A 144,179-nucleotide genomic window follows, 5' to 3' on the forward strand; every position below is an offset into this window, starting at 1 on the left:
AGAAGGAAGTATTAAGGGGAAGGTCTTCTGACCCCAAGGCGTTTGACCATGCCTAGAGAAATGGCAAACAAAGTTATTTAATTTCCCTGTGCCTTTCCTTTTTCCCCTGGAGAAGGGGATATGATTCATATCCACCTGATAGGGCAGTCTGAGGATTAAATGAGTGTCATAAGTGTGAAGCACTTGGGGCTGTCTATCCAGGGGTCAAGGCTACTCAATATCCGCCCAGTCCACCTTTCTTCTGGAATTTCTCAGTCACCTGTCTGTGACACCGAGAGCTTAAAAGTAACTTCTTATCTTTCTTTCACCTCTCCCACATATTAGTCATCTTACTCCAATTTTGCGCAAGAGACAAATGAGTCTTAGAAGAGCAGAATGACTGTTTTAAGGCCTTGAAGCCAGAACTCCTGACCCCTAAACCACTGTTTGACCTAGGATATAATTTTCAAGGTATGTTACAGCTCAGAAATTCAGTCAGTGGAACTGCTAGTTTGACTGCGAGAACCAAATGCTTCCGTTCGAAAGGAAAAAGAAAATGGTAACAGACTCAAAAGTGTTGGCTCACATTATTTTTATTTTGTTTTTACTGAAAGTCTAAATCTAAAATTACACATGAGTTTCTCATGCTCTTAGCTTATCAAGCAATCATAAAACTAAAATAAATCTTCAGTGTGAACACAAACAGAACCATAAAATCAATTTTATCGGGCATAACAGTAGTAGAGTGATGTCTGAGGTTGTCATCTTTTGATCACCACAAGCCATCATTTGTGCTACTACCACATTCATTCTCATTGTTTTCCTTTTTTAAAAAAATTATAATCCAGTTTGGTGGACTAGAAATTTTAACAACACATTCTCAATGCAGTAATGGGAAGGAGGAAATAATGCACGAAGTGGAACATCACTCCTTGCGTATTTACTGTGGTGCTCACTGCTAAGGAACTATTGCATGTGTGCTCACAAAAGATAATAATGGCACAGTTTATCCTCTAGCAAAGGGCCCTTTGTGTTGACTGCTGCGAGCTCCTCCTCGTTCCTGAGTGGCAGGGTGGGGCTGATGATTCATTGCCCCACCGCTTCACTTCCCGAGATCACCAGGAAATGTCACTCTCTTGAGTTCTGTATCATCACCTGGCTGCTCTGTAGGTTCTGTGGGTCCTTCTAGGATTCAATCGGACCTCTGATCCTTCTGCATTAGTATGAGACAATGAACATTATTGTACTTCCTGTCAACGCTCCGTGTCATTTTCCTAATGACAAATTACAGTTCCAATGTATTCAATTCTTTAAGAAGCTAATTTCTTAGTTTATGAAAACGATATCCAGCAGCAAATGATCCTGGCAAAACAAATCTTTATCGTTTCATTTCCACCAGTAAAATGAAGCTCTATGAGCCTAAAGGTTGCCAATGTCCTTACCAGTGTGGGACAAACCAAATGAGGGCAGTCCCATGTGCTCTCATCAACTTACCAGAAGTGAATCGCTGTCACGCTGGGCACAGAAGTACAAACTCTGAAATAGATTTTAAAAATTTTCTTTTTTGGTTCCGTTCTAAATAAGTCGAGAAGAGAATGCCAGGGGCTGTGTGAAGTCCTTGTTTGAGAACTTTTAGGCTCCAAGACCACTGAGCGCCGGTGAGCAGCCTCTCACTTCCAGAGCTCAAGGCTGGAGGGAAAGAATCCCAGCAAGATAGAGGGTTCTGTCACTGTCAGTATCTGCGCTCCTCCCTCCTGGGAAGCAAACGCGGCAGCCAGCCGATGATATCAGACCTCCCAGGCTCGGGGATCCCCCTGCCTTTGGCTGTGGCCAGGGTGACTGACCTCCATGCTCCCATGGCCGCCCCAGCCTCTCCTCTGCCACCACTCCCATCACGTGCAGGCCTGAGGGAAGGCAAAAGAGGCCCAGCCACTCTCACCAGGGATTTTATTTTCTTTTTGGCTGGTTTCAGGCTTTCTTCTGCCTGAGTGAAAAATGGAAGAAACATCAATCACCTTCTCCCCACCACCCAGACACGCGAGCGCGCGCAGCACTCCCGCACCCGCGCGGCCGGTCTCCCTGCGGTGGCGGTCGGGGCGGGGACGGGCTTGGCACCCACAGCCCCGGGCCAAGCGGGCCCGGAGGCGCCTCCCGCCGTGTCCAGAGCGCGCCGCTCCCTCGCGCCGCTGCCCGCTGCGCGGAGGAGGTGTCCGGCTGGCCGCGGTCCCACCGGGGAGGGCAGGCGCACCCCGCCCCTGCACGCCCAGCGCGGGTTCCCGAGGGAGCGGCGCTGCGCGGCGACTGTGCCACGGTCAGCGCAGCCCAGGGCGCCCGGGTTCTGCGGATCAGGTGGGTCCCGGAGGCCGGGCGCGGGAGGCAGGCGCTGGGCGGAGGGGCCCCGAGGGTGGCGCGGGGGCCTGGGGGTGAGCAGGCCATTGCTCCGGCGCTGCCCTGTGTCTGCCCTGCCCGTGTCCCTGCTTTTGTTCTGGCCGTGTTTCCTCTGCTCTCAGATCTGACCCAGTCTCTGTCCCCATCCTGTGTCGCGCCTCTGTCCAGCCTTCCAGACTGGGGCCTGCGGGACTGGGGGTTCAAGTGTCCCCTACCACACGGCGCTTGCAGGGTAGGGGTGGGGAGAACAGGGGCTCTCGGCGGGTACAGCAAGACAGAGTAAGTCTTGAAAGGCAGGAGGGGTCCATGCAGGCTGTGGGGCAGGGCTCTCTGGCAGACAACAGGATGCCAAGCGGGCGGGTCTGGGAATGGAGAGCTGGAGGTGGGGTACGCAGTGAGGGCAGGGGAGAGAGAGCCACAGAGACAGGCAGAGAGACAGAGATCTCAGGGAGCTCTCGGAGCTGAGCACCACGCCAACACCCAGCGGGGAAAGTTTCAGGTACTGTAACTCCCGCAGCCCAAGTGCATGCTGTTACTTGGGGAGGTGGGAGGCGAAACGGTCCCTTCAACTCTTCAAGCCCCCTCATTCCCATTCAGGAGACCCCTCCGCGTTTGAAAATGTCAGGGAAATAGCTAAGGAGAAAGATTGCACAAACTTTTGAAAAACATCCAAGTAACAGTAAAGGGGGAAAAAAATGTCAGCGCAACAGAGAGAGGAAACGGCCACTTGAGATTCCCCGATTTTCTCTCTGGTTGTGGGCGGGGGAAGGAGGGGCCGAAGATAACAGCGCGCTCCTCCCCCCCAGGAAGGAACTGAGACCCAGGCGGCTCTTTTCCAGGCTTTACTTGCTGTTTGCACGCCTTCTGCCTCTGGAGCCCGCCTTCATTTACCTGGTAATACGGAGGTGTGTTTCTCACCAGCAGATGCAGGGTGGAGCCCTGGCCTAGCCACTTCCCACTGGGAGATATTTTTTCCGGAAGATCCTCAGGTTCCTGGCTTGAGAAATAAGAATACTGCTGGAGACCTCGCCGTTTGAGTAAGCAAATGTAAAGTGCTTTGGCAGTGGCCAGGGCCTGGGGTGGTAGTGGTGTAAAGGTTATGGTTAACCTCTTTGCTTTCTGACTACACTGTGTACTTTCTACCCTCTTTTGAGTTATTTCTGGGTATTTCTTGCCTCCCCTACCAGATGGGGGAGGGATGCAGGTCCAAGTTATCTCTGTTACAAGTAACAGATGTTCAATGACTGACTAAGGCAGGACTGAAAGTATCCCTGAGGATTTCCTGTTCCCAGAGATTTCAAACCATGTCCCAGGAGGCCTAGTATCCTGGCTCAAGTCCTACCTGGCAGGGGAAGAGCACTTAGAGGGCAAGGCTCTGGCCCCTCCAAGCTTATTTCAGACAGAATCAGTTTAGTTCTACATTTATCTCTTTCTTGTCTTGGGAACCCCCAGAGAACGCTCTTCATAGTTCTCCTATCCGGTCTGATCCTGTTGTTTTTAGTGGAATGGCTGAGGTTGGGAGGTGTGCAAAGCAATTAGGGTAAGACCTTCTAGTGGCCAGGAACCTGTCTCCAGAGTAAGTGGCTGGGAGTGACCTTTCCCTGGTCAGGGTGGCTCTGTGTGGCTCTCTACCTGTTAGCAGGCACCTAGACGCTAACTACAGAGCCGAGGATGCCTTCTTACTTCTGAGCCTCTAGTGGGACTTGCTAAGTGTAATTTGGTCTCACAGGTTTCCCAGAGGAAGGGGGTGGACTGGGTCTCACTAACCCATTTCACAGCTGAGGAAGCAAAGGTTCAGAGAGCCCAAGTACCTGGCTCATGGCACTCAGCTATAAATTGCAGCTAGGATTTGAATGCATTTGTGTCTGTCTCCTCGGCTTGTGCTCTTTCCATTTCAGCATCTGTCATCAGGCTAATAACAGACGTCATTGAGATGAGGTGGGGGAGTGGCTGAAAGGGGATGGATGAATTAAGTGGGGGGGGCTGGGCATTTATACAGGTGCTTTTGTAATAGAAGTATTATTTTATTTGAAATGAATGTGCTTTCTGCCCCATATTTTCAGTTTTAGTGTTTATTTTATAGATGCTTAAAATTATTTTTTTCCATTTTTTTCATTAAAGTATAATTTACATACATTAAAATCCACAAATCTTAAATATTCGTTTGGGTCAATGTGATTTATCAGTTGTTGATTCCTGGGTTACTGGCCCCCCTAAAATGAGACATGAAATATTTGCTTCACTCTAGAAAATTAACATTTCAAATTAATTTGCCTTCTACCATACCCCCACCCCCACCCCCGCCGGCAACCATTTTCTGATTTTATCATCCACTGAATAATATTTGCCAGTGATTGGACTTCACATACATAGAATCACACTATATGTACTCTTTTATGTCTGGCTTATTTCAGTCAACTTAATTTTTTGAGATTTGTCTATGTTGTGCATATGAGTCATTTGTTCCTTGCTGCAGAGTCATAGTCCATTGCATGGATATACAATCCTCTTATCTCCTCTTCTCTTAATGAATATTTGGATTATTTCCAATTTGGGGCTATTATGTGAACATTCTTGTCCAAGTCTTTTGAGAACATTCACTTTCCTGCAGGAGTGAAATTGCTGGACCACCAGATGTACCATTTCACATTCCCTCCCAAAGCTATGAGTGAGAACTAGGATTGTTCCACACCTTGATGGTATTTGGTGTTGCTGGTCTTTTTGACTGTAGTCATTTTAGTGAGTGGTTGGTGGTATCTCACTGTGATTTTGATATTCTATTTTTTATGATTGAATTTTGGCTTTTGGAAAAGACAGTAATGAACAGGGGCAAATCTATGAAACGAGATGGTGGTGTGGACCAGGTTTTCCAATTTTAGGGAAGGGACCAAATGGTAGTTAGACTTGTGACCTTAGTAACAGGAATTTCTAGGCTCAGAAGTGGTCTCTATATGTCAGCTGGGATTTACAGACTTGGTACTTGTATTCCAAATTCAAGAATGTTTGTGGGTGTACATATGTTTTTTTTTTTTCTGATAACAGGAATCGAACTCGGGTCCTTGAGCTTTTGGAGCAGGCAGCAGAACCACTGAGCTAAATCCCTGGCCCTACATATGATTTTAATAGCTTCCATCTTATGTCCAATTTGGGGCTCCCTGCTCACATGTTTAACTGCCCAGTGGGTATTTCTGCCTGGATGTCTCAAAACAGTACAAACTCACAAGTCCAGACAGACTTCATTGTCTTGTGGTGGCTTTCAGTCAAGTGTCGCTGGATAAATGATGGTGTCACTGAGAGGAGAAGGGAGGAGGAATGTTGGGGTGGGAGAGACAATGAGTTGAGTTCACTGCTAAGTGGCACAGAGGAGTCTGTGGAAGTAAGGACTGGAAGTTGCATTGGGCAATCAGGAGGTTACTGAAAAATACCGAGAGCAGTTTGGGTAGAGTGGAAGACAAGCAAGCTAGATTGCCTGTATAGGTGAGAGTGAAGAAGTGGAGACTGAGCATAGTCATCTGTTTAAGTTTATTTGAAAAGGTTAGAAGAGACATTGAACTAAAGGGAGGTCTGGGCAACAGGATGAAGGGAGAGACTTTTAGGATGGAAAGACTAGTGAGGCATGTAGATTCAGGGAATGATTTGGTCCAGGGGAGGGAAGGGATGATGGATGGAACTAAGCACTAGGAGGAGCAGGAGGCAGCGGGGAGTTGTGACTGAAGTAAGGATGGCTGTCTCCACCTCAGAGGCCAATGAGTGAATGAAGATGAAATTCATCAACGAAAACATTCTGTGATTTGTCATTCATCACAACTCCTTTTAGCATAGCACGCATGGAGCAGCACAATCAGTACTTCTCATCTCATGTATTAGTCACTTTTCTTGTTGCTCAGATAAAAACACCTGACACCCACAACTTAGAGGAGGAGAGGTTTATTTTGGGTCATAGTTTGCAGAAATTTCAGTACATAGTCCACTCACTGTAATGCAGGATGGCGTGGCAGAGGTGCACGATGGAGAAGAGAAGGGAGAAGTGGTGGAAGGAGATATGCTCTTCCAGAATACGGCCCCAGTGACTTACCTCCTTTGGCCATCTCCACCTCTCAACATCACATTTAGATTCGTAAACTCATTGGTAGACTAATCCACTGATGTTTATCACATCTCCATGATCCAGTAACCTCCCCAAAGCCCTATCTATGAATGTGTGAGACTTTGGAGGGGACATCTAGATATAAATCATAGCATATATAGTATGCATCAGCTAGCTTTCACTGCAGTCATACTGTGTTCCAAACAACAACCTCAAGCTGAGGTTTTGAGGCATCTATTTATTGTTCATACAAGATGTTAGCTGCAGGGAAGTTGTGGTGCAAGGTTTTGGGGCTCAGCTCTAGATTCCAGACAGACAGAACCTTTGCTGCAAAGGTGTTATAATTTATGTCTAGCCTCATACAGTCATGCAATCATGCTTTTTCAGAGGTGGCTGAGTCTAGAGTGTATGATGTTGAGGTTAAGAGTGTGTGGTTACTAAATCAGTCCACTGTTTGGTTTGACACCACCTTAATCCTAGTAGCCTAGATAAAGTATAAAAGGGGCAGAAAGAAGCTGCTAAGGTCTCTTGTTTGCTTTGCTGCCTTCTTCCCACCATGAACTGTTTCTTTTCTGCAATGCCTGTCTGCCTTGCCTCTCTGCCTTGGAGCCAGCCAACTATGGACTGAAACCTCTACAAACTGTGAGCTAAATAAACCTTTCCCCCCTTAACTTTGGGTTTCGGGTATTTTGTCTCAGCAATGAGAGAAAAAATGACTAAGACAGAGGGTCTTCTCACTGTAGGATCCAGGCTGAGGGAGCTGCTTCTGCTATATGCTGTTCTCATACTGAAATATGGAGCAAGAAAGAGGTGACATAATGTCTCTTACAGCCTCTACCCTGTGCTCATTGTCATTTCCACCCATTTACCAGCCAATCACCATGCCCAGAGTCAACTTTATAAACATACATGTGTATATATATGTATAAACATACATAAAGATCTGTACTTTGCTTATTGGCACTAAATGAACATTTGGGAACAATAATCCACTTGACCATCTATGTTTGTCAATGCAGTATGTCCCCTTATCTGTGGGGAATACATTCTAAGACCCTAGGACATACCTGAAACCTCAGATAGTAGCAAACTATGGATATACACTATGTACCATGACTATTTAGTGACTGAGAGTGGGTAGCATATACAGTGGGAATACACTGGAAAAAGGGATGTTTCATGTACTAGGCTGGACAGAGTAGGATGGCATGAGATTTCATCAATTGTAGTATGCAGAATGGTGCATAATTATAAACTTACAACTTGTTTTTTCTGGAATTTTCCATTTGATGTTTTCATTCTGTGGCTAATCATGAATAACTAAAACTTCAGAACTCAAAATCGCAGATGAGGGGCTACTACCATCACTCCCTGATACAGATCTGCACCTTTCTCTGTGTCTCCAACTTAGTTGCTGTCACATAGCCCACTCTCCAGAGCAGCTGCTCAAACATGGCAGCATCTTTTTGATCTCTCTTTGCACATTTGTTCCCTCCATCTGAGAGTCTTCCCCTATTCTTTCCCCTGTGTTAGTCAGCTTTCTGTTACTGTGATTAAAAAACAAAACAAAACAAGAGAATCAATTTTAAAAGAAGAAAAATTTATTTTGGCTCATGGTCTCAGAGGTTTCAGTCCATGGTTGTTGGACCCTGTTGCTTTGGGTCTTGTTGGTACAGTACGTTATGGTGGGAACACATGGCAGGGGAAGCCTGTTGACCTCCTGATATCCAGGAAGCAAAGAGAGAAGAGAAAGGCCCAGGGTCCCAGTGTCTCCTCTAAGGGCCTGCTACCAATGGCCTAGCTTTCTCCACCATACCCCACATCCTAAAGGTTCCACCACCTCCCAGTAGCACCAGGGATGGGGACCAGACCTTTGGGGGACATTTATCCAGACCACAGCACTTCTCCCCCACCATCAAATCAGTAGCCTGGATTGTTTTCTCCTTTGTCTCTATGAACAGTCCTTTTAATCACACCCCCACACTCCCCCTGAGTTCAAGTGCAAGCCCTTCAGGCTGACCCTTCACTGTGACCTCCTCATCGCTGCTCCACTCTCTCCTCCAACATATTATGTCACTGCAGGCCAACATCTTCTTGCCAGACACCGCACTGGCATGTTTTGATCTTTCTAAGGCTCCCCACTGCCTTCAGGACAAAGCACATACTCCTTTGGGAGATAGCTAAGGTCCTGCAACAGCTGCACTTTGAATTTTCCCTTGCCTTATCACTCTGGCCCTTAAGACCTCTGCTCCAGCCCCAGGGAATTACTGAAATTCTCTCCTGGCTTAATACCTCTGGACTTTTCCCCCTGCTGCTCCTTCTGCTTGGAATGCTCTTTCTACTCCTCCCCAAATCCACCTGCAAGCTCCTACTCACCCTTCAAACCCCAGCTTCATCATTATCCTCACTGTGAAGCCAATCTCTTCATCCTGCCCACCATGGATTAGGCATCTCTTCCTTCCCCACCAGCACCCCAGTCACCCTGCAGTACATGGTGCAGCTGCATTTCTGCCACACATCATTACAGTATTTCTTACTTCCTCAGCTATGAGCTGCTGGAACCAGAGAGTACACTATCCACGTGACCACAGAGCACTTTGCTTGACACACTCCAGTTCACTGTGGCCTCAGAGTTTGCATCCTTGGTGGCTGTCTGACCTGGAGCAGTCACCTCATTGCTCTGCTGGCATGCAAAGTTCCACTGATGGGAGTGTTACCTTTGCTCCTGAGAGACATTGGTTGGGGTCATTTGGGAAGTCCAAGAAGGATGTAGATTTGGTCCACGGATTGCAAGCAAAGACGTCACCACTGAGAATACTTAGCCTAGAATTCTTTCTGAAAGTCTTTACAGCCCCCAAAAGAGGAAATAAAATTAGTTGTCTACATCTCCAGATAAAGAGCCAATCTGCTCAGCTTCTCAAACTCAGTGTGGAGGCTGCAGACCTCACTGATGTGCAGTCCAGGCCGTGGGAGTTTTCTAGTGGGATGTGTGGCAGGGGTGGAGATCCAGTGCCTTGTGTTCTATGCATGTGTCCTGGGGGGACCCACACAAACATCCATGAGGGACTCTGGTGATAGGCAGGGGCTTCCTGTGGTTCCTGTCAGAGCCATGTGCAGTTGTGGATGCAGGAAAAAGCATGGAGCTGCCTCTTGGAGCCAGGCCCAGCTCAGAGAGTCAGTGAGCTGAGCTGGAAAAGGGGCATCAAGAGCAAGTGAGTCTGGGAAGCTGAAGGAGGAGAGGGCTGCTGGGAAGATGTGGTTAGGAGGGTCAAGTGGTATAGAGAGGCTGGGTAAAGAGAAGGGGCTCTAGAAAAGATCAGCTGACTGTGGGTTGACGGCAAGACCCTCGGAAAACAGAAAAATAATTACCGAATGATCGTGGCTAGTGTTGTCTAACCTGGTCAGCAGTTTGAGAAGTGAGATCATATATATGGTCATCTCATCTGGGCCTCATAAAAATCCTGTGTGGTCAGCACAGCAGTAATTATTTACCCCATTTTACACATGGAGAAATGGAGGCTTAGAGTTTTAAGGTCATGCTAGTCAGCTTTCTGATGCTGTGATAAACACCTGACAAACACTTTAAAAAGAGGGAAGGTTTACTTTGGCACATGGTTTCAGAAGGTTTAGTCCATGGTTGTCTGATTCCATTGCCTTTAGGCTTGTGGTGAGTCAGGAGTATCCATGGCAGGTTGTGCATGGTGGAGGAACGCTGCTCACCTCATGGCATCCAGGAAGCAGGCAGGGGGGTTGGTGGGGAGCCCTGGAGCGGAAGGGGCCAGGTACCAGATATAGTCCCCAAGGTCACACCCCCAAGATTCATTCCCTTCAATTGGCCCCATTTCCTTTTTCCATCACCTCCCAACAGTGCCACCAAATTATGAACTCATCAGTGGATTGAGTTGAATTAACTGATGAAGTTAGAGCCCTCCTGATCCAATCACCTTCCAAAAGCCCCACCTCTGAACACATGAGCCTTGGGCAGGGTTTGGATTGGGCATCTTATATCCAAACCATAGCAAAAGTTTTGGCCAAAGCCTCATAGGAATGAAGTAGCAGAACTGAGGCATAAAAGCCAGATTCTGACTCCAGACTATGTGGCTTGGCTCCATGAAGGTGGAGCGATGCTGGAGGCAACTGCAGTGACCTTTGCTGGGCCCCAGGTGGAAGTCATCCAGAGAGAAAGCTGTAGTTGGATGAGGCTGGAAGGAGAGTTGGGTTCAGGGAATTAGTTCTTACTGAGAGTGTTCATTTCATCTCAGGTTGGGTGCTCTTGCCATTGGTAGCTTTGCTGTAAATGCTGTGGACTGGGCTCTCCTGTGGGGTGGGACACTGAATAGAGCTCTGGGCTGAATGTGAGGTGGCCACATCCCACCCAGGGTTGTGCTGCCAGCTGTGGGTTCTATGGAAGCTTCAGTTTCTCTATCAGCTAATACCACCAGGCACAATTCTAGCAAATTTTTCTCTGAGCAACACCTGCAGTTAAACAAAAAACAGTAAAAAGAAGCCCAAATCCCTAAGAAATGGATTCTTAAGCCAAAATCCACAAGGAAGAAGTAGCTGTTATCTCTGGAAGGATCCCAAGGTTTGAGGCATCTTTTTTTTTGGTACTGGGGATTGAATTCAAGACCTTGCACTTGCGAGGCAGGAGGTGGTACCACTGAGCTAAATCCCCAGCCCAGTTTTGAGGCATCTTGACCTGTTTCTGAAGACTCAAGCTGTGAATCGTTCTTTGAGCTGCCATCATTCTGTTCCCTCATTTATTAACTCATCCAGGATTTACTGATACCTGATTACCAGGTAGATCCAGTCCCTGTTTGTGTGGAAGCTAAGAGTTAGTTAGGTGAACAGTCACCAGAAAGAAGTGCAGGGTATGCGGACTAGGTCTGATCCATTGTGGGGTGGTGGCCAGGGAAGGCTTCCAAGGGACATGTTCTTTACATTGAAGGGGAACAGGAAAGAGTGTTCCCAGGGGAGGCAGAGGCAGTGAGAACCATCCTGCTGACCCTTCAACTGTTCCAAAACCCGGAGGTCCTGGTGGCTGGAGGACACAGAGGAACACAGGATAGGGAGCAAGCTCTGGGAAAGGGGATGGCTGCCCAGAGCAGTGACTCTGGAGTTGGCAGGGTCAAGAGGGAGCAGCTGCCTGCCTTCTTCCTGCCCTGGATGGGGTGTGGGGGGGTCTTCCAGAAGCCAGGCAGTTGTCCCCGGGAGGAACTTGCCTGGAATCTGTGGGGAAAGCCAAGACACTTCCAACATTAGGGGCAGGGCTTCTTTTCAGGGGAATGAGGCTCCCTGAGATCAGGAACAGGGTCTGGTTTGCTAGTGGCTGTCTATAGATTGGTATCTTGTGTAGCAAACTATTTTTGTATGTTAGCTAGAGCAAAGGAAGGGAGAATTGATATTTCTAAGTACAAATTTAATCAAGTGTTTTAGAATTGATTTCTGTGGCCACATGAAAATTCAACATGGGAACCATGAGATGACTGTTTGGGTTGACATACTGAGTAGCGCAGGAGAAGGTGTAACGGTCAGAGGTTATGGTTGTAAGTAACAGAAGGAGATTGAGGCAAAAAAAGGTATGCCTTGTGTATTAAGTCATTCTTCTGATGCTGGAAAAAAATACCTTACATACACACTTTAAAGGAGGAGAGGTTTAATTTGGCTTATGGTTTCAGAGGTTTCAGTCCCTGGTCAGCTGGTTCTAAGGCAGAAACACCAGAGGTGGAAGGGCCTGGTGGAGAAAGCTGCTCATCTTACAGCAGCTAGGAAGCTGAGTGAGAGGAGAAGAGCTAGAAAGGAAAGGGCGGAGTCTGCATATCCCCTTCAAGGCCACACCCCCAGTGGCTTGCTTCATGGAATTAGGCCCCACCTCCTAATAAGCCTATTCAGCTAATAAATTTATGAATGTATTAACCCATTGATGAGGTTAGTGCCCTCATGAACTAATCAACTTCTGAAAGCCCTATCTCTGAACACATCAGACTTTCAAGGATGTTTTACACTTTGAGACTATTTTTTGTTGCCCATAGCACTGTTGGGAGGGCTAGAAAATCAAGATAGCCAGAGCCATCGAGGCTGGGCACTACACACAGTTAAGGTCTTATGTAAGAGCTAATTCTAGCTCGTACTGCCACCAGGAGCACTGTGACTATTTCCCCAATGTCTGCTTTTGTGACACTTCCTCAGGGTACAAAGCTGCTACCTGGCCAAGGCTCAGGTCCCTCTGCTGTATTCCAGGGACAAATGGTTGGACAGAGCATTTGTCTTGTTTTCCTCTGGTGGTGGATGGAGGGTTCCTTACACAAACTGGGCAACTACTAAGTCCACCAGTGCCACCAGGGATGGGGACTTTCTAGGGCTGCAGAATTCTGCAGGTCTAAGGAGGGTCACAGGGCCACCCTGAGGGAGGGAATAAATCTTCTGGGGGAGCTTCTACAAGGACAGCCGGGCCCCAGCCAAGACTGTACCACTGAGCCTCAGCACCCTCATCTGTGAAATTGGCTGTTGGGGATTTTAGACATAACTATCAAGTGGTTGGTACAAGGTAGCCAGTAAGTGGCAAGTGCCATTATCATGATTGGTGCCAGAAGTAATACTAACTGTGGTCAGCAGTTATCAGCATAGTTATTATCCTCAAAGGAAGGAAACCCAGTAGGCAAATCTAGAGATTTCAGAGGCAGCCACACACCTTTATACAAAGGGATTCTCTGCTGGGCTCCTTTAAATTTTTGCCTCCCCAGGATACTTAAACACAGGCTTGAATTTACCAAAAAGAAAGGAACAAATGAACGAGGGAGGCCCCAATCTTACATACCTTTGATACACACCATGGAAGGCAGTGTTCCGCCAGGTCCACTTTGCCATTTCACACTTACTTCCTCAGTACAGAAGCCTCACAGGACTGGGGACCCCTTCACATTTCCACAGGAGAGTTCAGCAGTCCCACCTTCCCCTCTCACTGGAAAGATGTAGCCCCCGCAGATCCAGAAGGCCTGACCTCGGTTGTTGTGCTTGCAGATGTCTGGTGATCAGCTCTTTGAAACACGAATGCTTTGACAAGTGACACTTGCCAATTTCCATAGTGTAAATATTCCCACCACAGCCACTTTCCTGTTGCTGCTTAGGGAGTTGGGAAAAAATGTGTAGTATCTTTGTTTTGTTTTTTTTCTCGGTACCGGGGATCGAACTCAGGACCTTGTGCTTACGAGGCAGGCGTGGTGTCACTGAGCTAAATCCTGGCTGTAGTATCTTTGTTGTATAGTATTTTCCACTCTGCCTAGATCTGAGAGATACAATAACCCCAAGAGGATAAAATGTAATAAAATGATTAGAAAGCAATGAGTTTTTATTATCCTTGTTCTTGATTCATTTATCTATAAATTTATCTACTTGAATTTTTTAATAATGACTGTGTTTGACAACTGGCTTGCCAAATACCTGAAAGTTTAACTATCAGATCATTGTACATTGTATACATGGGTCAAAATATCACACTGTACTTCATGAATATGTACAATTACCATATACCAGTTACAAAATTTTAAAAAAATTAACAGTTGGCTTATGCAAGCCAGTATGATCTAAATCTGGAACACTACCAGCTTGGAGGATCCCAAAGACAAGCTGGCACAGGGGGCCATTCCTGAGCAGCGCCTCCACTCACTTTGCCAACATATCAACATTTTTTTATTTGCCTTTTAGCCTTTTTTTTTTTTGGATACTAGTGGTTGTTTCCTTTATTCATTAATTTATTGCTATACGGAATCCCTAGTGCTCAGAACAGCACTGGCCAGCACATAGCAGGCCCACAACAAACATGGATTGGTTGATTGAATAAACAGGAGGCCTGCTAGGATTCACAGCCTGCCTCTATTATAAGGCGCATCTTTCCTCGAGCCTCTGTCTCTTCCTCTGTAAAAGATAAGGGTCTGAACAGAGACCTCTGAGGTTCCTATTGGGTAAGAAAGTTTCTGTACCTGATGAAGACATCCCTTTGCCACAGCCTGGCCAAACAGAGATCTGCATCTGAGTATCTCCAGGAGTGGGAGCTGGGCACTGCTTCTTAAGTTTGTCAGTTTTATGCTTTTAGTCTGTGGGCAGTTTCTTAACATTGCGTTCAAAACAGCTTCCCTTGAATGTCCCTGGACAGTCCCAGCCGGGCCTTCTGGTCTATGTGAAGAGAGAGTCAGCCCTTTTCTCTGGGCCAGCAGATATTTCGAGGCCCTTTGCCTTTGCTACTGGGTGAGATGTCCCAGGGGCAGGCAGCGCAGTCCACTGGGTAAGTGGTCCCAGCAAGGGGGGACCCATGGTTCCATCCTGAAGGCAGAGCACACTGTGAAGTGGAGCAGCCCCGGGGTTGTAGAACATGATCTTTCTTCTCATTTGCATTCTTTTTTTATATTGCAGTATAGCCCCATACTTTTATTTCTAATACTCTGAGGACTGGTGTTTTGGGAAAATACTGTAAAAATGACCCTCAGTTTCTGTGCCTCCTCATGGAGAAAGGAACAGCATCTGTCTGTAGACCACATTTTGAGAACCACTGTGCTGGGTGACATCGTCAGTAGGCTTTAGCCTCTTTCCCCTGGGGCCCTGGACAAGAAGATACAGATGCTCCTTAACTTACAAGAGGGTTACATCTCAATAAGCCCATCCTAAGTTAAAAACATCACGAGTTAAAAATGCATTGAATATACCTAACCAACTGAACATGCTAACTTAGCAGCACAGTGCACTACAAGTGTTCCTGGTGATTGTGGCACTGTCGCTGCCAGGAATCATGGAAGAGTATCTTGCCATGTATTACTAGCCCAGGAAATGGTCAAAGTTCATAGCATGGTTTCTAAGGGATGCATATTTCTTTTTGCACCATGTAAAGAAACCCTAACCCTCACCATCATAAGCCAAGGAGCATCTTTTTTGAGCATCTGTACTCTGCAGGTAAGAACACAGAGGTCTGGGCAGGGTGCTGGGAAGGGTCCCACGAACTCCCTTTGACCACTCACTCCCCTACCTCACAGGTGAGACACAGCAGCTCACTGAATGGAGACATCCACCCATTGGCCATTCTTCTGGGAGCTGGGATGACTGAGTCCAGCTTCCTCTTGTTCCCATGAGGCTCAGGACAGAGGCAGGAGCAGAAATAAACCCAAAACCCACATCTTCTGCAGCTCCTGCTCGCTCTGCTCTCCAGGGCAAATTGGGATAGGGCCTGGGACACTCCCTCTGCCACTAAATTTGGGTTCAGCTGGAGGCCTTCTCTAGTGCCCAGCAACCTGGGGCAGTAGCCAGTCCCCAAATCCTTCTGCGCTGTGGCAACATCATAGAATTTCTGGCCTTTCCTCCTCTTTCCTTCTCCTGCTGTGCTTGGCTCAACCTGATGTTTAGCTTGGCTTTCTCTTAGTGGTTGGTCGGAGACATGGTCTGTGGGGTCCTTTTTACAGATGAGCAAACTGGGACGAGGAAGTGAGCCAAGAATCTGATTAAACAAATAATAAAAGCAATAATAGCTCACACGTACTGGACATTTTTCCCTCTCTCCAGCCACTGTGTGAGTTGCTTTTAGGAGTCCTTCCTCTTCATCATACAGAAACCCAGATGGTAGAAATCGTTATTGTTCCAGTTGTACAAATGGGGAAACTGAGGCCCGGGGAAGTTAAGCAATGTCGCCAGGTCACATGGGAAGGGAGGGATTGGGGACCGAGACACAAGCAATGAGATGGTGCCCTTCATACAGGAACAGCTCTGCTTGCAAAAAGAAAACTTTCACATCAGCAGGGAAGGGTGGAGGCTTCCCAAGGTCACACTGGGCCAGACTGGAGCCCGAAGTCCTGACCCAGTACCCCGAGACTGCTAATCTGCCCATTCCATGTCATGGTGTCTCCTATGAATGACAGCATGGGGACACCCAAGTAGAGGTGGGCAGCGTCCTCCTCCCATACGGTGTAAGATGTGTCCTTGGGAGGCCTGGGGTCTGGGCTTTATCTGGAAAGCTCAGAAACTCTTTGTTCCCCCCTCAGCCTGACCATGCCTCAGAGCCACAAGCTGCTCAAGTCACATTTCCTGTTTGTGTTCTGCTGCCCAAGTGGAGCTGTAGATGAAGGGCCAGGGGAGGGTGGAGCCTTCTTTACCAGAATTACAAAGGTCTGGGGTGGAAAGAGACTAGCCTATTGGGTCTAGGGGCTGGGATTTAGCTCAGTGGTTCTGTCACCTGTCTTGCATATTGGGTCTACACCGTTGTTTTCTGGATGGAGAAACAGAGGTCCAGAGACTGTCGAACCTGTCTCAGTTCACACAGCATGCCAGAATCACAAATTCTACTACAGTTTTGCTTTAAAAAAAAATTGAGGTTATAAAGTCAGTGTGGGGAGCTGGCAGAAAACTACAGTGTTCTCCAGTTTCAGTGATGAGAATCTGAGGCTGGGGGTGGGGTGGATGTGGGTGGGGAGGGGAGGGAATTTTCTTAAGATCACACAGGTGGCCCCTGACAGAACCCTGAGAACCCATTTTCTTTTTCTTTTTATCCTTCAAAACTTTTATTAGTATCTCTCATGGAAATTCAAGACAGGAACATTTGTGTTTCTTTTGGTGCTGGGGATCAAACTCAGGACCTTGTGCTTGCGAGGCAGGTGCAGCACCACTGAGCTAAATCCCCAGCCCATTTTCAGATCAGCATTCAACAAATACCACTGGAGATCCTCCGTCTGCCAGCTGTTGACTAAAGAGGGCCCTTTGGCTAGTGTGGGGGTGCACAACCATCAAATAATCAGGCAGCCTACCCGGGAGAGCTCCCCTGCTGAAAGCTGAGGAGTAAGGGAAGGGGGTGTGGGGAGGGGGAGGCTGGGGGTCGGTTCATTACCCCCCTTTTTATTAGGGGTAGTGTAGCGAAGTCTGGCTAGTGTAGTGTCTCGGAGACTCTGCTCCCTGTTTTGTTTTTATCTTTTCAAGTTAAGTGGGGGGAGGGGGAATCAACTACCTTAACAAAGAGGTCCGTGGCAGGGCTGGAATAGGAAACCTGCAAAATGGCTATGTCCTCACTGTGACTTTGAACGAGAGTTAACAACATCCTTGAACCCCCACATCTTCATCTGTGTAGCAGCCTGCATTCCTACCCTGACGTCTTGCCCTGACCTCTGAAGGGCATGAGGCCCAGTGTGCTGAACTGGACCTGGGTATGAGGGTGGGCGGCAGGGCTCCTCTCCTTGAGCCAGCTCTGAGGGTGTGTCTTCACCCCTCACTTTGCTGTAAGCCAGTAGCCTGCCAGCAAGAGCTGACTACATTTCGGCAAACTCCCCTCCCCTGCTCTCCCCAAGAAGGAATATGACACCCTGTATTTTACAGTAATATGACACTTTACACATGTGACAACGCTTAGCCTTTGCAGCAACCCTGCCATAGGGACCACCTTCTCACTGGCTAAGAGACACTGGGGCTCCGGTGGACACTGCCTAAGGACAGGGTCACATAGTCAGTGGAATGGGCGGGACTTGAGTTTTGCCAGCTCCTCAAACCCTTGCTGAAGCTAAATCTGCTGTCTGCCCAGGAGCCAGGAAAAGTGGATCCCTGTGGCCAGGCACGAGGGCACCCTGGCAGGCAGAGATGTTGGCTGCTCTTCAATCCAATATTCATTAAATATTTGTTCAACACTTATCTGGCATGGAAGGTGTTGGAAGAAACAAGTTTGCAATGAATTTAAATGGCAGGCTCCTCTGGATTCTGAATTCCACCCTGCACAACAGCACTTTGCGTAAGCAGAAGGGCCCTAAATTCACTGACAAAGTCACTTTCCCAGCTGCAGCGAGTTAACGTCCTGGACAAACACTAGCCATTGCCCGCTTTCCTGTACTTCTCTTTTTTTCTTTGGTTTGCGGTTGAACTTTTCCAAGCCAGACAGTTTCTGGGGAGGCTCATTAGAAGATTTATTCTGGTTCTGTTTTAATTTGAAATTTATTTAAATAATGATGAGAACAACTTGTCTTAGACCACTCTGCCTGTCTTATTTATTTATTTATTTACTTTTGACTGAGAAGCTTGGACTATAAATAGTTGGCATCCTTGAACCTGGCACCTTTTATTAATTAAGTACCGAAAGCATGGTTGTACTTATATAAAAGCAACAGTGCATTTTTGGAGAGTGTCTGCGAAGCACCAGCTTTATTTAATTAAATAATGTTTTGTCTGCTTACAATAATGTATATTCTCATTGTAGGAACTCAAAGATGCAGAGAGGTAGAAAGAATAAACTGATCATTCCTCCCCAATCTCCTTGCATAGATTTTACGACTATGTCCATGTAAACATAGTTATGTTTTTAACTAGCGGTAAAATATACATAACATCAAATTTGCCATTTTAATCCTTCAGTGTACAACTCAGCAGCATTAAGTATAGTCACAACATTGCTTATCCACCAACACCGTCTATTTCTAGAATTTTCCCATCATCTCAAAGAAAAACGCCATACCCATTAAGCGATTATTTCCTATCCCCCTTTCCCCCAGTACTTGGTACCTAATGTTCTCCTTTCTGATTTTGTCAATTTGACTACTCTACCCACTTCATATAGGCGAAATCGTACAGCACGATAATTTCAAGGTTGATCTGTGTTGTAGCATGTACCACAACTTCCTTCTTTTATAAGGCTGAACAACATTCCATTGTGTGTATACATCACGTTGTGTTTATCTATTTATCCATGGACATTTGAGTTGGTTTTCTCTTTTTAGCTTCTGTGAATAATACTGATTAAACATGGGTACATAAACATCTCCAAGTCCCTGCTTTCAATTCTTTTGAGTATATAACTAGAAGTAGGATTATTGGATTTTATGATACTTCTATAATTTTTTGAGGAGCTCCCATATTTGTCCAGTATTTTTGATATATCAAGTCGATATTTGAAATCTCTATATAATTTAATATCTGACGTTCTCATTTAATTTCTCACTTGATTGACTGTTCTTCAAAATTGTTGTGCAGTAATGTTGCATAATATTCCACTGCACTGCTAGCTCACATTTCCCCTGCTCTCCTCACTGATTTTTAAACCAGAGGTTGTACATTGTGGGAATAAAATAAATAAGTCGCTCCTGACAAATTACCACACACTATATACATATTTGCTGGAGAAATGCAATCAAAGATAGGTTGCTTCCTTTAAGGAGTTCTTTCCATTTCTTCTCAGAAATTGTTGGAGATTATCCAATTCGGTGGCTTTAAAAGTTCTTTTTAGCTGAGTGCCATGTTGCATGACTGTAATGCCAACTACTTCGGAGGCTGAGGCAGGAGGATTGCAAGTTTTTGAGCTCAGCCTGGGCAACTCAGGGAGAACCTGAGTCTTTCTTTGTGCCATGGAGCATAATCAAGGTGAGTAGTGAGTCACCCTGGCTCCTTGAAAGAGGAGCACATCCCCCACTAACCCCAAAGAGCAAACATTTGCTGGATGTGGTAACGCCCACCTGTAATCCCAGCTACTTGGGAGACTGAAGCAGGAGTGCAGTCTGAGAAAGTTAGCAAGATCTTGTCACAAAATAAAATTTAAAAAGGGTTGAAGATGTAACACAGCAGTGAGCACTTGCTCCATGGCACGAAGAAAGAGAGCCCTGGAAGGTCTGATGAGCAGTTAAGTGCTTAGGCCCTCTGCCTTGTTATTGCCACATGGTCCTATCTGACCAGCCCCAAGGGGGCCAGGAAATGAAATCCCATCATGCAGGTGGACAGCTAGAAATACCTGGTCAAACAGCACTAAAAAGTAGCTCGGTTGAATCAGGCATGATGGCACATACCTGTAATTGTGGTACTCTGGGAGGCTGAGGCAGGAGGATCACAAGTTCAAGGCCAGGCTGGGCAATTTAGGGACTTAGTAAAACCCATTTAAAAAAAAAAAAAAAAAAGCCCTGGGTTCAATCTGCAGTAATGCAAAAAAACACAAATTTCCCAGGTTGGTGGTTCTCTTTCGTGCCTAACTTGCTGATGTCAGCTCAGCCAGCAGGGGCACAGGCCTGGGTCCCACACACAGAGCAGCCTGTGGGCTTTCCATTGTGAGCACTAGGAAACCGCACCCACAGAACAAAAACCCCAAAGCCGACTCTCAGCTACGAGGGAGTGCCAAGCAGAGGAACCAGAAGGTGCTCGTGGCTTCTGGCATCTCCGGGAAATAAAAGGCAGAGACCCAGTGAAGAAAGAAGTAGAGCAGATGGTACCTGCTAAGAACTCCTGGCTCCTTGAGGGGGTTCTAGGCCCTTGGGAGGAGGCAGGGTGTGCTTCGAAGGGCTGGCCAGCCTGGTCTCTGTCCTGTGAGTGAGGCTGTCCTAGGTGTCCTTGCTGTCTGTGGGCTGTTTTACCATTGCTTGAGTGCAGGTGTGCTTTCTGGATGTAATGTGTCACTCACCCTCGGTCCACGTCTCACTGTTCCCAGGGATGTCCTCTACCCTCACCAGGAAGCCCCCCGTGGCTTCCCAGGGCCATCCAGGAGCAGTGGGGGGAAGGAAAGACAGCGATATGGCAACTCTGGCAGGGGCTCTAGGGCCATCTTCGGCAGGGATGAGGAAGCTCAGGACAAGATGCCTGGCAACAGCCCCCAGCCCCTTCCCTGAGCTCAGCCATTTCCTTTGCTGTGGTCAAGAGGCACTTTGGCTCCGAGAGACGTTGGACACCAGGGTTCTCATCCCACCCAGCTTTCTCACTTTGTTGCTAAGCAGCCCTGGAAAAGTCATTTCCCTTTCTTGGTGCCTTCGTTTCCTCATCTGTAAAATGGTGCAGCCCAGAAGATGGGCATATGCTGGAGAGGAGAATGACCCCAGATAGTGGCATATGAGATGCCACTCAGAGTCCTCCAGAAGCCCAAAGAGCTTAGAGTGAAGGGTGTCCGGATGTGGTGGTGATGTCACAGGCACTCGCCTTCATTGAAGAACATGTTTGGTAACACGATGGTAGGATTCCAGGCCCAGCTTTCCTGTAGATGGGGAGCCCACGAGACAGAAGCCATATCACTGCAGACCCAGCAGCCCAAATAGTACCTGGCATGCAGCAGCTGCTAATATTGATGCTAAATAAATATGTATCTAGTGAATGACCAAGTGAACATAACTTCCTCTGACTTTGGATCGATAGCTGGAGGACTCCTTATGGAGGATGAGAAGGTTGGGAAGAGTCCTTGACTAAAGCCAGCTTCCAGTCCCAGCTGAGTGGGCTTAGGGAAGTCATCAGCCCCTTGTTGTCAACTGCCCTCCTTGCACGGTGCAGAGAGCAGCAGGCCCTGTCTCACTGGCTATGCAGGAGGCTCCAGTGGGACGTGCAATTCTAAACCTCCTGGGAACTGTCCAGCCCCCTGTCCAGCCCCCTGCCAGGGGAAGACTGGCTGCTTTTAGGACACAGGCATGTGGTAGGCTCTTTGCACAGAGCACGTGGTGCCAGGGCCTGTGAGATGGAGCCTTCTGGAATAATCATCGCAAGGAATTGAATATCTATTATTTATTGGGCACTTGCTGATTCCAGGCCCTATGCCAAGGACTTTATGGGCACTATCTCATTTACTATGGTCTAAGACACATTGTTATTCTCATTTTGCCTAGGAGAGAAACCAAGTCTCAGAAGGTCATGCCTTTCATCAACACCTGGGTCCCTCCTGCTCAGAGAGAGGCAGCCTCTGTCTCCCGGCCTAGGAGGAGGTAGGAACTATGCTGTTCCATAGTTCACCAGGGGTGAGAATGCACGTTGCTAAGTTGCCTTTTCCTAAGTACCTCTGGGTACCAGGAACTTTACAGATATGACTGTTGATCTTTTTGACAACTCCAAGAGTAAGGTTTTGTTTTGTTTTTTGAATAAGGGTTCTTGCTAAGTTGCCACAGATGGCCTCCAACTCCTGGGCTTAAGCTATCTTCCTGCCTCTGCCTCCTGAAGAGCTAGAACTATAAGTACATGGCTTAAGGAACTGCTTTTTGGGTTTTTGTTTGTTTTGTTTATTTTTTAAATTTTTTTTTGTACTAGGGATCGAACTCGGGACCTTGCGCTTGCAAGGCAGGTGGTGGAACCACTGAGCTAAATTGTAGGCCCGTTTTGTTTATTTTTTATTTGATTTGATTTTTTTGTACTTTCAGTGCTGGGGATCAAATCTACAGCCTCATGCACACTAGGCAAATACTCTACCACTGGGCTATACCCACATCCAAGAGTAAGGAATTACCATCCATTATAGATGAGTAAAGTGAGACTCAGGGAGGGTAAAACAATTTCGCCCAGGGTCACAAAACAAAAAGCTAGATATTCTAGGATTTGAACCCAGGGCTGTCCCATACTAAGAACAGATAGAGAAAAAGCATGCGGTGGCCTGAATTAAGAATTATTTTCCTTGTATGTTTGTTTGTAGGTTGGTTTTGTTTCTTTTGTTTCTATTATTGTTTTGTTTCTTTGGGACAGGGTCTTAATGACGTGTAGTTCAGGCTGGCCTTAAACTCACTTTGTAGCCCAGGCTGGCCTTGAATGCAAGGTGATCCTCCTGCCTCAGCCTCCTGAGTGCTGGGATTATAGGCATGTGCCATCATGCCTGGCCTAGGTTGCTTTGTTTTGTTTTGGCTCCCTGCTAGGTTTCCTGGAATCTCTTCATTAGAGATTAATTCCTGAAAGACCTTTATTCTTGAGTCAATTTATTATGAGATCCAGGAAAATCTAATAGCAGGAAAAACAAACATAAGCCAAAACAGCTTCAGGATTTTCCAGTAAATTGTTAGGCGTTGAATTCCCTGGACTATAAAGAAACTTCCTTTGTGTTTATCTCCCTTTCTGAGCAATAAATCAGGCAGGAACTAATTTAGAGAGGCTGCAAGAGAGATAAGCCAGAAACTCTCATGCAGCTGCCTAGCAGGGAGCTTGGGAGGCTGTAGGAGGGAGCCTGGAAGGGGCAGGCCACGCTGAGCCCACTCAGCCACAGGGCCTGGCCTTGGAAGGACAAATAGGGGCTGGGAGGGCATCCCCAGAGACTGGGCTTGCACCATCTATTAGGAGCCACAGGGAGGACTCTGGTTGTCCAAGATGCATATCCCAAGGGACCACCCAGGCTTCTGAACTGAAAGGGTGCTTGAAGAAGACTTTATTGAACTCTGTTTTATTGGTTCCTATTGACATGGGATGACCCTGTGATTTATTTGCCAGGCCAGCACCCTTTTGAGAATAAAAGGGAATAAAATAGACTGTCACCTGAGGCATAGTGGGAATGAACCAGAACCTTTGGATTCCCCGAGCCCCACTGCCACATCTGTGAAGTGAGGGAAGAAACTTCCAGCACCGTGAAGGGTGAATGTGACAGGCCAGGCACAAAAGGCAAACAGAGGAGGAACCAAACCAAAAGCAAACCACAGGCTATGGGCCCTGAATAGAGAGGGGCAGGGACTTCATACAGCAACGTCTGTGAAGCCCTGAGATGTGCCCAGCCAGCCTGGGCAGGGGCTGAGGTCTGCAGGTGCATTGGCACCTGTGTTTTCCCTTCGCCAGCTGGACTGGAAGGAAACAGGCAGAGATTGGGTCTGATTCAGTTCTGGGCACGGCCCACCCTGAGGCACTGTCTCTAGTGCTGAGGAAATCCCTCCAGATGTCTGTGAATGGAATCGGTGCTCGTGGGCAAGGTGCTCCTGGGGTGAGCCAGGGACGGAGTTGTGCCTGGAGAAGAGTCAGGGCGCCCTGTCTCCTAGGAGCTGCTCTGTTTAATGGGTAGGGCGACAACCCCCATGGACAGGTGGAACTATCGACTCTGACCTGGTCTGTTACTGAACCTCTGAGCCTCAGTCTCTCGGTCTGGGACATGGGGAGGGTATCCAATGACCGAATTATGTGAGACCATGCATGCTAACGAATGGTAGCCTTTATAGTATTAATATCATCCTGGGAGGCCGAGCTCAACCCTACACAGAAAAGACATCCTGACTTAATGGGTCTCTACAGAGTGTTCCAGCCCACAACCTCAGAATACACGTTCTTCTCAGCTGCTCATGGGACTTTCTCCAAAATATTTCTCCAAAATATTACCAGACCATAGTGCAATGAAATTTGAAATCAATGGCAAAAGAAGCCACAAGAACTTCATAAACACATAGAAATTAAATAACACCCTCCTGAATAACCAATGGATCACACATGAAATTAAAGAAGAAATCCAACAGTTTTTACAATTAAATGATAATGACAGTACAACATACCAGAATTTAAGAGACGCAATGAAAGCAGTCCTATGAGGGAAATTTATAGAGTGAATTTCCACATCAGGAAAACAGAGCAGGCTCAAATAAACAACCTAATGGTGAATCTCCAGCTTCTAGAAAAAGAAGAGCAAGTCAAGCGCAAAGCTCATATGAAGGAGGAAGTTATAAAAATCAGAGCAGAAATTAATGCAGTAGAGACTAAGAAAACAATGCAGGGCCGGGGATTTAGCTCAGTGGTTTTGCCGCCTGCTGCGCAAGCGCAAGGACCCAAGTTTGATCCCCGGTACCCCCCCAAAAAAAGAATCAATGAATAGAAGAGTGGGTTCTTTGAAACGTTAAATAAAATCGACAAACCCCTAGCCAATCTTATGGAGAAAAGACTCAAATCTGTGCAATTAGGAATGAAGAGGGTGAAATCACAACAGATTCTGCAGAGATCCAGAAGATCATCAGTACCTACTTTGAGAACCTGTATTCTAATAAGATAGGAAATACAGAAGAAATGGACAGATTCCTAGATACATATGAATTAGCAAACTGAAACAAAAAGATATATAAATTCTAAATAAACCAATATCAGGCAATGAAATTGAATATGTAATTTAAAAATTACCAACAAAGAAAAGCCATGGCACTGATGGATTCACTGCTGAATTCTACAAGAAATTTACCTAATGCTGCTACTCCTCAAAGTCTTTTGGAGCCAGGGATTGAACTCAGGACCTTGAGCTTGTGAAGCAGGCATGGTGCCACTAAGCTAAATCCTTGGTGCTCAAACTCTTTAATGAAATTGAAAAGGAAGCAATATTCCCAGATTCATTCCTGGAAGCAAGTATTACCCTGATTCCAAAACCAGAGAAGGATCGAACTAAAAAGGAGAATTACAGGCCAATCTCCTTAATGAATATAGATGCAAAAATCCTCAATAAGATATGGCAAACAGAAAGGAGCAAATCATCAAGAAGGTTATACACCATGACCAAGTTGGAGTCATCCCAGGGATGCAAGGATGGTTCAACATACACAATCAATAAATGTAAAACACTATAGTAACAGAGTCAAGGACAAAAACTAATGATCCTCTCAATAGATGCAGAAAAAGCATTTGACAAGGTCTAATACCCACTCATGATAAAAACTCTACAGAAAATTGGTATAGATGGTCTTCATCTCAATCTGATAAAAGCTATCTATGACAAACCAATAGCCAACATCATACTAAGCGGACAAAAACTGAAAACTTCTCTCTTCCAGAGGCAAGTGGGGCTTGAGAGAGTCAGATGAGAGGATGGAGGTGGAGAGAAGCTGAGAGTCCAGCCTGGACCCCAGGGCCACTTACCATCCTTTAACTTGTAGCTGGCTGACATCTCAGCAGCACTTGGTGTCTTCTGCTGGCCTTCATGATATCTCTGTGCTGTGTGTGCCCTTAGGTTCCAGGGCAGTGTCCATGAAGGATGCCCTCTTCCCCACTTGGCCTCCACTCCCTTCCCCGTGCACACATTAGACCTACCTGCTCTGGTCAGCTCTGCATGCTGGCAGCTGTCAGTTGGGCTGCAGCCAGGCCTTTTCTCTGTGGGGCTATCTTTGGCAGGATCCTCAAGCTCCACACACCTGGTCCAGAACTCACCACCTCCTCCACTCCCCACCCCTTTAGCTGTTTCCCAGTCAGGAGCAACACTGTCCCCCTTCCTGTTGCAACCAGGAGCCTGGGGATCAGCTGAGAGCAGAGCTTTGTAAACAAGTGGACATCCTGATCATCAGGAGACCTCACTCCCGTGCAGATTCCCAGGCCCAGTCAAGACTTGGTAGTGCTGGTGTGATTTCCAGTGACCTGCATTTCTATCAAGTTACAAGATGACATGGATATTGCTGGGCTGCCCATGGTCCACACTTTGAACAGCACTGGACTTGTTCCTTCCTGTCTCCTTCCCTTCATCCCACTCTTGATTATCATTATTATTGTCATCCCTTATAAAAGTAGAACACATTTATTGAACACAGGTGTTACTGAATGCTTCGGTGCTAAGCCCTATCATAGGTGTGCTTTTTAGCTTACAAATACTTTTGAATTCTGGGTGCTTTCACATTGGTACAAAAGACAAAAATATCTGCCTCAGAAGTATACATTCTGGTAAAGGAAGAAAGAAATTTAAAAGATAAATACTTAAAACACAACAGGAAGTAATTTTAAATTGGGGAAGGCCTGCCAGATGTGGTGGCATATGCCAATAATTCCAGCACTTGGGGGTCTGAGGCAGGAGGATCACCATGAGTTCGAGGCCAGCCGGGGGTACATAGTGAACTACATAGTAAGACCCTATCTCAAAAACAAAAAAAAAGCAAAAGTTAGGGAATGCCTTACCCAGAAGGTGACATTTAGGCAAAATTTGAAAGAGAATTTATTTTACGTAGCCAAAGATCACAGAGTGCTACTTCCTCAAGCCACTGCTGCTTCCTCATCTCCCAGGTCCAGGTCTTTCGTGGGAACATTGGGTGCCTCCTAGCTGGAGATTTTTATTCTTCCACCCACTCTCACCCTACAGCTGAAAACAGGTCATGTAGCGCCCTTTGCCTAACTCCATTCGAGGGTTCCCCAGCACTCTTAAGATGAAATTTGGAATCAGGATTAAGACCCTGTGTGGCCATCCACCTTCTCCCATCTCCCCAGCTCCAGCCACCACCCTCTGCACACTCAGCTCTCTGGGCTGGAACCTCTCAACTTCCTGTCCCATTTGTTCCCTGAACTTACCACCAACCCACTCAACCTTGTCTCCTTCCCTTTTGCACAAGGGGGTGTTGTGTCTTGGGTGGGCACTGCTGCTCCACTGGGATGAGTAGCCAACCAGGACTGTAAGCTCAGCACCAGTAAGGAATTAAAGGGATGGAGTTTTAAAAGGAAGACACTTTATTTGTAAGGAGGAAAAAACTGAAGACAGAAGGCTGCCCCAAAGAGAGGGCAGGGGATTTTGGAAAGATGGATTCCTTGTGGGCCTTTGTCTCTTTTATTAGGATTAAAGATCTCTCCACCCTGGAACTTGTCACAATCTGATTGGCTTCCTGAGTCCCAGGCCACAAGACCCTAACTTGGGCACCATTGCCTACATGTGCATTCCTTTAGGGGAGCTTGGACTTTTACCTTCCCATTTGTCCTTATCAGGGCCTTATCTTCTCTGGAATTCATAGGTTGAACAGGAGGAGCCTAACAGACAAGGCAATTACAAATTAAGATTAAGGGAAAGAGTGTTATCTAGTGCAGCAACATACTTACCCTGGAGTTGGGGAGGGACTGCTAACTTGGTTGTGGCACCTGGCTTCCTAAGGGCTCAGTTTATCAGATTTTTCTCTATGTTAATTGCATTAACTCTTGCCTTTATGGGTCTGATTTTATTTTCTTTCCCTTTGTCCACTTAATTCCTCCCTCCACTAAAGTTTTAACTGTTTCTAATCATGATTGATTAGCCAGAAAACCTAACAAGGCCCTCATTCTATTCTTTTCCTGCCTGCCAACCCCCTTTCCCTGCTGGGACAGCACCTTCTGGCCTCCTCCTGTGTCTGAGGTGCCCTCGAACCACCTCCCCCATGTCTTCAGCACTGTCCTTTCCCTCTGAGCCTTCAGCTCCTTCTCCCCAGCTCTGGCTCTCATTGACCTCCATCGTCCACCATATTCTCCAAAAGTATTTTCCCTTTTCTCCAATCCCTTCCCACTGACACCCTCTCTCATCCTCCCAGACAAGCATCTTAACAGAGGCCCTTTTCCTGACTGATGTCACTTCTCACCTCAGCTTCATTCCCAGATCCATTGCAATCTAGGGTTTGCTTCCACTGAGCTCCCTGACACCTGCTGTCCCCAGGGGCCTTCTGTTCTCTCCACATGCTGTTGTACTGCCACAGGTGATCTCATCCACTTCATTTCTGTGGTGCCCAGGGCTTACATCATCAGATCAGCAGCATCCCATGGACCTTTCCTGGGCTGCTGAAATCCAATAGGCCCCCAGACCAGAGTCTGTCCCACTGATATAAGGGGAAGAGATGTAACTCCCAAACCTACTAGATATCTGAAACTCAAGTTTGTGTTCTCTAAAATCGAAGAATGAATTCTAGGAACAACGGAGGTTAAGAGAGGAAAAATTTATTGAGAGAAAGAAAGCTTCTAAGAGAGACAGAACGGGGACCGGAAACTGGGTTGCCCACCCACCCCACTTTTCAAAGATGTTTTATACAGCAAAGCCATGTGGTGAGCCGGGAACAAAGTGGGACAAAACTATAAGGCCCAATTGAAATCTACAAGGTGGGGATGAGGTGGGACAAAACCATGACCAACCTATAAGATTACAAGTACAGTCACCCAGGTAATATTGATTAAATGGGGATCCAATGGGGGAAACAAGTCGCATAGCAAGCCTACAAGGAACTGAGCAAGGATTTTCGGTGGAAAGGAGGGGGTCAGGGATCTTTCTTGGAAGATCTTTGCCCCCCACCCAGGTGATTGATACCTATTTAGAATATCAGTCACTGCTATTCATAGGTCTGTGTGGTAGTTTCTCCCTTTTTACAATTCTGGCCTTCAGTGAATGTGTCTTGATTGTCCTCCATGTTGGCTCATTCTGGGCTGGCCCTGTCTAACTGCCTACAAGATATCTAATTAACCTACCTATGTGCAGTACTGCCAGAGATGCATCTTCTCATCCCCCTCCTATCCCTTCCTCCTTCATCCCTCCCTAGAAAATTCTGGTCAAATAGAGATGCTCTGAGGATTCCATCCACTTTCTTCTTTCTCAGGAGTCACTCCTTTCTCCCCTCCGTTTTCAACTCTGTTCCCAGGGGCTGTCACAGAGGTTCCCCTAGAGGTTACAGGCTCCCAGCCAACAGCTATTTTACTGTGTCTAGTGGCTAGAACTGTCTCCCCAAAGGATGCATTCATTTGCAACCCCTGGCCCCCATGAATGTGACCCTTTTTCGAAAGCGGGCCCTTGCAGGTATCCTCAAGTTACAATGAGGTCATTCTGGACTGCGGTGACCCCTGCTCCAGTGACTAGCAGCCTCATAAGAGAAGGAAAATGGGGACCCAGACATGAATGACACACAAAGGGCAGAACACTGACATCAGAGGCGGTTTGGAGCTTCACTGCTACGAGGAACTGCAAGGATTGCAGGAAACTGCCAGACACTAGGGAAGATGGAACACATTCTCCTTCTGAGCCCTCAAAGAGGAAACAACTATTTCAACAACTTTGGTTTGTGCTTGACCTCCACAGCTGTGAAAGAGATTTCTATTGTGTTAAGACACCTATTGTGGGCTGTTACAGCAGCCCTAGGAAATTGATCTGTCCTCCTGCCCACCATTTCTCACTCTTCCTCTGCGCCAGGCACTGTTCCAGGACCCCCAGGTCTTCAACACAGACAGGATGTCACTGCTGCCCTTGGGAACCTTTGAGGACTAGATGGAAACTCACACAGCACCCTGTGCTCCAGGGGCCACAGAGGCTGCAGGAGTTTAGGGAAGAATTCATTGCTGTGGAAAGCAGATCTCTGAGGAGGAGACAGCCCTTGAGTTTTGAAGACTGCACATTCATCAGCCAGGTTTGCAGACCAAGTGAATACAGGCTCTTTCCAGCCACCAAAGCTGAGTGGGTTCCTGCCAGGCCCTTACCACCGGGAAAACAACAAATCAGATAGCCATAAGAGATAGTGGGAAAGCTCTGCTCCCACCTCCTTGGTGCCTGGATGGGAGCTGAGGGCTCAAGCAGGGAAAGGTCTTGCCTGAGGCCAGTGTCCTATGAAAGCGTGGTTCTGGACTCATGGGAAAGGGAGCCTCTCTCTCCTAGTTGTAGTATTGATTTAATTTTTTTTTTTTTTTAATTTCAGGCTGGGGATTTAGCTCAGCGGCACAGTGCCTGTGTTCAATCCCCAGTATCAAAAAAAAAAAAATTTGTTTTTCTCACTGCACATCAGCCCCATTTGCAGGCAGGGAGAAATGTTTCAGGCCCTGGCAGGACAACCTGTCCTTAGTCATTGTCACAATGCAGCCTTACCCTGGCTTTTGCTGCTGTGACACAGGGCAAGAGGCAAGTTCTCCATAGGCCCTCTCAGACCTCAAGTCCCTGTCTCAGGAAGCTGGGTTTCCCCCTCTTGCTTGGCCAGTGGCCTCTGCTTCCATATCAGCACTGGGTCCCTTGTTCCTCTTTCCTCTCCCTGGTGGGTCCAGGGCTTCCCTTGGGAGGACTGGTGTGTGTAGGGGGGGTCTCCTGAGTGGGCTGGCTGTCCCCGTGGGAAGCCAGAGCTGGTTAGTTCATAACATGACTCTGAAAGACTGCAGGGGATCAGGCTCTAGCAGAAGATTTATAAATCCTGAAGGGTGGAACTGCCTCCCCTTTCCTAGCACTTTAGTTTTCTAGGGGTCTTCGGGAAGCATGTGGGAAGGGACAGATGGATGAGGCTGAGTTACCAGGTCTCTGGAAGGAAGGAGAAGGGCTTGGAGTATAAGAGTCCTGTCATGTCACCTCCTGCAGGAAGCCCAGATTCCTCTTGTCAGATTTCTGTGGGAGCCCAATTCATAGCTGTAGCCCCAGGCTTACGCCAGGCAGGGCAGAGTGGAGCTGGAAGGGACCGAACACGTCACAGATGGGGAAGACAGGCCCAGAGAGGGAGAGGGAACATGCTTATGTCACACAAGCAGCCATTGCACTTCTAGTTCCCAGCAAAAAACTATTTCCCCTAAAGGGAAGTCTCCTGCAGCCAACATCCTATATTCTGTAACCAGAGAAGTGTTGCTTGGGCAGAGTTGTTTTGTCTTTCCTTCTAAAATCTGATATTATGCATACTCATAAATGGAAATGGCCTGTAAGTTTCCCTCCTAATGCTGAACTTGTCTGGATATTCTGGCCTCCTAAAATGAGCTAGGGGAGATTCTTTCTCTCTGAATCTGTTTTGTCTAAAGTTTCCTTTATTCTATTGTTCTTTGCCTAAGATATAAGGTTGGCTTTCTAACTCACTAATTTTCAGATCTTTATCTTAATAAATGATTTAAAACTCTGAAAGGGAAAAAAATCTGCTGACACTGCCATATATATATATATATATATATTATATTCTCTATGGCCTCAATATTACACACCAGATACACATGCATCCCCTTACTTAATCACTACTTAGTCATTAACTCGACCTTATTGTAAGGCTCCTCTTAACCAACCTATAAATCCCAGCAATAAGGCCCTGACAAGTGGGCAAGAGACACACAAACAGATCCCCCACCCTCACGCAGGGCAGCTTTCTGTCTTCTGCTTTTCCCTCCTAATAAAGCATCTTCCTTTAAAAATTGCATCCCTTTAATTCCTTCCTGGTACTGTTTACAATCCTGGTTGCCTGCTCATCCCAGGAGCAGCAATGCCCACCCTGGACACAACAGAAGCAGCATGCTGGAAACCTCTTTTCCCTCCTTTCCTTCTCCACCAGAACTGACATGGTCAAAATGGACATTTGTAACACAAATGTCAAAACAAGTGAATGACAACATTGGATTAATCGAACATCAGTGACTAACAATTATTGAATACCTGAAGACACTCTTGAGTCCTTCTCAAGGATGACCTCCTTTAATTCTTGTAGTAATGGGTACCAAGTGCCAGCTACCATCCAGATGCTATCATCTCCATTGATAGATGTGGAAGTAGAGGCATAGAGAAGTTAAGAAAGTTGCCTGGGAAAAGGAGCTGAGCCAGGACTCACACTGAGCATCCCCGCCCTGGCATCTATGTCTGACAGCCCAGTAGCTGCCCAGGAAAGGTGAGGATTGTGATTATTCCTATCACACAGAGTGGAAAACCAGCTGCCTTGCCCTATCACTTGCAAGCAAGGGCAAGCACATCTTTTGTGATGACCCTAAACATATTTAGGATTAGACAGATGACAAGTGGCAACCTTTGTGTCTGTAGCATTCTTTTCGGAGAACAGTTAGTCCTCACATTCTTGGAGAGGTGACCAGGTGGGAATCACCACCATGGGGATCTCCAGTAGGAAGGGATCTGGATGCAGAGCCAGGGCTCACCATTGTGGGGGCGTGGCTGCCTCCACCCACCCTGAGGCCCTGGAATTCACTGCTTCAGGATATGAAGAACAAATACTGGATTTGGACTGCTGTCAAATGGTCTGATGGGCTCTTCAGGCACAAATGAGGAGTTTTGGCTTTTTGTCCCTGGTTTTGATGACCGGAGTTCTGCAGCAGAAGGCTCATTTGCTGCTGTTCTCTGCTTCTCAATTAAGGAACCACCAGAAACAGCTGCTTCTGTGTTTTTTGAGTTCCAGGATGAAGGGAAGGAGGAAGGTAGCACCCAAATTGGCTAGGAGTTGCCCATGGTGCCTTGCAGGTTGAGTTGCTCTCTGCCTGCCATGCTGCAACTAACCAGCCTGGAGCATTTTTCTCCTGCTGATCTGGAACCTGTGCCCTGGAGGCCCCTGGATAGGAAGAGCAGCACTGGTCCATCCAGGGGAACATCCCAGCTGCTGACCCTGCAAGAGTCTGAGATTTGCAGAGCCTCTCTATGTCCAGATGTGAAATCGCCATCAAAGGCCTTCTCTCCTGCTTTGAGGGTGATCGTGAGAGTCCACTTGGATAAAGGAGAGAGGTGGCTTTGTCAACTGTAAAGCAGGGGATTATATGAGCGTGAGCAGTGCCGCTCAAGAGCCCTGTTTAGAGCTGAAGGAGGAGCTCAGCGGCAGAACATTTACCTGGCGTGCGGGAGGCTCTGGATTCCATCTGCAGCACAGCAGAAAAGTTTAAAAAGAGGCCCCGTTTATTTCAGCCCAGCTCAGCCCATCTATTTTTCTCCCCTTTTCCACTGATCATAGGTCCACCTCCCGGGTTATTTAACTTAGTGACCATCTCTGGGCCCCTCTGAGAGCTCCAGAATGCTAGGCACTAGGAAGGGAATTTGAGAGAAAAAACAAAACAAAACAGGGGCTTGTCTTGTGGCCCTAGAGAGAGAAGTGGGGAAGACAGAGTCCCCAGGGCATGTAGTCTCCAGCAGGAAGTTTTCTGTGATCTTTATTCTTTTTAAATTTTTATCACTACATATTTACAGTACATAATGATTATATTTATGTAACACATTTCGTTCTTTTTTGTTCCTTTGTTTTTTGTTTGTTTTGAGACAAGGTCTCGCTTTGTAGTTCAGGCTGGCCTCAAACTTGCAGCAGTTCTCCTGCCTTAGTCTCCTGAGTGCTGGGATTAAAGGTGTGTGCCACCACCATCCCTAGCCTATAGGTCTTCATTCTTTCTTTCATCCTCTTCCCCTCCCCTCTTTCCCCAATGGGATCGTTATTCCTAACCCACAAAGTGAACACACCTGTGGTAACCACTGAATCCAAACATGCCCATCCCTCCAGGAACTCCTCAGGCCCCTCCCAGTCACTACTACCCTCAGGGAACCGTCATCCTGACTTCTAGCAATCAATTGACTTTGCTTACTTTTGAATTTTAAACAGCAGCATCGTGGAGGGTGGATCCTTTTGTACCTGTTGCCCTTGATGTGAGAGGCTATGTCTTGTTCCTTCAGATTGCTGTAGACAGAATTCCACAGTGCACCCAGGTGACAATGTTCACGTTCTGGTAAGGGGGGGCCTTGAGGTGATCCAGTTTGGGATGTGTTGTGAATGGTCCAGGGTGTGTCTCCTGGGTATAGAGCTGGGAGCCGAACAACTGGGTCCTAAGGTTTGTGTTTGTGTGGGTTGAGTAAATGCCAGCAGGCAGGATTTACCAAAGCTGTTAGGAAGAACTTTTGGACTCTACAGTTTACAGTCAACCGAATCAAACCCTGAGAAGGAGAGGGCTGTTTTCGGCATGGCTGAATGACCCGGTCTTTGACTCCTTCCTGTCCCATACTGACGGTACTTCCTGGAAATGTTTCAGCTACCTGAGGGGATGAAGGAGGGCACTCTGGGTCAGCTGCCCCCTGGAGCCAAAGCACTTTGTGTCATCTCTATTATATAGAAGAGCTGCTGAGAATGACTTCATTTGCTTTTTGAAAAACCTTTGGCTTTGTAGCTTTAGCTTGAAAACCCAGGGTCTAAGAGCCTCAGCAGCTGGAAGATTCTATTCTGGGTCAAGGGAGTGGGAGTGGGAAGAGTTAAGCATTGTTCAGCCCAGGAGCAGGGCTGAGGCTCAATGACATTTAAAAAATCTTAGAAGCCAGATATGGTGGCAGGTACCAGTAATCCCAGCACTCTGGGAAGCTGAGGTAGGAGGATTGAAAGTTCAAGCCCTTTTGGACAATTAAGCAACTTAGTAAGACCCTGCCTCAAAATAAATTGTGAAAAGAGCTGGGAATGTATGTAGCTCAGTGTGAAGGCCCAAGGTTCCATCCCCAGTACTTAAAAAAAAAAAAATCTTACAGCATGGTTTGTGATGTGGAGATCTCATCCCATTCTCTAAAATACAGTGCTCTAACCAAAGAGAGTGGCTTCCCAAGCCTGCAGGGTGTGGGAAGGGCTTTGCCCTGACAACACTGAGGTGGAGTTTCAACACAAGTCTTGGGGACTGTCAGGAGTGCTTTACCCATCCACTTCTGGTTTGGGTGTGTGGGAGTTTTTTGGGGTTTGGAGGGGTTTGGGTGGGGGTTTTGTTTGGTTAGTTGCTTGGTTTTTAAGCTTCTTCATTCCTGGGAGCTGTCCCTTGAAGTAGTCTGGATCTCATGTGGTTGTTCCTGTTTTTCTGCAGGAGGGGGTGACATGGGTGGCCCGTGTGTCCCTCCAGAGTGGTGGCCTTCCCTCCTGTGATAGCTGGTCTGGTTTGGTCCCATAATTTCACTTCGGGAGGGAGGCCAGCCCAGTGGCAGTGGCGGGCCCAGGGGGACGATTTTGCTTTGGTTCATAGCTCTGAGTCAACAGACCTGATGAACAGCCCATTTCCCAGGGCTGCAGAAACAAAGCCCACAACGTCTGGGCTGCTAGGGATCTGTCTGCCTGCCTCTTCCTGAAGCAGCTGTTTATTCTTTTGACAGGAGCTGGACTCAGCACCTTCCCTGCCTCTGAGCCCTGCCTCCTCCTGCGGGACAGAGTTCCTTAGAACTCTGTCATTTTGCATTTTGCTCTGGAGGGAAAGAAGCAGACGATGAGGTATGTGAAATGTTGAAACAATTTGCTTCTGCAAAGATCGGGGTCATGGGGAACCATGAGCAGGGTGCTGCATGGACCCACCTGGAGGAGATCCTGCCTGGTCCCTCCATAGCTTTGTAGTTTTGGAAGGAGACAAAGTCTTTCTCTCCAGGCAGTGGATCTGGAACCTAGAGCAGGTGGGATGCTGGCTTAGGGACTTTCGCTGTAAGTCCTGCTTTACTTTACTTCCCTTGATAGGAGCTCACTGGGCTGTGGCCAGTCATGACCATGGCTGTGGCCTGGACTTTTCTCTGCAGGGGAGGGGAGCGAGTCTCAGGGCCCCAGGGGCTGGTGTTGTGAGTGAATGTGGAGCTCTCTGGACAATGCAGAATCTTCCTTTTGTCTTACTTTGGTTCTCTCTGGAGAAATCCCTTACACAGGAATTTTAGGGCCAGGCTGCAGCTCAGTTGAGCTTTAAATGTCCTGAAGGGGATTCAAGAAAAGGCACTACATGATGTAACGCAGGGAACAGGTTGTTCTGTTTGTGATGGCTGGAGCGACAGTGAGCCGCTTATTTAGTCTGAACCCTGTCTTATTTTCCTGTGTCTGTGTTTACTCTGGCTCTTATAGTGAAAAGCATAACTGGAAACAGGCTTCATTGCACTTTTTCCCCCACAAATTGTACCATGTTTTCTCTGATGGCGAATACACATTTTAGATAGGTTTCGGGGTAATGAGGCACTGCCTTTCCTTAGCCCCAGTGCCATCCCAGTGCTGAGAGTTGGGCCTGGATGCAGAGGGTCTGCTCTGCAATCTGCTAATTCTGGGCAAACCCAGCCACCTCTGGGCAGCTACTTCCTTTTGCAAACGCTCAGGCTCCTCAGTCAAAGGGCCAAATACACAAGCAGGAGGGAGGGTAACTCGTGCTGGTCCCCAGAGGCACTCGGAGATGGCCAGTGTGAGCCTGTTAGGCTCCCCACCTGCTCCAAGGGGAAGCTGGCCCCACAATGGGTCTAGCCGGTGTTTCGCTAGCATTGGGTCAGTCTCTGCACAGTAATCATGAGGGGAGATGCAAGTCATGAGCATGCAGATCAGCCTTGCCCTTCATCAGAGAGTGTTAGAGTGGCCTAAAGAGGGCACCAGCAGCTGACTTCCTGGGTCTGAATCCCAGGCCCACCTTTTCACGCTGTGTGACCTTGGGTGTGGTGGATAGAGTGCAGTGTCAGGGTGGCTTTGGAATCCATCTGGGAGATTGCTGGAGCACAAGGGTGTGTCTGGGTATGTCCTGGACCATCACCTCAGGCACTGTCCCTGGTCCTTTTCCCTTTCTTTGGCGTTGTTCCCCTGCTCTGCCTCCCATCTGCCGTGAACTAAGCAGCTTTGCTTTACTACACCATTCTGCCTTGGAGCCAGTTGAACAGGGACTGAATCTTGTTAAAATATGAATCGAATTAACCCTCTCCTCGTTTGAGTTGTGGGTGTTGGGTATTGTGTGTCAGTGATGGGAAAGCTAAATAATACCCTGGATAAATTAGTTAACATTTCTGAACTTGTGTTTTCATGTCTATAGAATGGAATTAATAATAGAATAACTTCACAGAGTTGTTTAACTCGGCTTAGCTGAAAGACAGTTGGGAAAGGGTTTAGCCCAGTGCCTGGTCTGGCTCAGCTTAATGGCGAGGGATCTAGGCATTGCAGGACTTGAAGCTCATTCAGTTTGGGAGGCTGTCTAAGAAAGAATACAAAGTTGCAAATACAATAGCAGGTATGGACATGAGCTTTTAAACAATAAGTAGGGATACCACAACAAATAACAAACTGACCAATCCTCCAAATATGACAAAACCTAGAAAAGTACATAGTAATAAAGTGATGGAGGCTGGGTTTGGTGGTGCTCCCCTGTAATCCCAGCTCTCTGGAGGTCGAGACAGGAGGATCACCACAAGTTTGAGACCAGCCTGAACCATAGCAAGGCCCTGTCTCAAAAACCAACCAACCAACCAAACAAAACAAAACAAACAAAAAAAACCAAACACCAACCGACCAAACAACAGAATAAAATGATGGAAAAATAATATAGAAATGATTACTATTAGTAATGCATTGTCTGATGTACCCACCATATTTTGGCTGCATACTCTGACTCATCTTGACAAGGATTTTCTAGTATCGCTTTTAATAAAGGAAACAAAGCCAATTGTGCTTCCAGCATGGTTGATCAACAGTTACTTCTTATCCCTAAAAGCTTCTTTTGGTTTTACAATTTGTTACTGGTGATGGCACATCTGTAAAGCTTTGGACAGTTTCTTGCTGGGATCGCCAGAGAGCTCAGCCCTTTGATCTTCACTTGGCACATTGGGGCCTGGGCCCTGGAGGGGGGTGGGCATGAGGTGGCTATGAGGCCTGGACCCCTGAGCTGGGAGCAGCAGTCCTTGTCCATGGAGTCCCAGGGGGAAGGGTCTGGGTACTCAAGAAGGCCCAGAGACAGGTTGTTCTTGGGACCCAGGTGGGTGTACAGGTGGGCTCAACTCCTTGCCTCTGCCTGCAGCCCCAGGATGGCCACCAGAGCTGGGCAGTGATTCTCCCAGGCATGATAGCACTCTGTCTCTGGGAAGCACTTGGGGCTCTCTTTCTGCCTCCCCTATAGTAATCAGGCCCAGACTGACAAAGGGACCCGTGATGCCCAAGCTTCCTCAGCTCCTAGCAAGCTGGCCTCTGCACCCCACGCATATAGCTTGGCAAAGCCTATCTTTAGGTCATTGCTTCGAGGATCCACGTGGGCCACCACAGCCAGATAAGCTCCATGAGGCTAAGTGTCCCGCCTTTTTTAAAGGTGAGGTTTCCAGCTGTATGGATGACTTCTCATCCAGGTTCTGGGTTATCAGAGAAGCCTGTGGGGGATATTTTACAGATAAGGAGACAGAGACTTCTGTGCCTCCAGTGTAGAAGCCTCCACACCGACCTGCAGGCCTCCTGCAAGCATGGGCTTTATCTTCCTCTCTCACCCAACACTGGTGCAGGCAATGGGCAGATCTGAGGTCTGATTGGGCTGCCCTGGCTGCACCCTGTCCTGAGGCAGAGCAAGGCTGACTTGATCTCAACCATGGTGGGGGTGTGGGCTCCTCTCAATTGCACAAAGAGATGCCACTATAGAGGCCAAGATTCCTCTCCTAGGAGACCTCACAGCTCCCCTTTCAGGACTTGAATCTCTCCCCTTGAAAAGCATCGTCATTATCACAGCTGCTGTTTGTGGAGCTTTTACTGACTTCTGGTCACAATGGGATTCATAGATGTGGTCTTTGTCCTTTCTAGAACTCTATGAGGAGGACGTTAGCCTATCCCTTTGCACCTTAGTGGCTTCAGAGAGTTAATGTGCTCAAGGCACACGTCTAGGACTCTGCTGGTGTTAGAGTCTTAGCTCTAGCATAAATTTTACCTAGAATTCTAGATCTAAACTCTCTTTTACAGTTGAGGATGTGGGGCAACAAAGAAAAGTCTTGGGGCTGGTAGAGCATTTGTCTCGAATATGGCAGGCTCTGGATTCAATCCCCAGCACTGCAAATGAAACAAACAAACAAACAAACAAACAAAATGTATGGTGTCTTCTTCAAATGCATCAATACCCAGTTGGATACCATATTCTTTATTCCTTCACAACACTTGTCACCACCTAACACTATCCCATTGAGTCTCTTGCCTCTGTCGGGAATGGAGATCCCGTAGTGGTCATGTGTACCCACGTGTCTCTGGTTCCAAGAACTGTCTGGTGCACAGTAGCCTTGTCCTGAGTTGCTTGATGGATCAGTGTCTCCAGCTCCAAGAACCATGTGGTGCAGCAGCCTGGCTCCACATTGATGGGCCTCTGGCAGGGGAGGGCTGAGGTTCCTTGGGATTCTCCTGACACTGTGGAGTGCCCCTCCCAGGCACCAGGGTCTGTGCTCCTCAGGAGCTGTCACAATAGCCCAAAGTGACTGAGAGTAAAGCCAAGCGGGGGCAGTAGCTGGGGGAGGGTTTGGGTTCCAGCGAGTGGACCCTCTGGGCTTCAGGAGGTTAGAAGCTTGCTGGAAAGGTTCCATTTCCTCTGCCTATGCTGTCACCCCCTTAGAGTTAATGACTCCTGCTCTCTGAGATCGGGGCTTATGGCTATTTTAAAGAGAGGTTAACCTTTCCCTGGTGTAAGATGGAGCACACCAGGTCCACTTGGATTTCTTTCAGAGGGGGCTTCTGTTTGGAAGGCACACTTCCAGTTTGCCCAGCAAGGTGGACCTATGAGGCTCTCTGAGGGAGTGTGGGCTCTTTTGTGAGTGACAGGTTGGAGTTGTCGACAGAAGAGCTAATTTAGGGCCAGACCATATGGAAAAGTTTGTCTGTCCCTCCAGGGAAAGAGCAGTGGGAAAAGAGGAGGGGGAGGGTGGAATGAGGAAGGTGGAGAAACAACTGGCTTTACAGCCTGTCCCCACCTTGTGAAATGCCTGCACATCTTCAGCACAATCTGCCATGTCCCAGGAGCAGGGATGTAATTGGTTTCATCTAGGAGCATGTGCAGGAAGCGAGTTCTGGGTGGCTCAATTCCCAAAGTGGCTAGGAGCACCCTTGTGAGGCTCTAGGATGGATTTGGAGAGAGGTAACAAGAGCACTAAGTCAAGAGCCTCAGAGACGGCAGGAGGGCATCTCACTATCACAGGCTGTGCACCTGGGGCTGGCCAAGTTCACCCAGGGTGGGGACAGGGGACAGCACAGTTCCACTTTCCCATTGAGACAAGCTGTCAATACTCAGAAGCTCCTAATCCCATGCCTTGCCCCTTGCGTGACTTTAGAAACAAACTGATATTTCTTACCTGGTAGTTAAGACAGTCAACACCAATCTTTGGAATTACAGTTTGGAAAATTCTGAGAGACAAACACATAAGAGAATGCCTTTTAGCCCACACCGGTTGCCAAATGCCTCATTTTTGTCCATAGAGGAAAGTAAAATGTTCTTGCAGACCCTTTGGCCACCCTGCCAACCCCTCCTTCCCTGGAGACTCGGGTTCCAGATTCCAGGAAGTGTGTCTATGCCTACTTCTGGTGCTTTTCTAGAGGCTGCAAAACTGGCTCATCCACACTGCTTGCAATTGTAAGTCTCACCCCAGAGCGATGAGTGGCCACAGCAAAAGGGTAAGCAGATTCAAGCCATCTAGCCATCCAGAAAGAAATTTGAGACTTGACTCTCGTGCTAATTCTTGACATTTAAAAAGTAAATAAACAACTGCATATTTGGGGACAGGATTAGGAGGTGTGGCTGATTTGGGCTCTCCCTGTACCAGCAGTTCTCCACCATCAGAGTTTTCATGTGTCTCCATTTAATGTTCTTTCCATTTGGGGGATGATTTGCATTTGATCCTCAGCAGGTGGGGCTGGTGAACCTGAGACACCACACACAGCCAGCCCTGCTTTTGCCTCTCAGCATGAACAGGGAATTACCGCAGCGCCTGGGGTTTGATCAGAGGAAACCAAAGTTATCCCACTTCCAACGACCTCTTAATCAGGCTGAGGCTCAGAGCAGATGGGTAAGCCTTTAGAGTTCCTCATTTGCATCTATTTGCACTTTATTGTATAACATGTTCTTATTCCAGAACCCTCAGTCCTCCCTTTCAAATATGTTTTGAGCACTTGCTAAATCCCGGGCACTGTGCTGTCTCCCTGGATATTCCCAGCAGCCTGTGTTATGAACACCAGTAATAAGAACTAGCATTTTTTTTAGCATTTATCCCATGCCAAGGCACAGCGCTAAGTATTTTATAGGTATTATCTGTTATAATTATCACAATGTTTACTCCCCACTTTATTTATTTATTTATTTTTTGGGACCAGGGATCAAACTCAGGATCTTGCACTTGCAAGGCAGGTGGTGGAACCACTGAGCTAAATCCCCGGCCCTTTACTCCCATTTTAAAGATGAGGAAATCAATTTAAATGGTCCAGTATCAGTCCATAATCCTTGATCTGAGACTCTAAGGCCAGAATTCAGAATTTTTTGGATGTGCATTGTATCTTCTGCAGCATCCCCAGAAGAGCCATATCACATAATAAAATACATCAATATTTATGCATAGAAATGTTTAAATTGCCTTAACAGTGGGATAAAGATTATAAATGGCCCCTTGTCAGTTGTGACTTTGATGCCAATTGAATTACAAAAAGGTGTTTATCAGATCTTTTGGAGTTGTGGATGAGGGCTCTCTTCTTGTGTCAAAGTTGGGACTCAAACCCCCACCTCACTGCCGCAGCCTTGAAAGAGATCTGTTTCCGCTCCCTCCCAGGACTTTTCTAGCATTCAATGACAGTGCCGATGATGTAGATTTCAATGGCTCTTGTCAGCAGTGGGGCTGAGATGCATGCAGTCTTCTTCTTTTTTTGACTTTGCCATGGGTCCTGGATTGTATGTGCCAGCTCACAGGGCCTCTAGAGGGAAGACTGAGATTTCTGTGTGGCTCAGCTGGCCTATCTACTCAAGGTCCAGAGAATACTACTCACCACTGTGTGTGTAAGGTTGGAGGTTCGCTCATGACTTTGAGTTCAGCCTTGGCTTTTCTGTTTCCAAACAGGGCTCATTTTCTAAGCAAGGTGGAATAGGCAGAATAGTGGTCCCTCTTCTTTTCTTCCTTCTTCTTCTATTTTTAATCTGGATTTGATAATAAATGTGACATGAGAAAGAAAAAGATGAGGCAATGAGATCAGAGCCTGGAATCATCTAAGCCTTCTCTTTGAAAGGAATTGGAAAATAACCTATCCCAAGAAAGGATAAGTGTCAGTGTTAAGCTCAACTCCACTCACTCACCAATAAACACAAATTGAGGGCTCTGTGCATTCTGCATGGCGATTCTGGATTCAATAAGACTCCCCTCCAGTCCTCGGGTAGCTCACAGACTGACTACTACAGGCAACATAGCCATGCGAGCCATCTTCAAAAGCAATGTGTGGTGCGCTGTGAAAAGAGTCCTGGGGAGCTGCAGAGAGAAGAGGGCTCAGTCGCGAGTCAGTGTGGGGGTGGGAAGTGACAAAGGCAGTGACGCATGATGGATGGCTGACTACTGCCTGTCCTTAGTCTTCAGAGAGCCACATGCTTGATTTTCCTCCAACTTCCTGGTTCTCTCCTCATCTCCTCCCTCTGAGGGCAGCCATTTTCAGTTTCCTGCCCGGAGCCATCTTCTTTCCTGTTTCTCCTTGTACCTTCTTTCCCTAGCTAATTTCATTCATTTCCATAGCAGGAAGTAGCTTCCACACATAACCTGCCCTGTGGCGTGTCAGCCTGCATGTCTCTGTCGAACTCGAAACCTCACTTGTCATTTCCATTTAGGAGTTTACAGATGCCTCAAAATGAACTTGTGTAAGTGGGAATTTATGACTCTTTGTCAGCCAGTTCCTCCTCCAACTGTCTCAGGAAATGCCGCAATTGTTCTTCCCTCTGACCCTCATCCCTCACGCTGAAATTACCAGCCAAACCCTACCCAATCTTTCTCCAAAGTATGTGTGCCTATTTTTTTTTTTTTGGTATCGGGGATCAAACTTGGGACCTTGCGCTTTCGAGGCAGGTGCCGGAACCACTGAGCTAAATCCCGGGCCCAAGTGTGTGTGCATATTAATGGAGTACCTAGGTTAAACATATCTATGTCCTCAAACATTTGCCATTTCTTACTGGTGAAAACTTTCAAACTCTGCTCTTTTTGAAATGTACAGTATGTTACTGTCATCTGTAGTCACCCAGATGTGCAGTAGTACCCCAGAACTTCTTGCTCCTGTCTAACTCTAACCTAGCACCTTCCCACTGACCAAACTTTCTGCATGCCTTCCTCCCTACCCTCCCACCCCTGGTAACCACCTTCTACTTTCAACTTCTATGAGATCAAATAAGAGAGATCACGTGTCTCTGTGTGCCTTGCTGAAAAGTACATTTGGGTTGAATCTACCTCTGCCTATCTCTCTGCCTCTTTTTAAGCACAGGCCACCATTCTGTGTTTTGTTCAATCAGATATGGCCCCAAGAGAAGACAAAGAGGAGGCTTGGGAAAAAGCAAAGTCTGTTGTGTTCCTAGGACCTAGACCCAGGAGGCACAGTACACCACACAGAGCCACACGGGAAAGTCCCAGTGTGGTCAGAAGACAGGTGCAAGGGAAGTGAGGTCAGAGCCCTCACTGGGGTTTCCTTGGGAAAGGCAGGCAGGGTAGGTAAACACTTTAGGGCTGGCCAGTTGGGAATTTAGCAGGCTCTCAGCCACAGAGGTGGTCTCCAGGAGCCTGGTACTTGGCACTGATCCTGTTGCTGCCTGGGGTGCACAGGCCAGATAGCGGAGATCTGGCCCCGGGTTGGTTAGTGTGTATATCAAAGGCACACTCCCTCCCGGGGCAGCATTTCCTATCTCCAGAATGGGTGAGCCCAGGGAAGGGCAGTCTGTCCCAGGCTAGAATCGTTTTTCAAGATGTCAAAACATCATAATATATGCACCACAAAATGTAAATATTCGCTATAGCCACCACCCACTCTGTTTGGCTCTTAGAACAGTGTGCAACCTGCCTCCTTACTTCTGCTGGTGCCCTGGCATCCATCCTGCATACCCTGGCATGCAGGACGGCCCCTCTCAGAGGAGTTGGGCTCAGTTAGCCTCCACGTACAGGGGCTCTGGCGGGTTCCCATCCCCCTTCTGTGCCTTCCAAGGCTCCATCTATCCCTGCTCACCATCTTATCACCCACTAGCACCCGCTGTCTTCTTGCAGCCATTCTGAGGCCAGAGAGCTTCAGTACTTTTTTCTTGCTCAGCACTTTTTTTCATTTTTTAAGCACAAGAAGATTTTTGGCTCATCAGCCTGTTATAGATGCTGCTCCGGAAATAGTCTCATCCCTTCTTGTGGTGCTTTGCCTCCTTTTGCACCTCCTCTTCATTCTTGGGACTGTACTTTTGTGTCCCTTCTGCAGCCAGCCTTCTCTGACCACCCAAGTTGAAGTCGTCCCAGCCCATCATCCTCCATACAGTCTTCCTTCCCTTTCAATCATAATTTCACACAAGAGTTCGAGAATATCTATGTTCCTGTGTGTTCCAGTTGTTTGCTTCCTTATGAGTATGGGTGGGGCCAGAAGTTGCTGAGGGCTAGATTGTAATGATCAGGTCATTTTTGCCTGAGTAAGGGGCATGTAGTCAATATGCCAAGGGCAGGGAACAGAGCGGCTCCCTGAAGTCACGTGGGAAAAGTTGGAGGTGCTCTGAATCGGGATATAATGGAGCCCCTGGGGGCCATTTATATATGGCCTCTCTCTCACAGTCTTTCATCTATGGTAGATCCCGATACTTTCCTGCTGAGAGCCACCCAGCATCCTTCCCAGCACAATCAGCCTTGTCTGGTTCATTAAATTGGCCTAATTAATTGCCACTGCCGGCCTGCGGAATGTAAGGTAGAACACAGTCCTCGGCTTTACCTAATTATTCATAAATTTATCTTCTTAGAGCGGATATGGGTATGGAACTGGCACTGCAAAATGGAACTTTGCAAGTTAGAATGTTTTTAGAGATAAACAACTTTTCCAAACTTTCTCCCACTGAACACATAACACCCCTTCCTCTCCTCAACTCAAAGGAAGTAACAGAATATCCAGGAGCCTGGCTTCCTTTACACTAGAAAGAGGAGGATGAGCTGAAGATGGCTAGAAGTGCTAAAGCCAGTGTGGAGGTCTGCATTGTCTCTCTGTGCTGGAATCTCCCTCCTTTCCTATTCATGGCATCACCTGCCTATATATGCTCCCCCCACCCCTTTTTTGAGACAGAATCTCGCTGTGTAGTTCAGGCTGACCTTGAACTCAGAGTGATCCTCCTGCTTCAGCCTCCTCACGAGTGCTGGGATTACAGGGGTGCACCTACATGCTTTTATTGGTAAATGGAAAAAGATTGTTTGGAGGCTGGCAGGGTCTGCCTGGTTTCCTGCTGCAAAGTGTATTCCAGGTGTTGCTGGACACTTATGTTCATATACTTAGGGTTTTTTGCTTGCCACTGACCAAATCAAAGAAAGTCATATATTTTGGTAAAAAAGGAAGAAAAGGATTTATTCAAATCTAGCTCAGTGGAGATGGAGTGGTCCAGGTACCAACTTTCATGCTGCTGAGTCACAATACGCAACACCCACAACTCTAAGGAGGAAAGATTTATTTTGCCTCGTGGTTTGTAGAGGTTTCAGTCCACAGGCAGCTGGCTCCAAGGTGGGGCAGCATGATAGAGGGGCATGGAAGAGGAAAAACAGGCATGACTTGGAAGGCAGGAAGCAGAGAGAAATAAGGGAGGAGAGAGGGAGATGTCCCTCTCCAGGCCACACTCCCAGTGACCGCCTCCTCTGCTCAGGCTCCATCTCCCAACATCACATTTAGCTACGTGCTCATCAGTGGAATAATCATGACACCCCCATGATCCAGCCACCTGTGAGTGCATGGAGCTTTGCGGGGGGGGGGGGTCATTTGGATATAAACGGTGTTATCGCTTGGGTCTAGATATCTCCCCAAAGCCTCATGCATTCGTAGGTGGGGGTTTTTCTGAGGTGGCTGAATCTACAGTGTGAGATTGTTTCATGGTGCTGTGCTCAGCTTAAGGGCACTAGGATTAAGGGTATGAGTGCTACCTGCCCTAAGTAATCTGCATAAGATAAAAGGGGCAGAAAGACCGCTGTTAAGGTCTCTTGTTGCTTTGCTACTGTCTGTCTACCGTGAGCTGTTGCCCCTCTGCCACCTTGCTTTGGAGCCAGCCAATATGGACTGAAACCTCTACAAATTGTAAGCCAAATAAGCCTTTTCCCTTTTATCTTTGGGTGTCAGGTATTTTGTCTCAGCAATGAGAAAAGTAACTAAGACAAACTGTAACAGGGTCCATTTCTCTAAAATCACCATCTCCACGTGTACAGGTGGGTAAGGGTCTTTTATGATAAGGAACAGGGGAGGGAGCACAGAGAGATAATACAGACCTCCACACTTGCTTTATCACTTCCAGCCATCTTCAGCTCATCCTCCTCTTTCTAGTGGAAAGGAAACCAGGCTCCAGCCTCCTGAGGATGGTGGCCTCTGCATATTCTGTCACTTCTTTTGGGCTGAGGGGAAAAGGGGGTGTTGGTTGTGTGCTCAGCAGGAGGAAGTTTGAAGAAATTGCTTATCTCTAAAAGAAAAAAAAAATCTAACTTTCAAAGTTCCGTTTGCAGTGCAAGTTACACAGGGATGGACTCTCTGCCATTTGGACCTTCTCTTAGGTTATGTGGCAGTGCCATTTGGGGTGAGGCAAGTGCCTTCACCATTTGTGGCCATTTGATTAAACCTACTGCAAGTCATTTTGGGGCACTGAGTGGTGTGAGAAGAGATTCAGAGGTAGAAAACATTTCCAGCATTTGTTTGGTTGATTTGGAGTACTCATTTGTATTAATTTGCTTTGGTATGCTTCCATTTGCTTTTGTTTCTTAGTTGCCTGTTACTTAGAAAAAGGTGATTTTATTGTGATAAAACATGGATGGCCTATACAACTGAAAGTACACTCTGATTTCATGGAACTGTCTTTAAGAAGATTGTTTGGAGTAATCTTGGCCAGGATGAGATGCATACCTACTTCCGTGCCCTTTTCTGTATTAGTGACAAGTACAAGCAAGAGCCTCTGTACCCACTCCCCATGCGGCTACTTGGCTAACGTTGGTCGGTTTATTGAGGTTTAAATTTCCCCTTATTTTGGCTAACCATCCTTGGTTCATTCTAAACCAGTGTGTTTCAAAATGTTTGTCTAAACTTGTTAACCGAAAATTGGTTTCTTTCTCCTCCCACCTCCATTCCTTAATTTTAAAAAAATGGAGAAATTTGACTACAGATGGCTTCCCTTTGTGTTTTCTTTGTGGGAAGCATTGTTCCTAAACTTGTTTATTTTTTCCTACTAGAGGCTTTGAGCAATAGAGTTAGTATAAAATGTGTAAACTTCTGACAAGCTAAATCTAAATTTGAACACAAATGGAAAATGTCTTAAAACCTGGGAGCTTTTAAATTGACTAAGACCTTTAAAAGTTGAAACAGGAAAAGAAAAATCTTCAGGAAATTCAAATTCAGATTAATTGGGGGAGCAATCTCCTTTGAGATGTATATTTCTTACCTTGCTACAACCAAGAATCCTACTTTCAGACATGCACATTTAGGGTTACATATTGCTTAAGATGGTAAAAAGAACAATTATGCCAACAGCGTAAGCTTTAAAAAGTTAAAAAGCTTGTTTTATGTGTGTTGACATGCATGTACATGTAATGTCTCCATGTGTACTTGTGTTTGTATGTTGTCTAGATACCAGATTAGTCTAAAATTAAGAGTACTCAGTAATTAAGAAAGCAGAAACCCAAATGTCTGTTAGTCCCTGTGACTTCAGAAAATGTTTAAAAGATAGAATAAAAGTGTCTTCAGAATTCTTCACATATTTTGCCTGTGTTAGCAAACCAGAATTATATTTTTAGGTGTTCAGCTTTCAAAAGAGGATTTTCCATTTTAGAAAGGTTAGAAAAATACTAAAGAGCAAAAAGAAAATTGAAAAATTTAGAGTTTGTCAGGATCTGAAAAACTCTTGGGAGTCAGAGTTGGTTAAACATTGAGATAATGTGACCCACATATTAATATAACTCTGACTGGACATTCTTTTATTTAAAAGTCTAAATTGTTTAGCTTCTTTAAAATGTTACAGGGGCCAGGGATTTAGCTCAGTGGTGCTGCCACCTGCCTTGCAAGCGCAAGGTCCTGAGTTCCATCCCTGGTACCAAAAAAAAAAGTTATGGAGCAATAATTAGCGTCAAGGTTGTTTCCAGTATTACCAGAAGGGATCCTAAGGTACAGTATTTGACTTTGCCAAACATTGGTTAAGAGTACCTTGTGGTTTATAGCTTTTAAGTTCCTGACTGTGCCAAGGAACACAGTAATGCTTTTGGTGAGCAGCAGGTAAGAACCAGGTCTGCCTGTTTCCCATTTCTTTAGTGGTCTCTAGGTCATGACTGCATCAGTTTCCAGTTTTTGGATTGGCTTGTTCCAAAATGCTCTCAGAACCATTTTATTAACCAAGAGTGGTTTATGGTGCGGTGAGCAAATGAACCTAAGCCTATGAACTTTTTTTTTTTTTAATTTTTCTAATTTTTTTTTTTTTTTTTTTTGGTACTGGGGATCGAACTTGGGTCCTTGCACTTTCGAGGCAGGCACCAGAACAGCTGAGCTAAATTCCCGGCTAAGCCTGTGAACTTGAGTAGCCAGTCACAGGTAGAAGCATTTTTTAAAAACCAAATCTTGGGCCGGGGATTTAGCTCAGTGGCACTGTGCCTGCTTCGAAAGCACAAGGTACTGGGTTCGATCCCTGGTACCAAAAAAAAAAACAAATCTTGTCTGGATTTCATTTATTTAATCTATTTTTCCCTTCTCCCCCACCCCCAGGAGAAAATAATGAATGTCAAAGGAAAAGTAATTCTGTTAATGCTGGTTGCTTCAACTGCAATTGTTGTGTTTTTGGAATACATCAACAGGTAATTATGAAGCATGATGAAATAATATTGATGAATGTACCACTTTCACTCTTACTAGTACCAGCCATGTTACCAAGCTGAATTAAAATGAGGATTAAATGAATCCATAAATAAGGGATTCCACCCTTCCTCCCTTCCTGAGCTCTGGATTGTCTTTAAAATCACCAGACTTACAAGTAAATTCCAGCTAATTAATTATCTGATTTTCCTACTATGTTCCTATTATCTTTATTTTTTTTTACTGGTGGGCTAGATCCAGAGAGAGTGAGGTTGAATTAAACCCAAGGTATAATCTTAAGTAATTTGTATGATCACATATAGAAATTATCTTTTAAGAAATTTCAGACAGGCATTCCTAAGAAATCCACCCTGAATTTTGCAATCCTAAAATATTTATAGCGTTTAACAGAGCCATTCCAGTTGACTTTTGCTGCAGAAATATACAGTGAGTTTCTGGTGATTGATTTGTGCCTGGCCAAAGCACGCACTTTTCTCTCTCTTCCTCTCTCTCTCTCTCTCCTCTGTCTCCTTTCCTCTGGAAAACAGAATGAATTAAAAGTTCTGAGTTTTCAAATTTCACTGTGCATTCAAATATATGAGTTACATCTGAGCTTAAAATTACACTGCCTTGGAGATTTTGGCCAGGGAGGCTTCTAACTGAAAGAAGTCTCCACAAGCAGCTATGGAAAGGCATGGTGCTTTAACTTAAGCGAAACTGGTAAAGCTCACCCTTCAGGTTCAAAGCATCGGTGGTAAACTGAACTGTACAGAGTTATCTTGGCACCATTAATATTCCCATAGTAAAGTGTTTTGTTTTGTTTTTTAATTTTTGTGGTACTGAGGTTTAAACCCAGGGCTAGGCCAGTGCTTCACTGCTGAGCTACATTTCCAGCCTTCCTTTGTTTAAAATTTTATTTTGAGGCAGGTCTTGCTGAATTTCCCAGGCTGACCTCAAATTTGTGTAACCTTGCTTTAGCCTCCTGAGTACCTGGGATTACAGGCTGCACCATTGTGTGGGGCTTAGTGAGGTATTTTGGTGGCACTCAAATTCAAGATGTTGGCCTGGATTAATATGGGAATGCCATGTCTCAGTTCTCAAATTCTTAAGATTTGATGATCCGGCAGAACTGTCTTGGGTACCAAAAAAGGAACTGCATCTTTAAGTGCATCAGTAGCAGGAGGAAAACTCCAGAATACAGAAGCAATTAGTCTTGAAGATCTAACCACTTCTAGAATGTACTTGTGTTCCATTCTGAATAGCTAATTTTAAGAAAAATAACAAACTACAGTGTAACCAAGTTAAAAGGTCTGGAAAGTAGGTCTTTTGAATTGGGGAAATTGATTCAAAGAAGAAAGAACTCAGAGTTGGGTGTTGGGACCCTGGTGCTCCCTTAGGCGCTTGAGGGTTGAGGAAGTATCCTGGCTGGGCTGTAGGGCAAGGCTGCCTGGGGTGGTCCTTTGCTACCATGTACCTCCTCTGTAACCTTGGACAAGTTATTTGATCGTTCTGTCCTTCAGTTTTTCTACCTTTAAAAATGGGGATAATAATAGTACCTGCCTTATAGGGTTATTAGAGGATAAGTTATTGTGTAGAAAGCACTTGGAGCAATAGATGGGAGTTCATAGGCACTCAATAAATGCAAGATGCCATCGTTGTTGTCATCATCATCATCATCACCATCACCATCTTAGCTCAAGCCACTATACCAAGGTACTCTAAATTGGTGGCTTTAACAACAGGGATTTATTCCTCACAATTCTAGAGGCCGGGGAGTCCAAGATCAAGGTGCTGGCTGACATAGTTCCCAGGTGAGTGGCCTCTTCCTGGCTTGCAGACGGCCACATTCTCCCTGTGTCTACACATGATGGAGAACAAGTGAGTCATAGTCTTTTCCTCTTTTTACAAGGACACCCGTTTCATCATGGGGGTGTTGTCCTTATAACCTCATCTAAATCTAATTACTTACCAAAGGCCACACCTCCAAATACCATCATACTGGGGACAGAGCTTGAGCACGTGAACTTGGCGGGGCGGGGCGGGGGGGGGGGGCGTGGAGACAGACATTCACTCCGTAACAGTCATCATTATTGTCATTTTCTCCAAGGGGCAAAACAAAACAGGGAATTTTGGCAAATAAAAAGAACTCTGGCAGTTGAAAGAGCCCAATAGAACAACAAGTGCCCTTTAGGATTCCTGCCTGGAGCTGGCATACTTGTTTGAATAACTACCACATTCTGAATCTGATGGCCTGATTGGATAGCTTCAGTGCTCTGAATTGCAGCCAAAGTTGTACTTCCATAATTTGGGTGGTTTGTAACATTAAAATATGGGAGCCAAGGGCTCAACTGATCGTACTCATGCTGGCCTCTCAGAAAGAGGGTTGGTTATTCAGGGTGCTGGGCACGCTCTGCCTGCAGGTGACTGGAGCAGGTTCTGGCTGCTGCTGGGGGCCACTGTCCAGCACCTGGACTCTGGCCACCTCCTTCTCTGATCTGCGGAGTCCACTTGGTTATCTGTAAAAGGCTTTAAAGGGAGAAGACCTTTACCACCTTATGAACTGGCCATGTGATGGCCTGAGGTGGGCTGAGGACACTGAACTGAGAAGATTGGGCAGCATTAAGCTCAAAAAGATTTTAAAGTAACTAAATCAAACACATCCACCAATTAGTAAATCGAAGCTCTGATGTCAATAAAGCACACTGAAAGAATATCATCCAGGGCCGGGGATTTAGCTCAGTGGTTTCGCCGCTTGCTGTGCAAGCGCAAGGACCCAAGTTCGATCCCCGGCACCAAAAAACAAAAAAAGAAAGAAAGAATATCATCCAGGACAGTGTTTGATTTAAGGATGGCTGAAAAAAATCTAAGAATTTAGACCTGCAGGAAGCTAAAAGTTAGAATGAAATGGCAGCGATGGGGATGGGGATTATGACCATAGCAGCTGCCAGTTAGTGTCTGCCTGTGCCAGCAACTATGCCGGGCACTACCTCACATTCTTACAATAGCCTGCAGAGTGGGTACCATTCCAAGTGCTGAGATGAGGACCGTCAGTCTCCAAAATGTTAAACATTAAGGTTCAAGATCCCATTTTAAGAAGAGTTATGCTCCAGCTATCTGACTGCAGCTCATTCTCTTACCCACTACAAAACTTTCCTGTTAGCTGAGTGACCAGTTTTTGAGGGACACAATTGAAGCCAAATAGGTGAAGTGACTTATTAGTGAACTTATGTCCGTATTCTAACTAGAACTCTGCTCTCCTGATTCTTTGTTCCAGACTCCTTCTGGAGACCCTTGTCTGTGCTGAAGGCCCTGAGGGATACAATGAAAGCCAAGTAAAATTCCTCCTCTCAGGGCCTTAGGATCTAGATGGGGCAATAAGATGTGCCTATAAATAACCAGTGATGCAAAATAGATGAAGGGTATCAGAGGTAGAGAAGAGGGCTATGAGAGTTCAAGAAGGCAAAATTATATGGCCTGGAGGAAGATTCATTTTTTGCATTCATTCACAGCTATGTATTGCGCATCTACTCTTTGCCAGGCACTGTGCTGGGTCATATCAAGGAAGACGTAGAAAGGGTAGCACTTGAGTTGTGCTGTGAAGGATGAATACATGTTGAAATGCCACTGTAATGTGGATTTTTCTGTGACCGTTGTGATGCCAAGACTCTGGGAGGGAACAATAGGAGCTAAGAAGGAGAGATCGTTAAAGAGATGCAACAAATTGGTGAACACCAAACTACAAAGTGAGGCCTTGAATGCCAGGCGGGGTGCTGAGTGCTGGGGTGCAGCCGACCTTCTCCCTCCTCTCCACCCTTCCCCCCTCCCCTTTTTACAGGATGTGGAGCTAGATTCAAATGAGGGTTCTTTCCTCACTAGCAGTACGACCTTGGGAAAATCACTTAATGCCCCCATGCCTCAGTTTCCACATTTGTAGAATGAGGATAAGAATAGAATTCACTTTGTTGATCAGAGGCTTTCATGTACTTATATATGTAAATTGCCTAGAGCAGTGCCTGGCTAAGTATTCTGTTTCGAGTATCATCAGAATCAATAAACTAATTTTGGAACCAGGAACTTTAGAGCTTTGGCAGAGTCTGAAACAACTATTACTCGTTTTCACTCACTGGGAGGAGAAGCAGGCTAAGTAAGGCTTAGAACTCAGGCAGAGCGTTTCTGCACAGAACAGTGGACTCAACCAGTGGGTGCCAAGCCCTGCCGCCTTTACCTCAAAGGTCCCTCAAGTTAGTAAGTTGTCATCCTGATCCCTAGCTGCCTGGACCGCAGCCGTCACCTCCTGGCTGTCTCCACATCTACTCTTACACGCCCTGCAGCTTGTTCTCCACTGACCTTTTCCAGTTGCGCCGAGACCCTGTCTTTCCCCTGCTTGAAGCTTTTCCGGGCCAGATCCCGAGCAGGCTCTTTCGCTTTCATTTCTCTTCCTACCTCAGGGCTTCTGCACGTGGTTTCCGTCTGGAACACTCGTCCCACTTTCTCTTTACCTGCTCAACTATTTACCCTTCAGAACTCAGCTGAAACATCAGCCTCTCCGGGAAGCCTTCCAGGGCTTCCTGGTAAGTGCTTATACGCTTGTGCTTTTTCTCTGTGGTGCTTCCTGGCGTGTGAAGCCATGTAGCTGTGTGGTTATATGAATCAAGTCTGCCTTCCCTACTACATTATATGCCCCACAAGGAGGAGAACTGTATTGTCTTGGCTCAAGTGAGCACTTGGCTCACTTTGCCACATGTCTAGCAAGTATGTGGGTTTTTTTCGGGCCGGGGATTTAGCTTAGTGGTTCTGGCTCCTGCCTTGCAAGCGCATGTTCCCGAGTTCAATCCCGGGTACCAAAAAAAAAAAGTTTTTCGTTTTTTTGTTTTTGTTTTTCTTTAATTACCGAAGTTTATTGGCACATTTTCTTTTCTCCCCCCCCCCATTAACTTTATTGGTACATTTTAGGTATAAAATACAGTTACATTCATCATTGGGATCTTGTACCATTACATGAATCTCTTGGTTCTTATTTTTTTTCCCCTTCCCCTGCCCTCCCTTCACCCCCTCCACCCTTCCCTATTTGCAAAGACCTTGTTTCCATTTTTTTCCTCTTCTCATATTTTTCCTTTCCCTTTTTTCCCTTCCCCTACCCCTCACAATTCCCCTGCTCTTTTAGACCTTTTCTTCCTGTTACACAATATCAGTTATACATTTTTTAAATTACAATGTTAAGATCTAGGAGACCTTACCACAGATTTTACAGAATTTAAGAGGATATAGAAAGCATATTACAAAAGTCTTTTTTGAAATAAATTTGACAACTTCTAAGAAGTACCTTGGAAGACAAATTAATGAAAATAACTCTGGAGGAAATATAAAATTTGAATAGCACCTATTAAAGAAAGTATATTCCTAGCTTGAAAACCTACCTATATGACAACAGCAGGCTCATAAACATTTTAACTGATAAATTATATCAAACAAAGCAGAAAAAAGAAGGAACGCTTCTCCCCTCATTTTAGGAACTCAACATTGTGCTAATCCTAAAACTGGATAAAGATAATAGAAGAAAACAGTATGAACATAGATAGAAATTTGTTTCACAAAACAAGCTATTAGAAGTCAGATCTGGCAGAATGTAGAAAGTGGTTTTGTTATAGGGATGGCAGTGTTGGTTCAGCATTGGAAGATCCACCCCCAAAAGTCATCATTTTAACAGAGGAAAGGCAAAAGCCATATGATCCTGTCACTAGTTGGAGAAAAAGTATTGGACTAAATTCTACAGCTGTTCATGGTAAAAGCTATCAGGAGACTAGAAGTGAAACAGAACCTTCTCAACAGATTAAAGACATGTACTCCATACTTCCAGTGAGACTCCTTTATATGAATGGAGAAGATACAATGCTTTCTCCTTAAGGTGGGGAACAAGGGCAGATATGCTTACTCTTTATCTGTTATTGGTACATTTTCGGTATACATAATGATCACATTCATCATAGGGAATTTATACCTGTACATGACATATCTTGATTCTTACTTTTTTCTCATTCCCCTTCTCTCCCTTCAACCCCTCTTGCCCTCCTTATTTACAAAAGCTTTGTTTCCATTTTTTCCTTCTTTTCTCATTTTTTCCTTTCCTTTCCTTCCTTTCCCCCACCCCCCTCCCTAGTTCCTCTACCCATTTGAACATTTTGTTCCTATTTCACAATATCTATTATATATTTTGGCCCTCATTTATGCTTTCAGTTTCTCACACCAGAGAAACAATGTGGTATTTACACATGTGTGTCCGATTTATTTCACCAGCAAGTATTTGTTGAGTGATTGAATAGAGGTGACCCATGAAAAAAGTCCTAGTCACTGTCCAGCCTTGCAGGTGCGTCAGGACAGTCTCAGAGCTTCTGTTAGTTAAAGTGATGCCTTTGGCGACAGCTCTAGAAGAGCTCGTAGAAGACCCTGAGCTGGATATGGCTTTAGGCTCTTCATATGAAGCTCTGGTTTCCAGGGGAAGATAAATCCTGGATGAGGGACAGCAAGACCATCCATGGTGTTTCCCTCTGTCCTTCTCCATCACCAGGCAGTGGAGGAAGTGCTGCCTACTCTGTCTGTCCACATCTGTGATAAACCTCTGTCCCTCAGTGAAGCCATCCTGGACAATGGAGGACAGATTGTCTTCTTTAAAAAAAAAACAACCTTTGTATATTTCTACATATTAGTCCTCTGACTGAAGTGTAGCTGGTAAAAACTTTTTGCCCATTCTTGTCTCTTCACTCTGTTGGTTGTTTCTTTTGCTGTGAAAAGCTTTTTAATTTGAAGTAATCCCATTTGTTCTTTCTTGATGTTATTTCTTGTGCAGCTGGGGTTCTGTTCAGAAACCCCTTGGCTGTACCTATGACTCTCAGAGTTTTACCTACCTTCTCTTCCAGCAGATTACGTGTTTCTGTTTTAACATTTAGGACTGAACATTTTGATTTTAGTTTAATACATGGTGACAGATATGGGTCTAGCTTTAATCTTCTGCAAGATTAGTCAGTTTCCCCGGCCCCATTGGCTAAAGAGGCTTTCTTTCCTCCAGCTTGTGTTTTTTTGTCCAGACAGACAATTGGAAGTAAGTAGATAGATCTCTGGCAAATGGGAAAGAGATTAAGAGATGGGGGGACATAAAAAGAAATAAAATACGTCATATACGTGTACCAACTACCCACGGTGGTTATATTCAGGAGGTACTGCAAATGTGTACTTATAATAAAATAAAATACAGTGGACCACTTGGCTTACAAATTCAGTTCATTCCTGAGGGCTGGTTGTAACTCAGGTTGGCCAATTGAAGGCTCAGGCTCCTCTACACAGCCTTCAAAGTCTCTCTCCTGTATACAGGCAGATCTCAGCGTCCTTAGAAAGACACTGGCCCAGGATTTCTCAGTTAACCCCACACAGGAAACCCAGACTCTCAGCTTAGCCCAGCTCAGTGATAATGGTTTCAAAAGTGCCTTTCTCAGAATTCAAAGTAACATGCTATGTTTTTATTTCTTATTTGCTTTTAGCCCAGAAGGCTCTTTCTTGTGGATATACCCCTCAAAGTAAGTGCTTTGAATTCTCTGATGTCTATCGATGTCTCCCAAATGTGCTCTCTTACCTGCTACACTCTGTTCTTCACACAGCAGCCAGTGATGGGCCTCAGACCAAAGTTAGAGGAAAGCGTGGAGGGGGCCAGGTTCCTGCCAATCTGGGGCTGTGAACTGTACTCCTCCAGCCCCCTATACTTGTCTTTCTAGAGCCATGACCTGTGTTTTGCTTTTGTATCTTATCAAGGGTCTCTGTAAGTGACACAGTTTGTGGAACAGTCCTGTATTGCTGATAAAAATGAATCTGGGAAGATATTATCCATTATTCTGCCCTGTATGTGTTGTCTAAAGAACCATGAAAGAAATTGCCCTGAGAATAAGAATCAGGAAAAATTTCAAGTTTCTTGGAGAATTAGTATGTGTTTTTTTAAAATGTATTACTTTTTAAGAAAGAAAATGAGAGCTATGTGAACTTGAATTTCTCCCTCTTTGCCTTGGTTGCCAGGAAGCTCAGAGCAAACTATTGTTTTTGTTTGTACTTGCCCCACTTTCATATCTGGTGTAACTTTCCCCCTGCTATCATAATCTGGGGACCTTAGCACTTTGTTCAACCACAGTCACCCAGTATTATAGCTGTAAAATGGATAAAGATAAAGTTTTTATTTGGGATGACCAAGGTCAGGCAAAAATCCATATCCGGCAGACTCAGTCAATGCTTGTTTTCAGTTGCCTTCTATTGTTTTTATTCTTGTGTTGTTTCTCTGCTTATTTTTTTTTTCAAGACAAATATTTTAATATGGTAGTTTTAAAATGGAAAGCTATGGCCTATGGCTGGCTGTTTCTTTGTTTATTGCAATTGTATCTTTGTAGCATAAGCCATCTCAAACCCTACCTGTAAGTAGATGAGATTCACAATATTAATATTAAGGCTTCTTAATATTATTATGCCTGTTTGCAAATGACCCGCCCCCTTCTCTGTCCAACTGAAGAGTGTTGTATACCCTGGCTTCCTCCTCTTTCTCTCCCAGAAGGCCCCCATTGATATGGAAAATTCCTCCAGTGAATAGCTGTGGTGGCTTCTAATTATAGTTTCCTGAACTGTTTGTTCAGCCATCCCCAGGTTTCCTGAAAACTGTCACTGCTGACCTTTGGACAAGTAGAATTTTTCTCTGGCTGACCTTTGGAGGATAATTTTTGGAAATTCCCACTGGTTTTTCATTAAGGCTACCACTTGTTACAGTAAATTACCTTTGTGGTAGGTTTGTTGTTATTATTATGAATTATACTTCTGAGAGGAGGAAGTCCAAATTTAGAGAGAGAAGAATATCCTCACCGACACACAGGACTTGGTTTATGTATTAATGCCGCTCCTGCCCTCCTTTTCTCCCCTCTTCCTGTTAGGGATCCTTGGATAAGCCGAGTGCTGGGGGCTGCTCAAGGGATGGGAGCCCGAGGGACCTTCAAGTCTGTCTTCTCCCGTTTGGCAAGAAGGTTTCACTTCTGTCTGTTTTATGAATTGCCAGCTTAAAATGAACTTCTTAAATAGTGATGTCCGCCATTAAGAAAAAGTTTGGGGAACCCCCCCCATTTGGGGAATGCTTCATTTTCTAAAAATGTTCATATTCTTTTTCATTTCCTAGAAACCCAGAAGTTGGTAACAACAGCAGTCAGAGGGGCTGGTGGTTTCCAAGCTGGTTTGAGGATGGGTAAGGCAATGGGAGGCTTTAAGTGTCTGTGCATCCACTCCGGGCTGTCAGAGAATCCAGTTAAAGTGGTTTCACATTCATGACCTCAGTGCTCATCATTCTTGCTTACTGAAATAATATGAGAAGACCCTTATGGGTGGGAGAAGGACATTTACAGTGAGTTTTTTTCCCCCTTCCAGTTAACACAAGGATGAGGCTTGGGCTGAAATTTAAATTGCAGGAGAGACATCATAAACTGAAGTGTTCTTAGGAGGACTGCTTTCACAAGTCTCCCTCAAATGGTCTGAGGATTACTGGGTCATTAAATTGCTGCCTTGGATGGGCAGTAAGAAAGGAGAGTACGGCCCTTTTCATTCAAAGTATGTCCTAATGAGTAAATGCGCAGCATCGGGAGCCTTTCTCCAGCCCATGCTCTGATGCTCACCCTCTGTGCCTCAGGACATGTTCCATGAGACACTTCCCTGCTGTCTGCCACCACAGATGCCCCTCCTCACCTTAACTGCCTTGCTTTCCCTTTGCATTTAGGACCCACAATTATCAAGAGGAAGAAGTCAACATAGAAGGGACAAAAGAAGAGCTTAAGCTATCAGACTGGTTTGATCCAACGTAAGAAAAGAAGAATTGCTCTAAGTGCAGTAAATCCATAGCCCAGCAGGAGATGGGGCAGTGCAGACTTCTTGACTACAACAGAGAATATTCCTAATTAGAATGGGAGAAGGGTCTTTGTGACTGAGGAGAAAGAGTCTTAGCAAATATTAGACCTCTAACAATGAACTTTGGATAAGAAATTGAGATCTGAATTCTTTGTACCGTGTGGATGGAACAAAACAGTAATTCTGACGGTAATTGGTCATTGGTAGCAGATGAAACCCAAAATATTGGGCTGAAAGGGTTTTTAAAGGCCACAGGGTAAGGTGGAAAGTCATAAGATCTGGAGTAGAAGTAAGAAAATTCTTTCTCAAATTCATATAACTCGTCTGTAAAATGGGAATGATGCTTTAAAAATCTAATGAGGTCATGAATTCACTTATTAAGCAAGTATGAAAGTGTTTGCCAAAACTTATTATGTGCTAGTTGGTGTTTTCCAAATTTCTGGTCACTGCCCATTCGTATGTTCAGAAACTAGTTTGTTGGGTCATACTAGCCTTTTTAAAAAGTTGACATAGAATAAACTATCAAAGGGCATCACACAAAGTAAGAATAAGTATTCAGTGGAATTTTCATTTTGTATATATGTGTATGTGCATGTGTTTGATTGTGATAGAAAATGTATTTCTTGTGAGTTATGTGCTAAAAACTGTGCTGGGCCTTGCGTTCAACACAGGAAATAGGAAAAATTAGTTAATACGGTTATATTTACGAAGTTTATGGTCCTGGGGCTGGGGGGCATCCAGCTCAGTGGTAGAGCATGTGCTTAGCATGCATGAAAGCCTGGATTTAATCCCCAACACAAGAAAAGGAGAAAGAGAAAGGGGAGAAGGAGAAAGAGGAAGAATTGTCGTAGTTCATTATCTCATAGGGGCAGCAGATGTGAAATTAGTGTTTGCCAAGACTGGTAAGGAGGTATGATCACCTGATTCAAGGGATGCGGTCTGGGGACTGTCCAGGGAGACTGTGAGGCTTGGGAGACTGCTGGTGTCATTGGCCAGGAAAGGGACTTGAGAGAGGAAACACAGGTGTGGGGTAGAGGAGACGATGAGCTCCACGAACAATGTGCATGGATTCAGCTGCTTATGGGCATCTGGAGAGTCCCAGGCTACCCATGAGCTTGGCAGAAAGAAGGAGCTGGAGAGGTGGGAAGAGGTGTCCTCAGAACATAGGTGGCAGTGGGGTCATATGCTGTGGGCCTGAACGAGGCCACCCGGGGAGAGGCTGTCTTGACATCAGCATTTAAGGAGCTGGTGGAGGAAGAAAACACTCAGGAGGAGCAGGAACCACTGTAGAGATAGGAGAAGGGTCAGGAGAGAGTCGTGTGTAACTGTGTGGTGGATCTTGAGGTCTGAAAAGATTGGAAATAATCTGGCGAGTTCACTTATTGTTTTGGGGGAGATCTGTGCCAGTGGAAGGGTGAGAATTTAGACCTCTGTGTCTTCCAGTGAGCTGGACAACAGCCTAGCCATGTACGAAATGCTAACCACTGCTAGAAATGTAGGAAGATAAAAGCATGTCACTCGATAAACCCTTAGATTGGGAGGATGAGACTCCCAAGGGGCAGGCAGGCTAGGTGAGCCAGAACTGGTTACCAAGTGCCCTTCTAAGGAGAGTGGGGCAGGTTTACTATGGCACCAGTTCTCTGCTGACCGGAACTTGGGAGGTGGGGCCTTGGGTGGAACAGAGAGGAGAGACAAATCGTGGTCACAAGCTGTCCCTCTCTCCAGTCTCCCTCATGCCTGACTAGCTTCACCTCCAAATGAATGGCAAGCAGGTATCCAAATTAAAGCCTTCTCAGGGCACCCAAATTTACTTCTTGCATAAATGAATGACTGGATGAAAGAATAAACAAATATATTTTATATTGAAGTATCCTTCTCTGTAAATATCAGGCATATGACAGTATATTGTGCACCTATTTCCACATTGAAATCTCTCAGCTTCCATGACACCACCTCCTCGTTCAGCCGCCACCCTCCTTTCCCGGTCTCCTTGACAGCAGCATCTCCTTCCTCCCAGGCATCAGGTATCAGAGTTTCTGGGGGCCAAGTGTGGCATCCTCTGTCCTTTTTTCTATACCACTTTCCAGCCAGCTCCCATCCATTTCCATGGCAGCAGATGCCACCTGTGAGAGAATGACTCCCACATTTGTCTTTAGCCCAGATACTTCCTCTGAGCCCTGACTTGTACCTGCCTGCCCGCCTGCCATTTCTGCATGTGTCACATGACCCATGTGGATTTCCCAATTCCACCCCTCCCTTGTTCTTCCCATTTCCCATCTCAGTAAGTAGCTCAAGCCCAGGAGAGTCTGGAAAACCTTTTCTTTACCCCACAGCCTAACTCACGAGCACATTCTGCCAGTTCTTGTTCCCAAGTCCTTCTCACATCCTGCCCTTCTCTCTACTCTGCAGCCCCCATCTCTGTTCATGTTGCCATCAGCTTTTTGCTGGGTTGCTGTCAAGCCTGCTGCCTGAGGAGTGATAGGCATTTCACATCAGTTTTTTAAAACCTACTATGTGATTTATAGAAGTTTAATACTTCCTCTAACTAACCTTTGAGTACAAAAATATACCCATAAAGACATAAAATTATAAAGCTACCTATAACGTAGAGGCATATGTGCTTTGGTCACAGAAGCCCTGTTATTTTTCTGGAAGCTTTTGACCCACAGCAGTAGAACTGTACACACTGAGGTCATGTGCCTGAGACCCCCGTTAGGGAGGAAGGCCTTTGAGGACCTCTTGCCTATTACTTTTCCCTCGTTTTAGAACCCCATCTTTGCAATCTTGGGCATTGCCAAGGATGAGCTTTTGCACATGGGTGGGCTGCCTTTGGTCCCCTCTCTTTGGCCTCTTGCTGATGCAGAGGTCCATCCAGGAAGCCAACTTCCAGCTCACTCTTCATCCCTCCCTTCCTCCCCTCCACCAGCATTCTAGGCTCTTGTCTGACTTCTTAGGCAGGGTCTCTGACATGCTGGAATTGTCAGTGGACTTGAATAATTAACAGCTGGGAAGTAGAACATTTTAATTTTAATTAAATATTAATGTTTACTATTGCTACTTTTTCTTCCTGCTTGAAGGAATCCTTCCAATCCAAGTAATTAAAGTGGACACTGGTTTTCTCACTGGGGCTTTCTAGAAGAAGTGGACTGAGAGGTCCTGCAGCTGAGAAGTGGGTAGCAGGCTGTGCACCCTTTGGGACTTCAAGGTTCTCACAGAGAGGACCACTGGTTAGCCCCACATTTGCCCTTCATATAAATTCAACAGCGAAAAGCTCAGAACCTCGCTTTATTTATAGAGCAGGGGCAATGACAGCACCCACTTCATAAGGTGGCTGTGGAGACTGAGTGGAGGAATGAAAGACTAGTGCTTACCCCCTGATGTACAGTAAGTACTGAATAAGTGTCTACCCCCGTTTTAAAAAAGTAATATTATTCCTTACCAAATGCGTAGGTCATACACAACAAGACTTAGCAAGAGGGCTGGCTTAGAACTAATAAGGTACTTACCCAACACTGCAATGAAGGAAGTGACCATACAGGGACAGTTTAGGTTCAGAAACATTGGTTATATGGCTAGGCTGTGTGTTTATCTTTTCTTTCTGTCTTTCTTTTTCTTCCTTTTCTTTCTTTGGGTTGGTTTGAAATCTTGTCATTCAAACAGAGCTGGGGGGTTAACAGGACTAAAGCACCATGAGGACAAAGTCTTGATGGCTCTGGTTGGCTATGCTCATGGGGCCCTGCCAAGGTTTTCAGAAGAAGGGTAACAAGAATGTCCCCCAGAAGGGGATGAAAAAAGAATTAAGATGTGCTGTGTACATGTACCAAAGTGTAATCACTATGTATTGTAAACACCTACTAATACAAATCTTTTAAAAATTAAAGAAAAAAAAGAATGTCCCCACCCTCACATAGCCAGTGGAGGGCTGTGCCAGCCCCTCAGCAAAGCAGAGTTTTCCAGCAGCAAGGTTGAAGGCCAGGCTGGGTCATGTAAGTCACCAGCACAGTGGCTCATCACATCTCCATCTGCACTGAAGACAATGCTGAAGCAGCAGACTGGAAATCCTAGCACTTTTTAGATCAGAACAAACCTGATCCACAGAGCAAGTAAATGTCCATATAAAGAGCAATGTGGAGTGGTGGCTCAGAGCACTGGACTCCAGAGTCAAAGTATCTCGGTTCAAATCTCAGCTTTCCCTGTTAGCTATGTGACCTCGGGCAAGTTACTGGACCTCTCTGTGGTGGTTTCTTCACTGGTAAAATGAGAGTTCAAATTACTGTACTCTTCACGTAATACCTGGCCTCACAGGAAGTGCTCAGTGTATGGTAGTTGCCATCATCAGCAACCAGCTATGTGGCCTCAGATAAGTTAATAAGCTTCTCTAAGCCTTGGTTTTCTTCCTGCACAATGCACACAATACATTGTAGGACTGTGGCAATAAAGGAGAAAATGTATGTGATGGAGGCTGCCTCTGATTGGTGCCACACAGCTGCTTCTGCCATGATTGACAGAAGCGAGAGTAGCTTTGCCCTCCATGCAGTGAGCACATCTAGGGTTCTGGGGCCAGAGTTGGGTTTCAGACTTGAAGACTCCAGGCAAGGCAAAGAGAGCTGCCTCTAAGTCATTCCCCACTCCAGCATCTCTGCCATTCTGACCCAAGTGGGAGGTAATTCCAGCTGTGCTGGGGAACTTGAAGCCAGACAGAGGCACACGCCAGACAGAGATGGGAGGGAGGGAAGAGTGAGCGCAAGAGTTAAGAGTGCAGAGCTATGGGACAGGCACTGGAGGCAGGAGGAAGAGTTCCGAGGCCCCTTTTCCCCCCTGAGGATGGGCAGTAGGGGATGACCCAGCCTTGGCCATCAGCCTCACTGTGGGGGAATGCTGCTATGCTGATGGGAAGACTCAGTTGTGTGAAAAATCCACTGGTTATATAAGAAGCTGGGGACATCCTCTGACCTCTCCCAAGCCCCTCAGCAGGGCCATGTGAACACAACCAGCTGAGACCATCAGGATTTGTTTCAATCAGTTGCCTTCTTGGGGTTGACAAAAATGCTGCCCCAGCAAGTTCCAGGCCGGGGACAAGCCCATACTAGAATTGGAATCTAACTGTGTACCACTCCACGCTTCCCAAGAAGGAGTCTCAGCTGCTTCCTGAGTGACGGGAATGCGAACTGAGTCTCCACCACCCTTCCTGCTCCACCCCGCAGGGCCCCACTGCCACTCTGTCCTTTCTGCGTTTATCCTGCAGTTTCATGCTTTGTCACTGCTCTTATGCTGCTTCCTGTGTTTTTGCTGGCTTTGCCAAGTCCTTTTGAAGCTTTCTGAGTGCAGAAAACCTACCCCTCTCTCGTTCCCATTATGTTCCTAGTAAAGAGACAACGTGGTCTAATACCCAGAAATCTCTTTCTGGCCAAAGGCAAATTGAAACAGCTTTTTCTCTCACAGTTCTAACGTCATTCTCTGTTCCTGTAAGTCAAGGATTAGGACTTTCTCAGGCTCGGATGACACACACAGGGATAAACAACCACCCAAAGATATCACTGGCAGCTTGGGGGGTAGGGAGAAAGGGAAAAGGATTTAGAAGTAGGAGAACAAAGAAAGCAGGAAATGAGGAGAGAAGGTATGAAATATGTATGTAAAAGTCCATGAGGCCCCTGGGACAGCCTCAACCTGGGCCAAACGCTGCCCTGCCAGAGCTCACACCTCTTGTTCGTGTGTATGGGGTTAAGTTACGGTCAGGATTGAAGAATACTCATGCAGATCACTGCTGATCCATTTTTTCTTGGACAGTCTCTGCCCCGCCTACACAGAGATATCCTGACTCATGGGGTTGTGTATTTACCATCAGGAAACGGCCGGAGGTTGTGACGGTGACTGGATGGCAGGCGCCAGTTGTATGGGAAGACACCTACAACACAGCCGTCCTAGAAAGTTACTACGACAAACATAAAATCACTGTGGGGTTGACGGTCTTTGCTACTGGAAGGTGGGTGTCACTGACAAAATTCTTTGAATGTTTTTGTTCTACTGTCAAACGCTTGCGTGGGGACCCTTGGCTTCATAGAGATTACTGATGACTCATCTGAACTGTTAGACAGGAGAATGTTCAAGCAGGACTGTTTCAGCCTCCTTTCTGCCAAGGCACCAAAAGGCTGAGAACAAAACAATAGTAGGTGAGTCCTTCTGTTACCACTTCAAAGGATTAGGTATTGGGTTACAAGCAAAAGTATTTCTAATGGCCACCAAGCCCAGAGTCAACAGCACTACCAACCAAGTCCTCCCTGACTTCCATGGCTTCCTTTGGGAACTCCCAAAATAGCAGCTGTAGACTACCCAAATGTGCATCATTCTTTTCCTACACTCTAAGGGCCCAGGACAAGGGCCGAGGAATGTACAGCAAGTCCCAAGTACAGAATGGTTTACCTTGTAGGACCATGGCTGACCACTCTTCCCTGGCTTCCTTGGGTTGCTTCCCCCTGATCCTTCTGGAAGATTTGGCCCTGGGGAACAGGGCTGGTCGGAATGTCCTTTTTCAGAGGCTGGATAAATTCTAGTCCCAGCTTCCATTCCCTGGTTCAGAACATTTGATGCAGAAAAAATTGCTGTAAATCTCACTTGAAAGTTGAAGCTTTAATACTAGTTTTAAAATATGACCTATTTTACTTTCTTGGAGAATAAAAACAATTTTTTTTTCCAAAGTAAAACGGAAAATACAATTTTCCTATGTTTTTCTGCCCTTTGGGCCTTTCCATCTGAACCTCTTCTGAAAAAGCTGCATGGAAAGTTGATTCCACTGTTTTGTAGCAAGTTGAGGGCTCAGGCTGATCTGAGCTTAAGCATGACATAGAGTAAAAGAGAGCTTTGAAAATCTGGTGGCTCCCCAACGACAACTTTCCCCAGCCTAGGGCCCAGCAGCCGTTGCTGTCGCGGTCCTTAACAATACGAATCAAGTTCTAATGCTGCTGACTGTGCTTCAGAACCCCACATGTCTTTAATAGGGAAAGTGACTGTGGAATTTTGACTTTTTTTTACTAGAAGAATCTGTAGCATCATGGAACAGGAGCCAGTGCTCAACTCATCCAGTCCTTCAGAACAAAAGGGAAAGCCAGCTACACTGCACATTGATTTGATCCTCGTGTTTCTGCAAAGAACAAAATATTGCCCACTGTCCCACAGAATCTTCAGCTGTCCAGTTGCAGCTCTGCAGAACAGAACTGTAAACTGCACATCCTGGCAACAGTGCTGTCAGTCAGCTGTGTGGCAAGAGAGGGTGGCTTTGTACTCAGCAGCAATACCATCCTACAACAAGTAGATTTGGACCATTAGGAGGTGTGATGTTTGGTTTGTTTTCCAATAACAATGCACAAAGCCAACCGCAATGCTTTAGTCGCTAAACAATGTTAAATCTCAGTGACTCTCCCCTGCTCAACCCAATACTGTTTCCCATGCTTTGGGGACACTTGATTTTTCTTAAAGTTCCAGAATATAGAAGAATGCCCTGGCCACTAGCCACAGAGCCATGTTAAAGTCCCTCTTTGTACTGCTCTTCACTTACAGAATCAGTACTGTAAACCCTTGGGTTTTCAGATGCCAACAATAAAAGTACAGCTCGTTTTGATGGCAAAGACAGGAAATCGCACAGCAAGAGAAAGCAAAAAAAAAAGTCCCAGACACAGTTACTTCCAGAAATCATGATTGGCTGGTATTGTGGTCAGAAAGTTAAATCTGGTCCACATTCACCGTGCATGAGTTTGAGGTTTGGATGAGTTGTATTAAGCTATCTAACTGTCCTTTCTGCTATGATCATCATAGCATGGCTTCATAAGACAGTCTGTAGCCTGAGCTCACAGACAACATCAATATAATGTTATTTGAATGAATAGATAAATAATTAAAATACCGCTATGTGCCTATTAGAAAAAAAAAAAACCCACTGATAATACCAAGTGTTGACAAGAATGTAGAGAAACGGGAACTCTCATTTATTGCTTCTGGGAAGCAGGATAGCCATTTTTGGAAGAAAGTTTGACAGTTTCTAACTAAGCATACACTTACCATACAATCTAGCAGTCACACTTCTTGGTATTTACCCAAATAAGATGAAAATATCTCCACTTAAATTTTTAGAAGTTTTATATATATTGCCAGAACTTGTAAGCAAACAAGTTATCCTTAGATAGGTGAATGGGAAAATAAACTGCTACATACAGATTAATAGGATATTATTCAGTGGTTCCACCACCTGCCTCACAAGCACAAGGTCCTGAGTTCAATCCCCAGTACCAAAAAATACACCATTAACTATCAAGCCATGAAAAGACATGGAGGAATCTGAAATGCGTGTTACTCAGGGACAGAAGCCAATCGGAAATGGCTACATACCATATGCTTCTAACTCTGACATTTTGGAAAAGGCAAAACTATGGAAGCAGTAAAAAAGATCACTGGCTGTGGATGTGGGGGGATAAGAGGATTTTTAGTGTGAAACTATTCTGAATGGTACTATAATGGTAGATATATATCATTGAACATTTTCCAAAACCCATAAAGTACACAACACCACAAGTGGACCCTAATGTAAATCATGGACTTTAGGTGACAGTGCCCTATCAATGTATGCTTGTTGATTGTAAGAAACCTACCAAGCTGGGGCAGGGAGTTGGTAGTGGGGAAGGCTGTATGTATACACAAGCAGGAAGGATATGAGAACTTTCAGCTCAGTTTTGCTGTGAATTGAAATTTGCCCTAAGAAATAAAGTCTCTTTTTTTAAGATAAAACAAGGTGAAATGAGAGGTTGCTTGCTCTGGTATTTGGATGGGTTTTGTAATAGTGGTGTCTGGATGATGGATTGGTATTTTGAGTCACCAGTGGGAGGCTCACAGGATGACTGTGAAACATGGAAAGAGACCCAGGCCCACACCCTGTTCCTTGTGTCAGAGAAGAGAATGGGCTTAACCAAACACAGAGGCAGATACGACAGTGCAGTGATAGAGATTATGAATCCCCAGTCAACACAAGAGTCACACCACCTTTGCAATTGGTTTGGCAGTACAACACTGTGATATAGGTTACAGTTTTTGAGGGAAGCTCAAGAACTAGCATCCCTTCTGACTGCCCAAAGTCTGAATCAATTGATAAACTGGAGAAAGGGGTAAGGAAAGCAGATGATGGTAAATATCACCTTCATTCCAATTAAAGCTGGTACTGAGCAATGTGGCTCTTGTCAGCAGGCCCTGGACTTCCTAAGTATTGAATCACAGAAAGACTTAGGGACCCTGACATATACAGCATTACAAACTAGAGGCCTCTGGATGTGGGAATAGAAGCTGTACCACTAAGCTTACTGCAAGGCAGAGCAGATGAGAGTACATGCTCTCTCACTGGCCATCTTCCAAGAGAGGGGACAGGGCTGTGCTGCCCAGCTGTTCTTCCAAAATTGGCAGAGAAGTCATTCCACTTTCCCAAGGACCGAGTGACTGAATAGTGGAGAGCCATCAGGAGTGTTACACTAATAGATGTCCTGCCACATGAAAAAACACATCAGGATGGGAGGAAATGGTTCCCTTCCTAAAGGTAAATTACAGTTTGATTATAGTGGCACATGGTCTCCTGCAAGAATCCAAAGGTTCAATGTATTCCTTTCTTCTTTGTTTTAGGTACATTGATCATTACTTGGAGGAGTTCATAACGTCTGCTAACAAGTACTTCATGGCTGGTCACAAAGTCATATTTTACATAATGGTGGATGATGTCTCCAGGATACCTTTGATAGAGCTGGGACCTCGGCGTTCCTTCAAAGTGTTTGAGATCAAGTCTGAGAAGAGGTGGCAGGACATCAGTATGATGCGCATGAAGATCATTGGGGAGCACATTTTGACTCACATCCAGCATGAGGTCGACTTCCTCTTCTGCATGGATGTGGATCAGGTCTTCCAAGACAATTTTGGTTTGGAGACTCTGGGCCCGCTGGTGGCTCAGCTACAGGCCTGGTGGTACAAGGCAGATCCCAGGGAGTTTACCTATGAGAGGCGGGAAGAGTCAGCAGCATACATTCCATTTGGACAGGGGGATTTTTATTATCACGCAGCCATTTTTGGAGGAACACCAAGTCATGTTCTCAACCTTACCCAGGAATGCTTTAAAGGAATCCTCCAGGACAAGAAAAATAACATAGAAGCTAAGTGGCATGATGAAAGCCATCTGAACAAGTATTTCCTTCTCAACAAACCCACTAAAATCTTATCACCAGAATACTGCTGGGATTATCACATAGGCCTGCCTGCAGAGATCAGAAATGTCAAACTATCGTGGCAGACAAAAGAGTATAATTTGGTTAGGAATAATGTCTGACTTCAAAATTGTGCCACTAGGTTTTCTGAACTTGCAAGAGTATTATTCTGGCTGATTCGTCAGAAAAGTCATTTTAATGTTGAAAAAATACTAACAAATCACCAACATGGCAGATGGGTATTATTCCTCCTTGTAACTTTGATCCTTGAAATACAGAAGAATGAATCTATGGTAATCAGATATAAGTTCCCAGCATGTTCTTATGTATTCTGGGTTTGGGGGAAATACTATTAACTGAACCAAAAAGAATTTGCCATAGGCAAAGAAAAAGCCAGAACATTCTGCCTGTCAGATAAGGTATTGGATAACAGGGTGCTAAGGGAAATCTTGTTTGGCAACAAGATACTGCAGTAAGGGGTATTGTCCCCTTGATTTCAGTGTCTTTCTGGTTTTGAAGGGTCTAAAGCCATTGCTAAAGGGCAGGAAAGCTCTACCAGCAGGAAGCCTTCTACTTTGGAAATCCTCAAAAGCCTTCAAGCTGATTGCCTCAGGCTATTTGTAGTCTGTTGCCTCTTCTCATCTGGATATTGTTTGGCTTCTGTGGAAAAGATTGGTGGAGATGCCCAGACCCAGGGAGCCTGAGCAGGCCAGAAGATGCTCAGCTCGAAATGAAAACAAGCGCTCCGATGAAATAGCAAAGTGAGTGGAAAGAGGGGCTAACCACTGTAGGGCTGTGCCTCTCTGGGGGACACGGACATGAGATTGGTGTTTAAATTACACTGTGGTTGCAGGCGCGGAATGGGAGACAGTGTGGGAGTCTCCAGCCCCCTCAACCCCATGGCTACCAGCAGGAAGTGGATGGATGGAGCCTCTCGTTTTGCCCACCTCATGTTTAGCCCAGCAGATATGTGTCTTCAGCACCTTCTCGAGAAGTGGATGGTGTCAGAGAAGGGGAAGGCCCAGAGGGCCCTGAGCAGGCCTGCCAAGATGGACCTGGACTTCTCGTTAGCTGGTCCCACACACTGTTCTAAACTGCAAGGTCCCTCAGCCCATTGTGTCCCATCCTGGAGGGCTGACATCAAGGAGTGGACTGGAGAAAAAGCCCTCCTGGCAAGTGACCTCCGGTTTTCCCCTGCTCCATCTGCACTACGGAAGAGTAACAACCAGATGTGTTTGAAAAAGTGGCTGATGAATTTTATAACAGACATGAGGGGATAGCAACAGGAAACCCACTCATCATGACTGAATAGCTGAATACTCAGTTCCCTTCCCTAAGAGAAGCGGTGACATCCTGCGGATTAGAAATTAAATCAACATAAAGCAAGTTAGGAGGCAATAGTTACATATGCACATATATTTATATTTTGCTTGTGTTCCAGTTTAGGTCATTTATTGCCATTTTTAAGCACTTTATTTAAAGAGCCACTGACCTGGTTTGATGTGCCGTGCAAAGGGCTTCTTGGATAAAATGAAACCTACATATTCTCCACCATCTCACTGTACCTTCTATTCTTCAGCTGGAGGTCCCCACCACCACCCAAAAGAGCCCCACATATCCAACAAAAAACAAAAATTCTGACATCAGCTAGGATTCATGCTTTCCTATTATTCGAGTTGTGTTGGACCCAGGCTAGAGTAGGCATAGTTTAAAAGTTGAAGTCCTGAACCAAAAAAATGACCTATCCTGAAAGTTTGAAGAAAGGGGCTAAACTAATTTTGAAGGAGTTTCTTGATTTTTAAAAAATTCATTTAAATTTAAATCCTCAATGGACAAATTCAAGATTTTGTTAATAGCTTTTAAATAAAATTTCTGATTTATAATTAAACAAATTATTTTCTCAGTATATTCTGGTCTGGTCATGGATTATGCATTTTCAGAAAATCAGTTACAGAATTTCCAGTTCTTAGAAAACCCTCATGCCCTCCTGAAAATTTGTGTCCTATTACAAGGACAGTACTACAAAAAACAGGCTTGAGGTTCAGTCCTAAATTTTTAAAACAACAAATGCTTATATTGAGCTTTCCAAAATGATACCCTGAAATAACACCAGGGGAAGAACCATCCGGAACGGCCTTACCCCTGAAGCCCAGGGTGGGATGCCAGGAGTATTAGTCCTGATCTCCAAAGGAAGGTGGGCTGGCTTTCCAGCAAGTCTGGGTAGGTACATTTATAATAAAAAACTTAAAAAGTAGCTGGGCTGGTGTAGTAAGATGCACTGAATAAACAACAGAACGAGACTGCCTCATTATAGAGAATTAGTCCCATCTTACAAATGAAGAAAGTGAGGTTCAGAAAGGCTAACCCATCCAGTTGGTAAGTGGATGAGCTAAGGCTTAAACCAAGAAGCTCACGAGGGTGAATATGCTGGGACAGAACATATGCACGGACACATTTCATGTCAGGGAAAATGTAACTTATAGAAGAATCTTTTAAGGGGAAATTTTTGCCAATGCAGTAATGTTTTAAAATTAAAATTTAATTTTGGGTATCTTTCCAAGTCCGTACCATCTTCCACTTTCATGCATTAAACTTATTTCAAATTCATTAAATATGTTTAAATGCATTATGCTAAAAAAATGAAAGTCTGCTGTATGCAGACCTGATGCAAACACAGGGGCCCCCACTGAGCTGTGGCATCGTGGTAGTGCCTTGGAAGGTGTGATCAGGCAAGGAGGCAGGTACACAGGGTAGCCTACCCACCTCCCCTCCACATGCAGCCGCAAGAGAAAAAGTCTGTTCAAAGCCTGAAGGGCTTCTCTTTGTCCTTGGAATAACATGTCTTTGGTCTCTTCTAGTCAAAGTCACCATCATGTGGGAACCTCAGCTCTGGTGTTTATTAAGTGTACTATTCATTAACTGTGCTCTACATTAGTGAATAACATAGATGTGGCAGCCTACTCACAAGCAAAAGTCATAGAAAGAATGAATGTATAACACATCACATACATTTTAATAGGGACGAGTAGGAATCCCTTAGACAAATCTCATGTCTGAAAGGGTACAAAGGGTAGATTCAAGTCCAGGGCTGTCTGACTAGATCCTGTGCTCTTGTTTTTTTGGGTTTTTTTCTCAATACTGGGGATAGAACTCAGGACCTTGCACTTGCGAGGCAGGCCCGGTGCCACTGAGCTAAATCCCCAGCCCTCCTGTGCTCTTGACACAACTTCAGGCTGCCTCCTGTACCCTCCTTTATACACAGTTTACCCATCTTGTTTTTGAAATTTGGGAGCACCCAAGAAATTACCATGGAAAGTTCTCAATTCCTTTGTTTGGCATTAAAGAGAAAGAATGTTGAGGTGTTGATCTACAGCAGGAGAAACAGAACTGTGGAGGCTCAGCGGGTATGAGGTACAGGTAAACAGGGCTAAGGGAGAAGGAGGAAAGGGAGGAAAGAAGGAAGGAAGTCTGGAAGTCTGGGGAGGTGGGAATAGTCCCAGAGGTCTGACTCTGAACTGAGCTTTGGAAGAAGAGAATGGATCACTGTAAAGGTGGACTGAATGAAATCTCAGAGGAGAAGCAGCAGGTATGAAGCACAGATACCTGTAATAAGACTTTGAAAGAGATGAAAAGAAATGGTACAGGGGCTTTGGGACTGGATGAAGTCACCTAGCAGAGCTTGTATGAAAAGAGGCAAAAAGCATGAGAGGGCTCCAGCTTGCCACACCCTCCCCATTCACTCAGCATTTGCAGCTCTCTTTCCCTCCTGGAAACCTGGTCTCCTTTAGGAAATCTATGTGATTTCTATGGAATCTGGTGCCATGGTTGGAGCAAGTGACTTAGGCTAAGCTCATAGGCATTTTCCATGGCCCTAGTGGCAGTGATTGATTCAGAAGTGGGTAGATGACCTAAACTACTCTCACTATGACTGCAACACCCCACTGCATCCCTCAAGGGTTGTTCCTTAAATTCAGGACCCCTGTCTGCCTTTGCATTGCCCCAGAACCTATTAGGACACCTATCTCAGAGGTCCTGCTTAGCAAACACTTGATAAACAGGTGGATAAATGTGCCAGCATCTTCTCCCATCCTGCTGCATAAAAATGCTTTTCTTTAATTTAAAAAAGTTTAATTTTAATTTGGGTTTTGTGTCCTGTTTAAAAAGCAGCTGTTTTCTATCTGGCATTGGAGCTTTTCCTCCTGTGAGTCACAGTATGGAGACTCAGAAGCTGCAGCTTGGTTTCAGGCTTAGGCTCCAACCCAGGGCCATAGGCTGCAGGGTTCAGTGCTGCCTCAAAGGCAGTGATGTAGTGGATACAGTTGCTTTCTCAACATAGACCAGTGGTTCTCAGCCTGGGAATCGCTCCCTTTGGAGCCCCTGAGATATGTGGCAATGGCAGTGACTGGAGGCATGTTTGGTTGTCACAACTGCTGTGTGTGTGGGAGGGAAAGGGTGCTATAGATATATAGTGGGTAGAAGCAAGAGATGCTTAGAATGCACAGGACAGCTCCCCTTGCCAGTTATGTGGCTCAAAATGGAATCTTAACTATTATATGCCTAGGTGTAGTTTGATCGAGGCTAGTTGGAGTCCTATATGCTTCACTTATCTGTATGTCAAATTCTTTTCCCCTGCTCTTCTGCCATTACTTCTGTGAACAGTTTTTTTTATGTCGTTTGCACTCTCGCATCTTCATTGACTCCTATCAGTCTTATGTTATTTTTCTCTGTATCATCAAGCAGCTGACAGATTGATTTCTTGTGGTTCCTTACTATTTTTAAGAATTTTTTTCTTTTCCTGGTCACTAATTGCAATCCTGTCTTCTGTGTCTGATGTTCTGTCCTCACATTGGCTCATTCTGCTGCGTAAACTTTCAATGGAGTTTTAATCTCCTGGATATCTGTTTGCATCTGTTTTATGAATTGCATTTGTTTCCTATACTGGAATTCCATCATGTTCCTCAGCTCCTCTATTTTTTCATCTGTGTCTGCTCTAGAGTTACAATCTCTGCTGTTATCTGAGAAAGTATTTCTGAATTCATTTTTTCCAGATCCTCTTTTGTTGCCAGTTCTGGGAGTCCAAGTGCCTGAGTATCAGAATGTTTTATCTCTTTGCCATTTGGGTTTGCCTTAGGTGATCTGGAAGTCTGGTTTTCAGTCTTGTTTATGTGTCTTCTCACTTCAACAGATGCAGCCTGCTGTGCCTTTGTTGAGGCGACTTTTTGCTCACCCAGTGGGTTTCAATTCTCAGCAAGCCTCAGAGAGGCTTTCTCTCTGCTGCTCAACACTGCACCAATTCCTGAGTTCAGAATGGTGGCCTTCTGGATCCCTGTGTTGCACTGTTTTCCAGGCAGGGTTCTGGCTGGGGCCTGCATACACTTAGGATGGTATCTGGGCATGCCTCTGGCTAGAGCCTGCCCACCTGCATAGCTGTTGTCTGGGAGGTTCTTTGGCTGAGGGCTGTGCACCCAAGTTGCTGGTATCTGAGTGGGCTTCTGGCTGCTGGGGTCTGTGCATACTTATGAATATTATCTGGGCTGGCCTCTGGCTGTTCATGGCTCAAAACAGTATAAGAACTGAGGATGAGAAAACCTGATGTTACATTCTCTTGGACTTCATTAAGAAAGTAATATCTAGCCAGGCATGTTGGTGCACACCCATAATCCCAGCACTTGGGAAGCTGAGACAGGAGGATCACTGTGAGTTCAAGGCCAGCCTGGACTACACAGCAAGGCTCTGTCTCAATGCCCCCCCCCCGAATAATAATAATTTTGGGGATACAATGTGCACAATACCTGCCTGTCTGTGTGGTGGAAATAGTCTCAATAGACAACAGGAACTTCTAGCTCACCTCCATGTCCTTCATTAAAATTCAGAGTTAAAACAAAAGTAAAAAGCAGTTCCTTGTACTGAACGCCAGGGGGCAGGAATTTCCAAAAATGATCGTGCTATCTGAAGCAACTGCAGTGATTAAAAATATTCTTTTCTGGAGTTAATGATGACTACATGTTTGTAGAAATAGACATTAATTCTGCATATAAATGAAAATGGATATAAATATTTATATTTAAAGAATGTGGCTGTGAAAAGTCAGCCAAAGTTAGAACACACTATTAATGAATTGGCTGCAAGTGTCCAGAGTAGAAGGTGGTTAGAGGTTCGGTTAAAGGTATTTTGGTTGCAAGGAATAGAAATACCTTTTATTTGTCTAAACCTGAAAGGAGATCACTAGGGGCCTACTGTAAAATTCCACAAAGGCAGAGGATGTGGAGAAGCAGGCAGCAGCGTTCTGAAACAGTTCATACAGCCTTGTGGGATCCAATTATACATAGTATTTCCCAACTGTGTGCTCAGTGACATCATGGTGGGAGCTTGAAATAGGCATGCTGAGAGTGTTTACATCAAGGAAGTCAGCAAACACTAGAATTCAGAGCCTCCTTTTCTCACCTTCTCTTCCCTCCCCTTCCCTTCCCTTTCTTTTCCTTCCCTTCTTTTCCCTTCTCTTCCCTTCACTTTATTTTTAGAGCTAGTTTTTAAAACTTTACAAGCACATCACTGTAAACAGACCATGAGTAAGAACCAGGGAAATTCAGTGGCCTCAACAGCTGAAAATTGTGAACACTGTCTCCCAGAGTTCTGCCATAAATGTGATCCATCTCTCACTATCTCCAGACTTGAGGTTTCTTCCTTCAAAACTGAATTCCAAATAATGCATAACTGTAAATCCAGCATTCAGGAGATGAAGGCAGGAGGACTGTAAGTTCGAGTCCAGCCGGGGCTACATGGCAAGACTCTGTCTCAAAAAACAAAAACCTAAGTTCCTAGGAAAGGAAACCCAAACGGCATGACCTCCAACCCTGCTCCCAGCAGTGGTGCTCTGGAGAAGGGCCACTGGAGGATGACTACACTACAAATCATGAGATAGTTCTCAGAACGGGATTTATGGCTGTGAGCTGGGTGGCTACTCTCTAAAAGCACCTATCATTTCACACTTATCTACCCTTCCCACACATCCAAAATACCCCCTCCCACCATGATATGAAAATGCTATTCAGTATTCCAGCTTGGCCCCCTCCTAATAGCAGGGTGTTGAATCCACAGACAGTATTATGGGGCCAGGCTTCTTCAGAGTCTCCAGGTAATAATTATTGCTTTTGATCCCTTAGCTCATCTGACTGGCTGTTCTATAATCTGAAATACATGGTAAATTTAGTTCACACTGAAACATACTATAGTCAATAATGGGAGAGGCAGGAAGAAAGAAGGGGAAAGATAGTAACAGCTCCTGTTTAAAAGAGGGAAATAGTATCTGGGCATGGTGGTGCATGCCTGTAATCCCAGGTACTTGGAAAACTGAGGCAGGAGGATGGCAAGCTTGATTCCAGTCTATGCAACTTAATGAGACCATGTTTTTAAAGGGGGGAGTCCTAGGGATGTAGCCTAACAGCAGTGTGCTTGGGTAGCATGCATGAGGTCCTAGTTTCAATCCCCAGTACCACAAAAATAAAACAGGGAAATGATGGTTATGTGCTCAAGGCGGGGCTATAGTTTGTCCCCACCCAAAACTCACGTTAAGCCTTGGTCCCCAGTGTAACAGTGTGAAGAGGTGTCAGGGACCTTAAGAGTGGTTATTGCTTTTCTCTCAAGAGTGAGTCATTGCTCTTATGAGTTGAATGCTTACTGAAAGTGGATTGTCGTGAAGCAAGCCTGGCCCCTCCCCTCAGTCTCTCACACACATACTCTTCTACACAAACCCATTTCACCTTCCCAATTTTCTGTCATGAGGCCTTTACCAAAAGATAGGCAGATGCCATTTAACTCCAGAACTGGGAGTTAAATAAACCTCTTTTCCTTATAAAGCACCAAGCCTCTAGTATTTTGTTGTAGCAACACTATACTCACTAAGACAGGGATGTTCCTTTGCTCTGATATTTAGTTAGTCTCTGCTGTAAACTTTCTATCAAAGCTAGCTACACCATTCATCTACCATTCCAGTCTACCTCAGATCCAGAGAACTATGTAGTTTATGATTGGTCATTTGGGCCCAGTGGCAAGGTAACTTGCCTGCAGACTGGACCAGTGGGAGAGCTTTCTCGTGTCCACAGCTCCACTGCTAGCTCCTTAGTTGGCATCCACATGTGTGGGACACTGCATCCAAAACCCAAACAGGCCTAGTATGGTTTAAATATGAAATGGTCCTCCAAAGTCTCATCTATTGAAGACTGAGCCCCAATGCAGAGGGTAGGTCCTGTGGAGGTGATTGGATCATAATGATCCTAACCTCATCAATGGATTTGATGAGTTCATAGATGAATGGGCTATTAGGAGGTGGGGCCCAGTTGAAGTAGGTCCCTGGGGTTCTGACTTTGAAGGGTATATTTTGTCTTTTCTCTCTGTCTCTGTCTCTCTGTCTCTCTCTCTGTCTCTGTCTCTCTCTCTCTCTCTCTCTCTCTCTCTCTCTCTCTCTCTCTCTCTCTCTCTCTCTCTCCTTCCTGCTGTGAGCAGCTTGCCTCTACCATTTCCTTCCTCCATGATGTTTTAGACTCACTGCAGGCCCATGGACTGACATCTCTGAAACTATCAGCCAAAATAAATCTTTCTTCCTTTAAAATGACTTTCTCAGGTATTTTGTCACCATGATGAAAGGCTGACTAACACAAACCCATGGGAATTATACATTTTTCTTAATTATAAGGGGCATAAAGCACTCGTTCTCAAACTTGGCTATACCTGCGTAGTTCCTAGAGTGCTAATAGTCATGTCTGGGTCCCACCCCAAAGATTCCTATTCATTTGGCATGGAGTGGAGCCTGGGATGGAGCTTCCCACACGATTCAAGTATGCAGCAGAATTTAAGAACAACTGGAACAAAATACAGCAATTTGCCCTGCAACTTGCTAGATGTGGTTTTCCTTGTATTTTTATTGTTTGGGACTTGTTAAACTTCTTCACACTATAAGTTTATAATTTTCTTTCAAATAAAATTTGGGGAATGTTTACTATAATTTCTTTACATTTTATTTCTGCTTTACTTTCTTTATTTCTGGGAACTCAATTGCATGCACATTAGGCTGCTTGATAGGGTCTCACAGGTCACCAAAGTTTTACTAACTTATTTTAGCAATCATTTTCCTCTCTTCTTCACATAAGATGGTTAACCTTGACTTTTCCTTCATTACGTTGTCCTCTTATATTTCAGGGTTTAATCTTTTTTTATTGTTGTTAAATTCTTTTATTGGTACATTTTAGGTATACAACACAATTACATTTCTCATTGGGAATTGTACCGTTACATAATGCATCTTGGTTCTTATTTTTTCCCCATTCCTAGCCCTCCCTTCACGCCCTCCACCCTTCGCTATTTACAAAGAGTTTATTTCCATTTTTTCCATTTCTCAGCATTTTTCCTTTCCCTTCTTTCCTTTCCCCTGCCCCTCCCACTACCCCTACCCCTTTGGACCTTTTCTTCCTATTTTAAATTATCGATTATTCATTCTAATCATTGGTACATTTTAGGTATACAATATAATGACATTCATCATTGGAAATTTGCTCCTTTACATAGTCTCTCTTGGTTCTTATTTTTCACCCTTCCCCAGCCCTCCCTTCAACCCCTCCATTCCTCCCTATTTACAAAGATTTTGTTCCTGTTTTTCCATTTTCTCATATTAATCCCATATCTTTCTATCCTTTCCCCTAGCCCTCCCACTTCCTTCCCCTTTGCCCCTTTTCTTCCTATTTCACATTACATATTATACATTTTAGTCCTTATTTACACTTTCATTTTTCTCACACCAGAGAAACTGCTCAGTATTTATACATGTGTGTCCTATTTATTTCACTTAGGAGTATCACCTCAATGTGCATCCACTTAGCTATAAATGTTTCTAATTTCTCATTTTTTTATGGCTGAGCAGTACTCCATTTTATTAAAAAACCACATTTTCTTTATCCAGTCTCCAGTGGATGGGCATTTGGGCTGTTTCCAAGCTTTAGCTATCACAAACTGTGCTGCTATGAATATGAGTGCACATATATCACTGTGGTATGATTCTTTTAATTCTTTGGGGAAGATCCCCAGCCGTGGAATAGCGGGGTCAAATGGGACTTCCAGTCCTAGTTCTTTGAGGTATCTCCATACTGATTTCCACAGTGGTTGCACCAGTCTACACTCCCACCAGCAGTGGAGCAGGGTTCCTCTTTCCCCACAGCCCCACCAGCATTTGTTATTGGTTGATTTCATGATAGCAGCCATTCTTTCTGCAGTGAGGTGGAATCTCAGCATTGTTTTCATTTGCATCTCTCAAATGACCAGTGATGTTGAACATTTTTTCATGTATTTATTTGCTATTTCTACTTCTTTGTCTGAGAAATGTCTGTATATTTCAGATGCCCATTTTTGGATTGGGTCTTTAAATTTGGGAGGCCTGATCTTTTTAAGTTCTTTATAGATTTGAGATAGTAGACCTTTGTCTGAGGAAAAGCAGGTGAAGATTTTTTGCCACATTGTGGGTTGTGTCTTCACACTGCTGGTGGTTTCTCTTGCTGTGCAGAAGCTTTTTAATAAGAACAGATCCCACTTGTTGATTGTTTGTGCTAGTTCATGGGCAACTGAGGTTTTGTTCATAAAATCTTTTCCTACACTGATGTCTTGAAGTGTTCTATCTAACCTCTGTTCCAACTGGTTCAGAGTTTCTATTTGAATATTTAGATCTTTAATCCATTTTGATTTTAGTTTAGTGCATGGCGAGAGATATAGGTGTAGTTTTAATCTTTGACAAGTTGAAACCCAATTTTTCCAGCACCATTTATTAAAGAGGCTATCTTTCCTCCAGTGAGGGTGTTTGGCTCCTTTATTGAAGAAGACATGGCTGAGTGTGTGTGGCGTTGTTTCTGCATCTTCTAATCTGTTCCACTGGTCCTCAGGTCTGTTTCTTTGCCAGTACCATGCTTTTTTATCACAGTAGCTTTGTAATATAGTTGCAGGTTGGGGATTATGATACCCCCTGCCATGTCTCCTTTACCTGGAATTGCTTTTGCTATTCTGGGTCTCTTCTTGTTCCAGATGAATTTTTGGATTGTTTTCTCGAGGTCCATGAAGTATGCTGCTGGGATATCAATTGGAAATGCACTAAATCTATATAGTAGTTTTGGAAGTATGGCCGTTTTCACTATATTAATCCTTCCTGCCCAGGAGCAGGGGATGTCTGTCCATTTTCTGATATCATCTTTCATCTCTCTTTTCAGGGTGCTATAGTTTTCAGAGAAGAGGTCTTTGATTTGTTTTGTTAGGTTGATTCCTAGGTACTTCAGTTTTTTGGATGCTATTGTGAAAGGAATTATTTGCCCTATTTCTCTCTCAGTGAGGCTGTCATTCGTGTAGAGGAAAGCTATTGATTTTTGTGTGTTGACCTTGTAACCAGCTACTTGACTGAATTTGGTTATTAAGTCTAGAAGACTTTTGGTGGAGTTCTTGGGGTCTTCTATATACAGTATTATATCATCTGCAAATAACAGCAAGTTGACTTCTTCATTTCCTATCTTTATTCCTTTTATTTCTTTCTCTTGTCTAATTGCCGTGGCTAATGTTTCCAGAACTATATTGAACAAGAGTGGTGATAGTGGACATCCTTGTCTTGTTCCTGATTTTAGTGTGAAGGACTTCAGTTTTTGATCATTTAGTATGATATTGGCTGTTGGTTTTTCATAGATGGCTTCTATCAGTTTGAGGTAGAGACCATCTATTCCAATTTTTGTAGGGTTTTTATCATAAATGCATGTTGGATTTTGTCAAATGCTTTTTCTGCATGTGGAAATAATCATACGGCTTTTGTCCTTGGCTCTATTGATATAGTGTATTACATTGATTGATTTGCATATATTGAACCATCCCTGCATCCCTGGGATGCATCCCACTTGATCAGGGTGTATGATCTTCTTGATGATCTTCTGCATTCTATTTGCCAGTATCTTATTAAGGATTTTTGCATCTATGTTCATTAGTGAGATTGGCCTATAATTCTCTTTTTCAGTTGAGTCTTTCTCTGGTTTGGGGATCAAGGTGATGCTTGCTTCCAGGAATGAATTTGGGAGTATTGCTTCCCTTTCAAATTCACTGAAGAGTGTAAACCGTAGTGGCAGGAGTTCCTCTCTAAATGTCTTGTAGAATTCAGCAGTGAAGCCATCAGGGCCCGGACTTTTCTTAGTTGATAAGTTTTTAATTATGTTTTCAATTTCATTGGTTGATATTGGGTTGTTTAGAATTTTTAGATCTTCGTTCAACGTTGGTAATTCATATGTATCTAGGAATCTGTCCATTTCTTCTGTGTTGTCCATCTTATTCGCGTATAGGTTCTGGAAGTAAGTATTGATGATCCTCTGGATTTCTGCTGGGTCTGTTGTAATTTCACCCTTTTCATTCCTAATTGCATGGATTTGGGCCTTTTCTTTCTTTTTTCTGACAAGGTTGGCTAAAGGTTTGTCAATTTTGTTGATTCTTTCAAAGAACCAACTCTTGGCTTCATTGATTTTTTGTATTGTTCTCTTAGTCTCCATTGCATTGATTTCTCCTCTGATCTTTATAATTTCCTCCCTTGTATGAGCTTTGGGGTTGTCCTGCTCTTCTTTTTCTACAAGCTTGAGGTTCAGCATAAGGTTGTTTAATTAGGATCGTTCTGTTTTCCTAATATGCATATTCACTGCTATGAATTTCCCTCATAAGACTGCTTTCATTGTGTCCCATAGATTCTGATATGTTGTATTGTCATTGTCATTTAATTGAAGGAACTGTCTGATTTCTTCTTAAACTTCCTCTGTGACCCATTGGTTATTCAGAAGTGTGTTGTTCAATTTCCATGTGTTTATGAAATTTTTTGAGTTTCTTTTGCTATGGATCTCCAATTTCATCACACTATGGTCTGATAATATACAGGGGATAATTTCAATTCCTTTGCACTTACTTAAACATGTTCTATGTGTGAGTATGTGGTCTATTTTTGAAAATGACCCATGTGCAGCTGAGAAGAATGTGTATTCTGATTTTGTGGGGTGGAAGACTCTGTAAACATCTCTTAAGTTCATTTGTTCAAGAGTTCGATTGAGTTCTAGTATTTCATTACTTATTTTTAGTCTAGTTGATCTATCTATTTGTGACAGTGGGGTGTTGAGGTCCCCCACTACTACTGTATTAGTGCATATATGACTTTTCATGTCTGTTAGTATTTGTTTTATATAGTTGGGTGCACTAGTGTTTGGTGCATAGATATTTATGATTGCCATGTCTTCCTCTTGGATTGTTCCCTTTACAAGGATGTAGTGTCCTTCTTCATCTCTCTTAATCAGTGTTGGTTTGAAATCTACTTGTTCTGCAAAGAGGATAGCTACTCCTGCTTTTTTTCAGGTTCCTGTCTCATGCAGTATTGTTTTCCACCCTTTAACTTTCAGTTTGTGAGTTTTCTTTTGAATGAAGTGTGTTTCTTGCATGCAGCATATTGTTGGATTTTGCTTCTTGACCCACTCTGCCAGTCTATTTCTTTTGATTGGTGAATTGAGACCATTAACATTGATGGTTATAACTGAAATGTATTGAGTTGTCATTGCCATGACTTTTTCTTTTTGTTGGGTTCTCCCCATTTACATTTAATTTCTTGTCATGCCAGATGGGTTCATTCTGCTTTGCTTCCTGGGGTTGTGATCCTCAATGTCTGTTCCTAGGATATTGTGTAAAATTCTTTGGAGTGCCGGTTTGGTATTCAAGAAGTTCCTAAGGTGCTCTTTGTCATGAAAGTATCTTATTTCTCCATCAATTTTGAAAGATAGTTTTGCAGGGTACATCAATCTGGGTTGGAGGCTGTTTTCTTTTAGGACTTGGAATATGTCATTCCAAGCTCTTCTTGCCTTGATGGTTTGTGTTGAGAAGTCTGCTGTGATTCTGATGGGCTTTCCTTTGTATGTGATTTGCTTCTTTTCTCTGACTGCTTGTAGAGCTTTGTTCTTCTGTTGAGTTTCTGGAATCTTAACAATTATATGCCTATAAGTAGATTTTTTTTTGATCAAGGCTATTTGGAGTCCTATGTGCCTCACTTATCTATATGTCAAGTTCTTTTCCCCTGCTTGGGAAGTCTTCTGCCATCACTTCTGTGAAGAGTTTTTTTATGTCATCTGCACTCCCTGCTGTTTCTTCATTGACTCCAATCAGTCTTTTGTTATTCTTCTTTGCATCATCTAGCAGCTGCTGGATTGATTTCTCATGTTCCCTTATAATTTTGAAGCAATTTTTCTTTTCCTGGTCATTAATTGCAATCTTATCTTCTATATGTGAAATTGTATCCTCACATTGGTTCATTCTGCTGTATAGACTTTCAGTGGAGTTTTTCATGTCCTGGAAATCTATTTGCATCTGTTTTATGGATTCCATTTGTTTCCTATGTTGGGATTCCATCATGTTCCTCAGCTTCCCTCTATATTTATTAATCATGTCTTGCACTAGGAGCACAATTTCTCCTGTCATCTGAGAAATTATTTCTGATTTCATTTTTTCCAGATCCTCTTTTATTGCCAGTTCAGTGGGTCCAGGTCGTTGAGTAGCAGAGTGTTCCATCTCATTTCCCTTTGAGGTTGCTGTAGGTGATCTGGATGTCTGGTTTTGAGACTTATTTACATGTTTTCTCATTTTGACTGGGGGGGCAGGGGGGATACTGTTGGCACCTGCGAGGATCACCTCCTCTGAGCTGGGAGAGGTGGGACAGGGGCCGGGAGTGGTGGTAGGGATGGTGGCCCAGAAGCCCCTTCCTCTGGGCCGGGAGCAGTGGGACAGAAGGTGGCCCAAAAGCCCTTTCCTCTGGGCTGGGGGCAGAGGGAGGGATGGTGGCCGGGAAGCCCCTTCCTCTGGACCAGGAGCAGGAGGACAGCAGCTCAGAAGCCCCTACCTCTGGGCCAGGAGCAGCAAGAGGGATGGTGGCCCAGAAGCCCCTTCCTCTGGACCTCCAGTAACATTCTTATTTCAATTCAGTATAGATAGAGTAAGCTGTGGGAAAGCCTGACTTGCTGAGACCTACACTAGATGACTTAATAAACACTGATTATTTTTAAAGTTCTAGAATGTCCTTTTTTTTAGCTTTCATTGCTTGACTTAGAATTCCTGTCCATTCATTTTGACAGTGTTTTTAAAAATTAAATCCTTAAATGCTTTTGCAATAACTTCCTTCAAGTCCCTGTTTATCACTTCCAACATCTCAGTTATACTGATTTCCTGGATGGGAGGGAGTAATGACTCACAGTAACACAAGAAAAGTTACTGGAGTTATGGAGATATTCTATATCTTAATGAAGGTCAATGGTCATGAATTGCATGCTTAAATTAAAGTGAAAGGTGTGCTTAAATTATGTTTTATTTCATGTAAATTATACCTCTATTAAGAATTTATTAAAAAGTTTTAAAAATCCACTCCCCTAAATAAAAGAAATTTAAAAGATTTTTATTTTTTCACAATAGGACACAATCTAGTCCTCTGGTGATGAAAAGGAGAATGTACTAGACTATGAATTGTCATGATCACAACTATCTACTTCTTTCATCATAAAAAAAAGAATCTGACAACATCATTCACAGAAGACTGAGAAACACACAAACTTGAGAGCAACATAGAACCAATAATGGCATTTGATTGGTGATTTTTCAAAGATTTCAAAATTGCCTGCCCTATTTAGATTTTCCATGTATTCTCAGACTACCATAAATATTAGAAATCTCCAGTGAAGAATCTGTATAAATTCCTACATGAAAACAATAGGTAAGAAATTATCCTTTATTTCATCCAAATAGGGCCACATCTAGCTCCTTTTCTGCAGGTGTTGGGTAGATTAAATAGCACAAAGGGATTTTATAAACCTGAGGGCTAAAAATCCAAAATCAATGCACAGATAACCTAAAAATCAAAGGGGGGTCTGCAGCCAGTGTCTGAATCAACTTTCTACTCAAATCTTTTTGAGAAGGGTCATATGCTTCCTGCTACTGTCAGTCTCATCACCTTTGCTTGGGATGATCAACTTCATAATACCATGTAACTTAAAATAATTAACAACGTCCATCATAAGGATACAATTTTTTAGTCTTGGTAAGTATTTTCAGAAATACCGCCTTCTACTGACACCTCACCTAATGGGTTAAGCTGATAAATCACATTTTTACATTTCTTTTCTGTAGATAAAACCCCTCCCTTTAGGAAAGACAAATAAAGGCTATAGGATCAGCTAAGATCAGCTAAGACTTCCTGCAGCTACCTCAAATTAAGTGTTTCCATGAACTCAACTCTTTCCATAAAAACAAACATCCAAGGCACAGTAGTATCTTATTGCTAGCCAGTGTCTATTAAGTCATCTAGTGTAAGTCTCAGAGTCAGGCTTTCCCACAGCTTACTCTGTATACACTGCATTGTATTTAGTCCATTTTCATCATGTTTGCTTTTCTTCCCAGGAACAGTATGAGACACAAAAAAATAATTCTATCATTATTGATTTTATTATCTCTATGGGCCATGCATAGGAAGTATCATTTCAGGTAACTATAAAAGCCAGTGAATGTTTTATTCTGATATTTGGTAAGGATCTGGTATGTAAAAATAGGTAATAGACTCACCTTTGAATAATTTGTCACCAAAGAATATGCAAATGATACACAAATATGTCAACATAAATATTGTCTTCAGCATCCAAATCCTTTGTTTTCAATGGGATCAAAGCTAAAAATGATTTTTGTAAATCCATATGTATAAGAAGCACTTTAAAACTCCCAGTTACTTGATCCCAGCACTCGGGAGGCTAAAGCAGGAGAATCGCTGCAAGTTCAAGGCTGGCCTGGGCTATATAGTGAGTTCAAGGCCAGCTTGAAGGACACAGCAAGACCCTGTCTCAAAACATAAAATTAAATTAAATTAAAATTTAAAAACTATCAGTTACTGAGGCAGTGTAGTGTTCATAAAGGTTAAAGAGAAATTGACATTTGGAAATAGGCAATATCTTATTTTCTTTAAGAAAACATCCTAATGTTGGTGACTTCAAGTACTATATATTGTATTTACCTACCACAAGTTTGAACAAGAAGAAAGATTTCATTGGCAACTAACAAGTTTGTTCTAATATTAAGTAAGCTTCTTACTTATTTGCGTCTCAAAGAATATGGTTTGGACATGTTGTTTTGTTTGTTTTTTTAAGATATAGCATATAAGACCCTAACTGTAATTACTTTTTATTATCTTTGCTATTGTATCTCTACAACCAACAATGTACTTGGCACAGAGTATATTTGGTAATAATAGATAATAAAATAGCTGGGTTGATAGATTCCAGCTTTAGTCATATTGCATGTGGAACCACTTTGTATACATTAAAAAGTAGTATAATGCTTTCCATTTGTCCCAAGCATAAAGCAGCTTCAGAAGATGCCTCAGTGCTGATAAGTGTTTGTTTGCAAACATGCTACGACCTCTTCTTTGAGGAAAAAGCATTTGGAGTTCCTTGGAGTACCTGTGACTCCTTGGTTCCTATGGGCCATATAAACCAATGCAATTTTTACAAACCCATGCTGGAGATAATAGAGGTCAGAGTGCCAAGAACCAAAAGGAGAGCAGACTGGTGGAGTGCCACCTCTGACAGAGGGATGGGAGCTGGTAAGGGGGAATGTATTACCAGGAACCAGAACTCAGTCCCCAGTAACCCTGAGTCTTGAAAGCTCTGGGGAAACACACAGAGCAGATTTTGCCAAACAACTCCCAGAGATTGCACTGACCATGTGCCACCCCAAGATCACACCATCAGAATGTGCACAGTCAGGGAAAATTTCCCAATGATTACACAAGACCCATTACTATAATAACGAGTTCTTCAGTGTCTTCCTATAGTCATGGGGACACACACAGTCAAGGGAGGAGCACTTTCTTTGTTTCTCTAATGATTCTATGATTACAACATCACTACTATGACCATGATTAGATAGCTGGGTGATCGGTGCCATGCATAAAAATAATATATTAAGAAATGATGTTATCCCTATATATAGCCATTGCTAATGGGACAGTAACTTTCAGCTATCTGAAAACAAAAGAAAAACTTCTAGGTAAAGATGGAAACATTCAAGGAAAGACTGTTGCAACCAAAGCTGAGGGAAAGAATAGATTAGAATATATTCTGGCAAATGTATCTGATGCAATACATTCTTTTTTTTTGTATATCCTTTTATTGGTACATTTTAGGTGTACAATACAATGGCATTCATCATTGGAGATATGCACCTTTACATACTCTCTTGGTTCTTATTTTTTCCCCCTTCCCCTACCCTTCCTTCAACCCCACTATCCCTCCCTATTTACAAAGACTTTGTTTCCTTTTTTTCATTTTCTCATATTAATTCCATTCCCTTCTTTCCTTTCCCCTACCCCTCCCACTTCCCCCTCCCCTTTGCCCCTTTTCTTCCTATTTCACATTATCTAGTATACCCTTTAGTCCTCGTTTACACTTTCAATTTCTCACACTAGAGAAACTATTTGGTATCTACACATGTGTGTCCTGTTTATTTCACTTAAGAGTATCACCTCAGTGTGTGATGCAATATATTCTAACAATAATTTTATCTATTATTATTATTAGCTCTCCTTAGCATCAGGATTCTGTAGCCTCAATACTAACAAGAATCATCGAAAGTTAATGGTTATGTGAGTGGGTATTTTAGAGGAATCCTGTGTCTTGCTCACACCCTTAACACTAGTTTCTCCTGTCTATAATGACAGCCCCATGACTCATGACACAGTTTGATAGTTGCCCGATCTCTTCATTAACCCAACCAGGATCAACTCTCCAGAAGTGCCCTGGCTCCACAACTTGTGAGAGTATATGGTAAAAAGGAAAAAGCAGGAGTCAGGCAAAACTGCTTATCCACCTCTTGCTGTGTGACTCTGGGGACCATAACAAAGGCTCTTTGTGCCTCTATTTCACTGGTAAAATGATGCTAAAATAATAACGGTACCTATCTCATATAGGTACTGTGTGGAATAGATTATATAACACTTCAGAAATTATCCAATAAATATCAGCTATTAATGAAGACTAATCACATCTAGTAGCTCAGGAAATGCTTCGTTAGGGAGGGATATTTAAAGTTAGAACTGAAAGCTGTGTGGGAAGTAGCTGGTTGAATCTGTGGTACATTTAAGGTAATTTTTAAAAGATCAGGAGGGCAGGGAAATTATAATGATAAAGCCCTGGTGGGGGATGGGGCTGGAACAGAATAAAGCATAGGACATGGGAAACATTGTGGCCACATAAGGAATGTGGACATGATCCTCAGGAGAGTGGGAAGCTACTGAGCCCTGTTATGCCAAATAATGACATAGTGAAACCAGAGCTCAAGAAATGTGGTACCAGGAGCTGAACAGAAATATAGAAAGTGAGTTGAAAAGGGACGATGTAAGGGCAGGTAGAGAGAGTAGCACCCGGCTAATTGGGGGGGGGGCGGTGAGAATATGGAGGTTCATTCTATTCTCTTTACATTTGTGTGCCTGTGAGAGTTTCATCCTACAAAGTCTTCCTATAAAGCATACAGGCCAGAATGTAGTTCATGGCAACTCCTCCTAACCCTATCCAACACTGAAGAGTGCCACTGGGTTACTCAAGGCACCCACGATGTTGGAAGAAAGTGCTCCTACCAGAAAGCTGGATCCCCAGGCTTACCCTGCAACCAATTCCCAGGAGAGGATTCCCAGTGGGACTCGAATGTGGAAGAAGGGCTCACCTCAATCACATGGTACCAGGAGACCTCCTAAAGGGGGTAAAGGAAGGAGGAAAGAGAGCCATGAACATAAGCAAAGCTTCAGAGGTGCTCTAGGAACCAGAAGAAAGCCTGAGCCAATTCTAGGAAAGGCTATGTGGAGCATTCCATCTGTATACTCCCTTTGACCTGGAAGTGGCTGAGAATCAGTGGATGGTGAATGTGGTGCTGGTCAGCGAGGCTCAAGGAGATATTAAGCTTAAGTTACAGAAACTGGAAGGGTTTGCAGGAATGAACGCCAACCAATTGTTAGAAGTTGCAACCAAGGTGTCTGTCAACCAAGACCAGGATGATTGGCAGGAGGAAAGTACTAAAATGAAAAAGAAGGCAGACTCATTGGCAGCCACCCTGGAGGATACACCCAGGGGCAGAGGACAAGGCCTATGGGGAAGCTAACAGAAGGGGCCTCCTGCCTGGGAACAAAGATAGACTGGGACCAGTGTGCCCACTGTTGTAGGTATGGACATGGGAAGGGTGAATGGCCCTATGGGGTTGAAAAATATCCCCTTCTCCTCCCATCAAGAGAACAGAGGACACGTAGTCCAGGGCTGATACCAGTTGGTTCAGAAGCCATGCAAGACACTAAATGATGGTTTCCTAGGACTGGCCACTAAGGGAGAATACAAGGAGGACTAGGACAGACCAGGCTCTATGTTGTCAGTCCCCCAGGAGCCCACCGTCCAAATGAATGGGGGGGGGTGGCTATAGGCTTTATGGTGGACACTTGAGGTTAGTATTCTGTGTTGACCCAACCCATGGGCCCCCTCTGGCAGAGACAGGCCACTGTAGTGGCAACTGAACATGCTGCCCTTTCCTGCTGCCCTGAAAATGCAGTTTAGGTGGCCATGATGTCATTCACGAATTCTTATACCTCCCCAACTGTCCTGTGGCTTTAATGGGTCAAGACTTATTGGGAAAGCTTCAGGCCCAGATAACTTTCAACTCCCATGGTCAGGCTGCTTTAACTTTACAAAGACTGGAAGCACAAATCAAGACTCTCATGATCCACCAAGGTGAAGAATGGAGCCTCCACAGTCTTATAGAGAGGGCACAACAGGGACCAGAGCTTCCCTTCAGAGTACCTGGGGTATGGGTTGAAGATAATCCACCCGGACTAGCCTGAAACATGCATCCACTAATTGTGGAGCTCAAGCCAGGGGCAGAGCCAATTCACCAAAGACAATACTTCATCTGTCACAAGGCACAGATTGGGATACAAGAGCACCTGGACAGGCTTCTAGATCACAGGATCCTCCAACCTTGCCAGTTCCTTGGAACACACCCCTCCTGCCTGTCTAGAAACAAGGCACAGATGACTATTGGCCAGTTCAAGATCTGTGAGCAGTGAACCAGGCCATCATTACTCTAATCCCAGTTGTCCCAAACCATTACCTCTCTTGGGTCTCATCTCACTGAAGCAACCTTCTTTACATGTCTAGACCTCAAGGATGCTTTCTTCTGCATCCATCTGGCCCTACAGAACCAGCCAAATTTTGCCTTCCTGTGGGGAAATCCAGAAAATGGTGACAACAGCTAGCTGACTTGGACAAGGCTACCTCAAGGGTTCAAAAATTCTCCAACCATTTTCAGCACTGCACTGGCCATTGACTTGAAGGCCTTCCCTGCAGGTCAACATGGTTGTGTATTACTCCAGTATGTACATGACCTGCTCTTGGCTAGCCAAACACAGAAAGGCTGCATGGAAAGGACATGATTAGTCCTCACTCTCCTGTGGGAGGTCAGCTATAAAGTCTCAAGAAAGAAGACCCAAATTTGCCAGGAGAAAGTTAAGTACCTTGGTTACTACTTGTCACAACGACAGCACCATCCCAGGTCAAAGAGAAAACAAGCAGTTTGTTCAATCCCAGTTCCTACGATCAATACCAGATCCAAGAGTTCCTCAAGGCCACAGGTTCCTGTAGGATCTGGGTTCCTAACTTCTCAGTCTTGGTGAAACTCCATCATAAGGCCACAAAGGGTGGGGGGCGATAACCTCTGTTATAGGAGTAGGAACAGCAAAAAGTCTTTGAAGAGATTAAACATGCCCTCACCAATGCACCAGGCCTGGGACTTCCAAACGTGACTAACCCTTTGTATTTATACATCCACAAGCATACTGGCATAGCAGTGGGAGCTTTAACCCAGACGCTGGGGTCCTGGCATCATACCTCTCCAACCAACTCAATTCTGTCACCCAGGACTAGCCACCCTGTTTGCAAACACTTGCAACTACAGACTTCTCAGTGGCAGAGGCTGACAAACTGGCAATGAGACAAGGATTAACAGTCTGAGTGCCACACTCAGTGCTGACATTGATGGAATACAAGGGAAAATACTGACTAGCCAATGCCCAGATGATCAAATCTCAAGGGAAGTTTTGTAAAAACTTGTGCATTCACTTAGAGGTGGTGCAGACCCTCTACCCAGCAACCCTACTGATGTTTGGGCCAGGCCAGCCAGATCATGACTGCGCTGAGGTCATGGATGAGGTGTTCTCCAGCTGACCGGACTTAGAGGACTTAGAGGACCAGCCCTTCAAGGACCCCGATGCTGAGTATTTCACTGATGGTAGCAGACGGAAAGAACCTTTCAGGGTACTCCGTGGTAACCCTGAATTCTGTCACTGAGGCAAAATCTCTGCCAACAGGGATCTTGGCACAGGAAGTGGAGTTCATTGCACTAACCAGAGCACTTCAGCTAGTGGCAGGAATACACATCAACATATACTAGGACTTCAAGAATGCCTTCAACAACTTTCATGTGTACTGGGATCTATATAAAGAAAAAGGCCTGATAAACTCAAGAGGAAAAAATGTAAAATATGGAAAGGAAATCCTTGAACTTTTGGATGCTGAATGGGCCCCTAAAAGGGGTGGCAGTCATCCACTGTTGGGGACATCAAAGGGGAGGCACCAGAGCCACTCGCTGGGGAAATCAACCATAAAGTAGACTGGAAAACTAAGCTGGTGGCCACCAGGGGAACAGCAGAATTGATGGCCCTGGCTCCTGTGCTGCTTTGTAGTCCATTAACAGAATGGGATCCTAATTACTCACGACATGAGATTGCTTGGTTTAAGGAGGATGAAATTCCCTCCCAGGAAGATGGTAGAAGTTTAAAAACAGCCGGCCAAGTAGCAACCCTGGGGCTCTGGCCCCAGTTTTTGTCAGAAAGTTGCACAAGATACCCATAAAGGTCAGGCAGCTCTCAAGACAGCAGTGAATTGACGTTTCTATGTCCCCTGGCTCTCCAGCATAGCTGGGGTGGTGTGTAAACAATCTGAAATGTATGTCTGCATTAGCCCATATCAAGGGCCCAGGGCTGCTCCTGGGGTACAGAGTGTTAGGGAAGCCCCACTTGAAAATGTGGCTGTGGATTTTACTGAGCTTCCCCAAGTTCATGGCTATAAGCATTTGCTAGTATTTGCTACTTTTTGCATGTACTTTCTCAGGCAAGGTAGAGGCCTTCCCCATCTGCATGGAAAAGTCATCTGAGGTGGCCCAGATCTCCTGTTTTGGAATTCCTGTTACCATAGGATCAGACAATGGGCCGGCATTTGTTGAAGAGGTGGTACAGCTAGTGGTCAAAGGACTAAAGGTTACTTGGAAACTGCATACACCTTACTATCCCCAGAGTTCAGGGAAGTTGGAGAGAATAAACAGGACTTTAAAACTATAGCTGAGCAAGCTGTGCCAGGAAACTCACCTGCAGTGGGACCAACTCTTGCCAGTAGCTCTGCTGAGGATCAGATCTAGTCCCACTAAACACACAGGGCTTTCCCCTTTTGAAATTCTCTATGGGCAGCTGCCTCTGCTAGGCCACAAGAGGGAATTTAAAAGAGCTTGGAAAGCCACCCTACACCATGGGTTAAGGAACGATTGTCTGTGAGTTTGCCCTCAGATGCTCACTCTTTCAAGCTGGGGGATGATGTGTGGGTAAGGGAATGGAATGTCCAGCCTCTGAAACCTCTCTAGAGGGGGCCATTCACTGTTATTCTATCCACCCCCACTGCAGTAAAGGTGGATGAGATAGTCCCCTGGATACATCACAGTAAAACCAGTGTCTGGAGACTGGGAGTGTATCCCAGACTCATCAGAACCACATTAGTTTACTATCTGGAAGAAGTAGACCTCAACCTCAGGAATGCCACTGAAAGGCAACAGCCCTTCTCTAGTCACTCCAGAGGCTGACTAGTCTATGCACTGCAGATGTCTGAGGATGCCACTGACTGGCAACCCATATAGATTGCATCCTTTTTGTGACTATCTGTAATGTACTGCCACCTCTTTCTCATAACTGTATTTGGATCTCTAGCCCTGCTTTTGCCATAGCCCTTGCCTAGACCACCCCAACTGACTAGATATATGGCAAGAGGTGCCTGCTGGCCCTTGCCTTCCTCTTGTGGGTGGGACATTTTGCTGATATTGGTGCTTTTTTAAATTTACAAAACCTGGGTAACAAATTTGTATCTGCCAGTATTGATATTTTTTGATGTGTGTACCACCATTAGTAAAAATCCCTGGATAGTTCCCAAATGTGGAGGGCTATCATGGGAATGAAAATATAGGCTCAGGGATAAATAAATGTGTGAACAGGCCTCATTCCAATCTGCCTGTTATGGTGACTGCTGGGCCTACTGACTATTGGGACTACTGGCCCCTATTGCAGCTGTGTCTCATGAGCCACTTGGAAGGGTAAAAATAAGGCACTACTCCTCCAAAAGGGGCTGCCCCCTCTTAGCTGTGAATTGGGAACCTGTAACCCTATTACATTTACTATCTGTTATGTAGGAGACCCAAAGTGGGAAAATGGCCTCTGGTTTGGGATAGATATCTATATCAACATCAATATCTAGATCTACATATGAGGCATTGCACCCAGGGACTGTGTTACATTTCAAGAGGGTCACTACTGTCCAAGTGGCCACATCTTATCAGATTTTTTACTCATTTTATGAGGAAATAGAAAGTATCCCCCCTCCAATCCCAGCCACAACCAAAAATTTGTTTTTAGCCCTAGCAGAGACTGTAGCCCAGACTCTGAAGATCTCTTCTTGCTATGTATGTGGGAGAACCAACATGGGGTATCAATGGCCATGGGAAACTAGAGAATTAGATCCCAGTGAACCTTATATTGGTACAGGGTACCCGAGCTCTACATCAGGGGTTTGGCTTCTTAAGACCTCAAAAATTGAAAGAAAATGTCATCCCCGGTGGAGAGAACAGTTCAGCATCTCTGTAGGGAGCCTAATGTGTCTGGGTCAAAGGTCCTACACCTCAGCTGCCAGAAGACCCAATGGTGGAGGTCCCCTGACTACTTTGAACCCTCACCTCTTGTCCAACTTTTCTCATCTAAAGGGGCCCTGGAACCTTTCAAAGCAGACATCAAATGATGGATCACAGACAGATCATATTGGAGATGTGGAAAAAACACATATGCTGTATTTCCCCAAAACTGGTCAGGGTGTCATGTATTAGGGACAATTCACCTGTCTTTCTTTCTATTTCCAGTTCCCAGGGGAGAACATCTGGGGGTCCAAGTGTATGGAGACAGAAAATAGAAAATGACATACCCTGCAAATTGGCAATTGAAAATGGCCTCCTGAATGGATAATTCAGTATTATGGTCCTGCCACTTGGACAGAGGAAGGGTCCAGGCTACTGCACCCCCATTTATATGCTAAACCATATAATTAGACTGCAAGAAGTTGTGGAAATTGTAACTAATGAAACTGCCAAAGCTTTCAACTTGACAGCCAAACAATGGACTAAAATGTACACTGCTATCTATCAAAATTGCCTGGTCTTAGATTATCTGCTTGCTTCCAAGGGAGGGGTTTGTGGAAATTTAACCTAAGCAACTGCTACAAATAGAGGATGAGAGAAAGGTCACAGAGGAGATTACTGATCGAATGAGGAAAATTGTTCATGTTCCAATCCAGACATGGAAATGTTGGAATCCTGAGGAACTGTTTGGGAGATGTTTTTTCAACTCCCAGAGCATTCAAAACCCTCATAGGTATCACACTCCTGATTTTGGAACCTGTTTGATCCTGACTTCACCTGGCTGCCCTGGTTACACATTCTGTCTCTAGCCTCATTGAAATGATAATGGAAAGAAAAATGGCCACACGTGATGATGTTATGGAAATACATATCGCTGAGTCAGGATGATGCTCTTTGACCCAAAATAGAATGGAATCTGAGCACCAAAGCAGGGAATATGGTAGGGTCACTCCCTGTGTGTCTGCCTGGGAACTTTTTACAATGTAGTGATATCAGCCTCTGTGTAGTTCTGATGTAACTCTGTAACATAAATCATACCCAACCAGACTGTAGAATGTTAGTGGATGCCCATATAGGGAGACAAAGACACAAAAATTGTATAAAAGGGTACAACTACACCATGTCTTGCACTTAGCCTTTGGATAGGAATAGACTGAGTCAGTGCCACCACAAATAAGGCTGCTTCCTGGGAAAAAGGCCTCGGTGTCCCGCCTCTCTACACAAAAATCTTGGAGCACCATCACCATCAAAGTTCATCAGTGTTTTTCTTACTGCTTCACTCTTATTTTGCACCTTATTATAATACAGCTCATGATTTGACAAATATTCAAGCACCTCAGCCACTAATGCATATATAATCTGACTCTTAGAATTATCTTTCCATTTTCCTTTTAGGTTCCTGGAATATCAAACAGAATTACAGCTATCAGACTGGTTTCATCCCATGTAAGACTCCAAATCTTGCACATATGAAGTTAATCCATGAAAATTAATAGATGGCAACAATACACTACTGGGCTTCATAATGTCAGAGAGAAGATGGATCTTTGATTACAGTATTTTAAAAATAGGCTGTAGCTAAGATCCATGGGGCTGGACATTTGGACAGATACCCTTCATGAATGAGCGTTTAGACAACCTCAAGGTCCTGGAACAGTGGCAGACACAAAGTGTGCGGGTGCACTTAGGATCATTTGGTTGATTCTGCTCAGATCACTGAGAGAAGCAGAGCCCAGGTGGGCCAGTGGGCTGTGTACACACACTATGCCTTAGTCCAACAGCCCTGCTTCTATCTTCTCAATCTACTCACTTGTCTTTCACTCTAATGCTGCAGGCTTTAAGTAATTTCCCTAATTAAAACCTTGAAAGGAGACTTCCAGGGCTAAGATCATGACTGGATAATAGCCTATGACTCATCCTCTCTTAACATTACCACATTTATCAGAATCTAATCAGAACACAGAAAGCACACCAATTATGTAGGCAGAGAATGTAAAATAATGAATTATTAACTAGTTAATGTTGTTAACTACATAATGGAATGTGAAGGGGGATCTCAAAGGTACCATGACATAACAACTACAGGAACTATTTCTGCTAGGGCTGAAGAAACAGCAGGAAGAGGCTGGAATCATTAAACTTTAGACACTTAGAGAAGCAGTTTCCAGTGCTTAAACTCTGATGCTGCTGAGCTGGTGTCTGACCATTACAGAGGCCTCTTAGGGCTGGGGTCTAGACCTGTAAGGAGAAGCATAAGAGGCTGGTTTTGTAAGTGCTGGAAAACCTCAAAACTGGATTTAGCTGTTGCTCTGGAAAGGAGCTGCAGTTGCTGGGCTAGGAAGCATGCTAGGATGGGATTTGCCGGAGCAGGAGCAGACAAGTAACCCACAGGAAAAAAGGAGGAGCAAATTTCTTCTTCCTCTAGCCTGAAGGGATCACCTGGCAAGGGAGAAGTAGGACTTGCAGAGTTCCAGCTCCAGGAAGATAAAGCAGAGGACAGTGCTGTGGGCTGCGTTAGGAAACATGGTGCCCTGATAACTGGGTACAGATTCCCATTAATAGGACATGCAAGGTATATCCTAGTAATCAAGGAGATGATTCATCACAATGGGACAAAGGAGAAAACTATATAATCATTTCAATTGATTCTAAGTAACCTGCTGATGAAATATAATTCCCATTCCAGATTTTCATGATTACCATTAATGCTGAACACCTTTTCATATGCACATTGGCCACTTGCATATTCACCTTTCTAAAGTGTCAGTTAAAATCAATCTCTCTCCCCCATTGTCATTTTGTTTTTATTTGTCATTAGTTCTCTATATTTTAGATACAACCCTATTATCAGCTATCTTTTTTGGTACTGGGGCTTGAACTCAGGACCTTACACTTTCGAGGCAGGCACAGTGCCACTGAGCTAAATACCCAGGCCATATCGGCTATATGTTATGGGATGTTTTCTCTCTAGCTATTTTCAAATTGAAGTAAAAGTTACATAATATAAAGTTCACTATATTAACCATTTAAACTATACAATTCAGATGAGATTGGGCATGTTCAGGGTGGTATGGCCTTAGACTAAACTATACAGTTCAGCAAATTTTAGTGCATTCATAATGTTGCATGACTATCACCATTATCTCTTTCAAAGACATCTTTGTCACACCTCAAAAACCTTCTCATTGAGCTGTAACTCCCCATTACCCAGTTGCTCCTAACCCCTGGAAAACACTGGTTTGCTTTCTGTCTCTCTGGATTTACTTATCTTGGACACTTCACATACATGATATGCAATATGTAGCACTTTGTGTTTGACTTCTTCCAATTAGCATGTTTTCAAGGTTCCATCCAAGCTATCACATGTATCAGTATTTCATTCCTCTTTATAGCTGAATAATATTCCACCATGTGAATATATCACATATCTTTATCACTAAATAAATACTAGCTTATTTTCACTTTTTGGCTCTTACAAATAATGCTGCTATAAATATTCATGCACAAGTTTTTATTGGAACACATGTTTTAAATTCTTTTGGATATAGAAATGGAATTACTGGATTACATGGTAATTCTGTTGAATTTTTGAGGAACCACCAAATTGTTTTCCACAGCAGCTGCACCATTTTACTTTCCTGCCAATAATCTATGAATGTTCCAATTTCTCCGTATCTTTGCCAATATTTGTTTTCTTTTCTTTTTTCTTTCCTCTCCCTTCCCTCTCCTCCCCTCCCTTCCCTTCCTTTTTCTTTTTCCAGAGAGAAGAACTCCCTGTGTAGCCCAGATGGCCTCAAACTCATGATCCTCTTGGATCAGCCTCCCAAGTGCTAGGATTACAAGCAAACTAATTTCTGTTATTTTCTGGTATTTGTGTTTTGTTTTGATTGGTTGGTTGTGTTTTGTTTTGTGAGGTGGAGTCTTGCTGTGTTGACCAGGCTGGTCTTGAACCCAAGTGTTCCCTGTGCCTCAGCTCCCAAATAGCTAGGACTACAGGTGCACACCTCTGTGTCTGACTTATTTTGTTTTATATCATTGCCATCCTACTGTGTGAAATAGTTTTAATTCACATTTCATTAAAGATTGTTGAGCTTCTTTTCATGTATTTATTGGCTTTTTTTTTTTTTTTTTTGGTACTGGGGATCGAACTCTATTCCTTGCACTTGCAAGGTAGGCAGCAGAACCACTGAACTAAATCCCTGGCCCTATTGGCCTTTTTTATATAGACAGAAGTGTCAGGCCATTTTAAAACTGGATTGTATTTTTTATTGTAAAAAGACACTACTTATAAAGTTGGTTTGTAAGAATTCTTTATATATTTGGAAATAAACTCTTCTTAGATATATGACTTGTATTTTCTCCCATACTATGGGCTATTTTTCCCTTTCTGTATAGTGCTCTTTGATGGAAAAAGTTTTGGTTTTAATGTGTAAGACCAAAGCGACTCCATTTTGCTAAAATCTACCATTCCCCCAGCCTCTCAAATTAATGGTTAAAATGTGTTTGTTCTGGGACAGAAGATACAATCTGTAACAAACCAAAGTTCCTAAGTTAATTACTCAGCCATCTGTTTGCCCAGAAAATGAACGTTCTGGGCCCCCTATCTATAGAACAACCTGTAGATGTGCTGACCGTCAGTACGTGACAGTCGGCCACTAAACTTTGTCCCTCTTTTCCCTCATAAAACCTACATGTAGCCACCCCTCACCCCCCAATGCACCTGGCCAATCAAAAATGTACACTTCATGCTTGCTAATTGTCAACCAATCATGTAACTGCTAAATAGAAAATCTCCAAGCCTTGCTGTAACCTCTATAAAAACCCCACTAATTTGAAATTCGGGGCTCTCAATTCTGATCCGCTGCTTCGGTGACGGTTGAGAGCCCCTGCTCGAGCTTGAATAAATGACCCTCATGTGCTTGCATCGGGAACAACTTCCTGGTGGTCTCTGGGGACTTCGCAATCTGGGCACAACATTTGGGGGCTCATCTGGGATCCCCAAAACCCCAGGATCCCCGTACCAGAGGGTCAACACTGGCCGGTGAGTGATGTCTCTTTGTTTGTCTATAATTCGGGGGCCCAATTTCTGGTTAGGTCGGCAGACGGTCTAGGTGGACGCTCTGTGAGGGCCGCCAACCCGAGATCCTGGAAGACGTTCCAGATCCTTCTGGAGGGGATGGAGTGCCCCATGGGTATGAGTCTGTAAGACTCCTGGAGGGACGGTGCGGGTCTCTCCCGCAGTATGGCATGAGGCCGTCGTCCCATTTCTGGTACTGCCTCCGATCAGGCAGAGGCCGGTTTTATCTTCTTTTTTGTTTTTTTGTTGTGTTTGTTTGTCTGTTTATTGTGGTGACTTGGACTGAGACGATGGGACAGACTGTGACTAACCCTCTATCTCTCATGAGGAATCATTTTAAAAAGGTTAGAGAGCGTGCTCATAACTTAAGTTTAGAAATTAAAAAGACTAAATTCATCACCCTTTGTAACTTGGAATGGCCCGCCTTTGGGTAGGTTGGCCACCCAAGGGGACCTTTGATCTAGGTACCACAAAGAGAGTCCAGGAGGTCGTCTTCCATTCTCATACAGGACACCCTGATCAAGTTCCCTATATTGTCACTTGGGAGAGTCTAATCTGCGACCCACCCCCAAGGGTCAAGCCCTTTTTGCCTCCACAGAAACAGCAGCCAGAGGTAATCCTGACAGCCTGTGAGAAGATTCCCAGAGGGTGCGACAACAAAAGGCAAACCGAAACCAAGCCCACTGTGCCGCTTTACCCAGTCCTCCAAGGAGGGACTGAGGAAGATCTCATTCCCCCCCCCTTACTCTCTCTCTTTTCCCCCATGACAGCAGGCAGAAAGAAATGACCCAGCCTCAGCCGGAGCTAGGGAAGGAGGGCTGGCCCTGGGTGCCGGCAACCATGATGGCCCCGCCCAGAATACTCGCCACCAGGGTGCCACCTCGCTGGCAGGCCCGGCAGACTCTACTGTTTGTCTGCTGAGAGCGATAGGGCCCCCTGATGAGCATGGTAACCAGCCTCGTCATTACTGGTCCTTCGCCACCAGTGACCTTTATAACTGGCATACTCATCACGCCAAATTCTCTGATAACCCTAGGGATTTGATTAACCTGTTAGAAACTGTCTTGTTCACCCATCAGCCCACCTGAGATGATTGTCAACAACTTCTCCAAGCCCTTTTCACCTCTGAGGAGGGAGAAAGGATCCAAGGGCAAGCCATAAAATCAGTGTTGGGAGAAACAGAGGGCCCACTTGATGAACAACACTGGGCCCATGTTAAGACACAACTTCTGTCCACCCGTCCCCCATGGCAAGTTAATTCCTCGGGCAGGAGAAAAGCTCTCCAAAACTACCATCAGCATCTCCTAGCCGGCTTGAGGGGAGCTGCTCAAAAGCCTACCAATTTGAACAAGGTAAGCGAGGTCCTTCAAGGACCTGAGGAATCCCCTTCTGCCTTTCTGGAGCATCTGTTAGAAGCATACCGTGCGTATACTCCAATTGACCCAGATGCCCCTGCAAACCAACAGGCAATTAATTTGGCTTTTGTTACTCAGTAGGCCCCAGATATTAGAAAGAAACTGCAGCAGATGGAAGGATTTGAGGGAGAGAATAGGGAAAACTTGATGAGTGTGGTGATGAAGGTGTTTAACAATAGCGATCCTTTTGAGGATAGAATGGCTAAAAATATAGTAAAGGCAAACATTACAGCCTTGGCAGATGGAGGTTTTATCTGAAAGGAATACAGAGAAAATAAAAAAGAGGATAAAAGTAAAGTATGGCCCTTGTTAGAGAAGGATCAATGTGCATATTGCAAAGAGAAGGGCCATTACAAGAGAGATTATGAAAAGTTAAAAAGAAAGAGAGAGAAAGAGACTAAGAAAGAAAGAGATGGGGTTCTTCTAGTAGATAAAAAAGATTGACGAGGCCAAGGTGGGGATCTCCAAACACATCCACTGACTCCAGAAAGCTGGTATCTTGATCCCTTGCCAGACAGCCTGGAATACACCACTGCTTCCTGTGAAAAAGCCCGACACCTCAGACTTCAGACCGGTACAGGATTTATGGGAAGTAAACAGCCGGGTGGAGACCGTTCACCCAACAGTACCAAACTTCTATACTCTGTTGAGTCTCATCCCTCCTGCTCATGTGTGGTACTCAGTATTAGACCTTAAAGATGCGTTTTTCAGCCTGCCTTTAGCACCTGTGAGCCAGCCCCTCCTTGCCTTCAAATGGACTGACCCAGACACCGGAACAACCGGACAGCTGACATGGACCCGGCTGCCGCAGGGATTCAAAAACTCCCCCACTCTGTTCGGGGAAGCTCTCAGCAAAAATCTGCAAGAGGTAAGAAAAGTGTTTCCCCAGGTGACTATTCTTCAGTATGTCGATGACCTCCTGGTGGCGACTTCAACCGATAAAGAATGCATTGCAGCCACCGAGGGCCTCCTGAAAGCCCTCCAGGAACTGGGATATCGGGTGTCCTGGAAGAAAGCTCAACTCTGCCAAACCAAGGTAACCTACTTGGGCTATATTCTTGAAAAGGGAAAGAGGAGGCTTGCAGAATCGAGAGTAGCCACAATTCTCCAGATTCCAAAGCCAGGCTCAAAGAAACAGGTGAGAGAGTTCCTAGGGGCAGTTGGCTACTGCAGGATTTGGATTCCTGGCTTTGCTGAGATTGCTAAACCTCTGCATGAGGCCACCGTGGGAGGAAATACACCCCTCGAATGGACTGAGGCTTGCCAGCAGGCATTTCAATTGCTTAAGACTGCACTTGCATGGGCACCAGCCCTGGCATTGCCAGACTTAAACAAGCCCTTTACCTTGTATGTAACAGAGAAAAATGGGGTGGCTAAGGGAGTGATTACTCAGCTTTTGGGGCCATGGAAGAGGCCTGTGGCATACCTCTCAAAGAAGCTCGACCCAGTGGCCCAAGGGTGGCCTAATTGTTTGAGGACAATAGCAGCAACAGCTGCTTTAACCCAAGAGGCTGACAAATTGACCTTTGGACGGGATTTAACTTTGATCACTCCCCATGCCATTGAGCCCTTGTTGAATAGCTCGCCTCACAAATGGCTGTCTAATGCCAGACTGTTACAATATCAAGGACTCTTATTAGAACAGCCACGCATTAAGTTTGCCACCACCGCTGGCCTCAATCCGGCTACTCTACTCCCAGAATCTGATGAACAAATGCCCATCCATGATTGCCTCGAGACTCTCGAAAACTCAAGGGGAGGACGTCCGGACTTGACCGACCAGGCCCTCCCTCGCACAGAGATAATGTTCTATACTGATGGGTGCAGTTTCATTCATGATGGTGTGCAGTATGCTGGAGTGGTGGTGGTCAACCAGGACCAACAGGTAGAATGGGAGCAGGGTCTACCTCAAGGGACATCAGCACAGAGGGCTGAGCTGATTGCTTTAACTAAGGCTCTGGAATTGGGAAAGGAAAAAAGGATAAATATATTCACTGATAGCCGTTATGCTTTTGCCACTGCCCATATACATGGGGAGATTTATCAGAACAGAGGGCTGCTAACCTCTGAAGGGAAGGAAATTAAAAATAAGACTGAGATATTGGCACTGCTACAAGCCATCTGGTTGCCCCGAGAGGTTGCCATCATCCATTGCCGTGGGCACCAAAAGGGGTCAAGCCCTGAGGTGATTGATAATAATGCTGCTGATCAGGCAGCAAAACAAGCTGCCCAAAAATCAGTGGGGAAACAAATGGTTCTGCTTCCCACACCAGTACTCCCAGAAAAATCTGAATATACAGACAAGGAGATAATGAAAATGAACAGGAGACATTGGACTTGAGGAAGACATGGGTGGTGGATGACTAAGGAGGGAAGGGTGGTGCTCCCAGCCACTGTAGCAGACACGTTGCTGCGAGAAGTACATGAGTCCACCCACCTCAGTGAGAAAAGGATGATGGCTGCCTTACAACCCCATTTCGTCAGCCAGGGATTAGCCCAAAAGGCCCAGGACATGGTGAGACAATGCCCCACCTGCCTCAAGGTAAATGCTAATCGGGTAACCAGGCCCCCTGGGGTCCGACACAGAGGACTAACTCCAGGAGAACATTGGGAATTGGACTTTACTGAAATGAAGCCTGGCATGTATGGGTACAAATACCTGCTAGTTTTTGTGGATGTATTTTCAAGATGGGTAAAAGCATACCCCACTAAGAGGGAGACAGCTGAAATAACAGTTTAAAAGCTCCTGACAGAAATAGTTCCCTGTTTTGGTTTGCCCTTAGCTCTGGGGTCTGACAATGGTCCAGCCTTTATGGCTAAGATATCTAAGTTAATTAGTAATATCCTTGGAATAAAGTGGAATCTACATTGTGCCTATAGGCCTCAAAGTTCAAGACAGGTAGAAAGAACAAATCGAACTTTAAAGGAGATTCTGACTAAATTATGCTTGGAGACTGAACTAGGTTGGGTAGAGCTTCTCCCTTTTGCCCTCCTCTGAATGAGGTGCACTCCCAAGCCTCCCCTCAATCTGTCCCCCTTCCAGATTGTTTATGGGTGATCTCCCCCAATCATTCCATTAGTAGATGTAGAATTAAAGGAAAAATTTTCCCACCTTTGACTCCTTAAATCCTTAAAAGCAGTTCATCAGCTTCAGTCAGAGCTACATGAGACATTACGAAAGAAAATGACTAGTCCAAATGAAAAACCTTTACAACCTTTACCCTATAAGCCGGGAGATTTGGTTTTTAATTCACAGGTTTGATTCCAAGACCCTGGAACCTCCTTGGAAGGGACTGGTTCCTGCTGTCCTGTCAACTCCCTTGGCGGTAAAGGTGGCTAGACATTCTGCCTGGATACATCGCAACCATCTGAAAACAGGACCCCCCGTGGACGTCAAAAAGGACAAATGGAAGGTTATCAGCCAACTAGGTGACCAAAAGCTAAGATTGGAGTGGGTTGGAGATGTTTCGTCTTCATGATAATATTCTCTGGGACACTGGCATTATTGCCCCCAAAAGGACTAGCTCACACAAAAAATGTATGGATTCAATTGGCAAACTCGCCTAACTTGTCTGAATTCTGCTTAAATGTTGATGTAAATTTCCATTATGTGCTGAGAAGTTGTCTCATTCAGTATGCACCTCTTTAGAATTAATACGACCCTATACCCTATTTAAAGACGTCTCAAGAAAAAATCTTACTTACCTGGATAGTTATAATTGGGGGCATAACACCTGCTGTAAACCTAAAAATGCTGTCAAATTATATACACCCAAGGTAATTATGTCAAACAAAACTAAATGTGCTATGTATGAAAATTGTACAACCAAATGTCTGAGGATAAAACGGTCAAAAGGGATGTCCTGCCATATAAAACAAAAAAAATTGTGTGTAACAATTGCCATATCTCCCTGCCCACAAGATGGTTTTATACCTGTGAAAGAATAACCTTTAATTATATTCCAACAAATTTAGCCAAGACCGTTGCTGTTTGAGTCGTCTAGCTATAGTGTTGCCAGAGTCTCGTTCATCAGAGAACACATTAACACTGTACAGCTGATGGTACTCAGGTTCCAATACCATCCAGTCTCTACAGACCTAGTAAAATTAACCCCCAGAGGCCCATGATTGGTCCTCTATAGCATCATGAGAAGGGGGGAATGTGAGACCAAAGTGACTCCATTTTGCTAAAATCTACCGTTCCCCTAGCCTCTCAAATTAATGGTTAAAATGTGTTTGCTCTGAGGCAGAAGATACAATCTGTAACAAACCAAAGTTCCTAAATTAATAACTCAGCCATCTGTTTGCCCAGAAAATGAACGTTCCAGGCCCCCTATCCATAGAACAATCTGTAGATGTGCTGACTGTCAGTACGTAATGGTCATGACTATTAGTCAGTGTGTCTGCTGACCATCAGTACGTGACGGTCGGCCACTAACCTTTGTCCCTCTTTTCCCTCATAAAACCTACATGTAGCCACCCCTCAACCCTGATGTATCTAGCCAATCAGAAATGTACACTTCATGCTTGCTAATTGTCAACCAATCATGTAACTGCTAAATAGAAAATCTCCAAACCTTGCTGTAACCTCTATAAAAACCCCGCTAATTTGAAATTCGGGGCTCTCAACTCTGATCATCTGCGTTGGTGACGGTTGAGAGCCCCTGCTCGAGCTTGAATAAATGACCCTCATGTGCTTGCATTGGGAACGGCTTCCTGGTGATCTTTGGGGACTTCACTATCTGGGCACAACAAATGAAGGCCAATTTTTTTTTTTTTGGTACCAGGGATTGAACTGAGTACCTTGTGCTTGCAAGGCAGGAGGTGGTACCACTGAGCTAAATCCCCAGCACCCCTCCCATTTTTTTAATTTGTTAATTTTATTGTCGTTGCCTGAGTTTTTGGTGTCATATTTTAAAAACACTTTCGAGTTCAAGATACATTTTTATTTCTATTCATCTCAACATATTTTCTAATTTCCCTCATCATTTTGTCTTTGACCTACTAGTTATTTGAGTATTTTAAAATTTCCACATATTGTAAATTTTTAGATTTTTCTGTCCCTTGCTTATAATTTTATTCCATCGCTTCTCTTTTTAATTTTACTGAGATTTGTGTGAGGTGATAACTTACAGTGTAGCCTATACCTTGTTCCATGTGTACTTAAGACTGTGCCTTCTGTTGGGCAGAGTGTTCTGTGTATGTCCGATTCTGTTTTTTGGCCTTCTTGAATCTTCTGTTGAAACAATATAATGAGTTTTTCATTTCAGTGATTGGATTGTTCAGCTCCAGAATTTCTATTTGACTCCTTTTAATAATTTCTATCTCTTTATTGATATTTTCTATTTGTTAGGCCATTGTTTTCCTTAGTTGGTTTCTTCTAGTTCTTTGTCTTCAGTTTCCTCTAGTTCTTTGAGTATAATTAAAATAGTTAATTTAGCCAGGTAATGTGGTCCTATAATCCCAGACTGAGGCATGAGGATCAGGCAAGCTGGGGAACTCAGCAAGACTTTGTGTCAGGATAAAATAAATAAAAGGGGGGCTGGAGATATAGCTCAGAGATGTAGCTCACTTGCCTAGCATGTGCAAAGCCCAGTATCCTCCACCCCCAAAAGTCGATTTAAAGTCTTTGCCTAGTAAATATAATGTCTAGACTTTCTTGGGAATGGTGTGTATTAGTTTTTCTTGTGAATGGCCATTCTTTTCTGGGTTTTTTCACACTCATAATTTTTTGTCAAAAAATTGGACATATTGAATGTCATATTTTTTATCCTCCTCAAAGTTCTACAGATTGTAGTTTGTTTGTTTAGTACTTTCCTAAATAAGTTTGGAAAACTGTGTTTATCTTTTTTGGTCTGTATGATATGTGTTCCATTAGCTTGTGGTCAGCTAGTGGTTGATAGAGATTTCATTGAATGCCTGATGGTTGGGGACAGATGGGGAAAGAAAGAAAGAAGGAAAGAAAGAAAGAAAGAAAGAAAGAAAAAAAGAAAGAAAGAAAGAAAGAAAGAAAGAAAGAAAGAAAGAGCGGGGAGCGAGAGAGAGAGAAAGAAAGAAAGGAAGGAAGGAAGGAGGGAAGGAAGGAAGAAGGAAAGAAATAAAGGAAGAAAGAAAGAAAGAGGGAGAGAAAGAAAAGAGGAAGGGGAAAGAAAGAGAAAATGAAAAGGACAAAGGAAAGGAAGGAAGGGGAGGTGATGGGAGGAGAGGGAAAAAAATCTGTGTCTGCAGATTGGCTCCGCACTCGGGATCACTCTCAATGCTTAGCTCAGCTCTTTACCGTTCTGCCTACCTAACTTCTGGCTTGCTCTGAGCCTCAATATCAATGAAAGATGAAAGCTCAGGGTCTTTTCAGGTCTTTTCTGAGCATGTATCCTACCCTGGCTATGTGCATGGATTTCTAAATCCCCTATTATACACTGGGGGTAGTTAAAGTCCTTATTTTTCAAAACAACTCTCTTCCCAGGTGTCCATCCTAGGCTTTCAGCATCTCTAGTGTTTGCCCCAACTATAATTTTTGGCAGGGTGGCCGGGTCCTGTTTCTTCTTAGAATGTTCTCCTGGAGCATTCTCCCCTTAGCTGCCTGCCTGCTGTGAGAAGTCTAAGTGGGGTGAGACAAAGGCGAGTTCTGTGGTGTTGGGAACCCCAAGACAGGTCAGAGCAGACATGGGGAATAAGGTCTATTCTGTGCCTTCCAGAACAGGTACCCACACTGGGGATGTGGGCTGCTGCCTTCAATCCTGCTGCCATGCTCCGGAGGAAGTTGAGGCAAGCCTAAATCAGAAGACCACAAAGCTTTCCTACTCCTACCTTTTACATGGGTTGCTCTAAACATTTGACTATTTTTGTAGTTCTGGCCAAGTTCATATTGACAGCCCACACAATTAATTAGCACTGGCAGCTGTTCAGATTCTAAACACTGAAAATTTTATTTTTTTAAAACATGGCTTTTGAAAATAATCAGTGTCAAAAAAAATCCCTAAGACCAGGAGATTTTGGCTAGAGAAATTGTTACTTTAGATTTTAGGAGACATTTTAATTATGTAGCTTCAAAGACCTCAGAAGCACAAAATAGCTAATCTGTAAGTTTACCTTTGTAATGATCTGGCCATTTCCAATATGCAACTTCTCAAGTTTATTAAGTCATCAAGGCATTGGCTTCAATGTAAGGAGATGCTACAATCAAACACAAGGCCTTATGCATTAGTAATACCTTCTGGTGTTTTAATATGATGCATTTTAAAAATTCTGTGTCTTTCTTACAGAGATACAAAGGAATTGATGAACAGGAACTTGAGTATTACTGAATGGTCAGCTCCAGTTGTGTGGCATGACAGGACCAGTCAGCCTTGGAAAAATATTATGCAGGTCATAATATTACCATAGGGTTGAGTGTATTTGCTGTGGGAAGGTAGGTAATGATGTCAAATATCCTGTACCTTCAGGCTTTTGGTTATAGAAAATGGCAACTTTGGGTTGTACTTCATAATTTCACTTAATAATTATTCTCACTAGGTAAATTCCTGCCATAATTCTAAATATTATCACCCTCTTGTTCCACTCAAGAAAAAAAATCCCAACCCTCCAGTTTCTTGTCTGTTATCTGATTTTACAATCTTCTCCCAGCATTGATCTAATTTTCTGGGTCTATTGTTATCATTTTAACACAAGTTTGTGCCTCTGTTATCACCCATATTTATTGTCTTCATACTAGATTAACCTAATAATTTGCTCCCTCCTGAGCTTTCTCCAAAGCTAAACTGTTTTCAGACAAAACTGCTTTGCTATGCTCATTGATCCCTCACAGGTGCACTCATTCAATATATAACAAAACAAGGTAATTGCAATTACCTACAGAATTTTGATATGCTGTATTTTCTGACCACCAATCATAATGTAAAAGAATAAAAAGAATACCTAAGATCATTCAGTAATTTTAAAACAAAAGTCAATTTCTGCTTCATTCCTAATCAAATAGAAAATCAAAATCACTAAGGTTTTCAGTTTTAAGACTCCTAAAAAATTGCTATGAACTATTTCCATTTAAAGATGGAAGAGCACAGTAATTGCACTGATTTTCTGTCTTCTGAAACCCTATGAAAACAACAAATATAGATAAAAAGAAAAAGAGGGCTTTAAGTTTAATGAAACTAGGAAATATTCCAAATCAAACATGTAACTTCGAAGATTGTTTGCCAACATAGGGAAAACATCAAAATTATATTAGAAGATATATTAGAATATAATAAAATACATTAGAAAATGGAGAAACAACGCCAGACACACTCAGCCACTTCCTCTTCGACAAAGGAGCCAAACACCCTCATTGGAGGGAAGATAGCCTCTTTAATAAATGGTGCTGGAAAAATTGGGTTTCAACTTGCCAAAGATTAAAAGTAGACCTATATCTCTCACCATGCACTAAACTAAAATCCAAATGGATTAAAGATCTAAATATTAAAACAGAAACACTAAACTGGCTGGAAGAGAGGTTAGGTAGAACTCTTGAAGACATTGCTGTAGGAAAAGATTTCATGAACAAAACCTCAGTTGCCCATGAACTATCACAAACAATCAACAAGTGGGATCTCTTCTTACTAAAAAGCTTCTGCACAGCAAGAGAAACCACAAACAGTATATATATATTTTCTACAAGGCATGAAGAGTCCTGAGAAAACCAACTAATGATCCCATGTCTAGAGTAGTGTGAGCCAGGAGTAGGCATAGACCATAATGCCACCTCAGAGGTGTCCCCTTCCCCACTGGCAGTGTTGCTTAGCAGAGACAAGTCAATTCATAGCACATGTCTTTGTGCTAGCTCATCAGATTTTTCAATAATATCATGATTTAACAATGCCACTCTCCTTTTTCTTTCACACAACCTCTTCTCTAATGCTCCAGTGTAGTGCTATCAAAAGCATATCTAGAACGGTCCACTCAATAATTACACATTTGTCTTAAGTGCACATGGAACATTCTCCAGGGTAGAACACATCTAAATCACAAAAGCTGCAATAAAAATTTTAAAATTAAACTAAGTTTTTTCTATGACCACATTGGAATGAAATTAAGAATAAAATACAGAAGGGTCAGGGATTTAGCTCAGTGGTGCCGCCGCCTGCCTCACAAGTGCCAGGTCCTGAGTTCAATCCTTGGTACTAAATAAATAAATAAATTACAGAAGAAACTCTGGAAAATTAACAAATAAGTAGAAATTCAATGACACACTGCTAAACAACCAATGGGTCAAAGAAGAAATCACAAGGAAAATCAGAAACTACTTTGAGATGATGAATAAAAACACAGTATTTCAAAATTTATGGTTTGTAACAAAAGCAGTGCTCAGAGGGCTATAAATGCTTACATTGAAAAAAGGGAAGAAGAGAAAGAAAAAATTATGAGAAAAAAATGGACTCAAACTCTGTGTAAATAGGAAAGGGTGGAGGGGGTGAAGGGTACACAGGTAATGGGAGGAAAAAAAATAGGATAATCACATCAAGAAAAAAAAAAAATTAAAGGGCCAGGGATTTAGCTCAGTGGTGCCACCTCCTGGCTTGGAAGTGCAAGGTCCTGAGTTCGATCCCCAGTACCAAAAAATAAATAAAATCACATATTAATAAGCGACCCTGGTAGCGTGGAAGATGCCGAATCACCCCGCTGCAGACAGGCAAGTCTTCCCACGCCCTACCGAGGTCCCCACTCAAGCAGAACATGCCGAATCAGCCCGGTGCAGACAGGCAGATCTGTGCATGCCCTACCGAGGTCCCGAGTGGCACGGAACACACCGAATCACCCCGCTGCAGACAGGCAGCCACCTGGTTCCACACTACAAAGACGCAGAGGGCACCAGACCACCAGACCAAGGTACTGAGTCCAGCTGCTCCCGGCCCAGAGGTAGGGGCTTCTGAGCTGCTGTCCTCCTGCTCCTGGTCTAGAGGAAGGGGCTTCCCAGCCACCATCCCTCCCTCTGCCCCCAGCCCAGAGGAAAGGGCTTTTGGGCCACCTTCTGTCCCGCTGCTCCTGGCCCAGAGGAGGGGGCTTCCAGGCCACCATCCCCACCACCACTCCTGGCCCAGAGGTAGGGGCTTCTGAGCCACCATCCCGCTGCTCCTGGTCCAGGGGGAGGGGCTTCCCGGCCACCATCCCTCCCGCTGCTCCCAGCCCACAGGAAAGGGCTTTTGGGTCACCATCCCTACCAATGCTCCTGGCCCCTGTCCCACCTCTCCCAGCTCAGAGGAGGTAATTCGTGCAGGCGCTAACAGCCCCCCACCCCAGTCAAAATGAGAAAACACATAAATAAGTCTCAAAACCAGACTTCCAGATTACCTACAGCAACCCCAAAGGGAAATGAGATGGAACCCTCTGATACTCAACCACCTGGACCCACTGAACTGGAAACAAAAGGGAATCTGGAAAAAATGAAATCAGAAATAATTTCTCAGGTAACAGGAGAAATTGTGCACCTAGTGCAAGACATGATTAATAAATCTAGAGAGGAGCTCAGGAACATGATGGAATCCCAACATAAGAAACAAATGGAATCCATAAAACAGATGCAAATAGATTTCCAGGACATGAAAAACTCCACTGAAAGTCTACACAGCAGAATGAGCCAATGTGAGGACAGAATTTCACATATAGAAGATAAGATTGCAATTAATGACCAGGAAAGAAAAATTGCTTCAAAATTATAAGGGAACATGAGAAATCAATCCAGCAGCTGCTAGATGATGCAAAGAAGAATAACAAAAGACTGATTGGAGTCAATGAAGAAACAGCAGAGAGTGCAGATGACATAAAAAAACTCTTCACAGAAGTGATGGCAGAAGACTTCCCAAGCAGGGGAAAAGAACTTGACATATAGATAAGTGAGGCACATAGGACTCCAAATAGCCTTGATCAAAAAAAATCTACTTATAGGCATATACTAGTTAAGATTCCAGAAACTCAACAGAAGAACAAAGCTCTACAAGCAGTCAGAGAAAAGAAACAAATCACATACAAAGGAAAGCCCATCAGAATCACAGCAGACTTCTCAACACAAACCATCAAGGCAAGAAGAACTTGGAGTGACATATTCCAAGCCCTGAAAGAAAACAGCCTCCAACCCAGATTGATGTACCCTGCAAAATTATCTTTCAAAATGGATGGAGAAATAAGATACTTTCATGACAAAGAGCACCTTAGGAACTTTATGAATACCACACCAGCACTCCAAAAAATTTTAGACAATACCCTAGGAAAAGACAATGAGGATCACAACCCCAGGAAGCAAAACAGAATGAACCCATCTGGCATGACAAGAAATTAAATGTAAATGGGGAGAACCCAACAAAAAGAAAAAGTCATGGCAATGACAAGTCAATACGTTTCACTTATAACCATCAATGTTAATGGTCTCAATTCACCAATCAAAAGAAATAGACTAGCAGAATGGGTCAAGAAGCAAAATCCAACAATATGCTGCATGCAAGAAACACACTTCATTCAAAAGGAAGCTCATAGACTGAAAGTTAAAGGGTGGAAAACAATACTGCATGAGACAGGAACCTGAGAAAAAGCAGGAGTAGCTATCCTCTTTGCAGATCAAGTAGATTTCAAACCAACACTGATTAAGAGGGATGAAGAAGGACACTACATCCTTGTAAAGGGAACAATCCAAGAGGAAGACATGGCAATCATAAAAATCTATGCACCAAACACTAGTGCACCCAACTATATAAAACAAATACTAACAGACATGGAAAGTTATATACGCACTAATACAATTGTAGTGGGGGACCTCAACATCCCACTGTCACAAATAGATAGATCAACTAGACTAAAAATAAGTAATGAAATACTAGAACTCAATCGAACTCTTGAACAAATGAACTTAAGAGATGTTTACAGAGTCTTCCACCCCACAAAATCAGAATACACATTCTTCTCAGCTGCACATGGGTCATTTTCAAAAATAGACCACATACTCACACATAGAACATGTTTAAGTAAGTGCAAAGGAATTGAAATTATCCCCGGTATATTATCAGACCATAGTGTGATGAAATTGGAGATCCATAGCAAAAGAAACTCAAAAAATTTCATAAACACATGGAAATTGAACAACACACTTCTGAATAACCAATGGGTCACAGAGGAAGTTTAAGAAGAAATCAGACAGTTCCTTCAATTAAATGACAATGACAATACAACATATCAGAATCTATGGGACACAATGAAAGCAGTCTTATGAGGGAAATTCATAGAAGTGAATACACATATTAGGAAAACAGAACGAGCCCAATTAAACAACCTGATGCTGAACCTCAAGCTTGTAGAAAAAGAAGAGCAGGACAACCCCAAAGCTCATACAAGGGAGGAAATTATAAAGATCAGAGGAGAAATCAATGCAATGGAGACTAAGAGAACAATACAAAAAATCAATGAAGCCAAGAGTTGGTTCTTTGAAAGAATCAACAAAATTGACGAACCTTTAGCCAACCTTGTCAGAAAAAAGAAAGAAAAGGCTCAAATCCAAATCCATGCAATTAGGAATGAAAAGGGTGAATTTACAACAGACCCAGCAGAAATCCAGAGGATCATCAGTACTTACTTCCAGAACCTATGTGCCAATAAGATGGACAACACAGAAGAAATGGACAGATTCCTAGATACATATGAATTACCAAAGTTGAACGAAGAACACCTAAAAATTCTGAACAACCCAATATCAACCAGTGAAATCGAAAATGTAATTAAAAACTTATCAACTAAGAAAACCCCAGGCCCTGATATCTTCACTGCTGAATTCTACAAGACATTTAGAGAGGAACTGCTGCCACTACTGTTTAAACTCTTCAATGAATTTGAAAGGGAAGCAATATTCCTGAATTCTCTCTTGGAAGCATTCATCACCTTGATCCCCAAAGCAGAAAAAGACCCAACTGAAAAAGAGAACTATAGGCCAATCTCACTAATGAACATAGATGCAAAAATCCTTAATAAGATACTGGCAAACAGAATGCAGAAGATCATCAAGAAGATCATACACCCTGATCAAGTGGGATTCATCCCAGGGATGCAGGGATGGTTCAATATATGCAAATCAATCAATGTAATACACTATATCAAGAGAGCCAAGGACAAAAACCATATGATTATCTCCATAGATGCAGAAAAAGCATTTGACAAAATCCAACATGCATTTATGATAAAAACCCTACAAAAAATTGGAATAGATGGTCTCTACCTCAAACTGATAGAAGCCATCTATGAAAAACCAACAGCCAATATCATACTAAATGATCAAAAACTGAAATCCTTCACACTAAAATCAGGAACAAGACAAGGATGTCCACTATCACCACTCTTGTTCAATATAGTTCTGGAAACATTAGCCACGGCAATTAGACAAGAGAAAGAAATAAAAGGAATAAAGATAGGAAATGAAGAAGTCAACTTGCTGTTATTTGCAGATGATATGATACTGTATATAGAAGACCCCACGAACTCCACCAAAAGTCTTCTAGACTTAATAACCAAATTCAGTCAAGTAGCTGGTTACAAGGTCAACACACAAAAATCAATAGCTTTCCTCTACACGAATGACAGCCTCACTGAGAGAGAAATAGGGCAAATAATTCCTTTCACAATAGCATCCAAAAAACTGAAGTACCTAGGAATCAACCTAACAAAACAAATCAAAGACCTCTTCTCTGAAAACTATGGCACTCTGAAAAGAGAGATTGAAGATGATATCAGAAAATGGAAAGACATCCCCTGCTCCTGGGTAGGAAGGATTAATATAGTGAAAATGGCCATACTTCCAAAACTGCTATATAGATTTAATGCAATTCCAATTGAGATCCCAGCAGCATACTTCATAGACCTCGAGAAAACAATCCAAAAATTCATTTGGAACAAGAAGAGACCCAGAATAGCAAAAGCAATTCTAGGTAACAGAGACATGGCAGGGAGTATCACAATCCCCAACCTGCAACTCTACTACAAAGCTACTGTGATAAAAACAGCATGGTACTGGCAAAGAAACAGACCTGAGGACCAGTGGAACAGATTAGAAGATGCAGAAACAATGCCAGACACACTCAGCCATGTCATCTTCAATAAAGGAGCCAAACACCCTCACTGGAGGAAAGATAGCCTCTTTAATAAATAGTGCTGGAAAAATTGGGCTTCAACTTGCCAAAGATTAAAACTAGACCTGTATCTCTCACCATGCACTAAACTAAAATCAAAATGGATTAAAGATCCAAATATTCAAATAGAAACTCTGAACCAGTTGGAACAGAGGTTAGGTAGAACCCTTGAAGACATCGGTGTAGGAAAAGATTTTAGGAACAAAACTTCAGTTGCCCGTGAACTAGCACAAACAATCAACAAGTGGGATCTGTTCTTATTAAAAAGCTTCTGTGCAGCAAGAGAAACCACCAACAGTGTGAAGACACAACCCACAATGTGGGAAAAAATCTTCACCTGCTGTTCCTCAGACAAAGGTCTACTATCTCAAATCTATAAAGAATTTTAAAAGATCAGACCTCCCAAATTTAAAGACCCAATCCAAAAATGGGCATCTGAAATAAACAGACATTTCTCAGACAAAGAAGTAGAAATAGCAAATAAATACATGAAAAAATGTTCAACATCACTGGTTATTCGAGAGATGCAAATGAAAACAACGCTGTGATTCCATTTCACTCCAGAAAGAATAGCTGCTATCATGAAATCAACCAATAACCAATGCTGGCAGGGCTGTGGGGAAAGAGGAACCCTGCTCCACTGCTGGTGGGAGTGTAGACTGGTGCAACCACTGTGGAAATCAGTATGGAGATACCTCAAAGAACTAGGACTGGAAGTCCCATTTGACCCCACTATTCCACTGCTGGGGATCTTCCCCAAAGAATTAAAAGAATCACACCACAGTGATATATGTGGGCCCATGTTCATAGCAGCACAGTTTGTGATAGCTAAAATTTGGAAACAGACCAAATGCCCATCTACTGGAGACTGGATAAAGAAAATGTGGTTTTTTAATAAAATGGAGTACTACTCAGCCATAAAAAATGAGATATTAGAGACATTTATAGCTAAGTGGATGCACATTGAGGCGATACTCCTAAGTGAAATAAATAGGACACACATGAATAAATACCAAATAGTTTCTCTGGTGTGAGAAACTGAAAGTGTAAATAAGGACTAAATGTATAATAGGTAATGTGAAATAGGAAGAAAAGGGGCAAAGGGGAAGGAAGTGGGAGGGCTAGGGGAAAGGACAGAAAAATATGGGATTAATATGAGAAAATGGAAAAATAGGTACAAAATCTTTGTAAATAGGGAGGAATGGAGGGGATGAAGGGAGGGCTGGGCAAGGGTGAAAAATAAGAACCAAGAGAGATTATGTAAAGGTGCAAATTTCCAATGATGAATGTCATTATACTGTATACCTAAAATGTACCAATGATTAGAATGAATAATAGATAATTTAAAATAGGAAGAAAAGGTCCAAAGGGGTAGGGGTAGTGGGAGGGGCAGGGGAAAGGAAAGAAGGGAAAGGAAAAATGCTGAGAAATGGAAAAAATGGAAATAAAGTCTTTGTAAATAGGGAAGGATGGAGGGCATGAAGGGAGGGCTAGGAATGGTGAAAAAATAAGAGCCAAGATGCATTATGTAAAGGTACAATTCCCAATGAGAAATGTAATTGTGTTGTATACCTACAATGTACCAATAAAAGAATTTAATAAGAAAAAAAAAGAAAAAAAATTGAATGGAATAAGTGACCCTTCTGCTTTAAGTAACTAGACAAAGAAAAGCAAACTAAACCAAAAGCAAGCAGGAAAAATGAACCAATAAACACAAGGGGCTGTCAAAATATACAGTGAAAGGCCGGGGACTTAGCTCAGTGGTTCTGCCACCTTGTCTCGAAAGGGCAAGGTCCCGAGTTCGATCCCCGGTACATATATATATATATATATATAAAATATTAAATTATTAAATTTTAAAAACTTATTACAGCAAAAGACACTTTGTCTTTAATCTCCTTCAAAGCACTCCCCTCACTTCAAATACACTTATCCCATCATTCTTGCCATTTCTGAAGCAATTCTGGCAGTCCTCTTTCATGAGTGTCTTCATGAGGTATGATAAAAATAGAACGCGGCCTGCCTTGCAAGAGCAAGGACCCCAGTTCGATCCCCAGTACCAAAAAATAAATAAATAAATAAATAAATAAATAAATAAATAAATAAAATGAATGCTGTCGCCAAGTGCCATCTAATGGAAAGGCAGACTCATAAAAACATTACAGTGTGTCCTCATCCACCTCATTTACCAGATCTGGCACCATGCACCTTCTGGTTCTTTCCCAAAGTCAAAGTGACCATAAAAGGTGATCATTTTGAATTAACAATGAGGCAGCCATGATGGTGCAACTGAAGACATGAAAAATGACTTCCAGAACCGCTTCAGAAAGTGACAAGCATGATGGAATAAGAGAGTCAAAGCCAGAAGGAGTATTTTGTGGGGGATTAATGGAAATGTGTGTCTTTTTTTTTTTTTTGGTACCAGGGATTGAACTCCGGTCCTTGCGCTTGAGCAGCAGGTGGCGAAACCATTGAGCTAAATTCCTGGCCCTGGAAATGTGTCTTTTACTGAAATAATTTTTAAAATTTAGACACAGTGTATTTTTTATCAAACTTCATATTATTGCAATCGTTTCATAAATGAAATAGTTTTTAAAAATAGAGCAAATAAAATCAAAATTCTGACTGTAATATATTTAAAAATTTTAACATTCACTATATTTTTGATCATCCTTTGCACAATTTTTTTTTTTTTGAGTCAGAATCTCGCTATGTAGTTAAAGCTGGACTTGAACTCACTATGTGGCCCAGGCTGGCCTCAAATTCATGGTAACCTTCTTGCCTCAGCCTAGAGTGCTGGGATTCCAGGTGTGTACCATTACACCCAGATCAGTACAGTGGTTATATATAATATTAATGTTAGGGAAAGCTGGATAAAGTCTATATCGGAACCCTATATCATATATTTGTAACCTTTCTGTGCATGTAATAATATTCCAAAGTAGAAGGTTTTATTTAATTGAAAAAATTCAATTTCCTCTATACCACTTATACACAAAAATCAATTCAAACGGATAATAGAAAAATGTAAAAAACAAATCAATAGATCTACTAAAAGAAAATGTAGGAGAATATTTTCATTAGCTTAAGAGGCAAAGATTCCTGAAATATCACACAAAAACACCAATCGTAAAAGAGATGTGGATGTTGGGCTTCTTTGGATTTGAGTGCTAGCATCCAACGCAGTAGTAGTTTAAGTGATATTTTTCATAACTCACCTAGTAATTTCAGATGTGCTGAACTAGAAGGGTTTCTCTTGACCTGTGGTCTGTTACATTTCTTAAAATTTAGATCCAGAACTTATTTCTAAAGGTTGCAACATCATTATTGGAAGCTGAGCCACATAATTAACTTTTCTCTTTGAATTGACCTGAGACTGTTTTTTCTTTGGCCTGAGACTGTTTTTTCTTTGGCCTGAGACTTTTGATCACTCTGAGGATCTTTAATTGGCTTGTGAGACCAGAAATGAGGAAGTCTTGTTTCCCACTTACCCTGGTAGCATATAGTAAGGGCCACAAGGCAAAATTAGAAAAAGGATCCAGATAGTAGAGGGCTGACTGTACTACTTCTGATGTGTATAACTGACTACTTATAAAGCAAGCTACAGGCAGCTATAGCTATTCTTTCAGAGACACAGGACCTTTTCTACCTGCAATCCCTGAAGCAAGTTGCCATTATTCTGCTATCCCTGAAAACTCTGGCTTTCCTATTCAGTTGGCTCTGTTCAGTTTGCAGAGGTCCTTCTCAGGAGGAATTCCTCTTGTATTCTGTGATGTTGCAGAACTCCATGGGAGAGAGGAGAGATAGATAATTTCCCCTTATTTTTCTATACTACTCAAAAAGCATATTGTACATTTGATTGCTTAGTAGCATTGCTGGATAAGCTATAATCTATGTGATTTAGATAGTTCCATTAAAAGGTAAGGCCAGGGATTCGGCTTTAGGCCAGTGGTAGAGTGCTTGCCTAGCATGCATGAGGGTCTAGGCTGAATCCTCAGCATCAAAAAAAATTTTTTTTTAATTAAAAAAACTAAAATATAAAAAGATAAACTAATCACTTCTTTCTTACTTCGCAGATATCTTCAGTACTATTTGTGAAGATTTTTACTATCTGCTGATAAGTTTTTTATGACTGACCAGAAAGTTATCATTTACATCATGACAGACAACTTCTCTAGAATACCCTGGATATCTCTGAATCGCCATGGTACATTCAAAGTTTTCAAATTAAACAAGAGAAGAGATGGTAAGATGTCAGGATGATGCACATGAAAACCTTCAGAGAACACATTGTGGATCACATCCAGTATGAAGTTGACTTCCTTTTCAGCATGGATGTGGACCAAGTCTTCAGAGGCAGATATGGTGTGGAAAGCCTAGGAGAGTCAGTAGCTCAGTTACATAGTGTTTGGTATCAGGAAACTCCTGACGTGTTTCCTTATGAGAGAAATGAGTCATCAGAAGCTTATATATCCATGGGTCAGGGAGACTTTTATTATCATGCTGCTGTTTTTGGTGGTACTCCCATCCAAGTTCTCAATATTGTCAGGGGGTGCACCAAAGGAATCATGAATAACAACAAAAATAACACTGAAGCGGTGTGGCATGATGAAAGCCACTTAAACAAGTACTTCTTTCTTCATAAACCCACTAAAATCTTATCACCAGAATACTGCTGGGATTACCTTCTCAGAAGGCCTCCTTACATTAAAAGTGTCAGACTTTCTTGGAATTTTAAGAATTATGAACTTCTTAGAGGAAAGCAATAATTTTATAGTTCTTTGTATTTCTAAATTTCAGAGCATCATTTTGCCTTATTCTTTAGAAAATTGGCACTTAACAAAAAAGATTACTATCAACATTACAAGCCCACCAATACAGTAAAGTCATGCTTTTCATCACATTAATTTTGAATCATATAACTTGAGATATAAGTAGTTGAAGAATGAGTTTACTAAAATTAGATGGAGATGCAGTAATTTTACACCTTGTATAAATGTTGAGGAAATATTATTTGTTAGATTATATCAGAATAGAATAGACTATACAAGACACAAATGAAGCTTAACATATTTTAATTGATCCAAAGAGATTTAAATTCCTCATGTTACTTAAGGAAAGGGGTTGTCTGTAGGTATGAGGAAAGGAAGATTTCTGCAACAGTATAAATATGGCCTATAGGTAAAACTTTGAAGATGTTAAAGCTGCCACTAGATGGGCTGTTATTTAGAAAACTGAGTCATTCAAAAAGAACTGCTTTATGCTTTAAAACTACAATTGTTTTTTAAATAAAAACTAATGAAAATAAAAATATATAGAGAGAAATTTGAAAGTTGCCCTTTATTCTCCCTTTGAGAACATATCCATTTTTATGTGCATTTATAAAACCAAATTCAGAGTCTGTGTAACACTGGCTCTGCCAGAGTGAGCAGAAAGAAGACAAGTCAATAGTTGTTTGGAGACAGACTTCTTCTCTTTCTATGATGGAGCAGAACCAATGTGCCACCACTAGCCAGATGGCCCCTCAGAAGAAAGATGCCATGGGAGCTATTTAGAGTGACCTTTGCTGTTGGCAGGTTGGATATCAGCAGTGGAGACAGCTATGTCATCACTGATGAATGGAAGGCTAGCTTATTGAGGTCAGGCACAGAATCCATCCCTGTCACCAAAGCCTTTCTACACAGTCCCATTGAGCAAGCACTCTGGTGGCCATAGAATGAGGATAGCTGATCTTACCGAATAGATCATCTCATTTTTCTCAATTATTTATAGCCTCTTCTACTGAGATTGCTCTTTGGTGAACATGCTTATAGACACATATATCTTTAAACTTCAGAAACACATAAAGGACTTCAACTTTCTTGTCATCAATTTTCCAATGTCGAGTCCAAACTTATATAAGCTATTTCCATTTCAATGGATTGTGGATACACAGTCCACGCTTTATTTTGTTGAACCAGAGAGTTGTAAGTTCATGATGGTAGGGCAGGTCATAGCTCCACTAAATTTCCCATAAATCAGGTATTCATTGTCTACCTTAGCCATGCAAGATGTTCTATCCAGTATCTGTATTTGTCATTTAAATATGCAAGGTGACGTAGACTTTTCTCCACAGACTGGACCTTCCATAGAGCTTTCTATTGTTCTAGGCCTTACTTAAAATTGACCAGAGTACAAGTTGCTCAATAAATTGTCAGAGTGGCATACCCAAATGCAGTATATGTTGCCTCCAATATCCAGAGTCCCACTGAGCATGGCACTTCTGATTTAGTAAAAAGTGGTGAAAGGTACTAGATCTGGTCTACACGGATATGCTCACACGCTTCTCAAAATGTAATTTATATGTCAGGCCCCCGAGATTTTGTGGGGCCTTTTTTCCATCTCTTGAAATACATTTGCATTGGCATGACATCTGGGATTCTTGCCATTTTCTCCTCAAATGATCCAATTGGCATGATGTCAACAATGATAAAGATGTCCAAATGATCAAGGGCTCTGAGTTAACATATCTGAGGTCTACTGATGTCTCTGCCAGGTGAAAGCAAACTGCTTTTGATAATCACATTCTAGGAATTTAACCTGCAATGTTGTTCAACATGTGCTCATTCAGCATGTTCAAGCATTTTACTTTGGCACTTCTTATAATAACTAAGAGGGTAAATGACCAAAATGGCTAGCAATAGAAAACAGATTAAATATATTATGATATATTTATGTAATAAAATACAGCCCAACAGTAGAAAAAGAATGAGCCACACTGGTATGAAGTATAATGAATGCAATGATGTTCAAAATATAGAAATAACTCCAAGAACTCTGAAGGAAGCTCCCAGCCTCCATCCTAGGCTCCTAGGGCAGAAAAGCTCAGCCGGTCCCAGCACCCGGAAGGAAGCTCCCCCACTGCCATCCCGAGCTCCTAGGGCAGAGAAGGTGAGCCGCGTGGGCACCAGAAGCACCCTCTCCCGTGGAAATGAGAAGACACATAAACAAGTCTCAAAAACAGACTTCTGGATCACTTACAGGAACCGCAGAGGGAAAGGAGATGGAACACTCTGCTACTCAACCACCTGGACTCTCTGAACTGGCAACAAAGGAGGATCTGGGAAAAATGAAATCAGAAATAATTACTCAGATAACAGCAAAGATTTTGCGCATGGTGCAAGACATGATTAATAAATCTAGAGAGGACACAGATAAAAAAAATAGAGGATCTGAGGAACATGATGGAATCCCAACATAGGAAACAAATGGAATCCATAAAACAGATACAAACAGATTTCCAAGAGATTAAAAACTCCATCGAAAGTCTGCACAGCAGAATGAACCAATGTGAGGATACAATTTCACATATAGAAGATAAGATTGCAATTAGTGAGGAGGAAAAGAAAAATTGCTTTAAAATTGTAAGGGACCACGAGAAATCAATCCAGCAGCTGCTAGACGATGCAAAGAAGAATAACATAAGACTGATCGGAGTCAATGAAGAAAGAGGAGAGAGTGCAGATGACATAAAAAAACTCTTCACGGAAGTGATGGCAGAAAACTTCCCAAGGAGGGGAAAAGAACTTGACATACAGATAAGTGAGGCATCTAGGACTCCAGCTAACCTTAATCAAAAAAAATCTACACATAGGCATGTAGTAGTTAGGATTCCAGAAATCCAACAGAAGAATAAAATTCTACAAGCAGTGAGAGAAAAGAAACAAATCACATACAAAGGAAAGCCCATCAGAATCACAGCAGACTTCTCAATGCAAACCCTCAAGGCAAGAAGAGCTTGGAGTGATGTATCTCAAGCCCTAAAGGAAAACAGCCTCCAACCCAGATTGATGTACCCTGCAAAACTATCCTTCAAAATTGATGGAGAAATAAGATGCTTTCATGATAAAGAGCACCTCAGGAACTTCATGAATACCAAACTGGCACTCCAAAAAATTTTAGACAATACCCTAGGAAAAGACAATGAGGATGACAACCCCAGGAAACCCAGCAGAATGAATCCATTGGTCGTGACAAATTAAACACAAAGAGGGGGAATCCAACAAAAAGAAAAAGTTATGACAAGGCTTTTAAAACTTTTAACTTCATCTCCCTAATGAGTGTATAAGTCATTCTTATTATTGTACTGATTAGTATTTTTCTGATTCTAGAGTTGCACACCATTCCTTGTGGTATACTGGCTATTTATCGTCTTCTTATGTCTACATTTTAATTGGGTTGTCTATTAATGAGCTCTAAGAATTCTTTATATATTCTGGTCACAGGTTATATGTATTGTAAATGTGGTCTGTTTAAGGACTACTTTTCATTTTAATGATGTCATTTAAAGTTCTAAATTTTGATGGAATCTCATTTATCAATTTTTTTCTTTTATACATCATGTTTTTTGTATCCTAGGTAGTTCTTGCCTACCCTGAATTCATAAACATTTTCCCTTATAATTTCTTCTTAAAGTTTTACAATTTTAGGCTTTCTTATTTAGGTTCCTAGATCCCTTCAAGTTATTTTCATGTATGGAAAAAAAGGGTTGAGGTTAATTTTTTATATACAGATACTAGGTGTTCTAGTGCCATTTGCTGAAGACACTATCTCTTCCTTGGCTCTTGAATTGAGTTTATATTCTATAAAATGCTAATGTTAAATAATCTTTCAAAACTCAGTGGACCATATATGTGTGGTTCTATTCCTAGATTCTGTGTTTTATTCAAATGATCTATATGTCTTTCCTTACACCAACACTGCCTTGATTACTGTAGCTTTAGAAGAAGTCTTAAAATTGGGTGCTAAACATCTTCCAACACTGTTTTTGTTTTTGTTTTTAACTTTTCTAGGTCCTTTGTACTCCTACATAACTTTAAAATTTCAATATCCAGTTCTTCATTTATAGCAAGTATACACAGACCTGAATTTTTATATATACCTTGTGTTTTCTAATCCTGCTAAATTCAAGTACAAGTTCTAGGGGCTCCTAGAGATTTCTTAGTATTTTCTCTGTAGATGATCATTTCATCTACATATAAAGATTTTGCTTCTGCTGTGCCAATCCTATCCTAGTTGTGTCATCTTATTGCCAGACTATTTTGGTTTAGACCTATGTTTCAAAGTCTAATGGACAGATGAAGAGTAGGCATATATGCCCTTGTTCCCCACCTTAAGGAGAAAGCATTGTATCATCTCCATTCATAGAAGCAGTTTTTGTTTGAAGTATGGAGTACATGTCTTTGATCTGTTGAGAAGGTTCTGTTCTACTTCTAGTCCCCTGATAGCTTTTACCATGAACAGCTGTAGAATTTAGTCCAATACTCTTTCTCCAACTAGTGACAGGATCATATGGCTTTCTCCTTTCCTCTGTTAAAATGATGACTGTTGGGGGTGGATCTTCCAGTCCTGAACCAACACTGCCATCCCTATAACAAAACCTCTTTCTACATCCTGCCAGATCTGACTTCCAATAGTTTGGTTTGTGAAACAAATTTCTGTCTATGTTCATACTTTTTTCTTCTATTATCTTTATCCAGTTTTCGGATTAGCACAATGTTGAGTTCCTAAAATGAGGGGAGAAGTGTTCCTTCTTTTTTCTGCTTTAATTGTTTGAAATAATTTATCAGTTAAAATGTTTATGAGCCTGCTGTTGTCATATAGGTAGGTTTTCAAGCTAGGAATATACTTTCTTTAATAGGTGCTATTCAAATTTTACATTTCTTCCAGAGTTAGTTTCATTAATTTGTCTTCTAAGTTACTTCTTAGAAGTTGTCAAATTTATTTCAAAAAAGATTTTTGAAATATGCTTTCTATATCCTTTTAAATTCTGTAAAATCTGTGGTAATGTCTCCCAGATCTTAATATTGTAATTTTTAAAAATGCATAACTGATATTGTGTAACAGGAAGAAAAGGTCTAAAAGAGCAGGGGAATTGTGAGGGGTAGAGGAAGAGGAAAAAATATGAGAAGAGAAAAAAATGGAAACAAGGTCTTTGCAAATAGGGAAGGGTGGAGGGGGTGAAGGGGGGGCAAGGGAAGGGGAAAAAAATAAGAACCAAGAGACTCATGTAATGGTACAAGATCCCAATGATGAATGTAACTGTATTGTTGAATACTTTCACCATGCTTGGAAAGTTTTCTGCTATGATTTCTGTAAACAGATTCTTTATTCCATGCATGCTGTCCTCTAATTTTTCTCTAACTCCAATTAGCCTTTGGTTAGTCTTAGTGTCATCTTGTAGATGTTGTATAAATTTTCCTTGCTCTCTTGTTGTGTCTAAGGTATCTCGGAGTGTACCATCTTATGCTTCCATTCTTTCCTTGAGTTCTGATGCTCTCTCCTCAAATCGGTCACTTCTATTGTTCATTTAGTCAATAGAATTCTTAATCTCTGGAATTTGTTTGGCACCTTTACATGGATTCCATTTCTTCGATAAGTTTGTCATTCATGTTTTCCATGGCTTTGGTCAGCTCTTCTCTTTTTTTTTTTTTTTTGTTACCAGGGATCGAACTAAGAACCTTGCACTTGCAAGGCAGGAGACAGAAACACTGAGCTAAATCCCCAGCATCTCTTCTAATTTTTATTTGATATTTCTATAACCACATTGGTCAGTTTGTTGGTTGGTTTTGCTATCTGTTTGGTTATGTCATCTTTGAGTTTTCTGAGTTTCTTTAATCATTTCATAGAGTTTAGCTATTTGGTGTTTGTTTTCTTCTCCATTGGTGTCCCTTGGATCTGGTTTGGGAGAGTTGAGAATCTTTGGAGGCATTTTGTTTCCTTGTTTTTTCATATTCCTTTTTAAAATTTTATCTTATTTCTTGTACTGAGGTTTGAGGTCAAATAGAGCGAAGAGACTTTGTTCTTTCTATGAAGATCTCTTTAGTTAGGTTTTGTTTACCAATGATGTGATCTTGGCTTTATTTGTAAAGAGGTATTGTCTGCCACTTCACCCTATTCAGTTTAACTGAGTTGGACTTAATTGCTGTGTTATACGGGGAAAATTTCTATTGGCTATACAGCATCCACAGATCCAACCATACATCAATCATGAGCATTAAAGCTTGTTTTGACAATTTTGCCCTTTTATCAGAGCCCCATACAGGCTATACTATACTGTTATCAGTGGTTAGTCTGAGAAATGGAGGAGGAAAGGGAAAAAAGGAGGGGAGTAAGTCAGTAAAAGGATAAGGGGATAAGAGAAATATTAGGAGGTTAAAAACTAGAAAGGAGGGCTGGGGATTTAGCTCAGTGATGCTGCTGCCTGCCTCACAAGTGCAAGGTCCTGAGTTCGATCCCTAGTACCAAAAACAAAATAAAACAAAACTAGAAAGGAGGTCAAACTCTGTTGGAGGTATTTTTATAGCTGAAATAAAGGGTTAGTGTTGAGGGGGTTTAAGAGAATATTTGTGGAGTCGGGGAAGAATGCGGGGGGAAAAAAGGGTAATTAGAGGCAGAAGGAAGCTGTGAGGTTGTTGGAACTTGTTAACATATTTGTAGTTTTATTTGGATCCTCTAAGTTCAGTTCTATACCCCAACGTGGTTAAAAATGGTACCATCCAAGTTAAAGCACTGGTCTATTCTATTTTCTTTTGTATATATGCAATGTACATACAAGTGAAGTGAGAGAAGACAAGAAGGCAAGGGGATAGGAAAAATGAGGATGTGAAGAAAAAAGGTTAAGAGAAAAGAGAAAACAGACAGCAAAATAAAGGAAAAATACTTAAAAGTAATACTAATAAAGAACCAAGAACCAAAGAAAAGAGTAAATAAAAAAGAATACCCAGTGTGAATGCAGAGCAGACAAACAAGCAAGGAAACAAAAAATTCTCATTTGGCTCTATACCACGTAGCCATAGTGTCTACTCAGTTCCCTTCCCACTGTTGTATAATCAGTCAGCTTGTAGACAGCCAAGTCTCCCTCCTTTCCCCTAGTCCTGCAGGCTGCTTAACTGCCTGCCTAGGAGTGGTGAAGGCTGTCAGTCTCTGTGTACCAACCTGGCTGCAAGCCTCCAGGCTGTTAGAACCACTTCCAAGATTTCATGTTCCCTGATAAAGTCTTGGGGGAGTTGTAGATCAGCAGCAGCCCCACTTCTTTTTTTTGACAACCCAGACATTTGGTTTAATCTAGAAGACTCATCTTTCAGATTAATTTTCTATATTTGGGTGTGAATGCCTCCTCTATTTCAGAATACATGCATTATCCCATGTCTCTCCCCCAAGTTTCTCTAATGTATCTCCTTCTCTAGTTGGCCATTTTGGAATTCTGAAGTTATTCCTATATTTTGGTACATTTTCGGTATAAAATACAGTTACATTCATCATTGGGATCTTGTACCTTTACATGAGTATCTTGGTTCTTTTTTTTTTCCCTTCCCTTGCCCTCCCTTCACCCCCTCCACCCTTCTCTATTTGCAAAGACCTTGTTTCCATTTTTTTTTTCCTCTTCTCATATTTTTTCCTTTCCTTTTTTTCCCTTCCCCTACCCCTCACAATTCCCCTGCTCTTTTAGACCTTTTCTTCCTGTTACACAATATCAGTTATACATTTTTTAAATAACAATATTAAGATCTGGGAGACATTACCACAGATTTTACAGAATTTAAAAGGATATAGAAAGCATATTTCAAAAATCTTTTTTGAAATAAATTTGACAACTTCTAAGAAGTAACTTAGAAGACAAATTAATGAAACTAACTCTGGAAGAAATGTAAAATTTGAATAGCACCTATTAAAGAAAGTATATTCCTAGCTTGAAAACCTACCTATATGACAACAGCAGGCTCATAAACATTTTAACTGATAAATTATTTCAAACAATTAAAGCAGAAAAAAGAAGGAACACTTCTCCCCTCATTTTAGGAACTCAACATTGTGCTAATCCGAAAACTGGATAAAGATAATAGAAGAAAAAAGTATGAACATAGACAGAAATTTGTTTCACAAACCAAACTATTGGAAGTCAGATCTGGCAGGATGTAGAAAGAGGTTTTGTTATAGGGATGGCAGTGTTGGTTCAGGACTGGAAGATCCACCCCCAACAGTCATCATTTTAACAGAGGAAAGGAGAAAGCCATATGATCCTGTCACTAGTTGGAGAAAGAGTATTGGACTAAATTCTACAGCTGTTCATGGTAAAAGCTATCAGGGGACTAGAAGTAGAACAGAACCTTCTCAACAGATCAAAGACATGTACTCCATACTTCAAACAAAAACTGCTTCTATGAATGGAGATGATACAATGCTTTCTCCTTAAGGTGGGGAACAAGGGCATATATGCCTACTCTTCATCTGTCCATTAGACTTTGAAACATAGGTCTAAACCAAAATAGTCTGGCAATAAGATGACACAACTAGGATAGGATTGGCACAGCAGAAGCAAAATCTTTATATGTAGATGAAATGATCATCTACAGAGAAAATACTAAGAAATCTCTAGGAGCCCCTAGAACTTGTACTTGAATTTAGCAGGATTAGAAAACACAAGGTATATATAAAAATTCAGGTCTGTGTATACTTGCTATAAATGAAGAACTGGATATTGAAATTTTAAAGTTATGTAGGAGTACAAAGGACCTAGAAAAGTTAAAAACAAAAACAAAAACAGTGTTGGAAGATGTTTAGCACCCAATTTTAAGACTTCTTCTAAAGCTACAGTAATCAAGGCAGTGTTGGTGTAAGGAAAGACATATAGATCATTTGAATAAAACACAGAATCTAGGAATAGAACCACACATATATGGTCCACTGAGTTTTGAAAGATTATTTAACATTAGCATTTTATAGAATATAAACTCAATTCAAGAGCCAAGGAAGAGATAGTGTCTTCAGCAAATGGCACTAGAACACCTAGTATCTGTATATAAAAAATTAACCTCAACCCTTTTTTTCCATACATGAAAATAACTTGAAGGGATCTAGGAACCTAAATAAGAAAGCCTAAAATTGTAAAACTTTAAGAAGAAATTATAAGGGAAAATGTTTATGAATTCAGGGTAGGCAAGAACTACCTAGGATACAAAAAACATGATGTATAAAAGAAAAAAATTGATAAATGAGATTCCATCAAAATTTAGAACTTTAAATGACATCATTAAAATGAAAAGTAGTCCTTAAACAGACCACATTTACAATACATATAACCTGTGACCAGAATATATAAAGAATTCTTAGAGCTCATTAATAGACAACCCAATTAAAATGTAGACATAAGAAGACGATAAATAGCCAGTATACCACAAGGAATGGTGTGCAACTCTAGAATCAGAAAAATACTAATCAGTACAATAATAAGAATGACTTATACACTCATTAGGGAGATGAAGTTAAAAGTTTTAAAAGCCTTGTCATAACTTTTTCTTTTTGTTGGATTCCCCCTCTTTGTGTTTAATTTGTCACGACCAATGGATTCATTCTGCTGGGTTTCCTGGGGTTGTCATCCTCATTGTCTTTTCCTAGGGTATTGTCTAAAATTTTTTGGAGTGCCAGTTTGGTATTCATGAAGTTCCTGAGGTGCTCTTTATCATGAAAGCATCTTATTTCTCCATCAATTTTGAAGGATAGTTTTGCAGGGTACATCAATCTGGGTTGGAGGCTGTTTTCCTTTAGGGCTTGAGATACATCACTCCAAGCTCTTCTTGCCTTGAGGGTTTGCATTGAGAAGTCTGCTGTGATTCTGATGGGCTTTCCTTTGTATGTGATTTGTTTCTTTTCTCTCACTGCTTGTAGAATTTTATTCTTCTGTTGGATTTCTGGAATCCTAACTACTACATGCCTATGTGTAGATTTTTTTTGATTAAGGTTAGCTGGAGTCCTAGATGCCTCACTTATCTGTATGTCAAGTTCTTTTCCCCTCCTTGGGAAGTTTTCTGCCATCACTTCCGTGAAGAGTTTTTTTATGTCATCTGCACTCTCTCCTCTTTCTTCATTGACTCCGATCAGTCTTATGTTATTCTTCTTTGCATCGTCTAGCAGCTGCTGGATTGATTTCTCGTGGTCCCTTACAATTTTAAAGCAATTTTTCTTTTCCTCCTCACTAATTGCAATCTTATCTTCTATATGTGAAATTGTATCCTCACATTGGTTCATTCTGCTGTGCAGACTTTCGATGGAGTTTTTAATCTCTTGGAAATCTGTTTGTATCTGTTTTATGGATTCCATTTGTTTCCTATGTTGGGATTCCATCATGTTCCTCAGATCCTCTATTTTTTTTATCTGTGTCCTCTCTAGATTTATTAATCATGTCTTGCACCATGCGCAAAATCTTTGCTGTTATCTGAGTAATTATTTCTGATTTCATTTTTCCCAGATCCTCTTTTGTTGCCAGTTCAGAGAGTCCAGGTGGCTGAGTATCAGAGTGTTCCATCTCATTTCCCTTTGGGGTTGCTGTAGGTGATCTGGAGGTCTGTTTTTGAGGCTTGTTTATGTGTCTTCTCATTTCCACGGGGCGGGGGGGTGCTTCTGGCGCCCACGCGGCTCACCTTCTCTGCCCTAGGAGCTTGGGATGGCAGCAGGGGAGCTTCCTTCCGGGTGCTGGGACTGGCTGAGCTTCACTGCCCTAGGAGCCTGGGATCACTGAGAGCTTTTTACAATGGCTTCTTTAAAGTTCCTCTCAGTTAACTCTAGTGTCTCTATTATATTGGCATTTGTTTGTAGATTTCCTTTTCTCTTTAAAGTTGAGATCTTCCTCATTCATTACACAATAAATGAGTTTATAGCTGAAACCTGGACATCTCTGAGCGTCATAAGACTGTAGATCTATTTAAATCCTCTGTTTTCTCAGGTGCTCTCTGTTACTGCTTCATCCGTGAAATGCTCTGGAACTGTCTCACTACCATCAGTTGGTGGTGAAATTCCAAGTTCTCTACTTTGCCTCCATAGAAACCAGGAGTAGGGGATTGGCAGTGGAGGGTTTTTTGTTACTGATGGGTAGAGATAGCAGTTCATGATCCCCACATCATGTTATTGACACCTTAGACAGGGATGGTCTAAATTTCTGAGTAGGGGTCAGAAATTTAACCTCCATTGATTCTACAATCATGAAGCTTCATTACCATTTGCCAAGGGTGAAAGTTGAGACTCTAGTGACATCAGCTGGAGAGAGTGGAGGAGGAAGTCACAGTTTTTCTGTGATACTTGGGTGGAGCAGAATGGTTAAGATCTAAGAGGTTTTTAGCCAGCTAGGTTGCCCTTTTCCTGTTTTTTTAATTAAAAAGACCAGGCTTTTCTTGGGGCTCTTTTGGTGACTGTGCCCAGTGGCATTTCTGGGTTACTGGAATATATAGCAACAGAATAACTCAGGGAATGCACTGCCATATCAACGTCTAGGTCCCTGGGCCCCTAAGTCATCTGCCTTCTTTCTACTATTTGATATCTTCTGTGTTTATATATATATATATATATATCATCTAGGACTTTTGTAGGAGAAATAGGGAAAATTAAACTACTCCATTTTTTTTCAGAACAATTGCTTAAAGTTATTTTTATTTCACAAAATATTCCAGGTTTATGAAAAAGAAGTTGACTGATAACATGTTAGTTGAATGATTAAAAGTAAAACAAAAACCTTAGTTGGAGCCTATCTTTATTTTATTTTATTTTATTTTTGGTACCAGGGATTGAACTCGAGCCCTTGTGCTTGCAAGGCAAGGGGCGGAATCACTGAGCTATATCCCCTGTCCCAAAGCCTATCTTTAAATTAAAATCAAAGGCAAACATCTGGACCTTTACTTCAGCTTCATTATTTCAACACATAATGAAGTAGCCATCATATGGTAAGCTACTAATAACTAATTAATGAATTAACTAAATCTGCATTTTCTGAATATTAATCTTTCTGTTAATTATTTAAATATATCCCTTCACCAACAAAAACACCCTTTGCTTTTTTCTCCCTTTTGTGACTTTTTTTATCATGTCTTTCCTGGACAGACCCTTATTTATGTTTCCAGACCCAATTTATGTATTTCTTCACTAAAGGATTTCCCTTCACCCCAAATTTATGTTGGAGCCCCACTTACATCCTCCCACAGAGGTCCACTTTTCTCTCTTAGCACCTACAGCAAAAACATGCTGTGATTGTCCATTTTATATTGTGCATCCTGCTATTCTGTAAGCTTTCTGCAGGCAGGAGCTAGATTTAAATGCTCCCAGTTGAAGAACTAGTACAAAACTGCGCCTGTCATATTATCAGAGCTCAACAAATATTTACTGACTGAGTTAAATAATCTACTTGATTTTTGTCTTTGTTCCAAGGAATGATCAAGTGGAAGAACCTCAGCTCTCAGCCTGGTTTAATCCTAAGTAAGAACAAAACTTTTTCTCTTGAGAAATAATGTAGCTCAATCTTAAGGGTTTTTCTGTCATCAAATTGTAGATATCCTGGGAGTAAAAGATTTTACTTGTAGATCTTTTCCATGTAAATCTAGGATATATTTGACAAGATCAGGCAATTAAGTGTTGTAATTAGAAAACTGTCATATTCTGTCTAATTTAACATTCCCGGTATTATTAGATGAATCAAAATGTCTTTACAAGCAGCCTAATTGCCATTAATGGCTCCTCTTGACTTTGGCATTGACATTCAAGAGAGAACTGTATTCTTTCTATGGTTATTTAATATTCAATTTTATCACTGCATAGCACTTTATTTTATTTAACCATGCTCCTTTTGGTTTTGTGCTGTTGATAATCTGGGGATCACTGTATGTAATTTTCCAACAAATATTCTTGTTTGAATATTTTATATCACTGTGTGAATTTATCTGTAGGATAAACTCCTAGGGAAGAGCCATCAGTTAAAAGGATATAGATTTAAATCTTTTATTCAGGTTGTTCTTTTAGGCTACTGATTCAATTTCCTTTTAATAATTGCACCATTTGTTTTCTAATCTGCAGTGGAGAAACATTATTAATATTTTCTCTATTTTTCATTTTATTTATTTATTTGACAATAGTTAGTTTAGTAAGGCCAAATAATTTATTATTGCCAAAATGGTTAGTTAAAATATTTTAATTCAAGCTGGATGTGGTGGTACATACCTTGCAAGAAGGTGAAGCGGGAGGATCACAACTTCAAGATTAGCCTAGGAAATTTCAAAAAGCCCCATGAAAACAAACATGAAAACCTACACCCTACGATGAATGCAAACATTATGCACTGCAAACATGTACTAATGAAATTTTTAAAAATTAAAAAACAAAACAAAAAATTTTTAAAGAGCTGTAGATATAGCTCAGCACACCCTGAGTTCAATCTCCAATATTCACCTCCCCCAAATAATTCAATTTTCATTTCTCAGTTGTTACCGAGTTTGAGCATCTTTTGTACATTTATTACCAATTTGCATTTCATCCTATATAAATTTTTTCATACTTGCATCTTTAAACACAGGTGGACAGAATTACCTAAATAATCCTAAATTCATGATACATGTCGTCATTGGCTCATGCAAACTCTATATATTATTTCCTCTTGCCTTCTTTTTTATTCTACTGAAACAAAGATTACATCTTTCATTAACTTTAACATCTTCAACATTTGTATCACTTCCCATATTCTTGCTCTATCCTCATTTGATCCCCTGAACAAACCACTACCCTGAACCTTCATTCATCATCCACTTGCTTTTTTGGTATTATAAATATAAATGTGTATCCTCTTTATCAAAAGGATATCACACTGCATATTGTCTTTGGGGATTTATTTTTCCCCTAATATTAGATTGCTAAAATTCATTCAGAAATCCTATATCACCTCATTCATTTAGATGGCTGCATAATAATTGACTGCAGAAATATGCCACAGTGTATTTCACTACTGCCCTGTAAATGGGCATTGGGCATTGGAATTGTTTCTAGGTTTTTGCTGTCATTGAACAGTACTGCCACAACCTTATACAGGCTTCTGGGGTAGAGGTGTATGTAACCCCTGAGTGGTAAAGCATGTGAATGTTCAACCTGTGAGACAGAGCTAATAATATTTTCCAAAGTGGATACACCAACTTAAACTTTCACCAGCCAAGAAGAATACATCTTGTTGCTGTGCATGGTCTCTGATATTCAACATTGCCTACACAATGGGCAGGAATATTTTGTTCTTTATGGTCTTCTAAATTTCTTTAATTACCAAAGCAGTGAAAGGTTTCTTCACATGATTCCTCTTCAATTAAATGTAATGACAGATTTTTCCCATTTCTGTTGAATTATCTGTGTGTGTTGTCTGTTGATTTATAGAATATAAGGTATGATCCAAATATACTGTGAATATTTAAATTTAAAAGTTGATTACAGTAAAAAATATATCGCCATTAATCCCTCTCAAAATTCTCACTTTCAATACCCGTATCCTATTGTTCCTGCCATTTTCTGAAGCCATTCTGGAAGTCCTCTTTTGTGAGTGTCTTTACGAGATGTGATCAAAAACATGGTGAATGCAGCTCTCAGTGCCATCCAGTGGAAAAGCAGGCTCATGAAAACATTACAGTGTGTCCTCATCCACCTTAATCAATCACCTTCTTCATGGAATCTGGTTCCATGTGACTTCTGGCTCTTCCCCTATATTGAAAAAAAAACATGAAAGGTAAACATTTTGAATGGATTCAAGAGATTAAGGCAGCCATGACAGCACAACTAAAGACACTCATGAAAGAGGACTTCCAGACCCACTTCAGAAAGCAGCAAGAATGATGGGATAAGTGTGTTTGAAATGAGGGGGAGTATTTTGAAGTGAATTAATTGCAATGTGTCTTACTGTAATAATGTTTAATTTAAATATTCAGTTTAAATTCACTGATACACCCCACATATTCTTGAAATTAATCCTTTGTCAGCTGTATGTATCATAAATGTCTTCTCTCAGTTATAAATAAAATAGCTATCCCAACATCTACAGTTTCTCTGACCTCATCTTCAACAGTTGCCCCCCCTCCCTCGCTCACTGCTGTCACTCTGTCTTGCTGGAAGTTCCTCAGATACATGGAGGATGCTGTATGCCTTTCCCCTTCCCTACTTTCTGCATGGACCTTATCTTCCAAATAGCCAAAGGGTTCATTCTTGCACTACCTTCAAGACTCCTCTCAAATATTGCTTTATCAGTGAAGCCTTCTCCAGCCACTCTGTAAGAATGCATCCTCCATTCCCTTCCTCCCTACTCACCAACATTAACACACTACATCCTATATATCTCTTGTTTATCCACCTTTTATCTGTGGCTATCTCTAGGATGGGCCTAGACATAGCAGGAGCTCAGTATTTGTAGAACAAATAAATGTGTGTAACCACTTCCCTAATTGCAATGACTCAGACTCCATAACAATGGAACGGTGGGGGTAGCAGCCAGTTGTTATTTTAATTGGAAGGCTTATGCTTATTAGTATCATATTGGCTTTTAGTTTAAGATGCTTATTCAGAGAAGAAATGAAATTACATTGATATATGAAGTGTCAGGAGGACATTCACTATTGATCCCTACTGAAAAAGAGAAAAAAAACCCTAGGCTCAAAGTAACTATAAAAAAATAAACATTTCAGAACAGCCAAGAAAAGCATAAGAAAGAAGAAAGTAAAGAGGATTCTTGCCTTAACAACTATCAGAACATAAACTGTTGGGGTTTTTTTTTTTTTCAGTCTTTAGAGACAGGGTCTCTCTATGTAGTTCAGGGTGGTCTTGAACTCACTCACTATGTAGCCCAGGCTGGCCTCGAACTCACAACAATCCTCCTGCCTAAGCCTCCCCAGTGCTGGGATTACAGGCACACATCACCATGTCCAGGTCTCTATGACACTGTTGTAATAAAATCAACAAGAAAAAAAAAATCAGAGGAATAGTGAATCCAGAATTAGTTCAGTGTATATAAATTTGACATATAACAAAGATGGTATTTTAAAAATCAGTAGAAAGAGGACAAATTATTTAATAAGTTATGTTGGCACTACTGCCCATCCAAGTGGGAAAAAAGTGGGCCCCACTCTTGCATTATGTATAAAAATAAATTCCTGGATTTATTTAATTTTATTAAATTAATACATTTTGTGGTAAAACAAACCTACTTAGCTTATTTTAAGACCTAAGTGTGGGAAATGAAACAATTTTTAAAATTTGTTAGAAAGTCTACAAGACAACATGCAAAATTTAAACAAGGATATATCAATGCTGGAAAACTAGCAGCTTTTTAAAAATACATGTTTGATGATATAAAAATGTTAAGCTATTATTTGGTTAAAAATACACAAAATTTGATAGACAAAAAATTAAAAAACCTCCTAGACAAAATTATTTGTAATACAAATTACAAAGTAATTATCTAAATGCAAGGAGCTTATCAATTGCTGAGAAAAAAACTAAAAATGCAATAGAAGAAATATGAAACTCAGAGGGTGAATCAAGAAAGCCAATGAACTTATGAAAACATGCTCAAATTCACTAGAAATCAGAGAAATGTAAAATAATACAAGAATGTGCTTTGTACCAATCAAAGTAGAATTTTAAAAATCTAGAACCTAATAATGTAGGACAAATACTGGTAGAAATGTGAATATTACAGTCTTTCCAAAAAATAATTGGATAATATCTATTAAAGATTAAACAAGCCAGGGATTTAGCTCAGTGGTTCTGCTACAGCCTGCCTCGCAAGCACAAGGTCCTGAGTTTGATCCCTGGTATCAAAAAAAAAAAAAAAAAGATTAAACAAGGGCCCAGGATTTAGCTCAGTGACACAGTGGCCCCCCTTGCAAATACAAGGTCCTGAGTTCGATCTCCAGTACTGCAAAAAAACAAGAACAAAAAGATTAAACATACATCTGAGTGGTAGTGCATTCTATAATTCTACCAGTTGAGAGCTTGAAGCAGGAGGATTATAAATTCAAGGCCAGCCTGGGTAACATTGCAAGATTCCTCCTCAAAAAATAATAAACTGGCCGTAGTGTTGCATGTATATAATCCCAGCTAGTTGGGAGACTGAGGCAAGAAGACTGAAAGTTCCAGCACGGACAACTTAGAGGGACCCAATCACAAAGTGGGAAAGGGCCCTCAGTGGTAAAGTGGCCCTGAGTTTGATCCCTAACAATAATACATGCCTACGTATGTATATATCTATACCCTTAGACCCAACAATCTCACTGCTGGGACTATACAGTAAAAATAACAGGGTAATATATAAGGTTATAGAGTGGGAAAGTTTTTTTTTTTGCTATAGTGTAACCAACTTTATTTTTTATTTTTTGTATATCCTTTTATTGGTACATTTTAGGTGTACAATATAATGACATTCATCATTGGAGATATGCACCTTTACATATAGAGTGGGAAAGTTTATTACATCATTTTTCATAGTGAAAAAGCATCCAGAAATATAATCAATGTCCATTAGTAAGGAAATAGTTAAACAAATTTATGATCTAGAATATTATATAGTCATTTAAAAAGAATGAACATGAATTAGTCCAGATAACCTGGAAGGATTTTCATAAGATACTATTGAGTAAGAAAAGCAAGAGGCAAAAAGGTATACATTATCTCATTATTGTAAAATAAACAAGGCTGAGTCCTTGAGTGGTTCTGCCTTATTGAATTGATACAACTTCCCATCGACCATTAGTACTGTAAATGAGAGTACTACAGGGCACCCCAGAGAATTCCTTAGGTTCTGTATAGAGCCCTTCTAGTCACCACTGTGCAACAGCAACTTAATATTCCCTGTGTGATGTGAATCAGTCACTCTAGCCAGTACCATAACGCTATTTCTTTTTTTTTTTCCAAGTATTTTCTTTTTCTTTCTCTTGTCCTGGGGATCAAACTCGGGACCTTGCACTTTCGAGGCAGGCAGTGGAACCACTGAGCTAAATCCCTGGCCCCTCCGTCATGCTATTTCTGCCTATTAGTTCAGCTGCATGAGAAATGCCAAGTCATTTGTTATTAGTCTCATAGAACCATGACTTTATTCTCTGAAAGAGAAATTCTTCCCTTATGAACTAGGTACTCCAAAGCCATGGAACCTAAAGTCACAACCATGGTAGAAAAACATGCCCTAAATGAGTTATTAGATGTAATCATGAACAACACCCTCCCCCATTCACCTTGCCTGTGGACTCGATATTTTAGCTTTGGAAAAAGTGGCATCTCATATTGGTCACTGATTCAAAGAATGGATGGTATCCTATGGACTGTACCTTAAACTTTCAGAGAAGTACCTCTGAACCAGCATTGACACAGATTTCTGCAGGCCATTCCTCTTTTTACCAAGCCTCTTCTTTTTCTACCTCTTGACAGTGAGGCACATAGTAAGAGCAAAGAACTTCATGAAAGTGAGCCAGTGGCCACACTACTTTCACCATAAGACATATACTTGGAGTGAGGCAACATGTGTGATACTGTGACAAAGATAAGATATTCTTCAAGTCAAGGAAAGCAAATCCATATTGGGTATAGAACTATTTCAAGGAAAAGTGTTGTCCCATTTATAGTGGAATCTAATATCCTCAATCAGCTATCAGATGGCTGGCTCATCCTCTTAGGAAGCAGTTGCACAGTTTAGGATTTAGGATCGGTCCCTGCTGGAGCAGATTGGGCACTCAGCACTGGCTCTATAGCTCAACCTAGAGAAGGAAGTGTCCATGTCACTGAGCCCATGCACAATCGTCCCCCCATATAGCCAGGACCACTTTGTACATAGGCTCAGTAAACCAGCAATGAAGGTGACTGAAAAACTGCTGGCTGACATCCAGAAGATAAGTCTCCTTGTCCATAGGATTTCTGAGAGCCTGTGTTGTAGAGGATGCCCTCTGGCCAGCATTTACCTCCCACGTGAAGAGCTTCATATCTAAATTATAAATCTAATGACTTCAAGTCTCTTCTACTTCTTTTATTCAATAATTTCTTAACACAGGTTTTTAATTGCCTTCTGATTTCAGAGACTTTTTTCTTTCATTCTGGCAACAAGCCTTTAATCTGATTTAATGAGGAAAGAGGGATAATCATTAAATCCTTTAATCTTCTCAAATGGATACTGTTCTTGGGTGTAGCATGCCTTGGCAAGGAGACACCAGGCCAGTTTAAAGTGGATTTTGATTTTTTTTTTTGGTACCAGGGATCAAACTTGGGTCCTTGCTCTTGCAAGGCAGCCAGCAGAACCACTGAGCTAAATCCCTGGCCCTGGATTTTGAGATTTAAATAGAAGCATATGCTTGCAAATTCTAAGTACAGAAAGAGGTTTTTAAAATAATTGTACAGTTAACTTGAGGAAATAACCATAGAAGTGTTCAGACTATCGAGTATCTAAATTTAAGTTGTAGTCAGAGCTCAAAGAAAATAATCCCCAGGCTCAAAAGGAAGTGTGGTGTAGACAGCTAGATGGCTGCATCTTTAATCCTGACTGCCATTGATTAGCTCTCTGATACTAACCAATTTAGTCAGTTTCTGCCCATGTTTCCTCATGAAAAATAAGGATAATAGTAGCACTTACCTTATAGGACATTGCAGGGATTATGGGTTATGTAAGTACTCAAACACAGTGCCTGGCTCATAGAAGTACTCTAGAATCCCTTGCTATCACTTGGACAACTTCTACTGTCATTAATATCTGCTCAATTTGTATCTTCTTTGTTCAACAGAAAATGCCCTGATGTTATAACAACAACTGACTGGCTCGCTCCAGTCATATGGGAAGGAACTTATGATAGACAGATCTTGGAAGCATATTATAAGAAGCTGAATATTACCACAGGCCTCGCTGTATGTGCTTATGGAAAGTAGGTGATACTGATATTTGTCCTTTTTTATTTTGAAAACTCCACACTAACACTTGTGGACTTGCTATATCCAAAGAACTGATAATAATTAATCACAATCTTTACATCTAGCTGTCCTGTATAACTACGTGTAGTGGTTATTTTCTCCAGCCTTGCCTGAGTCCTTAACACTACTTGGGAATTGTCTCATTAGCTCTCTTTCCATTTAGCTCTCTTTCTCTTTCTTCACAACAAACTTTATGGCTCAGCTATGGACCCAACTTCTGTGCCCTTACCTTCTTTACCATTATTGACACGTTAGCTTGCTAATGCTGATAAACTTTAACAAAATAACTTGTTTCTGGCTTTTTCCATGTTTCACAGATTTAGAGATCAGTATCTGATACAGTTTATAAAATCTGCTGATAAGCACTTTATGGTTGGCTTCAGAGTTATCTTTTACATCCTGATTGGTGACCTCATCGAGCTGCGTTATGTAGAGGTGGGACCTCACCGAACATTTAAAGTACTCCCTCTGCTGGATCATGAAACGTGGCAAGGCACTGATCTCAGATGCATGAATAGTTTGGATATATACATTATAGATTACATCCAGCATAAAGTCAACTTTCTCTTCACCATGACTATAAATAAGATATTCAAGTATGACTTTGGAGTGGAAACCCTGGGCAGGTCTGTAGCTCAACTTCATGCGTGGTGGTATTTTAAAAATACTCAAGATTTCCCATATGAGAGAAGAGCTAGCTCAGCAGCTTTCATGCCCTTTGAAAAGGGAGATTTTTATTACCATCATGCCATTTTAGGCGCGACACCCCATGAGGTTTTAACCCTCATTAAACAATATCTAATAGGAAATACACATGATATCACAAATGAGCTTACCAGTACATATGAAAGCCACCTAAATAAATACTTTTTTGTCAATAAACCCACTCAGCTATTATCACCAGAATATAATTGGGACCCAAATTTTAAAATTCCCCCACAAATTAAACATGTTAAGATAGTGTGGCTACCAGAAATGTTTTGATGGATGTACTACTCAGTGTATAGATTAACAAGTGAATTGCAATAATCTCTCAAATATAAAATGAGAAATTTTCCAGTTTTTTAAAGAAACTTACAGAGATGTACAATTTTCCAAAATAAATGTCTTCTCCTTGCAATTTTGAATTATTTAATTCTACCAAGGTTGAATTAAGAATAAGTGGACTATAACTGTGATATTACTTATATAATATAATGTAATATAGAAATACTTTTGGAGATATAAAATGATTTTTATGAAGAAATACACAGACTTGTTCAGGGAAACACACACACATGCATTGTCAAAGGGATGTGTATGTAAGGGAAAAAATATTCATCAACTTGTTCATCAGGTATTTACTATGTTTTACTATGTTTTAATTGCTTGTAATTAAATTCCTCAATTAGTATTCAATCTAGTATCTGATTCAACTTAGTGAACTAAAGACATTCTACCAAATAGTATCTTATCTTCATTCTTCTAAAGATAGATATTGCTTTTATATTTTTTAAAAATGATATAGGAGGGTTTTTTTTAATAGACATTAACTGAACTTTGTGGTGAAGGTACTCTTTTGGTCAGGATAGGAAGATGGCAAAACATAATTTGTCCTTGGGCTGGGGATTTAGCTCAGTGGTTCTGGTGCCTGCCTCACAAGTTCAAGGTCCCAAGTTCGATCCCCAGTACCAAAAAAAAAAAAAGATTACAAAACATAATTTGTCCTTAAGGAGCCTAAAGCCTAGCAAGGGATTTAAGAGTATTCATAAATATTCCTTTTGCCAGTTTAAAAGTGCTACAATTGCTCATAAAAGGGAGGAACCACCTCTGTAAGAATATGTAGTCATCATAACTATGTCATAAATAATCTCATAAATTTAGTGCAGGCTTATAGCATTGTTGTAAGAACTGGAAGTTCTAAACCCACAGTGAGTTATTATTTTTAATCCCTTTTTATGGAATAAAACCTAATGTTTAGTAAATAGTTTTTAAATGATAAGTGTTATTGGCTATTGAACACTAAACTGTAAGGAATATTGATGGTGACTATGGCAGACAGATCTACTATGACCAATTTCTCCTAGGATCCATGGTGACTTGCTTCCAACAAATAGAAATGAAATGTAACTTTCATGACTAGGTGACATAAGAATGAGGATTCTGTCTTACTTGTAGACCTTTTCTTGCTGCTTTGATGCAGCAAGCTGCCATACTGGAGAGGTCCATTTGGCAAAAAACTGAAAGCAGCCTCCAGCCAAGGAACAAGAAAGGAACTGAGGCTCCCAGTCCAACTTTCAAAGAGCTGAACATTGCTAACAACTACATCAAGTGAGCTTGGAAGTGAATCTTTCCCCAGTCAAGTCTTCAGATGAGATCTCATTGCCAGCTGACACCTTGATTATAATCTGAGACCTTGAAGCAGAAGATGCAGCTAAGCCACGCCCAGATTCCAGACCCAAATGGTGACCCATGCCCAATGTTTGCTGAGCCTCTCCTTCTACAATTAGCTGCAGTAGGAAACCTAGGTAGATTGCATAAGAAGCCATCAGTACCAAGTTACCTAGAGAGCAGGCCCTGGGACCAGAGGCCTCCTCTTACCACCTAGAAGTAATGGGGATCCCAGGAAAGCTCCTTCCACACCCTCTCAAGCAACACCAGCAGGAATCAAGCAGGAGGTCCACTGGCACTGACACTCAATGCCCCATGTCCACCATGTCCCATAGTCCATCTAGCAGGGCAGGCCTCAAAAAGTGCACTGCACACCACAGGCATAGTCAGCAGGATCAAGCAGAGGTGATACCAGCTGAACAAAATGGACCAGAACAGTTCTGACTGGGCTCTAGATCCAATTGGCAGGAAATAGGCACTATATTAGTCAGTATTTTCCAATGGAACACAGCCAATTGGATGGAGATGTACCACACACACATCCACACATGCACATATGCATGCACGCACGCACGCATGCACACACACACACACACACACTGATGAGAGCACATCATCTTTTAGTTCACCGCTTCGAAAGCTAATCTCTTCCAGAAACACCCACAGAAAGTGTTTTACCAGCCATCTAGGCATCCTTTAACCCATCTCAACCATCACAGGTTACACTCTGTACAATTCCATTAATATGATATTTTAGGGAAAGCAAAACTGTAGAAATAGTAAACAAGCCAGTGGTTGTCAGGAGTTTGAGGAGGGTTGTATATGTGAATTTTTCAGGACAGTGAAACCATTCTGTATGATACTTTAAGTCCTGGGTATATGCCACTGTGCATGTGTTAAAATTCATAAAACTTGCCAGACATGGTGGCATGGTGGTGCACACCTGTGATCCCAGTATTCAGGAGGCCGAGCCAGGAGGATTGTCATGAGTTCGAGACCAGCTTGGACTACAGAGTGAGACCCTATCTCAAAAAACCAAAAAAAAAAAAATTCCTCATAAAATTAATGCACAAAAATTTTTTCCAAATCATATAGGAGTTTCAGAGACCTCCACATAGAAGGTAGACTATGACAAAAGGATCTAACTGTATTGCAAATGTATGAAATGACCTCACTGAAGAGGTCAAGGAGAAAACATGCTGAGCTAACTTTGGAAAGTAACTTTGGAAATGAGTAGAGCCCAAATCTAAAGATAAAAAGAACTGTACCTAAAGACCAGATCTAGCTGGTAAACTGTTCTCTGTGGGGGTGCAGGTCGACAATTCTGAAATCACCATATATGGACATACTAGTATTGAAAAATTAAGTATATGAGTGGTAGGTGGTGAAAGCCAGATTTCTCACTATTGGAATGTGAAGTTACAAACAAGCAAAAGGAGACCAGAATTATTCTCACTGTAATAGATGATTTGAAGATATCCTACGAATGCAGGTCTAGCTTAATATAGATACAAATGGATGCATGTAGAAATATTTATAAATATCAATGTATATATAGTTTAGTAGAAACATATATTTTCTTGTTCTGTCTGCTGAGGGGCACTTAGAAGCAATGACAGTTCTGTAGCAACAAGTAGACCTAGCACCTCTTGGTTTCTGATACTGTTCTTTAATTAAAAACAAAAACAAGGGCTCCTTGATCAAATGGCTGATTCCAGAGCATAGGTAGGGAATATACAAGATGATCCTGGAATATTTTCTGGTGCCAGAAAGTAAGGACATGCTCAAAAATAACACATGACGGGGATTAGGGATGTAGCTCAGTCACAGAATGCTTGCCTAATTGCACAAGGCCCTGGATTTAATTTCTAGACCATAAAAAAAATAGAACACACTGATGGGAATATGC

General features: G+C 42.8%; 2 protein-coding genes, 1 long non-coding RNA gene and 1 pseudogene across 53 annotated transcripts; 3 read left to right on the plus strand and 1 right to left on the minus strand.

Moving 5' to 3' along the window:
• Positions 1 to 554: 554 nt before the first annotated feature.
• Positions 555 to 2,173, minus strand: LOC110350188 (uncharacterized). Of its 2 annotated transcripts, XR_002396609.2 has the most exons (3): positions 2,042 to 2,173; positions 1,474 to 1,963; positions 555 to 1,192 (listed from the first exon to the last, which is right to left on the minus strand). It is a non-coding gene; the product is annotated as an uncharacterized LOC110350188 (long non-coding RNA). The 2 variants fall into 2 exon arrangements; XR_002396611.2 differs by lacking the exon at positions 2,042 to 2,173 and having other exon boundaries at positions 1,474 to 2,016.
• A 27-nt stretch (positions 2,174 to 2,200) lies between these two features.
• On the plus strand, positions 2,201 to 71,958 carry Ggta1 (glycoprotein alpha-galactosyltransferase 1 (inactive)). Of its 50 annotated transcripts, none has more exons than XM_087183245.1 (13): positions 2,232 to 2,328; positions 3,207 to 3,414; positions 22,030 to 22,125; positions 34,132 to 34,235; positions 35,646 to 35,760; positions 40,819 to 41,288; positions 49,183 to 49,271; positions 56,802 to 56,837; positions 58,224 to 58,313; positions 58,463 to 58,528; positions 59,054 to 59,134; positions 65,027 to 65,164; positions 68,836 to 71,958. In XM_087183245.1, exons 6-13 carry the CDS (start codon positions 41,187 to 41,189, stop codon positions 69,527 to 69,529), a joined length of 1,296 nt encoding a protein of 431 aa, XP_087039371.1. In that variant the 5' UTR covers positions 2,232 to 2,328; positions 3,207 to 3,414; positions 22,030 to 22,125; positions 34,132 to 34,235; positions 35,646 to 35,760; positions 40,819 to 41,186; the 3' UTR covers positions 69,530 to 71,958. The 50 variants fall into 50 exon arrangements, with proteins under 50 accessions (XP_021117797.1, XP_021117796.1, XP_021117804.1 ...); XM_087183240.1 differs by having other exon boundaries at positions 3,207 to 3,404; positions 34,132 to 34,255; XM_087183239.1 differs by having other exon boundaries at positions 3,207 to 3,404.
• Positions 71,959 to 108,199: 36,241 nt separating this feature from the next.
• On the plus strand, positions 108,200 to 119,901 carry LOC101714917 (N-acetyllactosaminide alpha-1,3-galactosyltransferase-like; annotated as a pseudogene).
• A 19,689-nt stretch (positions 119,902 to 139,590) lies between these two features.
• LOC106007531 (N-acetyllactosaminide alpha-1,3-galactosyltransferase-like 1) lies at positions 139,591 to 140,884 on the plus strand. Its single transcript, XM_087183391.1, has 3 exons — positions 139,591 to 139,599; positions 139,643 to 139,854; positions 140,218 to 140,884. The coding sequence occupies exons 1-3, from the start codon at positions 139,591 to 139,593 to the stop codon at positions 140,882 to 140,884; spliced, it is 888 nt and encodes a 295-aa protein (XP_087039517.1).
• Positions 140,885 to 144,179: the final 3,295 nt, after the last annotated feature.

This window comes from Heterocephalus glaber, unplaced genomic scaffold (assembly GCF_053883595.1).
Source record: "Heterocephalus glaber isolate CG9 unplaced genomic scaffold, H.glaber_assembly_v1.0 deba00001479, whole genome shotgun sequence".
Classification (NCBI taxonomy): Eukaryota; Metazoa; Chordata; class Mammalia; order Rodentia; family Bathyergidae; genus Heterocephalus; species Heterocephalus glaber.

What these genes read in the sequence shown, in the direction of transcription:
- Ggta1 (XM_087183252.1), top strand. Translation starts at nt 41,187, where the DNA reads ATGAACAGGGAATTACCGCAGCGCCTGGGGTTTGATCAGAGGAAACCA. An exon ending in CCAAGCTGGTTTGAGGATGG is followed by an intron (nt 58,529 to 59,053) that starts GTAAGGCAATGG and finishes CTTTGCATTTAG; the next exon opens with GACCCACAATTATCAAGAGG. An exon ending in ACGGTCTTTGCTACTGGAAG is followed by an intron (nt 65,165 to 68,835) that starts GTGGGTGTCACT and finishes TCTTTGTTTTAG; the next exon opens with GTACATTGATCATTACTTGG.
- LOC106007531 (XM_087183391.1), top strand. An exon ending in GCTGTATGTGCTTATGGAAA is followed by an intron (nt 139,855 to 140,217) that starts GTAGGTGATACT and finishes CATGTTTCACAG; the next exon opens with ATTTAGAGATCAGTATCTGA.